Source organism: Streptopelia decaocto, assembly GCF_964273445.1.
Source record: "Streptopelia decaocto genome assembly, chromosome: 1".
Taxonomy (NCBI): domain Eukaryota; kingdom Metazoa; phylum Chordata; class Aves; order Columbiformes; family Columbidae; genus Streptopelia; species Streptopelia decaocto.
In genome coordinates this window covers 102,791,637-102,920,316 of record NC_138663.1, presented here as the reverse complement: position 1 = coordinate 102,920,316, position 128,680 = coordinate 102,791,637, and the positions used below count along the sequence as shown (strand labels likewise).

At 42.4% G+C, this 128,680-nt stretch overlaps 1 protein-coding gene across 3 annotated transcripts; it reads left to right on the top strand.

The window, feature by feature from the left end:
* Positions 1-16,016: 16,016 nt before the first annotated feature.
* GPM6B (glycoprotein M6B) lies at positions 16,017-127,756 on the top strand. 3 transcript variants are annotated; one of them, XM_082060912.1, is made up of 8 exons: positions 16,017-16,178; positions 102,560-102,679; positions 113,242-113,428; positions 117,405-117,561; positions 121,005-121,176; positions 123,097-123,170; positions 123,478-123,543; positions 125,882-127,756. In XM_082060912.1, exons 1-8 carry the CDS (start codon positions 16,175-16,177, stop codon positions 126,029-126,031), a joined length of 930 nt encoding a protein of 309 aa, XP_081917038.1. In that variant the 5' UTR covers positions 16,017-16,174; the 3' UTR covers positions 126,032-127,756. The 3 variants fall into 3 exon arrangements, with proteins under 3 accessions (XP_081917038.1, XP_081917036.1, XP_081917037.1); XM_082060910.1 differs by lacking the exon at positions 102,560-102,679; XM_082060911.1 differs by lacking the exon at positions 102,560-102,679 and having other exon boundaries at positions 124,243-126,023.
* Positions 127,757-128,680: the final 924 nt, after the last annotated feature.

Here is a 128,680-nt window from a genome sequence, read left to right as displayed (position 1 = left end):
CTGACAATCTCTATACTGCTCCCGAAGTTCAGGTGATGGGCTGTTGCTGGTAGTCCAGTGGAACCTGGGGGTTTTGTGTTGCAGTTCTTTTATTCCGTCTCCTGTGTCATCTTACGTTTCTAAGAAATATCTTGCATAAAAACATGTGCTCACGGAAGCAATGCAACTGCAACTAAAAAATGCCTGTTCAGTCAGAATGTCTGTAGCATTCACCTTTCTTGCACATACATACTATGCTGCAATCCTCAATTATGGGACCGTGTGTGCTATTTTTCCCCCAAATACAATGTTATGCCAGCCTCTTGACTAGAACACAACTGTCGTGCTGCAGACTTGATTCTTCCTCGTCCTGGATGTTGCACCCCTGCTTTCAGTTCCACCACCTGCTTGTACAGTCCTGCCCAAAGGGACTCCTTCACTTGCTGGTGGTGCCATTTCTCATGAGCTTTTCCCAGCTCCAGTAGAAGGAATTATGCCCTGAAGTCACAAGTACAAGTTGTCAAACCAACAGTTAGTCTTAATTTCAGAAACAGGTTTCCTCATCTGCTACATGCAAATATGCAAATCAGCCTCATCTTCAGAAGAAGAGTTTGCAATTGGTCGAAGACATTTTGAAGATTGGAGAGAAATAGTAATAGGACTTTTCTACAGAAAACATTCTTAAAATAAATGTAAAAAAACCTTTCAGAACTGGCACACTGTAAATTTAACATATAAATGAAGCAATGACCTCTGTGTTTCCTACCAAAAGAGAAATTGCTTACTCTTACGCACTGGTGACATTGTGAAGAAGACTCCTCCTTTTAGAACTATTTCCCCATAAAGCAGCTGACAGTTTAGTGTGCCTGTATATGCAGGCAAACTGAGAGAGATTAAGCAATTTTGATGAGCATTACTTTTCTTTTAATCAGCTTTATTGGTAAGTAGTCATCCTTTTTGATGGTAGCCTTGCATAATGACTAGCCACAGACATCTTGTACCTAGAAGCAGCTTTAAAAAAAGCAACCTAAGTTTCCATAACAGCCTTTGTGAAGAATAAACACATATATAATCTATATGGATTTGTTCACTCACATCTTCTTCTCTTTGCAAAAGCTTCTCATTAATTGTATGAAATTTATTTTAAATATTGGCACCTGCGTCTCTGGTTGCATTAATAGGAGTCCAGCTCTTTTAATAGAAATTGAGAAGACTCTTTGATTCAGCTGCTGGAATTTGGATTTTTAAGTATGATTTTTGGCATGCTGGTCAGAATATTTTGGCTGAAAGTATTACAGAGGGGCCAAGATTATTGCCCAAAATGTGAAATAAAGGCTGTCGAAAGGAAATGTCCAGAACCCTATTTTCCTTCTGGTTTGTTAAAAGTTACTGGGGAATATACTATCTGCTAAATAATACATTATTACTGTGACAAAATTTTGTCTTCTTGTTCGTGTGCTAATTCATCAGCCATCTACCCTGTCTAACCTGCTGTGTTGTCCCTTGTGATCCCATCTGGATAGTCCAAAGGAAAAAGATTCTTAGGGGCTTTCTCCCAGGTAGAACAGCAGCCTGTGAGGGAGCCTCGGTGACTCCTGAAGGTGGTTATAGCCAGAGTGTGACGTTCAAGGCCTCACATCCCTTCATATATTGTTGCGTCCCTGGAATTGCTGTGCCAGTATGCAGATGTGTGTGCCATGGAGCTCTGGGCAGGTGTTAGACCATGATGTTGCTATTCAGGCGTTCTCTTGGAAACCTGGCTGTCATAGCAGAAGAATTGCTTGGACTCGGTCCATTCTTTGAAGAAGATGAGCACACATGCATCAACCTCAACTATTAATTTTGGAAGGGCAGGAGCAGCGCGGAGGTCTTGCTTGACCAAAAGTGGAGAAAGACTTGCTCATCTTGAGCTTTGAGTGTATAATCAAGATTCTCTGTGCCTGGATTCTATGAATTACACAGTCACAGAAGCATTTTTTCCCCTTTAATCATGAATCATTTTCTTCTAAGAAAGTCAGCAAACAGAATAAGTGAGAACATACGTAGTTTTTGAAAATAAAATACTTTTCGGCCTAATGCAATACCACTGCTGGTTTCCTAAACTACACTGAGATCTTTTGCCTACAAAGCCTTTTGAAAAGCCAGAATATACAAAACTGCTGTCCCTCAACTGTTGCTTACAGCCATCCCAAAGAAATACCTTTGTGGGGAGGGATGAGAAAAGTGAAATGGCTCGGTAGGGATTTTTTCCAAATACAGTTCAGGGTGATCATCGTTAATTTTTAGACTTTTAGATAAAAGCAGTGGTTTACCAAAATGTGAGTTTTTTAAAGATGTGAATCAGAAGTCTGTCAGGGGCTTTTAAAAATTGAGCTACACCACTGTCTTGGGCTGTCCCTAAGCTGCACCATACTGGAAGCTGGGAAGGGGTAACAAAATATTGCTTTATTCGTGGAATTTCCTTACATTGTCCTCTAGACAGCTGCCATTGGGTGATGGCATAGGAAGTTGACTCTACCTTTGATCTATTTAGAGCAATTTTTAGAACATTTCCAAGTGAAGATCAAGATTGAAATATTAGTGCTGAGGTTCAGCTTTCAGCTATCCCATGCATACTTTTTTCTAGGTACAGAAATCACTCCTGTTGCTCAAGTCCACCAAAGTTTATTGCCATCAAGGTCTGCCAGCAGCTCTGAATGGCATGATCACTCCCTTGCTGTAAGTCAAAACCAGTCAAGTTGGTAGAGCCCCACTGCTAAGCTGTTTAATGTAACCCCATTTATTTATTGCAAAAAGGACTAAGGGAACCACTACACAATTGGATGAGCAGATCTATCTATGCAATGTGGCAAACTCCACAGGCGTGAGCATTCATGAGGCAGTGTGGCCAGAAGAGAATATTTGAGCACATTTTAGTAGCATTTGGAGCCTTCAAGGAATTTTCCTACTTTGGTATAAAAACAATCCCTTTGCATTTCTTTCATCAGCCATGCTTGCCAGCTTTCTTTTATCACAAGACACCTAGAAAAATGTGTTTATTTTCATTGCTGAACACAGAAGGTAATGCTCACCACGTTCCAGTATTTAAAGGGTGGCTACAAAGAAGATGGACATTCCCTTCTAACAAGGGGTCACATGGAAAAGGCAGGGGTGATAGGTACAAGTTACTCCTGGGGAGATTCCGATTGGACACAGAAGGGAAATTTTTCATGATGAGAACAATCAGCCATTGGAATGATCTCCCCAGGGAAGGGGTGGATTCCCCAGCATTGGACACTTTTAAGATTCAGATGGACAGGGTGCTGGGCCAGCTTGTCTAGACCGTGCTTTTACTAAGAAAGGTTGGACCAGACGATCCTTGTGGCTCCTTCCAACCTGGTATTGTATGATTCTATGATTTTGGACAAACCTATGGAAGGATTTATCTCAAGATTTCTAATTGGTTTCTTCATTACTACTTTCTATATAAACGTGTCTTGAGCTTGCAGGTTTGCAGACACTCTGCCAAGGAGCATACTTACATGATTCAGGTTCATACCCTTTGCTGCAGTGTGGACTCCAGCAGGAACTGGAGACCTAAGATTCAGTCAGCCCTTTTGGTCTAGACATGTACAGGCATCCAGCAAGAAACAGTCTGTGCCTTGTATTACATTAATTTTGTTTCTCAAATAGCTAAGTCTTATTCCCATCCTTTGCCCTGGACAGAAAAAGATCTCCTGGGTCATCATGTCTAGTTTTTGCTACCTCCGGCAACCACATCATCTAATCCCTTTCAGAAACTAATTAGGCTCCATTTTAAAACAAATTCCATTTCCTGGCACCCCCCACTTCTGCTAGTTAAGACTGCATGGCCCACTTCTCCCTTGCAAGGCATAATAAAATACCAAGACTGCCACAAGTTTAAGTTGTCCTTTGTCAGAGAGCTCCAAAAATCTAAATGCAGGTACAGATTATGTATCTTGAGGGTTGTTTTTGTATTAATTATGGTACTGTAATATCCTCCCCCTGGGCAGAGAAAAGGAGTTACCGTTGTGACAGAAGTAAATGTTTGGAGTATGTTTTTACTTAAGAAATAATTCATCAAAGGTCACACTTCTGGTCTGTAGCGTATTCCATGAAGTGGTTGAGTAATAACCAAAGGCTCCCCTCCCACTCTCCTCCTCTCATGCAAAGTGGTGAGGTTGACCTAAAAATTCAGCCAGTTAGGCACTCAAAACACAGAAGTTGGATGAGTTGCTCCAAACAGAATAATCCTTACGTGGCTGTAGAATATAAATCTGAAATGGACTGTAAACCAAAAGCGATCAAAAAATAATAAGCAATACATAATTATCATATCTGGGAAGACAGGAATAATCATGACTTTTTAACAATTTTCTATGTATGTGTTGATGAATTTAGGATTTCCAGTGATGCCAGATCACCCTGCGCTAGAGACAAGAAAGTATTTGTTATACTTAGTCTTCCTGAGCGTAATGTGATGTTTTCATTAGTATTGCTCTGCCACAGCGCTGTGTCCCAGCAGTGCCACGGCTGCCTTGTGGTCCTGTTTTGGTGTCACCACCCTGGGCGTTGCAGGGCCACACATGAAGTCCTTACTTGGCACCTCCTTTGAGAAGCCCTGCAGCTGAGCAGCACTCATGGGGGCTCTTTTTATCATTATATGCTGGTCCTGTGGTCTGTATTACATTATTTTATTTTTTTTGCTGGCCGTTGAACCCAGAACATGCAAACCCTACTGCCCATTTCAAGACTTGCTCTTGCTCTGAAAGCCATGATGCTGAGTGCGTGATGTATGTGACACAACTGGGTAACAGGCCGTGATGTCATAAATGCCAGATGATTAATTGATTTCAGGAACACACCAGAAAGAACAGCTGTGCTGTGCTAGAGAAAGTCCTTAATCCAGAAAAGTCCCTACTCCAGAACTGCTCTACCAGCAAAGAAAATAGAGAAAATAACTGATAAAATAAATGCTCAGTGCGCTCTCCACAAATCCCGCTTCAGGTCACGTACAGCTGCCGTGTGAGAGCATAAACATGTATCTCCGCATTGCAAAAGTGCTTCTATAGATTACTTCTACAGAGATTAGTTATTTGCCCTTCACAAGTGTGTTTTACTACGCAGCTGTGCTCTAGGAAGATGTCCTATACATGCCCTGTCAACAGCAGTTAAATCTTGTTTGGAAGGGGAAAAAGAGCTGCGTTACTTGTAGTCTCTTCCCTTTGGTATCTCTTTTAGTCCACCAGTGTTACTTGCATTATTCAAGTCTAGCAAAATGAAATGCGTTTCTACAGCATGGCTATGGCTAAAGCTTTTTTGTGGTAAATACATTGATGATAATTAACTGCACTAGTGTCTTGCATTACATTGTGGAAACTCATTCCAGGCATAACCTGCAGTGCCATAGTCCCTGTCAGCATAACAGAATTGTTCACTTCAGCCCAAGAAGATACCACATCCTGCTGGAATAAAACATACCCACAGTTTATATTGTCAAAACTTTAAAATACCATATTAAAAACCAGTAATTGAACAATTTTGTTTAACTTTGTGCCATGCTTTTGAAGCATGAAACCACTATAATGCTAGAAATCATGCAACAGAATCTCAAGTATAATGCAGATTTTTTTTTCCCAATAGGGTGCCCACAATTATAATTGGGAAGAGAAAGTGTTGAAAAAAAGCAACCTTTAAGATGTTGAAAGGCTTAGCAGTTGCACTTTGCAGGGCTTGAAATAACATCTGACTGTAGGAAAAAGCGCCTACACTGCCTCTCCCACCACTGCCATCCCCACAAAGCTACCTGCAATTAAGTGGATGTGTACTGTGATGCATTTTTATGGCAACATCCATCATACTTGAGATCTCCAAAGACCCAGCTGAGCAGTTTCCAGGGTTTCTCCTACTTCAGTCATTTGCAGTCGACCGATGCTCTCTTCTTGCTCCCTCATCTTCTTTTTCACCAAGGCTCCTACCCAGCTGTATCCCTTCACCCCAGCGTAAGCTCTTCTGCAGCCTGATTCTGCTTTCTCATCTCAGCTCCTACACTTCTGTCCCCCTCCCACATGTAGGGCACAAAATGTTGCCCAGACACTCAGCAGCCACTAAAGCAAATGAGAAGAACTAATCTAGATGACCAGAAAAACATCAGTGCCTCTTGGCACCGTCAGTGCTGAAAACAGAAAGTACTGAAACCCCACAGCATTGTCCCTGAGCTGTCAGTGGCTGAGGGAAGCTCACTCTCTTTTTCCTAATGAAACCACAAAACCCCCCTCACTGCTGTGCAAGTGGTGGGATGGGTGTCACTGCCAGTTTATCACTCTGGGTAGACTCCAGTCAATCACCCACAGTAAATATCCCCACTCATCTTACTAGTGAACAAAGCCCTTCTGAACTCACAGTGCAATGACACTGCCACAGTCCTGTTGAGCACCAGGGGAAGCTTTTATAAGACTTACCCCTAGTGGGAGGAACAATTACTGGATACAGAGCCTGGACCTCACAATCCCTCTGCTTAATTTTATAGTGTGTCTCAACAGTACATCTCTGTCAACTCCATCTCTCCAACAACAAGGCATAACTGTAATTTAGGAGCTCAGTCCTTTGAGAGACCAACCAGGCAACCATGATCTATTCCCAGCCAGTGGATGAGGACGTTGCTAAGGCAGTGTCTCAATTTACGAATGATTTTATCTCTTTTTTTCTCTCTCTTTTCAGCCCTCTTTTCCAGCTGGCATCCCATTTTCTACTTTTCCAGTGGGCATCGCTTCAGCTCAGCGTGATCCTTCCGAGGGGGAGCAGTAGCCTATTTAGAGCTTAAACCACATAGAGATTTACTGGCTGGAACCCCAGAGAACAACCTAGCAAGAGGCTGATGAGGGCACTTAGCCAGATCATCTCCAAAACACTGCTGTTAAAAGAACCTGATATGCATGTTAAGTAAACATCAAATATGCAAAACCCAGCACATGTAACATGCAGATAATAGCATAAAGGTAATGGGCCCTATCTCCAAATAAATAACAGAACTCTCATAACCACAGGCAGTTCCAGTATTTTCTGTTCACTTTCACTGTCTTCTGAATGGGTGCTTTCTATAATATAATAAAACTCCCACAGGCTCCAGCAGGACTAGGATTTAGTGTTAAACCCTGGCTAAAACAAGGGGAAGAAATTTCTCTTACACACCAACAGGCAAAAACTGTAGAATAAATGTGATCCAGGAAGTTATTATATAAAGGCGTTGATAATTTCATTTGCATATAAAATAATAACAAAATCGGAAGCTAAATTATCTCATATATACAGAAACCCTGGGTGTTCAGGATTGGCTACTCATTATTCTCTTGTCATATAAAACAATTCAGTCTGCAGCTGCATTTCTCTCTCACAAATCCAATTCAATCAAGAGAACCGAAACCTCATTAGCAAACCCACTGATTTATCCACCAGTAAAGTGCTGATACAGGCTTCTATTCCTGCTGCTAATAAATTCTCTTCATAGCAGTGTTTGCTCTCTCTAGGGATCTCCCATTAGTCTAATGGCTACAGGTTTCTAACTTTACTGCTGGAATCTTTCAGCCTGAAAATCAATAATAGTAGGGTCCAAAACCTGTGGGAGTCACAGCAAAGAAAGGACACAAGCCCAAAACATGCATCCAGTTGCTACAGAGATGTGCTTACACGTAACTGCAGGTGAAGCAGCACCTGGTGCCTTAAAAAATGCTGTAATAAGACTTTTTTCTTTTGAAATATAACTATTGTCTCCTGTTTTGGTCATGACTTCCTCTCCCTGTTTCCCTCAGCAGTCTTGCCTCCCTCTCTGTACTTTTCCTTGGCTCCTACTTGGTTTATCACCGTAATTGGCAGCTGGCCGGGCTCGTTCACCTCTGCTACGGCCTTTCTTCTCCTGCAGAAATGCAGCAGCTCTGAAAACCCCTGCTAAGCGTTGTTTCCTGTTCCTCCTGCACATCATCCACCACCAGGGTTCTGGGCCGTCACCTCCGAGCTCATCACAGCATCATCCCGTTGGGGCTTCCATATGTGTTGGCCCCTCCACACTATTTCAAGGCCTGGGCACGCACTTTTGCATCGTTTTCAAGGCAGGCTCCAAACAGGGAAGGCCCAAGGCGTGTCAGAAGTGCCATTGTCTTTTGGCAATAATTTCCCAAGATGCAGTTTCTGTAACTTCTTTAACAGTTCTGGGTCATTTTGTCTGCCAGATTCATGTGATGTTTGGTTTGCCTGTGGCCCGTTCATCTTTTAAACACAAGAAGTTATTTCCTTGGAATACTGGAGGCCAGAATAAATGTTCTAGGCTATCTGGCAGCTAAGAAACACTTAAGTTTGGCCTGAACTTTCCAATCCACCTATGACAGTAGCCCATGTTTAATATAGCTTTAATAAAAAGTTTTATTACATTCCTCTCTTGGATTGGTATTATTATTCTACTTGCTGAACATGATAGCCAAGATAACAAGAATCAGATAACAAGAGTCTTAAAAAGAGAGATCTTCATTTATAAAATACAGGCTTTCCAATCTATCTTACGCATGCTATAAATAAAACATAAAATGATTACTAATGTCCTTACACTTTCATTTATTTACTTTTTCATCTCTCCTAATTGCAGAATGGATATAAATGGGTGACTAGGGTGTTGTGATTTTTTTTATTTTTAATCATATGCTCAGGCAGTTGCAAAAATTCAGTGTCTGGACTGAAAATAGGAGGAATATGCTTATGTTTAGAATAGCTGTTTGGATTTTTTCAAGAAAAAGCACACCATGTTTGTTAGCCTAGATGTTAAACTAATCTTGCAAAACCAAGATTCATTATCAAACATGATCTCATTGTTATTTTTCAAGCTCCTCAGTTGCATTCATCCTGGTGGGTCTTTCCTGGCGGGTTCTCACTTATCTGACCTGTGTGGCTTGTGCCATTTTTATTCCTGAATGTCACATTTCTGGCGGGTCTAATGCATTTGGCTTGCTGTGAAATCAGAAGGAGGTGAAGCGTTTCCATGGTGCCAGCAGAACTTTCTTCCAAAACCAGACCTCACTGAGCTGATGGAGAACCTTGTGTCTTGGTCCCATTTCCATTATCCACCAGTGAAGAACCTGCAGGGCTGCACCAGCCACTGTAGCTCCTGCAGCCCAGGACACCCAGCCTCTGTCTGCAGCCACTGGATGTGCCGAGCGAGTCACACAGTCACACTGCTCCTGAGCTACTGAGTCGTCCCCATCTTTTCTCCAACACATTGGTTTTTTGTGTTTGGTTTTTTTTTTTTTTGCCACAAACCACAACTCCTGAGTATATCCATTAGCTAGAACTGGACTGCGCGAAGCATGAAGAGCAGTATGGAAGCAATAAAAAAACATAGTGTGTCCGGGGGGGTGGTGGTGAAACCCCAACATAAAAACCAAGCCAGCATTTTTAAATGTATAATGGTAGATAACTAATCTGGCTAGCCTGTTGTGAGAGAATTTAACTCAGCTTTATGATACAGCCAAAGTCTTAGGCACTATTCATGTTTACAGAGCAGAATGAAAACCTTCTGCAATCAGTTATGGGCTTGTGCCTATTGACAGAAGTGAAAAAATGAGAACTGAAATGAAATCAGCTGGCTGTTACTCAGCCTCCACTGCCCAACTGGATCAGGAAAAGTGTTAAAAAAAGAGTCCTGCAGTTTTCTTTCCCAGCTCTTTTGAGTTTGAGTTTCAGTTTGCAAAAAAAGGCACCTGAGAATCTTCTTAAACACCCTCTGTGCCTGCCATCAAAGGAGTTTTCTACTTTGGAAAAAGAGAGCAAGCCTTGTCTCAAAATGTACTTTTGCCAGGAATTCTGTCCTGATTAGGCTGCCTTGGAGCACTTTCTTGGGTGGGTGCCATACTGAAATTATTGGATGGCAGCCATGTGTTCAACACTTAAAGTCTATTCCCTTAATTTGCAACTCAGCATCGAACTTAGGTTAAGTCTATTGATACCACTGGAGGGTGGGGCTAACATACATATGTATGCAATTATTTTCAGGATATTGCAATGAGTACATATGCGCTCCCACGGAAGTTGCTCTGAGGTTGAACACTAATGTTTCTTGGGTATACATTTTGCCCCGTCTGGTTTCTTCATTTGCAAATTATTCCACATTCAAATCTCCCCACTGGTACTAATGAAAACATTGGATAATCTATACATTTGAGTCAGCTCCTCCCAAAGACACGAGGCTGGCCTCTCCAGCCCACACAGTCCTACCCCACAACAGGAACTTAGCAAAGCACTTCAGTAAACGTTTGTATCCGAGTCTGCTGGACTGAACTCTGACCAAACTCAAGTGCATTTTTGCGCCTAAATATTTTCAGAATGAGGCATGTGGAAGAATGTCTTCACCAGGATCATTTTGTCGTGACTCACATACCAGGAGGTAAGACTTTTTTCTCCCTCACTTGGAGAAAATGCTGTCAGCATTTCTCATCCACATTTCACAGATCCATCATGAAATGAGGTGGGCTGCACATGGAAGGACAGGTTGTACTGACTTGGATTATTTTTCTGTATAACAGGCATCCCTTTTCAGAGATGTTAGTTTACTCTTCCACTCCAGAGCTTTCCGCTCTGTATAATGCTTCACTGAGACCATCCATGCTCTTTCAGTCCTCGTATAATCTCCTGCGTGGTTCCCTAGGTGTGAGTTACCTATGTGGCATGCAGAGAAAAGCACAGAAGCAAGTGTGTATATCCAGAATAAAAACAGCTCATACCATTCTCTTCCTTCAGGTCTCCCTCTAGATCCAGGTCTCTCATGGACACTCACAGAATATTCACACACGTAAGTGCAAAAAACTGCACTTAGGTAAGGTCCCTCATGTAGAGCTAAGGGGAAGACAGTTCTTTACTTGCCAGAGGTCCTAATCTTAACATTATTCCTTCATTTTCAATCATGTCTTCTAATTTTTTTTTTGTACCTTTAAAATCACAAAGTGACATTGATTATTCCACAAGTGACTTAGGGTATAGAAACCAGAGATAAGCCTGTCTTTTGACACTGAAGATGTATTTAGTACTCTGTAATTAACACCAAAATGGTAATCACTAATTTTCAGATAAAATTAACTATGGTTCATTGGGAAAAATTATGCATTCCATTGAATATATAATTATATCTATTCTAAAGCAATCACTGCTCATATTTACAGATTGAGAAACAGTTGCTGGAAATATAACCTACTTGGTAATAAGAAACAGTTTTGATTTTGAAGAATATTTTTCCTTACACTATCGTACCTGAATGTTAAATTCCAGGAGGAGTATCTACACACTGACTAAACTATATCCAATTACTTCTCATTTTTTATCTTTTCCCTTCTCTCATTTAGACTACACAGTACCAATGATCTGAGCAGTTTTGTTCAGCATTTTGCTGGATGAACTTTGCAAACAGCTCTGCAGTGAGCACTAAGAAAGGGTTTTGGTAGCAGCAGTTGGAGTCTAAAGCGGATCAGCTTCACGTAAAAGGTACAAACGACATAGGAGAGCATGAGTCATTCCCATTAATCTATGCCAAGATGCTGAGTTCAAAACATGAAAAGGTCACCCCTTCTTTGCACGCAGATGACAGTATAAAGCGATCCAATTGTCATCTTATTTCTCTTTAACATCCATGGCCTCTAACACCCCTTTGAACAGAAGATCACATGGGAGAGAAAAACCCCAGCGTGCCTCAACTGTACCTGGAATCACAGAAGCTCAAGAAAGAGGGGATGGATGAATCCTGTTGAGAAAGGCCACAGAGAACACTCACTAACAACTAAAAGCAGATTTTACCACTTCTGACTCCTTTAAATCTAAAGTATACTCAAGCTAACATTCAAAAGGAGGCTGGTTTGCCAGTCCCTGATTTTATAAGGGTTGGGAGATTTGCAGGATTTTTGCAAAATCAAGCATAGCAGTGACACTATACACTCCCTCTCATCCTCTGGAAACTGGCAACGACTGCAGCCCACTGGCACTGCCTGTGTAGTAGTCAGAAGAAGTAAGATTTACAACTAACCATTAGATTCAGTATTAGCAGAGGGAGCCATGGGAAGGCAGCTCACATGCAGCCAGTGTTAGGACACAGCATGAGCTCAGAACCTACTAAAGCAGCATTCCACTAGAACATCTTTTTATTACACCACTGTCTTTAATGCTACTAAATGTTTAGTCACAGCTAGAACATTAACTGGAATCCTACTGCCTTTGATTCTGTTTTTAATTGGGGAGGTTTCCGTATCTAGGGCAATCTGTCTAGCTAGACAGCCTGAGGAAAGATAGTTAAGAGTGGAAAACAGAGACAAGCAAACAGGTAGAGGCAGGTACCACATCTTTCCGTTCACAAAGAAAATGGAGATTCATTTCAGAGCTAGGATGTTCCCCACTGAAGAGGTGAAGAAACCAATGGAGCCTGGTAAATTAAAACAAAATAAAATGAAGAATTATATGCAACAGCCTTCATTTGCTCTTGAAATCCGTTTCACCACTGATTGCTGGAAATGGTCAAATACAGTAAAATACAGCATTTCAGACTGATAGCATGCCCTCAGTTACAAATGATGAGACACTCCTTTTCCATCTTACCTCTCCTTGACTGACATTGAGATTGAAGTTGAATTTCCCTCTGCAAATTAGATGGTCGCTTTAAAACATCTCCAGAGAAGAGCACACTGCTCCCAACTAGGTAAGGAGATACACCAAGCACATTGCTACAGGGAGTGAAGGTGTTCCTTGAAATACCAGGTATCATCACGCTAGTATTGGGGTAACACTGCAAATAGAGAAATGTTTGCAGGTTGTTACCCAAGCTACGGAAAAGGTTTCAAGCACCCAGTGTAGAAAATGAATGACATTCATCAATGCAGAATTCGAACCTTCACCTTCTCTTTCATGGATCAAATCTGCAATGGTACCAGGTTGGTTTATAATCCCTTGATGCCAAGATTGTCTGGATCAAGCCAGCTTCCAGCATAATTTGCAGCAGGCCTTTAGCCCTACCTTACGGCTACCAGCTCTAGCACTCGAGGAGCCGTTCAGCTACTGAGACTCACTGAAATGCTGCAGGCTCCAGCCTTTCTCCTTTCTGTTGTGTAGTAGGCAAAAGAGTAAGAGCATGGATCAGAATCCTGTCATAAGCCTTTCGCAACTAAGGAAGTACGTGTTTCTACAGACATCTTAGTTCTGAAATTAAATCCCTTAATTTCTATTCCCAGTAGAAATTCCACCTACGTATCCCTGCCTTCTTGACCTCATTTGAGTATTGTAATGTAGTTTTGCTTAAGCAACCAAAACGTCTGACATCAGCCTTGTTAACTTCTTTCTTCACTCGTCAGAGACTTGGTATCTCTGCAAGTGGAAATCCCCATTGACTGCTGAGCCATAACCAATATTTGGACAGCTGTTCTCTGCTTTACTCTTTGGAGAGAAAAATGACCAACATTTCTGAGGATGACAGAAAGCTAACAAAGGATAGCATGTCCCTCCTCTCACTGCATGTGTGTTAATATGGGCAGCTCCTTTTTCATTACCATAGGAATGTCTGCCCATACTTTGATGTAAGTATATAAACCCAATGCAGACAGCACTGACCGTGTTGACCAATGTCCCTTGAGCAACTAGTCCCATTGATTTCAAAAATGCAAAGTTACCTGTAAATGCAAGTGCAGTCAGAATTATGGATGTATTTTTCAGCTGATCCTAATATTAATCAAGCAGCACGCTGCAAGAGCTTCACAGAATATAAATTTAACTAAAGAATTTATTTTAAAAAATAAAATGAATTTATACCCTCACCGGCAAGTAGTGCTGCACACAGCGGGGTGCTCTTACCATTTGGCTTCAGTTCCTGCCATATTTCAGTGCTATTGAGTGCCACTCTAGTTAAGGGTCATGTGCTATTTCCATAATTAATCTCATTTTCCAAAGGTGCATAGCTCATCTACTTTAATTCCCAGTGGGGACTGGAAGCAGCTTCCTAGTGATCAGTTTTGGTATGATTTTTTTTTTCCTATCTTTACAAAAGGACTTACTCAACCAGTCCAATTATTACCTTTTAGAGAAGACGCATTTACTCCCTGATCCCACAGTGCTTGAATGGTGTTGGACCTGTAGTCCTTACCGGAAAATCGTATATGTTCCTTAATCAATGTAAAAGCTTCGGATAATTTTGGCCTGCGAGAATGGGATTTTTCTTTTAGTGGAAAACAAACCACAGCTTTAACATCACAGCTTTAACATTGCAGCTTTATATGTGAGCACAGACACACGCTGCTTCTGGAGCAGGGGCCTGAAAAGTGCAAAGTATGAACTAATTTCCCTGAAAATGAGTGTTCACACTTTTTTTTTTCACTTTCCTTCATGTTTTATTAATATGTTCTTAAGCAATTGATCTCACTGAGAGGGGACATAATTTAATAGATCTGTTTATTAATCATAGGAGAAGATTAAATGTATCCATATACTTGAGGTAAATAACAGAAAATTAGACACTATTATTGTGACAAAGGCAAAGGAAATGCATGCCAAGTACCCAATTAATGTAAATCAGCACAATCTGACTGATATTAGTCACTGTAAATGCATTTATTCTGACTAAAGAGCTTGCCTTTTCATCTGAAGCGATCGAATCACTCTGATGGTAAAAATCCAGCTTAGAAAAGCAACTAACCTGAAAACTCCGACTTTGCCACTCTCTTCCATACCCATCTTCTGTGCCTGTGAAAGCTCACTCCTGTGCGACACAATTATTTTTGCCTCCAACACGTCTAGGTATGGAGGGGTTTTACTGGTAAACTCTGACTGGGGAGGCCACCAATACACCCCCAAACCACCCAGTCTGTTACTTAGGGGTCCTCTTCACTGGTTTCCTCCAAAGCCAATATACATTTCTCACAGTGTTGAAAGAAATGAAGAAGTCACTGCAAGCACAGCCATGCAAGGTTTTGTGGCTGGAACATCATTCAAGTGGCAGCTACTGCAGTGCTGTGTAACGCTGTGGAGGGCCATTCGTAGCATCAGAATCACAGAATCACAGAATCAAAGAATCACAGAATGTTAGGGATTGGAAGGGCTCTCAAGAGATCATCTAGTCCAATCCCCCTGAAGGAGCAGGAACACCTAGATGAGGTTACACAGGAATGTGTCCAGCGGGTTTTGAATGTCTCCAGAGAAGGAGACTCCACAACCCCCCTGGGCAGCCTGTTCCAGTGCTCTGTCACCCTCACTAAGAAGTTTATTCTCAAATTTAAATGGAACCTCCTGTGTTCCATTTTATACCCATTGCCCCTTGTCACTGGGAAGAGCCTGGCTCCATCCTTGTGACACTCACCCTTTACATATTTATAAACATTAATGAGGTCGCCCCTCAGTCTCCTCCAAGCTAAAGAGACCCAGCTCCCTCAGCCTTTCTTCATAAGGGAGGTGCTCCACTCCCTTAATCATCTTTGTTGTCCTGCGCTGGACTCTCTCCAGCAGTTCCCTGCCCCTCTTGAACTGAGGGGCCCAGAACTGGACACAATATTCCAGATGCTAGACGCTGTACAGATAAAAATCACCTTGTTGAACACGCATATAGATACTAATGAAATAGCGCTATGTTTGGGCGCACAGTGCCCATGCCGTTGCCACAGAGAAACATTCAGAAGCTGATACCTCTGAAGGTCAAGGGTGCCCTTAGCCCCGCTACCCAGGTCGGCAGTGGGGAGGGGAAGGGGTCCTCCTGGCCGCGGGGCGCGCGTTCCTGGGAGCCTCCTGAGGACGAGTGATAACACATTGGAGGAGAACAGGACCCGACACAAGGAAGCAATCCCGAGTTCCAGGGAACACCGCGGCGAGGGCGACGCGGCTGCCACCGCCGGGGCTGTCCCCGCCAGGCCGCGGGGGGGCGCTCCGCCAGCCGTGCCCCGGGGCGGGCCGAGCTGCGCCGGGCCGGTCCAGGCGGGAGCCCCTCGGGCGGCGCAGGCAGGCGGGGCCGTCCCCGCCCCTCTCGCCGCGCCGCAGCCGCCGGAGGCGAAGCGGAGCCCGCCAGTGTGCGAGCTGCCGCCGCTGCCCGCTGCCGCGCCTCCCGCCCCAGCCCGGCGCAGCACAGTCCAACCCGGCGAGGCACGGCAGAGCGAGCCCCTGCCCTTCTCCCCCCTCACTGCCCGGGCGACGAGAGCCAGCCATGGGTAAGTAAGCCGGGCTGCGGGGCAGCCCCCGCTCCGGGGCCGCGGGGGGAGCCGCGGCTGCGGGGAGGGTGGGAGCGGGAGGCAGGTGCGGGGCAGCCCCGGGGTTCGCGGCGGCCCCGGCCCGGGCTCTTTCGGCGCGGCGGGGCGGGGGGCAGCAGCCTGTTGAGCGCCCCGGCGGAGCGGGCTGGGGGCGGCCGCCTCTCCACCCCTCTCGCCCCGCTGCTGCAGAAACTCGGTGGGTGCGCGGGGCTCCTGGCCGGCGGGGCAACGAGACCCCGCCAGCTCCAGAGCGCTCCCTTCCTTTAAAAAGAAATCGCAATTAATAATAATAGTACCGAGTCCTGGAGCTGTAGTTTCCAGGAGGCGGCTGTACGCAGCCGGCCCGGAGCGTGTCCTTTCGCGCGGTGCCGCCGAAGCCGACCCGCCGGGGGGCTATGCCGGAGACAGCGGCGGCCCTTGGGCCCTCCGGCGCTGGAAAGTGACTCGGTCTCGCACCGGCTTCCACTCGGGATGAGCCGGGGGTCCCGCTCAGCCCCTCTGCGCCAGACGCGCGTCCGCTGGGGTGCCGTTCGGTTTTTGCCCGGGGGGCAGAGGGGACGTGTGTTCTCGAGGTGGGAAGCGTTGATTGCGCCCGTGTGCCAGGCACAGTGCGGTTCAGTAGTAGGGCATCCCGGGGATCATCGGGATAACGCGGTGCGCTTGTCCCTCTTGTAGCTTGGAGGTCTGCACAGCGGAGGGAATTGGGCGTCGATGGGAAGTGTCGGCTTCTGTTCCCAAACTTAGGAAGGGTAGCGCTTGCGGGACTGTGTTAACGTGAGCAGAAGTGGGGCCCAGCCAGGGAAGGGTTCGTCGTGCACATGGGTCACTCGGCACTCGACGTACACGTTCGGCGTTCGCATCCTTTTAGCGTGGGCCTTTGAGCATGGGCTGCTTCCCGCGAGCTTTCCTTAAACCAACGATAGACCCAAATGAATTAAACAGTAATGAAAGTTATGAGGTTTGGGAAGAAAAAAAAAAAAAAAAAAGAAAAATACAGCTGTATCTTGGGTCCAGTTTGCCAGTGGGGTATTATTGCTCAGAAGTTGCAGCTGCTAAAGCAGAGCTATCAGTGCGTGCCAGTGTGTTAATATGCACATACTGATGCTGGCACTGTCTCTGGTTTTAATTAAGAAGAAAAAGGAAAAAAAAAAAAAAAAAAGGAATTAATTAGTCAGCCAAAGGAAGCTGACAGAATTCCTATGCTTGCTACTTTGTTAAATTAATTCGCATCACCTAATTCCTTAATTTGTAAATGCTTATTAACCAGTTTGTTCCCTAGCTTTGTGAAGATCAGAATCCTCTAGTATTATGGTCTTTTTACTAAGCTTTTTTGAAGTTTCCAACACCCTTTTCAATGCGTGTTAAAGTACTGATTCATTCTGCCTCTGAAGGCTGAAACAAACAAGCCAGCTGTATAATCGGCACCAAAAAGCTTATTTTTTGTGTGCTTGCTTTTTGGAGTATTCTTTCCCTATGTGAACTCTTGATATTAAATTAAACACTAAAGCTGATGGCCTCTTCCGTGTCTATATCTTAGTATCCTTCTCCTAACATGCACTTTTACTTTACTGCCATGGATTGATATCAAAACTTGGAATGGGGATGAAAGAGGCAAAGAGAGAAATAAATGTTTTCAAGTATCTTATCAAGAGAAGTATATTCATAGGATTGGAACACCATATTTTGGAGGAGAGCATAAAATTTATTAGATAGCGCATGTAAAATGGTTCTCAACTGTCTTTGCTTCTAAGTCTATGAAATTGATTTTTCTTCGGTAAATCAAGTTTCTAGGGGTTCGGAATAAAAAAGTTGTTTTAAGTCTTTGTGGGTGATTCATCTTGAGAAGAAGTAAATCTTAGTCCTAAAATCTTAGAAGAACACAGAAGTTACTCTCGCAAGTTGTCGGTCTGCCGTAGTGTGTGAAACGTATGTTCTGTGTCCATATAGAATGTCTTGTCCTTAATGTAAGAGCTGGGAAAAGAGGAGTGGAGAGAACAAAAAAAAAATTTGTGAACATTTTTCTCATAGTAATGATAATGGTATGAAACTCCCACATCTGCTGACTTCTTCACTTAGAAACATTGTTGGATGATGAAACTGCCTGACTGGGTAACAGTGGTGTGGTCAGTCAGGAGAGGGGACTTCTAGCACAAATTTCATACGAAAAACTTCAAAAACAAGCCACAAAAAAGAGGTCTTTGTCAGCTGAGCATCCAGTCCCTCATGAATACGATGTTTTGTTGTGCTGTTGTGTAACTTGTGCCTTGGCCTTAGGTAGGCTGAGGCTGATGTGACTGTCTGACCAGGACATGTTTGGCGCTATATTGAGGCTTCCTGATCCAATGGCAAGGATGTATTGAACCGATTCTCACTTGGACCGTTTGAATTGTCCTTTCTCGCCCAAAACTTTGTGTTGGACTGGCCTGCTGAGGCTGATTTTTTGTTTTTCTTTTTTCGGACGTGCTGAGAGCTCACCGTGGCTGTCGATGTTCACTGGGCTTTTGGCTCCCTCAGCGCTTCTGAAATTTGGGCACATGGTGTTCAACACCAATGAGGGTTTGTGTTGGCTGGAAGGTCGCCAGTAATACCCAGTGCAGTGCTTTGTGCATCTTGTGTGAGAAGACCGACCCACTGGCATCTTACATTGTGTATATACTCTCCTAAATGTAATATCTTGTCTAGGAGGTGGGGAGGGGACTGTTGTTTTACAAAATGAACAAAAATTGCAGAAGGTTTTTGTTCCTAAAAGTTTGAAAAGCATGATAGGGTGTCATTTATTGAGAAATGTGTGTTTTTATAATTTTACACCTTTTCTTCTTTGTACTCCCCCAAACTGTTCCTTTCAAATAAGAAAAGTAGTTGGAGCAGAGAGGGTACATGTATTATGTTTTGCTTGTTTTGTGTGGGTTTTTTTTGGTGTGTTTTGTTTTGTTTGTTGTTGTTGTTGTTTAAAAAAAAAAGAGGTATGGAAGAGAACACTGTGTGAACAGGGGATGACACAATGCCCATCTTCTTGTGGGTTTGCATCCCGTCTCTCTGCAGTCCCTGTGCTGGAACTGCTGCCTTGTGGAGCCTGCAAACCCAGGTTCTGTACCAGGGGTGGCCCCTTGTCTTTCACACCTTCTGCAGCACGTCCAGCTCCCCCAGCAGTACTTGATCCTGCATCCCCAGAGCTCTTAGCTGCATCCCAGAAGGAATCATCCCTTTCCCATAAGCAGGAACTTCAGCAGTGCCACCTGAGGGGCTTCTACCACCTGTAGAAAACAGCCCTCACTTTTATGTGAAACATGTCCAAAGTAGGCTCGAATGTTTCCTAAACCGGGCTTTCTTCTTATAAACAGCTGGGGGCAAATTCTGAAAGATAATCAGTTCTCTTTCTTTCTGTTCAGCTATACACTTTGTCCAGGTGGGAGCTGAAATATTTTTGTGCGTCACAGTAAAATCTGATTAGTAACAGGGTGGCTGGATTTCAATTGCCTAGTGTTGTAGTCCATATTCTGTTAAATCTTGCACGTCTTAAATATATTTAAATTTGTTCCTATAAAAAAAGAAACTACTGTTATATTTATCTTCTCTTAAAACTTGTGAAATATAAAAGTTTATACTGCTGCCCTTCCTCTATCTCCACAACACCTGCTTAGGCTATTAAAAAGTACTTAATTTTTGCCTTCTCGCTGTAATCCTTCCTGTCTGAGAAGGAGGCGGAGGAGAAAATGTTGTGCATTTCAGATGTTTCCCAGTATCCTAAATAATTTGTGTTGTCATCATATTTACAGATTCTCCCTCTTGCTCTCTTTCTAAATGTTTGGTTCAGTCATAAAGGAAATCTGCTGTCCCGTGTGTGAATTATCATATAGCTAATAGATCTTGAAATGTTACATCTCAGGAAAACATACTGGATTATAGATTACATCCCTGGGAGGGCTGAATTGTGGCAGCGCCTGATTATCTGTCTTTTTCACAGTGTTTCTAGAATTTCTTAAAACAGTTGAAATCTACAGGTCACTTTCAGTGTTTAAAGGACTTTAAGTATTCAATTGTTTTTCTCCAGCAGGTATGTATTTTTCAAGTTTGCTTCTACATGGTATTATTCCAGCAGTTTTCATGTTGCAAATGTTGGGTTTTTTAATACAGCATTTTTTCTGTGGCACTGGTTTTTCAAGAATGATGCTATCTAAACATAGAATAACAGAATGTTTTATGTTGGAAGCAACGTTTAAAGATCATCTAGTCCAGCCCCCCCTGCCATGGGCAGGGACATCTTTTCACTTGCTCAAAGCCCCATTCAGCCTGACCTTGAACACTTCCAGGGATGGGGCATCCATGACTTCTCTGAGCAATATTTAGTAATATCTAAAGTCAGTACTCTAAAAGTTAGGTCCAAAACCCATTTCAGGATAAGGTTAAAATAAATTGAAAATAAACCCAGTGAAGCTCACTCCTTGGTATCTTTTTTTTTTTTATTCCTCATGCTGCGGCATCGTGTCATCCCTGCATGGGCGCATGTTCTCATAACGAGGATTTTGTTTTCCCTGAGATGTACAGCTGGTACAGCCAGACTCACTGCACATATTGTATTTCCACTGATGGTATTTGGATGTAAATGTCGCCTTATCTTTCTAGACGTGCAAGAGCGTTGTATCCAGTGAAATTCATGGGGGCCGAAGCTTTTGCCGAGGGAGCTGCTGTGGGTCTTTGTTACCACACTCCCCACCATGGATGTTCTTCCCACAGAAACTCCTGAGTTTCTCTTCTTTTTGTCCTCCCAGCTGTGTGTGCCCTTCACCCCTCCCCAGACATGCCCACACCTGGTCCCTGTGGATGTGTCCCCAGGACCTGCCCGGGCTGCACGTTGTCGGTCTCTGTGCATCTCCTCAGGCTGTCCCCACTCGGGGACTCCGTGCTCACTGGGAGCTGCAGGAGATGCCCTCCTGTGAGCTGCAAGAAAATTGAACCCTTCATGGCACCAGAGTGTTAACACTGCAAAGGATGTGTGCATTTGCTTATAATGTACTTGTAACATAGGTGCTGTTTACCCTGGAGTGTGGGGTTGAGGCTCACTCCTGATGGTGCTAGGATGTCAGTCTGGCATGTCTGGAGGGTTCGTTCTCCAGGATTTGCCTCGGTGTGCTTGTGTTAAGGTTGGTTTGAGGCAGAGAGGGAAACCAAACTCCTTTCGTGGCTGGTTCACAGTATCACAGTATGTTTGGGATTGGAAGGGACCTCAAAAGATCATCTAGTCCAATCCCCCTGCTGGAGCAGGAATGCCTAGGTGAGGTCGCACAGGAACATGTCCAGGCGGGTTTTGAATGTCTCCAGAGAAGGAGACTCCACAACCTCCCTGGGCAGCCTGTTCCAGTGCTCTGTCACCCTCACTGAGAAGAAGTTTTTTCTCAAATTTAAGTGGAACCTCTTGTGTTCCAGCTTGATCCCATTACCCTTTGTCCTAAATCCATTTGGTTACAGGGTGCTGAGAACTGAAAGGGATGCTTCTAGGTTTGAGATGTGGTGAGCAAGTGTAGGGAAGTCACAGAATCACAGAATGGCTGGGGTTGGAAGGGACCTTTAGAGATTGTCTAGTCCAACCCCACTGCTAAAGCAGGCTCATCAGAGCAGATTGCACAGGAATGTGTCCAGGTGAGTTTGAATGTCTTCAGAGAAGGAGACTTCACAACCTCTCTGGGCAGCCTGTTCCAGGGCTCTGATACCCTCAAAGTAAAGAAGTTTCTTCTCATATTCTGATGGAACCTCCTGTGCTTCAGTCTGTGCCTGTTGCCCCTCATCCTATTGTTGGGCACTACTGAAAGGAGTCTGGTCCCATCCTCTTGACACCCATCCTTGAGATATTTGTAAACATTGATGAGATCCCCTCTCAGCCTTCTCTTCTCCAGGCTGAACAGACCCAGCTCTCTTAGTCTCTCTTCATAATCGTCTTTGTAGCCTGCCGCTGGACTCCCTTCAGTAGTTCCTTATCCTTCTTAAACCGGGGAGCCCAGAACTGGACACGGGACCCCAGATGGGGCCTCACCAGGGCAGAGTAGAGGTGGAGGATAAACTTCCTTGACCTACTGGTCCCACTCTTCTTAATGCACCCCAGGATACCGTTGGCCTTCTTGGCCACAAGGACGTGTTGTTGTCTCATGGTCAACCTGTTGTCAACCAGAACTCCCAAGTCCTTCTCTGCAGTGCTGCTTTCCAGCAGGTCCACCACTAACCTGTACTGGTGCTTGGGGTTATTCCTTCTCAGGTGAAGGACCCTACACTTGCCCATGCGGGACATCAGAGATGGTTGTGTTAAAGTAATGGGTCTTGGCTGAGCCTGTGAGGTTCTGTACACATGCAGAAGCCTGTGCTGGTAGGGTTACTGAGTCAATACCCATGATGGGAAAAGGGCAAACCAGAGCCATGGTGGCTCTCACCCATTGTAAGGTGGCTTCTTCCAGGTTGTGTGCAACATAGTCTGTGGTCTGGAGGAAGCGGACTCAGTGTGACAGTACTGGGGGAGGAATCCACGTCCCCTCATCCATTTTGCAATGTTTCTTCTGCAAGCAGGCATGAACCTGTGGCAGTTGGGGTGCTGGGGTGGCTGTGCCTGTGAAAATTCCTGCTCACCTCTCCCCTGTGAACAGCGAACAGCAGTGGAGAAGATTCTACTGTTCAGTGTAACAGATAGTATCCCATGTACGACTGAGTCCTCAGCTGTTTGTTACTTTCTGTTGCTGCTCTGTCTTGGTGCTTGGGCAGTCTCCCTCTCCATAATTATTTGACTCTTGGGTTTTAGACTCAAAAACTTGCATGTGGAGTTGTGGCTTGGGAAACATTTACAAGAAACCCAAAGAATTATGAGAATTCAAGATCTTTTGTTCTCCTTTTTTTTTTTGGAGCTGTTCAACTAGCAGCAATTTCAGAATGTGAATGGAGCTCATGTTTCATTAATAGGAAGATGTGCCTGATGCAGAGCTGTCTTGTGGTACAAACCTCGGTGATGTGCTGTGCATCAGTTTTGTGCGTGTTTGTTTTATGCTTTGATAGTTGAGTTGTATGTACAGAAAATGACTTTCAGGAGTGTGTTTGTACATAGTGTTTGGGTTTTATTCTTTTTTTATTATTTTTATTTGCCTGAGAGGAAGAATGTTGAAAAGGACTGTGGTTCAAAGGTAGCTGGGACCCAGATCATGGAGAAGACTGGACTTCCTGAAGTTAGGAAATGATTTGGAGTATCCAACATAAGATAGAACCTTCATAGTTTTGTGTGGGTTTTTTTGTTTTGTGTTTTTTAATGTTTTATTAAAAGCATAAAGCAATCATTACATATTGCAGCCTAAAACTGTCTTTCTGTGCATTCCTTCAGTGCCAATGAAAATATAAGATTTGCCCTGGTGTAAAGCATACATAAATTGGAGAGGGGGAAGGCAAACAGGGCAAAACTTGCTCTGTGAGTGGCTCAGGAGTAAGGAAGCAGCTGGTTTGCCTTCCAGGTGTGGGTTTGTGGACTGGCAGGCAGAAAGAATACCTTGTGTTAACAGTGCAGCTGGTCTGGAGATCCAAAAACCAGAGTCACTGATGGAAGTCCAGCCAGGGGAGGATTACGTTTCGAGTAGCGCGCCGGTTTTCTTAATATTGGAAACATACACTTAGGCTTATTGGCGGTTTTTGCTGGGCTGGAGCCGTGGAGCCTGCCGCTGATGGCTAACTGAGGAGGAATCAGGCTTCCTCCTGCTGCCAGCAAGGCACACAGCTAACTGGGACTCTCCAATGTCTGGTTTTCACTTCACCTTTGAGTCTAAGTTTTTGTCAGCTTGCATGCTAGAAAATTCATTGAGGCTTTTCAGTCCTAATGCTGAATACCCATCAATGAAGCTGGAGGGTGAAGGTGAGTGTTGGCTGCCGGCAGGTTCCTGCCTGCACCCCTTATGAGCCTCTTCAGCCTTAGTAGCTCTTCCAAGAGAGATTTCCCACCATTTATTTTTTTTAAACTCAATGGGTTTATGTGTGTTTTACTTTCTGATGGGACACAAATGTTTTATGACGTAAAAGAGTGCTTTTGTCAACTTCAGACGTCTTTTTAAAGCTGCTTAAATTCTAGATCCTGGGAACCTCTGTCATGATTTGCTGGAATGAAGTCCTGGGCATACACCGCGCCGACAAACGCCGTGCAAGTCTGAATTGGTGCAGAGCTCTGGCTGGATCTTCAGTACTTTTTCCTAACTTCTCTATTAAAGTATTTTTCATTTTCTGTTGGGTTTATTTATTTATTTTTCTTTTAGGAGTAACTTTTGAAAGGTTTTAAATGATTGCTGTTTGTGTGTAAACTTACATGCTTTTGTTAGCAGAGCGATGTTGACATAAATGTCATGCACTTTCCCAAACAAAAGTGTAACATGAGTTGTTGTATTCATTAGGCACGCAGCTGAAAATAAGCTTGCCACATGGAGCTTCTCTTGTGGGAAATTAAATGCTCTTCTTGAGCTGCTTAGGCATGTATATAAAAAAAAAAGTCAGTGTGAAAGATGACTAGTGGGAATATTTGTTGCTGAGAACTTTTGATACAAGCACAGGGATCTGCTCCAGCACATCTGTCAAGAGCCCACAGCTTGCAAGGTATAATGAACAATAACACTTCATGCAACATCTGCTTAGGCTCTTTGATGGGTGCTGGTACAAAAGCCTTGAAATCTCTGAGATATTTGTCACACAGTGTCAGTGGAATGTAATCTAGTGCATCATCTATTATTGCCTGTTCCTCAGCCAGTTAAGTTATTAGGTACTAAAGCTGGTCACTCTTTCATTGAGCCAAAGTTTCATGTAAACAAATACAAGGAATGCAATGCAGAGGGGGCTTTGCTGTGCGTGACTGATGTAGCCTGTGTTAGTAGTTATTTCCCTCATGCAGCCTATACCTTCACACCATAGACATTTCTTCCATTCTGTGCTGAAATTAAAGTGTCAATTTCTCATGCTTGGTTAATTGTCTGATGAAAATCCCCCATTTCAGATAATGTCTGGGAACTCAGAGAAATAATGACATGGAATGAAAACTAGCCAGTTAAGTAATTTTTCTTTTTATAGCCTGTAATTTTTAGTCCCTCACTTCAAATTATTTTTAAACAGTTTGCAAATAACCATTTTTCTCCTCAAACTTAAGCTATGTGAAACATATAATAGATACTTACTCTTTAACCTCCTCACGAAATTCTTTGAGGTTTTTTGTCATATCTGCCACTAATATGCTTGCAATACTATGTTAGAGAAATTGTTGTAATCTACCACACACTGAATTCCTCTTATTTCTCAGTGGAAACCTCAGGGAGGCAGAAAAGAACCAGGAAGAAGTAAAAAAAAAAAAAACTCTTGAAAACTCTAATTTAAAGTAGCCATGGTGGACTGAAGGTAAGTATTTGGGGAGTGGGTAGAACTGAAATCACAAGTGAGGTAGCAGAGTGAGTGAAGACTGAATGATTTTAGCCTTCAGCAATCTGCATATTTCATTACAGTGATTTTATTTTCCTGTAAAACTTTATTTCTGGATTTTCTTAGGTTTCCCGTGGCTGTCGTCGTAAAAGTTCCTGAATGTTTTCCCCATTATGGTAAACCCCCCAGCACAGTTTAGGCTCTTTCCATCATCCTCTAAGCTGTTTTCTGCCAGGTTTTTTGGGCAGAGGTACGTGAGTGGATAGGTGGTTCCTTGCCTTATTTCTGTGGGCACTTGATCCCCCACTGAGGGCTTCCTTCCTGAGTTGGTGGCCAGGAGCACGTGTGATAAGCTGGGCTGTGACACCATCTGATGGTGCACTGGGCAGGTGCAGGTGTGTTCTCAGTGGGCCATGTCTCTCTGTGAGAGCTGTTGGCTTGTGTCTGTTTCAAACTAAGTAATGTTCTTCTGCTGGAGGTAGGGAACAGTGGGAACATTGGGAGAAACAGCTTTAAAAAACCCAGAAAATCAGGAGACGCACTCTTAAAGCAAAACTAAGTACTTTACTGGAGGAAAGTCGGAGGCTTGGCTTTCTGCTTCTACGGTGACAGGAGGGCATGGCACACAGGGAATAGCTACTTCTTTCCCTTACAAAATGTGTTTATTTGATGAAACGATTATGTTTCATGCTTGGTTAGGTGATCCTAGCATTGCTATTTTTTGTATGTAGAGGTACTTGCCAAATTGGTCAATATGCTGGCTCTAGGATGGCAATCTACTTTCTGAAGTTCATCTACCCTCTTAGAAAGAATTCTGTTCAAATGAGTTAGAGAATGAGGAATATTTCTTGTTTGCAGCACAGTCGTTAGGGTTCAACTGAGGGATGAGAATGGAAACAATACATGGGTTGCTGAAAAATGAAACACCCCAAAAAACCCCCAAACCATACACACACAAAAAACCCCAGACACAAAGAAACACTACCAGCTGTTTGGAGAGGTGGTATCTCTGTTCATTAGTTCTTCCTCTGGCGTGCTAAATGGGTCCCTGTGCAGGACTCCTGAGGAGGGTTTTATGTGGACTTCATAAGAAGATGCAGAAGGGGAGAAGCAGTTATCCAGCCAAAATGTGAGTTTCCAAAGCATTCCTTCTGCTTTCCTTTGGTATATGGCGGGTTTATGGGTTAAAAAAATGCCATCATGCCTGCTTCAGTTCTCATCTACTGCAATACTTCTTAAAATACTTGATCCTTAACCCTTTGTTTTTTAGAGAAGAGGATGGTAAAATTAGTAGGAGGGAAGCATGCCTTTTTCCTTCCATACTCATTTGTGAGCGTGACTGCTGTGCCCACTTCCCACATGGTCAGGAGTCTGTCTTCTTCTGTATGTGTGAAACGTCCATCATGTTAGGTCCTGTACCTTGTAAATAAAGTAAGTGTTTTCTATTGCCTTACTCAGAAAATATGTCAAGCTTTTCATGGCATATGCTTCATTGCTCCAACATTTGTGCTTTGCATTTACTTATTAGATCTCTGCAGAGAGAGATTTCTTCTCCCTACTGACGTTTAAACACAGGAGATAAATAGTATAATCATGGAATGGTTCAGGTTGGAAGGGACCTTAAAGATCATGTAGTTCCATCCCCCCTGCCATGGGCAGGGACACCTTCTACTAGACCAGCTTGCTTAAAGCCCCATCCAGCCTGGCCCTGCACACTTCCAGGGATGGGGCATCCACAGCTTCTCTGCACAGCCTGTTCCAGCAGCTCACCACCCTCATGGGGAAGAATTTTGTCCTTCTATGTGCTCTAAATCTACTCACTTTAAGTTTAAAGCCATTACCTCTTGTCCTGTCACTACATGCCTTTGTAAAGATTCCCTCTCCAGCTGTCTTGTGGGTCCCCTTTAGGTACTGGAAGGCTGCTATAAGGTCTCCGGTCTCCCTGGAGCTTTCTTCAGGCTGAACCTCAAATCTTTCAGCCTGTCTTCATAGGAGATGTTCTCCAGCCCTCTGATCATCTTGGTGGCTTCCTCTGAACTTGCTCCAACAGGTCCATGTTCTTATGTTGGATTTTTGGGCTGCAAGCACACATTGCCAGCTCATGTTGAGCTTCTCATCAACTGACACCTCCAAGTCCTTCTCCACAGGGCTGCTCTCAATCCACTCGTTGCCTGGCCTGTATCAATGCTTGGGATTGCCCTGACCCAGGTGCAGGACCTTATACTTGGCCTTGTGGAATTTGCATTTATTTGCCATTTTAATAGTATTTTCTTCTGTCAGGCAAAATCGCAGTATCCCAAAACTGAATTGATCCTGAGCTGCTACGTGTGGTCCCAGAGACATTCAAGATTTTGCAGCTGGGTACTCAGATGACTTCCATAGTGACGAGTGGACTTGCCGCAGGAACCTTCGCTCTTTGGTGGCAGACATGGCTGTAGCTACTGCATGCCCTGCTTTGTCCTGAAAGGGGCAGCTGGGAAGACCACGCCGGTGACAGCCTGCATCCCAGGCCTCCCACAGCACTCAGGACGTACCATGCTGGTGCTTCCTGCTAGGAGATAGTGGCAATTAATTTAAAATCCTTCCCCTAGGTCATCATGGCTTTTAAGAAGCTTTTGCACTTATTATTTCAGAAATCGCCTTTCTTCCTTGAGCGTGACCTGCCAAGACAGCTGTGTTTCTCTTAAGCACTGAAATTAATGATACAAAACATGAAGCTTGAGAAGAGAAGAGCAGCTGTAATCCTGCTCTCAGCGCTGTGCCCGCTTTCAGTGTCCCTTGTGTGGGAGACCAGCATGATCCAGGACTTTTGTGGCTGCAGGACAAAGTGTGGGGCATGGCTTGGGCATCTGTGATCCTTTCCACAGTGGGTTTTGGAGATGGTGCTTTTGTGGCCTTTCTGGGCTTAGTGTGAAACAAGGCAAGCTTTCTTTTTTTACCTGGTGTCTGTTTTTCCTTTGTTTTGTTGTTTGTGAAATGCAAGGGAAAAGACTTTTTTTCAGATGTAACAGTGACATTGGATAGGAGGGTCCTCCATGTGTTTGTGTATACTGCTGACATACACTTACTTGTGATAAGCCCTGTGCACTAGGTGGCTTTATATCTGACGGTGATCACAACGCCCTTGCATGCACTAGGGCAAAAGCTGCTCAGTGTGGATGTCTGGTGGTGTTCTGGCTGGGCTGTACAGCTTCTTTCCTATCGGATTTCATATAGTAACCTGTTCACGTGACCTTAAACTGGCTATTAACTTGATCTCTCGCACACTAGCATGCAGACTTTCTCATTTCCAGGTTTACATGAGAGCTCTGTCTCCTGCTGTTTTTTCATGAAGCTGTGTGTGGGTGTCACAGAGCCACCCCAAAAGTCAATTTAGGCAGACAATGAGCTCCAAACAGATTTTATTATAGCCAGAACAGTTTAGCCAAGAAACCAATTAGAAACAGGGTTTATCCAAATCATTTAGCACTCTGACAACATAAAACACAGGTTTGGATACCAGTTGAGGAAATTATTGTTGTACAACCACATAAGAATAGTTATGATCCACTCACAAAAAAAAAAAACAAAACAAAACAGAACTAGAGGCCTCTTTCATTCAGGGGTGCCCAGCAGAAAATAATCAGTTGCCTGGGATGAGCGAGGGCTTGCTCAAGAATATATCCATAAGAAAAATCATGCATCAAAGAGGAGGTGAGGGTGCTCAGTCCTGTGAAGTCTCCTTAGATGTCATCCCAGTGTAAGGAGAGGGCTCCAGTTCACAGACCTGCTGCTCCAAGAAGACCATGCAAAGGGGGGTCTTCATCAGGGGCTCCATTTTGTAGCCTGGTCAGATCTGGCTGTGGGCATTATAACGTGGTCCAGAAACCTCTCAGTTTCTCTGGAAACCTCCTTTGTTGAGGACCGTGTCTACCGATCAAAGGTCCACCCGTCCTCCCTCACAGCCAGGCAGAGGTGAAGTCACTGTGGCCTGGGGTGGGGGAAGATGTGACTGTCAGTACCTTGGCATCACCCTAGGTGTGTAGGTGGGGACAGGCACAGTGGGGTACAAAAGGTGCTAAAGAGCCATCAACTGCCCTATTGAAGGCTCCTGATCTCATCAGCGTGTGTGCAACCACCACAGTGGGCTTGCCTGTACTGTGCACAGTGGGAGTTTGCACAAGGAAATACCTTCCCAAATGTTAGCCCTGGCAGCTGTGCCCCTGTGGAGGCACATGGAAGAGGCAGGGCAGTGACTCCAGCAAGCTTCACCACCATCTTTTGTTTCCCTCATAACTATGGTGACCCTGGATGTGAGTCCAGGAATGGACGCGCTGGAGGTGATTTAAGGAAATGTGCAGCACTACATAGTAATTAATGCAGGTCATGATACTCACGGGACAAGCGCAGCAGCTTCCTGCCTCCCAGGTGGTTGCCGCAGTTCTGATGTGATCCCATGTTGCTTATGCCAAGAGAAAAAACCTGCGTAGTAATTAAAATGAACCTGAGCTGCTTTTAGAAGAAGCCTGGTTTGAATTAGGGCCCGATTATTAGCTCTAGCAGTATTTGGCTTTGCTAAATTGTTCCACTGCCACTCCATGAGCTCAGTAACATCTGCTTAGGGTGGCATCTGTTTAGATGAGACTGCTCGTGTCTCTAGAGAAAACAAGGGCTTGGCAAACACGTACCACAAGCCTTGGTGGGACTCGGTCAGGGATGCGGTGCCCATAGGAGAACTTGCTGGTGGCTGCCAGGGTCTGGTGTCAGCCCGACTACGAAAGCCAGGACCGTGGGAGTAAGAGGGTGACTTTACTGCATGCATAACTGTAGTGATTGCTGTTCTCATCGTCATCAGAAATATTTATTTAACAGAATCAGACTGCTTTGAGTTATTTCATTAATGTTGAAGTCCTTTGGGATTTAAAGGCATTGCGTTTTGTATGTGTGTGGGAACTTCGGGGAAAAAAGAGTACGGGAGCGTTTTCATCTCAAACCATGGAATCTATGTCAATTTGAGTGCCGAGTCCCTGGATTATGGTTCTCTTTCACATGATCTAGAAGACATAACCATTTTTTTTTTTTGGTTATGCAGATAGCACTATTTTTTTAAAAGTACCTTCAAGCCTTCTTTTTTGGGGATGTTAAACTGTGAACGTGGGTAAGCACCAAAAAAATTGCAGGAAAGCTTTTCAAATAAAGCATTTTGCATCAGGTTGTCTTACCATTGGGTCACAACTGTGTAGCCCTAGTTTCAGTGTCTCTCATGTCATAGCTGTGCTACTTGTTTTCCAAGGCATTTTTCAGACAGGATCCACTGGGGGCTGCTGAAATGATTTCCCAAATTCTTCTCCAATATAGTGCTTGGGTGCCTGATGCTCTGCCTTGTTCTGCTCTGCGGTACAGTGATGTGGTAAGGTCTTCCATGTCTGTGACCTCTGGTGATGGAGCGAACATGCTTTCTTTTTTTCACCATTATTTGTTTTCACAGAGTTTAAGAAGTTGATGTTGGCAAAAGAACAAAAAAGAGTAGGATTTTTTTTTTTTTTTATTTTTTTTTCATCCAGACAAGCAAGATGCTTACACTAGAAAGGCCTTTCTCTCATAAGAAATGGAGATGTCTTTTGTGGAAAAAAAAAAAAGTTTGAAATGTACATTGTGATATACTGTTTTTTTCTTTTTTCCTCTGAATTTTCTCTGCTGTGAAATGAAACCAGTTCTTAGTCTGAAGGCTCATATTGGACATCCCCTCAGCTTGGGAGCAATTGGAAGGGAAAGCAAATGTGTGACTTGTACAGAGAGGCTGTGTTTTGAGCTGTGCTGTTCCTCCCTGTTTCTTCCTCTGAAGTTCTAATTTATTTTTGGAAAGCCCGAGAAATCTTCGCTCTCAGGTCCTGCTCTTGTCCAGCCATTGTCTGTTCTTGTCCATTAATGCTGAAAATTCGTGAGACCAGCTATTACTTTGGAGGCTTTTGTTTACTGTTTGGTTTCTGAGCAATTAGTGGCTGGTACTTATTTCAAATTTTCCCTCCTCCATGGTGATGAATGGAAATCTACCTTTTTTTTTTTGTTGTTTTCATAATAGAAGATACGTTTTTTTCATGCATGTTTTAGTACTGGGACTTAAGTTTGATACCAGACTTTGACAAATTTGGTGATGGTGTTGCAAGAGGCAGTTCCAGTGCAGCTAGCGTGCCTCTTTTCATGCATGACACCAGTACCTTTGCTCTTGGTTTGAGAAAAATAAGCCTAGATCAGTTCCATGTTACAGGTCCATAGGAAAGCATAAACCCCAAGCCCATAACACATGTGAAAGACCTGTGTTTTAAGGAAGCGTATTCGAAACTGTGGAAACAAAATGGGTATAGTTTTCTTGGTAGGTGATACCTATTTAGATAGAGTGCTTGGAGGAAAAGCGTTGTCCCGTAACATAGGGATGGTACATTTTAAAATCTCAAAATACTCTGTGTTTCTTCCTCCTGCTTTTCCCTGTAGTGAAACAAGATCTTATTATACATTTATTGTCTGTGTTTGAGCGATGTAGTATGTCTGTCTGGTGCTTCCTTGTATTCCCTATTTGGTCACTGAAGAGGCTCCATTAGTTGTTACGTCTTTGTTACAAATGTTTAATTTAAAAACAATAAATTTGAGGGTGGGGGAACTGGGATTTTCACAGTAATGTCATTAAGGAAATGTTGCAAAACTGCCTTTTTTTTTTTTTTTTTCTTTCTTTTCTTTGCAAGCTCCGCATTTTTCAGGCAAACTTTGTCATAACAGAGCAGTTGGGAAGCAGTGGTTAGTGGGTCAGACAGGCCCAGGGGGCTAAATTGGGTTTTGTTCAGCCAAATGTTAGTGCTTTTTAATCAACGCTGAATTCTGCGTGCAGTGCTCTCTTCCTTCCCCAAAGCCATAACAAAATAAAAGTGGGTGTTCAATTGGGTCATGCACAACATCTGCCCTTTACTTAAAACAGTTTGGGAATTACCACAGCGAGGGAAGAGCAGCTGCCTATAGCTACTGTTAGAGCATCATTTCACCACCATGGTTTTGGCGGTCTGGTACAACCAGCTGTCAGTGAAGATCTAGGCACAGTCCTCAAAACTTCCTTTAGAAGGAAGAAGAGAATTTCCTTTCACGCTTTGTGCAGCATTTTTACAACAATGTGCACAATTCCAATAAAGCTGTCTCAAAAATTGGAAGCACAATTAATTTATGACACTATGAATAAGCACTGTACAGCTTCTATAGGTGTTAGGCTATTTCACATTAAGGAATTGTGGTTTTTTTCAAATCTTGCTGCTGCCACCTGTTTGGTCTCTAATAAGTATAATTAATGTGATGGCAGGTATGCTGGAGGCTTTGCACTTTCTTGTCAAAGTGGATTATGTATTGTCTGCTGTAGACCATGTTTTAGGCCATCCTGCCCTAGAGCCAGGTGATGTTGCTTTAATGTTGCAAAGAACAGGAGATTGAACTTAGTTTTGCCTTGTTTTGGTTGAAGAGATTAAAAAATAAAAACATTAATTATTTTTGGAGGTTTGTTTTCAACAAAATATTACATTAATGGATGACTTTCTCCTGAAACTTCCAAATACAAATAGTTTTAAAAGTAATGAAGATCACTCTGAAAAGATCACTCTGAAGTGGATAATTTATCATATATGGCAACCTGCAGAGAGGCAGTGGATATAAATGGAAGTATGAAGTGCCTAGTTGAAAAAAAAAAGGCCAAATTGTGGAACCAAATGCACGTTTATTTAAATTATGGATTCTCAAAGGGGAACTGTGTCTCACGGTGCAATCTGTTTGTGGCACACACTTGTTAATACGAGATTTTGTCCCAGTTCAGAAATGTACTGATATATATGCTGGTCCCTAGACGCATTGACGCAGTCTTATGAGCTCAAGAGGCAATACCAAGTGTGCTTGGCTGTAGAACTTGTAATTAGCCTGCTACACCATGGTCAGTATGTGCATGTTTGTGTTAAAAAGACATGTCGGAAAATACCCACACATAGCATTTGAAATTTGGCTTATTTGAGACTCTGCAGCAGTGTTTTAGAATCATAGAATTGGTTAGGCTAGAAAAGACCTTTAAGATTGAGTCCAGCTGTTAACCTAACACTGCCAAGTCTACCTCTAAACCACGTCCGTAAGAATCTCTTTTAAATCTCTCCAGGGATGGTGACTCAACCACTTCCCTGGGCAGCCCTTTCCAGTGCTTGATAACCCTTTCTGTGAAGAAATTTTTCCTAAACCCTCCCCTGGTGCAACTTGAGGCCGTCTCCTCATGTCCTGTCACTTGCTACTTGGGAGAAGAGACCAACCCCCTCCATGCTACAACCTCCTTTCAGGTAGTTGTAGAGAGCGATCAGGTCTCCCCTCAGCCTCCTTTTCTCCAGGCTGAACAGCCCCAGTTCCCTCAGCTGCTCCTCATCAGACTTGTGCTCCAAGCCCCTCACCAGCTTCGTTGCCCTTCTCTGAACTCTCTCCAGCACCTCAATGTCTTTCCTGTAGTGAGGGGCCCAAAACTGAACACAGGATTCAAGGTGGGGCCCCGCCAGTGCCAAGTACAGGGGGACGATTGCTTCCCTAGTCCTGATGGTCACACTATTCCTGATACTAAAAATTTACACAATTTTACTGCCACTGCAAATGCTTGCTTGCTTTAGCAGACAGGAAAAGTAATATTTTATATTAGAAGTAGGAAAAAAATGGTTTGGGGTTTTTCATAAAGCATGACTTGGAATAATTTTGGTTTGGCGGGCATGTTGCATCTGAAGACCAAATGAAATATTTCTTTAGCTTCATCTTTCAGGTAAGTAATTACAGAAATATGCATTGCTATTTGATAATCCAGGAAGCAACTTTTGATTATAATAAGATCTACAAAACACGTGTCATGATATGAGCGTGATCTTGGAAATTGAGATTGAAGATCACTACTGTTGTAGAAGATGTAGAAGATAGCTCTTACGGAAATGAAGTACGCTGCAACTTGGACACAAGTGATTAAGTTTATGTAGAGAAATAACATTTAAAAGCATGATTACTGGCTTCTGACAGATGTTTCATGCTAGCAATGGGGTAACATGCATAGAAGCTTTGACTTGGAACTTTTCTTTCCAGAACCACAGAATGCTTTCTTTGTGCAACTCTCTTGTTACCACTGTTTTCCGTCTAGCAATCGAATGCATTGTAATAAGTAAGAATTTGGTCTGTGGTGTAACTTTTAAGTATAATTGCAAAGTTTATGCTGTTTCATAGTTGCAAAATATGTTAAACGTGCTTATATCTAATTGAAAACAGGGCTTCTGACAGAGTCACAAATGTGTTGCGAAGTGCTGAACTGATTGCCAGAACTGCAGGGAACATGCTGGTCGTGCTTTTCTGAGTTGTGTTTTTCAGTCTTCTGTAAAAATGCAAAGACAACCCCAAACGCCAGTTAATTTTTTAGTAATGAAGTGCTAAGATTTATTTTAACTGCATCCTTCCTGCCTGATTCCTTTCACATAGGTAGCCCCCCTTGTACGTGCATTTAATGGTATAAACTAATGCAGTAGTACATGTACTATTTCAAAACTGCGTTAAATTGTGAATAAACTTTAATCTCTGAAATGCTGCAACTCCTGTAGATAGAGACGTACATACACCTACATGTAGCAGCTAGGTGGCAGAAACTGTGCCTTTTTAAAAATAAAGTGATACTATAAACACAGCAGTGTTGCTTTGTAGAGACTGTTCAGTTTCTTTTAAAGAAAGAATTTTATGATACCTTTGTATTGTCAGAAATATGTCCTTTGAGAAGACAGAAGTAAGCAACTTCATTCTGTTTTATTGATGGCATCTTTTCTCTAAGTGTCCAGATGGTCAGAAATAGATTCTTCTGTTGCATATCTACCCTCTAAGTGTTCTTTAAATAAAAATAGCTGATACGTATCACTTCATGCTTATACTTTGGCTTTCTTACTGTCTGCTGTCAAGTCATTTACCTGTCATACCCTGTACAACTATATACATCAATTAAACTGTTCTGGTGAAAGAAGGTTTGGTTATGTGAGTGTGCCTGTGTGAATAGAAGCTTACGGTTTAAATATTTGGAAACAGGAACTGATTCATGGGTTTGTGTATCACTCACTAGAGCTGAAGCTCATCCTAATTATATGGTCCTTTTATAATGCAGCAATTATAGGGAACACTATGGGGAAAAAAGTTTTCTCTATTTTAAGATATGCTACTGTTTCAAAAAGAATGCCTTATCTCTTAAATCAACCTAAAATGGAAATGCAACTAGTAACAGACACTGTGCCCTGCTAAGAAATTCTCTAAACCCTGTTGTTTCCTGCAATTCCACATACGGCTTGTTCAGTCCTTTGCTGGGCACTACTTACCTGCAGAGGTGGTAAGTTGTTTTGGTGTGCTGCCTATTTAAATTCTTTGACCTCCCAACTCTTTCTTTGTAGTATCTGGCTGATGGCCACTGCAGTTCAGATAGGAAGCCAGAGAAGACTTAAGCTCAGTTCTGCATTTATGTCTGAACTTTGAGACAGGATCCATCGCTAGAGCTGGCAGCTATTAGACTAAAGCATTGAAGTGAAAAACCCTTGCTTTCCTGCTTGAGTAAGAAACTTCTTTAGGGTTCTTCAATTATACAGTTATAACGAGGATAAAAAGAACAGTCCCGTGCCAAAGCAAAAGAAAACCTGAACAAACAAAACTAAAAATGAACAAACAGCAATTTATAAGCAATAGCGGCCGAGTCCTGCTGGGTTTTTTCTCTGTGTAAAACATTGAATCAGCAAGGTGTGAAAGGGCCGTATCTGTCTATCTTCAGACTAAGTTCATTGCAGCAGATTTGCTAATCTGCAAGGTACCCGCACTGTGTCAACATCATAAAAACTACTTTTGAGTGCACCATCTTATCAAAGTAACAAGTTAGTTTGTTTTAAGCAGACTGCAATAGACTTACAGAAGAAGAACCAGGCTATTTTGTGTGACAGGTTGGGAAATGCCTTGTTACAAAACAGGGTTTTTAAGAAAATGCTTGAGGATGCAGAATTTATGTCCTCTCTAAATGAACACTTTGTGAACAACAGCTCTCTTAACTCTTCAGTTTCCAAAAAGCTTGATTCCTTAAGAGGTATGTGGGAATTTGGAACATAAGAGCTTCAAGGTGGTTCATTTGTTGTGATGTTTAAACTTCATTAAATGTGACACTAAATAGGATAATGTAATTTTACTAGACTCAGAAAACAATGTGCAAGTTTTCCTAACAGGTAAAATTGTCAAGAGCATGGTGTCCTAAACAGTAACGAGAAGGGTCAGTGGATCTTACATGCATTGAATATTGAGGAGCACAAGTCTTAGGTAGCAGTTGAATAATTCGTACGGTTACCGTAAAGCCCTTTCAGTCACTCTTGCTTTTTAATGTCAATTTTGCACATTAACATTATTGAGAGAACATTATGTTTTTTACCACAGAAAGTGTCGTCTGAAAATGTTCTTGAGGATCTTCCTAAGTGCATTTTTTACAGAAACAAGCATATTGACTTAGCAAAATGTGAAGCTCTTCATTAAGGCAATATGCTGTAGTGGGAAATGTCATGTGATTTATGTGAATTTTAAGTCATATCTGTACCTGTTTCTTGGTTTTATGGCTTTGAGCAAATGTGTTGAATTCTTTTAGCTCACTTCTCTTTCATTGGATGCTTAATGGGTAATTATTATCTTCAAAATGCTTTGATGCCTAAATAGAGGGTGATGCTGAAGAGGTTTCTCTGTGGAAAAAACACGACTTAGAATTACAGGTTTGATTCATACTTGTTCTTAGCATTTTCAACCAGTGTGTATGTCTGCACCTTCCAAAAGTGATGTCTGAAAAGGCTCATAAATCCTGTCTCTGTTTTCTCTTGTTACAACCATAAAGCAGAATATTAGAAGAAGAAACCGGCTGAAGAAAGAGGCATTGCTTTGACTTTCGGAAACCAGTGTCAATTTTTTCCTGCAGTTTAGTTTCCTTCCAACACTCTTCCAGCATGTTCTCTTTCCTCCCTGCCTTTCCATGTATGTTTGTCAAAATATGAAAGACTTACAGTTTTTTATCTTTTAAAAGGGAAACAAACAAACAAAAACTAAAGAAGAAAAAACCCTGGAAAAGCCTTTTGCCAGTTCAGGTTTTTGATTTGGAGCTCTCCGTGGCTCTGACACCTCCGAAGCATCAGAGATACGAAGCATGCCCCAGCTGCAAACCAACCCCTTACTGTTTTCTGTGCTTGCATGGGAAGGCTGAGTTGCATGGTCATCCAGGTGACGGAGGGGCTTCTGCCTCTGCTACGTGACTGAGATTCATTCAAATGAAGGCAGAAACTGCACAGCTGGAGCAGGGAAGAGGAACATCTGCTGTGAGCGCTTGTGAGGTGCTAATCCCTGTGCAACTGGTGACAGAGTGACCTGGGTTGATGAGGAGAGGAGGTGGGCGATGAGCAGGGGGATTGTGGCAGAGTTGGGAAAGTCTGTATGTGTCAGAAGAGTGGAAGGTCATGGGAAAAGATGTAATTCTTGCAGATGAGAATAAGAAAGAAAAAATGGTCTAAATGTGAGGAGAGTTCAAATTTGTGCTAGGGATCCCATCAGTCAAATACTGATTTATCTCTGCCTGCCACTTGTGTATATAGTTTAATTTGTTATTACTTCTATGAATGTCAGTATATGCATTTTATTTTGGGTACATAATGCTAGTAGTGGCATAAATCAAATGGAATTTAAACTCATATTGTGCCTGTTTCACAATTTAGTATTCCTTTCCACTGTTAACATTATTGGGAGTTATGGTTTAATATCTGTTGGGACAAATTGGGCTATGTGGCAAACTGCGGGAGATAAAGTGTGTGTGTGACTATTACTCATTAAGATTTAAGCGTAAGTAATCTCTCTTTGTCTTTCTCCCTCCCCCCTTTCATAAACTAATCTCAGTCTTAGCTTCAGAGCCACCGATTTACACGTATGAGCAGTTTGTCACCTGAGCAGCCGCTCCTCTAGCCTCAGGTAACAATTGCTTACAAAATAAATACAGGATTCACAGTGTGTTTTAAAAGAATTTGGGAAGCTTTGTTGACACTCTACTTTTCTCAAGGACACAGTATTTTCTGATGTTCCTTCTTAATTAACAGTTTTCAGGGCAACAGGGTCCAAATCCGAATGTTGAATGTAACAGGTCTGATAAAAGCAGCAGAATTTGACCACTTTTTGGCTCTTACTGTGTCCACTGTGAACTTCAATAATGTTTTTTCATTACATTTGTGAAATGATCCCCTTTTTTTTTTTTTCTGCTTGATTTATTTCTTACAACTCTGAAGGCAAATGAATATGGTATTTTCTGGAATGAAGTGTGTGTTCGGAGGCTGAGGGGAGTGTCAAGCTGCTTTTTGTCCTTTTGTTTTTAACCCCTCTTCCATAGAAGACACAGTGTCCTACAGACAGATAGAACAATGCTATATTCCGTTTTAGCATTGAATCACAAGCGGGGTCTTTGGAATTAAATTTGGCGAATTGCCTGGATATGTTCAGTTTTTAACAAGCACTGCTTTGTGCATTAGCACCCTACGCTTCCTCCCTCCCTCCTTCCCCCCAATGCTGCCACTGAAGAGAGGAGGAGAAATAAAAAAACCCCAAAACAGAATAAAAGCATCTGTTAGAGTGAAAATGGGGAAGAAAGGAAGGATGAAAAGAGGAGAAAAGATGTATTCCAGAACAGCTGTCAAATTTGTCAGGAGAGCTGGATATAATTTTTAAGTTAGTCACATTCCTGAGTATCTGATTACATATCTATAAATATTTTTTTAATTTTTTTTTTAACAGTGGGTGCAATGTAGCTGCAACACAATTTTTTGTACAGAATGCAGCTCAATTTTCAGGAGAAAGTTTGACTGCTCATTTACAAGGACTTTCAACCCAGGCATGAGCGTGTGAATATTTGACACTAACATGTTCTTCTTTTTTTATGTATGTGCAAACTGGAGATAAGCAGCAGTGAGGAGTATAGATTATTGAACATAGTAGCTAGGCAAAACTTTGACAGACTTTAAGGTACATGTTAAGACTGTATTCTATTAAACATTAATGTTTGTGCTGCTTTTCTTCTTTTTAATTTGCTGAAGGATAAATGGAAGTGTTGAGCTCAAAGGATTATTTTCCTTGAAAGAGATTTGTGAAAATGTATCTGATAACCTGAAAGTAAGTAACCTGTGAAGCACTGTTGTGCTGTTGGTAAGATGTTACGAACTTATTGACAGAACCGTAGGTGAAGACCTCCTGCCCACCCCCTGGTATGCTGTTTTAGTTAGGTCAAACAGTGTTATTGATTGCGAATCGCCATTAAGGTACCGGTTTTTCTCAGCTGAAAAGTTTTTATCTGCTACATTTAATGCAATACGTTGTTTCAGTCTACCCACAGAGAAAAATTTCTGATTAAAGTGAGGATATGTTCTTAAAACGAACTGTCCTGCAGCGGCTGCACCCAGTTCTGCATTCTGAAGGGGAAGGGATTGTGAAGAAGCGTGCAAATAAGCTAACCCTTTAATGAGATAGGGAAGGAGAGAGAGAGGGGGGCACAGAGGAAGAGGCCATCTCTTTTCCCCAGCTGTGCTGGACTTGCAGGAGCTGGGGTCTCCAGGCAAAGCTGCAAACTGAGAGCTGTGAAGCTGAAGGGATTTCTTGTAATTATTCTGAACTGCAGGCAAAATTATTTCACCGTGAAAATTGTACCAGAGCAATGTATAGGCTCAAATATTTCAAATTTAGAGAGTGAAGGAAAATCCTTAGTCAAATGGCCGTAACAGATGGTGAGTGTTTCTGCATTTGTGTTTTATTTTTGACCCAGGGATGAGGCTCTGAAGCAAATCTCATTTATCCTCATGCGCTGCGCTTTGGCTCAAATTTTACAGCAGTTCTGGAGCGCAAGAAGTGCGTTCCTTTCGGATGAAACCAGACTGAAATGTGCCCTCCAGGAGGGCATTTGGAAAGTTTCCACCACTGAGGGTCGGTCAGTTCATGGGATCAGGCTGGAGCTGGCTTGAAGTCACCTCCTGTCCTCTCCTCTGGAGGTGCCTGTTCTGTGGGTACTGAGGCCTCAGCAGGAACTGTTTGCCCTGCCAGGCAGCTGCTATCGCTTTGCAAATTTATTTCTCAGTTGGTTCTCCAGTGACCACTTAAAACATGTTGACTGAGCTATAGATAGCCTTGTGCTAAATTTGTACGTGATTTTGTTATGCATACAATACACAGGTCTATTTTAAGAAGATACATAATCCGAGTTTCTTTATTTATTAGAAGATAGAGGATGACTATTTTGAAACAATAAATCAGTTTGAATTCAGGCTTTATTTGAATGAAGAGCACATCCTTTTAATGCACTCTAGCACCTTCAGTATTTATTAGTTGACTAAAACAAGTTTAAATAAAACTGTATCAAACCCACCTTAAAAAGGGGCGTGTATGTGTAGCCAGTAAGTAGAAATAGTTCATTAGAATCAGATTTTTAGATTTCTGTGTTATGATCATTTTAGGTTGGAAGGGACCACAAGAATCACCTGGTCCAACCTTTCTTGGCAAAAGCACAGTCTAGACAAGCTGGCCCAGCACCCTATCCAGCTGAATGCTGAAAGTGTATAGAGTTGGGGAATCCATCACTTCCCTGGGGAGTTGCATCTGATCCCTCTTGACTACGTGTATGCTGTGTTTTAAACCTGCCTGTGATCCACAGATCCAGAAGATGCAGGTCTGAGAGAAGATGAAGAGGTGTTGAGCCCTTCTGGGGAGGTGGAGGGGCAGGAGAGCTGATGCTTGTCCACCCTCCACAGGGTCTCTGCCTCTCTTCTTTCAGCAGTGCAGGGAAGTTGTAGGTGCCAGGGCAGGGGCAGACATGGCCTGGCCTCCCCTCCTGTCACCTCATGGCTGCCTCTGGCAGCATCCTGAGGCCTTCTGCCTGCAGCAGGGTCTGTGAGGTTAGATGGTATGTACTCGGGCTGTCCAGTGCAGGCTGGCGGTGTGCTGCTTTTGGCAGGGTGGTTCACAAAAATCCTGTGGTCACGGGAGAGGTGTGCAGGGCCAGCTCTGGGGAGCACCCACTGGCCCTGTGGGTGAAGGGAATGGCCGAGGTTGGGTTTTCTCCAAGTCTGAATCACTTTTTCAATTCTAGGTGACTGGGCTAGCAAATAAATCAAATGAGCAGGAAAATAAGAGTTTAAAGAAAAAAAGCCATTTCAATAGACTCTAATTCTGGGTGCTTAGCTAGTCACTGCTGCTAATCTGATTTGTCTTTCTACGAAACCTGACAGAAAGCATAAGCTGCTTGAATATACACTATACACTGTAATCATGTACGTGATAAATCAATGTAAATCTCAGCATAGGTTTTCAAAGCTCAGAAGTAGTTTTACTTTTGGAGAAAACTAAAGGAATTTCTTTATTTAGTTTCTGATTTGCTTTTGTGGTACATCCCAATGCACTCACCACACAGCTCCCCAGCCGTGCTTGGCCAGCTGATCAGGGTTCAGAGCAGTGTCTGTGCCAAGGAAATGGTGCACTGGAAGTATGAGAAGTCAGAGGTAAAAGGTCTGCCACAAGGGACTGAAGTTACTGTGACTTATTTCGCCTTGGCTTTTAGGTATTTGATACTTTTTTATTATTATTTGTAGTAGTCTCTGTCATTCTGTCTTTAAATTGTGTTTAGGTTTGACAGAGCAGACTTCTGGAAGCAGTAAAACAATGAAGCGATGCTAAAATGGTGGTGTTGAATACATATATATATTTATATATATTTATATATTTATAAAAGATATGTAGCACAACTTCTGAGATTCTAGAGAGCTTATTCAGGGAGAGTATTGAAGGAACTGCTGCAATATTTTTAGTTGAACTGGATATGTACCACAGCTTGCTGCAGCCAGGTAGGTGAAACCAGCACCTCTTGCCGAGCCTGACGAGAGCTGTGGTCTCCTGCATCAAGTCCAGATCTGCACGGGAGGGGAAGCTGTGCACAAGCGATAGATGCAACCTGAGAGGGTCCTGTCCTACATGAGCAAATACTGCAGTTCATTAGGGTTGGATCTGTAGGGCAAAACCGCTGTTGGTAAGGTCCCAATGTCCTTGCTTGAACATGTTACTGGAGGGTGGAAAGTAATGTCAAATTAAGTCTCATCCGAGCCTGAAAAGTGAGCACCTTTATACAGTTGGGGCGCATTAAAGTGTGCTCCTGGAGCACAAACATTTTGGTTTAATTTAATTAAAAAGAAAGCCAGTTTGTGTGCTCTGAGACTACACTGTGATGTGGGACAAGGTATGGTAAGGGAGGACGACAGAGAGGTTTTTGTTGTTGTTTCACCCGAACAGTAGTTTTTAGGACTTTGTAGTGTAGATGCTCAGTAGCTGTTCAATCCCTGTGTATTTTTGTAAGAGGACAGTGCTGATTTTGCCTGTTCAATTTAGCATTATTGTTCCCTGGCTACTGAATGTGTTCCCACAATGTCCCTAGGTTTTTTTTAGTTTGTTTTTTTTGGCAGGAGCATATCGCTTGGTTATAATTCAGATGATATTGTCCATCAGTACTGAACTGCAGTGTTGCCATTGTCAAAACTTGGCTCCAGCTGTTTACCAGAGTGGTGTGAATGGTGTTTGAGTGTGCACATCTGGTCATTTTGGAAACAGTTTAGTACATTCCTTTCGGTGCTAGAGTTTAATTTGCAGCTGGAAAGCAGACCAACGCAACACTAAATTACTCAGTTTCAGTTAAATGCTTTCTTTGTGACTGCTTTGTGAAAATGATTTATGAGATACTCTGTATCCTGATCTGTTTCTTCCGCCACCTGCCCGGAGTCTGACATCCTGCAACTCGTGTGTTAGTCTGCATCTGCTTGCTAAGTATACAATCATTATGTAAGCTGAAGATATGGACTATATAATTAGAGCAATATACTGAAAAAGAAATTTAAATTGCATACCTTTTGGCAGTTGTAGGAATTGAGAAGAATGAAAAATTGAACTTTCACACATGAGTACCAGCAGCTTGTCTGTTCTGTATTTGAGGAATGTTTTTGTAATCTGTTTCACTACTCTCGAAATAGAACTACTCCGAAGTAGGAAAATGGACTTTCACTGTCTGGCAGAGCCAGAAATTAATTATAGGCAAGTAAAATTAGATTGTTTCCTATAGAACTGCACTGGAATGTGTTTTGATTAGTAAGGACATTTTCCAGGGAGGGTGTGTGTGTGAAGATACTGACTGATCTGATGTAGATCTCAGTGGTGCTTGCATTCAGTAAAGCTCCGTTTTCAAGGCTTACAATAATAAACTGAAAGTGCTTCTTTTCCCTTGCAGGCGCAGATCTTGATATTTCTTTCTAAGCAGCAAGCGGAGAAGGAGAAATGGAGGGTGCTTTTTTGCCACGGTTGCATCTTTGTCTCTGCTCAGCTGTTGACCTTGTCATTGCTAGTGTATTTGCATCTCATATCTTCTATGAGTAAAGATCGTAAGGCTGTACTTGTTTTACTGTTTGTGGTTTCTAAATGTAGAGGATCAGGCTGCTTTCTGTTTTATAATGATCAACCCTTATTAATTTGGTTTTAAATCATTTTAAGAGGGAAGTATAATTTATTAATGAAATTTTAGCTAAGAACTTGACCATTGATAGTTACCGCTTTTATGGAAGTGTAAACTTCTTTTTAAGGTGCAAAAGGCTGAAAGACTAGAGTGAGTTGTTGGACTTTTTTTTTTTCCTTCAGTTCTCAGTTGACAGGTTGGGAATGCTTTTTCCTCCATCTCCCCCCAGTCATTTCCTACGGGCTTCATTGCTAGAACCAGGTGGTGAAAGCTGTTTCCTTGTAATTATCAGTTTGCTGCTTTAGCAATTCTTGGGACGGTATGCTCAAAGTGATGTTTCCAGGACCAGCCAAATTTGATGCTGAAGTATTAGAAACCCTGGGAAGTGTGGGTGATGACCACTTGCTAATTGCCGCCTGACCTGAATTGTTGCACAACAATATTACTGCTTTCTGCCTGGGATGCAGAAGGAGAACTTGCTGCCATTTATCTATAGTCTTATCTATAGATAAAACCCTCTCCATTTTATTCTGCTTTCTAAAATTACTTTGAAAGATACCTCATCCAGTTCCAGCAAACAAGAAGCCACCTAGTCATTTACTGTTTTTACCATTGGAAAGATGGATAGTTGAAGTGGAAACAGATTTTCTTGCTTTGTAGCCCGATGAGCAAAACTGATCAGGCGGTTTATGGAAGAAGCTGCATATTTGAATTCCTCCCTGAACATGTATCACCGTGCACAGAAATCTCTTGACAAACTTTCTACTAGCGCAAAAGTTATTTCTGTTGTACAGGCATTTTCCCTCTACCTCAAAACAACATGAATACATTCACTATGATATCTTTACTGTAATAAGCCTTACTTATTTTCTGTCTTGGCTAAATTAATTTAGCTAACTTAAGTTACCAAACTGCTAACTGAAAATTATTAAAATACACTTTCTAAATAAATGATTCAAAAGTACTTTTACTCTTTTAAAACCCCCATAAATGACTACCTATATACTTTCCATTTGATGGAGATGAGTTTGAAGCCTCATGCTTTTTTTTCAGGCTCCTGATGAGGAGCTAGTTCATGGGAAGAAAAGCACTTACCGAGAAATTTCTTTTTCTTTTTTGAGCCGAAAGGATACTATATCAGTGTGGAAAGTCATGGTTTGTTTATTGGGATGGAGGCAAAATGCTTTTTTTCAGATTGCTTTATGGAGTTGAGTCAGTGCTTGGACTGTTAAATTGTATTCGTTTGCAGGAGGCTATTACTTCTATAAAATCAGTCAAAACAGATTTATTTGGATTTTCCTTCTTGTAAGCCAGTGAAAGTACTTAATGCACATATGGGGGCACACACACACATATATATATATATATACGTACACACATATAAATATAAAAAACCTTTTCTACATGGTCAGAGTGTTATCTAGTATTGTAATCCCTCTCTTCTGTCTTAACATGAAATGCGTATGTTATATTTGCTGGAATGTTTCATACAAATTCCCATTGAACTTGCCAGTGTCTGTAACAGAGCTGTAACAGCACATAATTAAAAAAAGTAAACTCTTACTGTCCAGCAAGTTTGTTTTTTATCCAAATACTGTCTTGATGTATCTTGATTGTTTTTACAGTGCAACTAGATTTTTTTTTTCTTTGTTACGGTAGAAGATTTTGGACAAGGGTGGTGACTCTTAGCAAGATGGCAGTGGGACTGAAGCTGTTGACCAACCTAACTGGTGTGGGAAAAGCATGTCTGTTGAGTGCTTTTATATGGTCACGGTGTGTTCAGAAAAGGACTTATTGGTGCTTCTCTCTATGTCCTGTCAGTGTAAGAACCACTAAAATGGTCACAGCAGATTAATAATGACTCGTTGCTCCTTGAGCTGCCACTTCTTTGCAACTGCTTTATCTTGGATTGAGAGGGAAGTCCATTGGAAATCCAGCGAATTGTTCAGGGGACTGGAGCATATAACAAAAGAGGCTGAGGGGAGGAAGAAGGCTGGGCTTGCGGACCAGGTCTCATCACCAGATCATAATGAGATGTGCACAGCAAAAAGACAGGAGGCAGTTGTCACTTGTTGCAATAAGAGAGGGTGTTTTTTTTATTTGACATAAGAAAAAACTGCAGTGAGAGTGGTTAAGTGCTGGAAGTCGCTCAGAGAGGTTGTGGAAACTCTGACCTTGGAGATTTTCAGAACTCAGCTGGGCAAGGTCCTGAGCAACCTGGTCTAACTTTGAAACTGCTCCTTTTATAAGCAGGAGATTTGACTCGTTCACCTCCAGGGGTCCTTTCCAAATGACTCTGACTTTATTTGCAGAGTTCATAACACACATTTTTGGGGTGTGTATGGTCCTGTTTCTTCCGCCATTTCTCCTGCACCCCTTCCAGGGAAATATGGCTACGTGGCTGTGGGAGAGAAGTCCCTGGCATGAAAAAGACTTTGTACGCTTGTTATGTGAGTTACTTGAGAATGTCCTGTCAGACAACTGGTCTTTCAAACTACTTGCCAAACTTTACAGGGAAACTTAATTCATCTGTGCTTTGTCACGACTTTCTTGGTTAAAAATGTCCAAGTCAAGTTTTAAATAGCTGTTAAATATCAGTGGGAATGTGTTCGTATATATATCTCTTAGCAGCTCTATGTGACCAGGTAGAGTCATACATCACTTTTTGCTGTGTCCTGCTGCAGGGTGAAGACTCTGCAAGGAGGTCAAATTTCAGCTCTCATTTAACGCATTTGCCCTCTCCTCTACCCTTATCATGTGGTCTTGTAGCTTGTTGCTACTTTTTGTTGATGGCAAACGCCTTCTTAATAACTCATTAATGGAAGATTTAGTATGAATGCCTGTTGCTTAAGCATTATTTAATGAGTCAGGCTATTTTATGAGAATTTATGTTTGACTATGGGATCACTGCATAATACATAGGCTGGGTAGCCTTAGATGGAAGATGGAAATGGCATCAGTCAACACAAGACGATTTTCCATTTTCACCTTGAAATAGCAAACATTTATTTTAAAAGGTTGATGAAATTTTAATCATTTCCCTATACATTAGCTAGTAAAATTAATTGGCTCACCTGTTACTATCTTTGCTCAAGGATCAGATCACCATTTTAAGAAGCTAGAATAAATAGTACAGCCAGTTCTATGCATTTTCCCCAGCTTGAAAAAAATGTTGTGTTTAAGTTTGAATAATCAGTGACCTTTGTGTCTCAGTGAAAAGCAAAAAGGAAAAAGATCAAACAAACAAACCCTCAAATAAACAAACTAAAAGAAAAAAAAGAAAACAAACAAACAGGATGCCTATCACAGTGCTGTTCAGGAGATAATAAATGTGGTTGGGAGCTGAGAACTCGTTAGCCCTGCTCAATCGCGTACTTATTTGTGTATTCTCAGTGTATCAAGGATGTATCAAGTGTAACAGGACCCTACTCCCTTTTATCACAGTTGTCAGTGCCGCAGTTCTCCCCTTAGGCACATGAGGTGGCTGGTAAGGGGAGGAGAAACCAGGGAGCTGTGGGTGCACCTTAGTTCTCTGCCCTCTGTGGGTCTTCTGTGTGTCACCAAAGAATTGCCCAACTCTACAGCTGCTTCCATGTATGAGCGCAAGTGCGCAGCGTAACCTATTTTACAGATGCACATAAGGTGTCTGAAAATATTATTCCATGTTATTGGATTAAAAGCAGTACAGTTTTCCAGGTGTTTCCTTAGATACTCATGTAAGGGTTTTCTGACAATGAAGAAAGCTACTGGATGTTTTGAATCATTGATACTGGCTTTTAACCTTGTAAAAGGAGCGGGTTTTAGGCAAACTGTTGTTGAAACTGGTAGTTTTTATGTGGTTAAGGTTATTGTATTATAGGTTCATAACTAGACTTCTCCTGAATGGAAAAGTTGCTTTTAAAAAAGTTGATGGCCAAATAGAGCAAATACATATGTCGAATAGTTACATTTGTGGAGTGCAGCCAGTACCTATGTGTGGAAAGAACTGCATAAGTCTTACGAGATACTGGAAAGATCTGGTCACTAATGAACTATAAAAGATTTTCAGAAATTCCTGGTATTATTTTTAAATTTTCTATTGCTTTCTGTGACAAATTTAAGGACACAGATGCCAAAAATCTGTGGCTAAAAGCTGTTATGCATTATCCAGAGCATTATGGTACCATTTATTTAACTGCATAGTTAAACAAAGAAAAGCAACTCCTACAAAATTTCATTTTAAAGGATTAATCTATATGAGCATGAAGAGGGAAGCAAAGAGCTTAGCTGTACTGTCTGTGAGTCAATAAAAAACCCAGCATGATCAACCTTTTACTGACCTGGAGAAATAATTGTTATGATTTCAAAATATTGATCTTTATGACTAGACAACAAACTACCAAAGGAATTGCTCTTTTCTGTCACATACCATCTAATAAAAGAAAACTGAGTAGCTGAAATTGGTGGAATAAAATTTATTCCCTCTCACCCCTCAGATCAAAAAGGAAATTGCAACATCCCTGTTGCTAAAAACCTGTTAGATCCCCTCCGGTGGGTCTTTGCATTGCTCTGAAATGCAGGAGGCGTTGCCAAGGGGGTAGCTCAAAGTCATGAGATGGGGCAGTGGCGAGTTGTTGAAGGTAAGAGCTGCTTCTCCTCTCTTCAGACCTTTAAAAAAGTCTTAGATTGCCACTCACCTTTGGTGAACGCATTTCCTCTGAGCGGCAGTCTCCTGTCAGCTGTCTGATATATACGTGGCTGTTGGTGAAAGCACTTGTAAGACAAGAAGAAAGTGAATGAAATCTGGTAATCATGGCACTGTAAGAAAGCACACTGATACCCGTCCTCCCGTGGGTTCTCCCCCAGCTCCTTGCAGTCTCCCTGCAATTCCCAACACACATTTACCTCACCTGTTCTGAAAAGCCTCCAGGGACTGAGGCTGTGGGCACCTGTTCTGATCCTTATACCTAAGGCAGGGGTTTGCCTTTGGTTTTTTCTTTCTTTTTCCTGTTGTTTCTCTTCCCTCAGCTACCACTTGCCCAGAGTTTCCTAACAACCAGTCTAAATTTCTTTTTATTGTCATTTTAATCCAACCGTACTGTCTGTCCCTGGTGAATAGGGAGGATGATACGCTCTCATCCTCTTTGCGGAAACCTTTCAGATGTTAAAAATCTTTTGTCACGCTTCCTTCTTTTCTTTATAGACTAATGATCTGATGACAGATGGAGGTCTGTCTGAGTCTAAAAAATAAAGGTATCTATGAACCCATGGGTGTGTTACAAGCAACTGGGAGAAAGCACATGTATACTCTTTTCCTGTTTATCACTCTAACCTTGATTTATGTGACTTTAATGAGTAATGCTCAATAACACATAACTGGGCAGTGAGGAATGACTTAGAAATAGATGGCAGCAGTTGTTATTATTGCTACAGTTACTGCTTTATTCTTGCCTGTTGGGTCCAAGCACTACCTGTGGGTGAATGGGAGAGGTGGGTTTGCTTTGCAATAGCCGGGGTTTGTGACTCTCTCATATGCACCCAGCCTGGAGCTGAGCACCTCTAGATGCCTGGGTCAACCTCCACAGAACTGGCAATGAAACACCCCTCTGCTTGAGCCAGAGGGGGGATTTTAATCTGGCCTCACTTGAAAGCTGCTGTTCTCATTTTTATCAAGAGTAAAGGGCAAAGAGAGGCCTTTCTGCTGTTTTGGGTCAGCAGGGTCTGCTGGTTCCAGTAAATGTCCCCATCCAAGATCCAGAAGCAGTGCTGGAGAGCCAGAGTTGAAGGTTTGTGGTTGCATGTTTTCTTTTAAAAGTATATTAATGAGGTAAATTGTGCACTCTGCTTACAGAAGTTCTAGATAGCATTGCCTGAAAGCCTTCCTGGTCAGGAAATAAAAAAATGTCTTTTTAATGAAAGCTTTTGGGTTAAGCAAGAGCTTAAGATATTCTTAGGGTTCCTTCAAGCCTGATGAGTTTATATACATGCATCCACTGAAGAATGTTTTCCATGCAGTCTTTGCAGAATCTGCCACAGATTGTGTAAAGCTGCACATTTGGTATTATAATAAAACAGTTTTGTTTGTTTACAGCTCCACAGTAGCAAGCGACTTAAAGGTTTTGTGTATGACCACTCTCAGGGCTGTGCTAGTGCAGGAATTGCCAGGTGCTAAAACTTGTGGCTGTAGGAGGAAGTGAGCTGCACCCAATGTCATTTAGTTACTGTGCATTGATGGATGCTGAGGAAAGCTCTATCTTACCATAACAAATGAGTTTCCTTGGATGCAGTCTCTGAACTGTTACTGGGTCTTCTCCTCACCTTAACACCTACAGCTGAGACATGTCTTGTAAATAATGATCATATGTGCAATAACCAACGCCTAGCTTTATCTTGTTTGGGATCTATAATAAATAGTATAATAGAAATAAAAACTACTACTAGGAAGGGAGCTTTTTAGTGTGAGAGATGTTATGGAGAAGCATTAAGGAAAAAAGACTAGTAGTCAGATGTTTGGGTAAACCAAATGGTCCCTGTAACTTACAGGCATGCTGCTCATCTGCTGATCCTCCCTCCAACCACAACATGGAAGTACATGTAAGTAGAAAAGAGAGAGTTGAAAGATTGCTGCAGTATTTGAAATTACAGTTTTCCTTCAGTATTTTACTAATAACAAGGACCAGATCACCTTGTCTGTAGCTAGTTAGCAATGTAGGCCTTCTTAAAAAAATATTTTAAAGAGTCACCCTGCCTTTAACTCCAGGTGTCTTCCTTCAAGAGTATCAGCCAAAAATACATCTATTCAGTATGTCTACCTTCCACAACTCCTTGCCTATAGAAAATGTGTACTCGGTGACCAAGCGATATTAGCTTGCATTTTGGACTGATGGTAAGCTCTGAAACAAGTCTTGGCTTGATCTGGCCTGGTCACACTGAATTTTTTTTTTTATTCCAGTGGCAATTTATAACTGTTAAATTGAAGCAACCTTGTTTGGGGGTACAGATGTGGTCCCTTGCAGGTTTCTGTGTACCTATTTGGCCAGCAGCTGTTCCTAAGAAAGGAGTGGGTATAAGGCTAGAGCCTTCACATATGCAGGAGTTTGGGGTGATAGCTGGCCTGTATTAGTTTCTCCTAGCAGAAACGGAATTTTAAATTGGTAAATGAGGCTTATTGTGAACCACAAGAGGATATAAGAATGACAACTTTAACACCAGCCTCTTGGTGAAGATTCACTGGGGTTTCTCCTTGCCGAATGCCTAGCACTCTGCATTGACATCCAGGAAATACAGTTGTTGTATTTACCATTTTTTCCCTTGTGCGTTTCTGAGTGTAATAATGAGGTTCAAACTGAAGAAGAAAGGAATAAAATCAAAACTGAAAAACGACCAGTAGCAGCTCTTATATTTTTCAGTTTTGATTTTATTCCTTTCTTCTTCAGTTTGAACCTCATTATTACACTCAGAAACGCACAAGGGAAAATAAGAGCTGCTACTGGTCGCAGTGATGAGGCTTGCTTTGATGCCTTGTTCAAACACTGGTCAAGAGCTATTTGAAGCCCTGAGCCCATCTCCAGTCCCTTTTCCCATCAGTGTGGGTGAACCCCTGCACCTGCCAGTGCAACTGGAAACCTGCTCACTTGGGTTTGTGGTGGCCTCTGCTGGTGCTCCTCTGCAAAGGAAAGAAATCACGAGCTCTGCCCTTCAAGTTTGCTCCTTTGGAAACCTAATAGTCCAGAAAATCTCTCCTTTGTAAGTGAAGTTTGGGGAGAGGGGATGTGGAATGGAAAAAAAGCCCTTGCAGGACATCTGCTGTTGTAGGGAGCCCTTTGAATGAAGACCTACCATCAAGAGTACAGCTCTCAGCTGCATGCGTTCCTCTGCAGAGTGTTATGGTTTTGTTGTCACCATGAGTAGATGTGGCCTGGGAGAAACACATCCTGAGCCTCGAAGCACAGCGCAGGTCACACCAGCCTTATCCCTGGGTTGCAACTTGGGGTCGGGCAGCTGGGGGGACTTGGGTTGCTGTGCCCGGTGTGCTCTTTGGCCAGGCTTGCTTGTATCTGTTGTCTGGCCTAAGGTCTTCCTGCCCTCCCAAAATAAATCAAGCCCATAGGTAGTTAAAGCAGCTTGGAAGCCTTCCAGCTGTCATGGATGAAATAAAATGGCTAACATCAAGAGATGCCTTCAGTTGTTAGTAAGAAACCTCATGTTTATTGCTGAGAGGATGCTTTGAATTGCTGTGGATACAGCGCTTTTCCCTGCTCCTGCTGGGCCAGGAAAAAAATGTCAGCTGGTTTGCGTGCCAGGGAGGGCATGGAGAGTCTTTGTGTGGTGGGGAGAAACTGCAGCTGGAGTGAGAAACATCATGTGGAGGAGCTGATGTCTAGGTTGTGCCTTCATCCTTTTCAGCTGAAGAGCAAGGCATTGCTTTGAACAGCAAAAGGCCTTTTGCTTCAGGTTTGAATGACTCTTCATGTGCTTGTGAACACCAAACCATGGTCTCTTTGTAAAGCTCCTTTGCCAGTAGCCCCATTGTCAGTAGGGAAGAGGGGATCTGTGAGTGGTTTGTCTGTCAAGCACGTTCAGTCTTTGCTAGGAACTAGAAATGTTACTGAGCTCTGGGGTATGCTGGTCCCTTCCAGCAGTTCTAGTATGAGGAAAGTGTGGGCTTCTGTCTTAGAGGGTTTTTTTATCTCTTGGATGTCCAAAAGTTGAGCTCTGGAGCTGGCAGAGGAGAGGGTCAAACCTTCTCATCTCTGTCTGTGAACTCAACTGCTGGGTTTCCAGCTACACTTACCTAGCTCATGAGGACAGCTGTCTGATGCAGAAGGTTGAGCTGTCAGAAAGTTATGACCCAAAAGCTCATGCTTTGTTTTTGAATTGTGTGGTTTGGGTTCCTCAATTTTGCCTGTCTGTGGATTGTTAAAGATTATGTTCTCAGGCTTTTTCTCAGAAAAAAATGGAGGCTAGAAAATTTGATTATTTTTTTTTTTAATTTACAGCTGAGGTTTAACAGTTGAGAAGATGAAGCCCTGATAAAAGCACTGAATATCATGAGACTTGAAATAAAATCATGAGATGGCAGTGTTGCTTCTAGCAGCTGATCATTTTGGCAGTGCTTCATTTTCTAGGTCCCTGTGCAAATGCTTTTTACTTGCTAAAAGCCCTATATTGACAAATTACAGCCAAGAGTAAATGCATGATTATTTCCACTATCTAACCTGTTTATCACTTATGTGTTGCTTCTGGATTTGTCAGTTGAAGTTCTCACAGGCACAAATTAGCGCACTTGTTTTCCTGACAGTGCATGGATTTTGAATATGGTTAAATATGCTTAAATTAATCTGACATCTGGAGATGTGGGTAGTGCGAATGCGTTTCTATGTTACCAGCTAACTTTAGCATCGTCGCTGAGGAGGCTTTCTCTAGGTAACCATGTGGAGTGGCAGGAGGGGGCTTGTAGATGAGCCCTTTGGAGATGGCAGCTGGTGTCAGGTGCACTCTGGCAATGCTGCCTGTCAAAAGAGCCTGAAGGGGTTGGCCTCTTGACTGATGTGCTTTGATTTAATTTAACCCGTTTCAACCACAAGGGCATCATTGGCCTAACAAACAGCAACCAGGGAGCTTTCCCTGAGAAGTTCAAGTTGATCTTCCACTCCTTCTGTCTGCTTCTGTGCTTAGCTTTTAGCCTAGGTCTCTTCAGGCATGCAGTGAGGGAGGACATCGGCACCGGTTGCGAGGGCACCGTCGATCTGGAGCAATTATGCTACGTCAGGCTAACACAGGCACTGCTTTATAAGCTTGTGTTTTAAGTATTTGAGATTTAAATGTTTGAGACTCTGCCTCCCTGGGCTTGCCAGGTACATCAAAAGTCAGCTAGCACTTGCCACCAGAAGAGGTTTCTGTGGAATCAGTGTCACATGTTGCTTGCATATCGTAGTCTGGTGGCACTGCAATAACACTGCAATGGTCTGTATTGAATTAAAAAATGGTAGCAGCATACTTAGGCAGGCCTTTAACTAGGATCCAGTCCCAAGGAAGATCTTTCTCTGTGGATAGAAGGGTAACTATACCCTTTACATCCTTGTTTTTATCCTGGGCTTTTCTTCTCACCCCAAAGCTTTCCTGCAGTTAGTATACCCAAAAGGTAACATTTTGTTGCTTTCAGCCAGAATAATGGCTGCTTCTGCTAAACTTCAGCAACGCTGGTGTCCTTTGAGCAAGGGGAGACAGAAGCATTTCCTGGCTAGACAGTGAACCCAACATGTGCAGGGATAAGCTTTTAAACAGCTTGCTTGCTGTGTGGGCAACCTTCTCCATGGACTGCAAGGGTGGGAATTTAACTGCAATATGCAGCGCTTTTTTTGCATAGAAAACAACAGTCTTTATGCGAATGCATTCAAGAGAATAAGGCCTGTTTTTTTTTTTTTTTAATGGGCTCATGGCTGAGGCTGAGCACAGTGGTAGCAGCTGCCTCAGAGCTGTGGTAAACTCAGGTGACTGAGCTTGACTTTGTGTGATACAGTGGTAGCAGTGTTTCTGTCCCTTGTAGTGCTGTAATAACATGGTCTAAAAGTTTGAATAACAAAAATGGTGGGTTAAAATAGGCCAATGAAATGTAAAAATATTATTTCCTGGAAAGAGCCTTCCTGCCATTTAGAAAGGAAATGAAAATGGCACCTACATTCTTCTGCCAGGATCCCCAGTGCACATTGGCTTGGCTTCAGTATTTTTTAATAGAATTCAACTTTAAGTGCTCCAAAATGAACAAATAGGCATTGAACTAGAACTAACTTAAAGGAAGACTTTTCTCTCTTTGTAATACACAGATGATAAAGGGAAAAATCTTACTAAGGAGTTTGCAGGTACCTGTCTGTGTCTTGTTTTGAGGCTGGTTTGTGTCATTGAAATCTTTGCACTGGTGTTGATCAAACTCTGCAGCTTCTACCACAGCAAGAGTTAATTTTGGAAAACTGTAATTTACAGGTATGTAAAGATTCAGGAATTCAGGGAAAATTTCAGTGGTAAATTCCAAGTACCCACTAACTTCTTTAATGTAGCAATTTCAAATCCTCAGGGAGTATAAGGGGAAAGATCTGTGAAAAATGGCAAGACTCACACGATCTTTCTAAATAGCATCTGCTTTTGTCATTCTCTGAGTCAGAATACTGGGTTAGATGGTTATTGCTCTGACACAGCTGGGCATCATTACTTATATTTTTAAGCAACATGAAATTCCTCTTCCCATGTTCCCACAAACATCATGCTATAGATACTTTTTTCCTCTGTGTATACATATGGACATGTTTATTTCCTGGGGGATAGACGCACCCTCATGGTGCTTATCTTCCCATGCTATTATTTCAAGACTACTTGATGGCTGCAAACGATAATTCCCCAAACAGGAAGATGTCAGGTCTAGATTCTTTCAAAGCTTGTCTCTGGCATATTTCTCATTAGCTGAGGGAAGGTTTCTTGTGTAATGGGTGGCTGAGGAACCTGATGGGGACTGCAGAATATTTTGTTGCTCCACATAGGAGGAAATAATTTGCTCCTTCCGATTTTTTCAGTTAGGTATTTGTATCAAGCTATATATAATCTATACTGGAGACTGGACATAATCTCCATGAAAACTTTGAGTTGTTTTATACAGAGTACTTTTAATGATAGCTTTGTTAAAAGTTTGTCACCTTGTTCTCAGATGGCAAGAGAGGAATTTAATCTTGATTTTCTTAAGTGGATTAGCCTTGTGATGCTACTCAGTCTTCAAGGTGCCTTCAAGGTTGCAGTGTCATAACGACATGAACAATATTTCTCCCAAAATGCACTTGCTAGCAATCTTCAGTATTAAGTGAATCCATATAGAAAACCTTTACAGGGAGTTTAATCTTCTATCACAGTTTAGAAACTTAGAGCTGATGTGCAACTCTTTGTACGTTAAAAGTTATGGAATTTGCCTTTTTTTTAGCAAATGTCCTGTTTTAGAAACTGTTGCAGCTGATTGACGATCAGTGTTTCTAGTTCAGTTAGTTTTGGAACCAAAATTCTAGTTCAAGGTTGTAAAGACCCAAGACACAACACTATTAAGGTGGAATCCACTAATAATTTAGTGCATTTATGGACAAACGGTTGGAGTGAGTGAAATCCTGTGCTCAGGACAGATTATTGGGAGCCTGACTTGGATTCTTCTCATGGGTTCATCCTGCCTTGAGCTTCTGTGTAAGTCCCCTCAAAACTGAGGATGAATAACACTCATTTCACTGATGAATAGGAGTTTAGAGTGGGTGTTGTTTTAGATATGCAACTTCCACAAACAGAGTAGTACAGTGTCTGTCAGACTGTTTCAGGTAACAGTTGACAGTGTGTTGCAGAGCGTATATTAAACAAAGTTTACACCTCACTTTGAAAACTTAAAATTCCTGCTGTTCTCATGCAGGTGTCAGCTGTTGCAAGCCCACTTTTGGATTACAGCATTATGATTGAGAGATGCCATCGTATCTCCTCCAGTGCTGTTTATCTGTCTGCACTGATGGTTTTCTCCTGACTCTCTGCAGGGATGAAAGGGAAAGACAGAAGTCTTGATCTGATGACTGGCTCTATCATTCTCATACTTCAAAGGCTATCGCTTGCTCTCGTCACCTCCTGCACTATTTATGTTGTATCAGCTGATCCACATTGTGCTCCTAATAATTCTCAAGCTGTTTGCCAGAGCTGCTCATCATTGTCCTTGCTGCCATGGAAACAAATGATTCCTAGTTTCATAGGAAGGATATTTTCTTTTTTCTGACAGCTTTGGTTATGATGCATCAGAAATTGAGAGGCCAAGCACCACTCTCTATAACCAGGTGCTCTCGGAAGAGTTTTTGAGGGATTAAATAATGGGCGATGCTACTTAATGGTTGCTGTTTGTTCTGTTTGGAAAATCAAGTGAAAGAAGTAAGGGGACAGGCATTTGATCGTATTTGTTGCTTTCTGTTAAGGAAAACACTGTCCAAAAGTCTTGCTGCAACATGTCATTTTAAAGAATGAATGACTGCCATTGTCTTTCCCTTGCTCCTTGCATCTTCATGACAGTGTGTTCCCATTGACTTTTTCTCTGACAACATTGAGCAGTCGCTACTTATTTAAGCCACATTTGACCTTTGCATCCTTGTGAACAAGAAGTGATGAGGGGAGAAAAACAACCCCTTTCCTAACTGCAGTATCTTATTCGTACCTAGTGGGATCTGGTAATGATATATGATGGGACAATGCTGACTTTTGCCTGCTCTGAGATAACCTGCTGCTGGATTGTTACTAAGTGTGTTCCCAGAAGCACAAAAATCGATTAAAACATTTTGCCTTTTTTTATGCATGTGAACACACAAAATATTCTGATGTCTCCTTGGCCTGGATATGAATTCTTCCTCAAACAACTCTATTGACTTTAATCGTGCTTTTTTTTTGCACACAGTTTCTGGTTCTTTGTAGTGCTGCTGTGTGCATGTGGAAAGAACTCCCTGTCCAGAAAAGCAATGCTTATGTAAACGTACCTTTCCAGAGTGCGCCTGCCTTGGTAGTATCAATCTGGCCATGATCTTGAGCATCTGATTGAAGTCTCAGATTTTGATAATCTGCCCTGATTTCACTATTGCTTTATCCTTTTAGTCGAAGGATATTCCGTGCCATCTGTTTCTTTTGTTCAGCTCCTGCAACTTGTCTATGCAGCAAGGAATTCAGTCTAGGATTACAGCTGCTTTCTTCCTTCCTGACGTGCCTGGAGCAGCAGGAGCCTTCTCCCTACTTGAGCCTTGAAGGTGCTAATGCAGTAATACTTTTTGCTGATGGTGACAGCTGACAGCATATGGTCGCTCCTCAGCAGAACAAGAATACTCTCATACAACGGAGCTGCAGGGTGGGCAAGGTCCCCTTGGCAGGTTGGTTGCATTTCTGCTTTTCCCCAGGTGGAGAAAAACTTGCGTCAAAATGGCTATGGATTCCCTGCCGTGCTACCTTTAGCTGATTTTTATTCCACCCTTATCAAGTATCCGTGTTGTAGGTTTTACCTGTCTTCAAAGTTGTAGCGGTGTTTGATTTCAGATTCAGAAGGATGCGCTGTTGGTGCATTGAGGAAAAGGGAGAGGGAACAGAGGAGATAGAGGAACATTTTGATTTACTGGGCTCACAAACCAGGTCATTGAGTAACAACTGAAACAGGCAGAGGAGGATGAGCTCTCTCACTTCCACTCTGTCTCCCACTTTCAGTAGTTTGGAGTTTGAAGGTACATTGTTTTAAGCATATTGAAATTAATTGCTCAGTTTTTCATCCTGCCTTAGATTTGACAGAAGACACTCCAGAAAGAAGCTTTTTTTTTTTTGCATTGAGGGTTTTAATGTAAAGAAGATACTTTTAATGAGGCCAGAAAATTTGCAAGCAAATAATAAAATTATGTACTAGATAGTGATCTCTGCCCATCTCATACTCCAACAGTCATGAAAGTAAACCTTGATACTGGATGTGGAAATGAAAATGAACTCTTTTTATGGTCTTCCTATGATTTACAGCCAATGAAACTTGACAGTAGAACAAAAGACAAGAAAGCTATCAAAAATACCCTTTCGTCTAATAGCATAAGCAAGCAAGAGGTGGTCGCTGCCTTGCCAGGAAGATTTTGGTCGTGTGCTGCAGTTCTCAACCCACCCGTTTTGAAGTGGATCAGGTGCAGGCACTCAGCAGACGCCTCAGAGTGCTGAGTAGCTGGGGGCGAGTGGGTAAAACACTGACTGACTTGTGTTGGCAGATGGGAATTCAGGCATTCATTAGTCATGCTGTAGTCTCTTGTTTTGCAGTGTTTGATGAAAAGAAAGAGAAGAGTTGCCTTTCAGTCGGTGAAGAAGGCTTTTAGATACTGCAGGCTGAAGGCTGCTGTGCTTGAACAATGTTTTCTTCCACAGCAGTTGATCACCGAGGTAGTCATGTTGCAGATCAGGGAGGTGTATGTGATGGGATTAGGATTACCAGGCTCTGTTAATGATGGAGGGTGGACTGTTGGACATTATTTTGGAATAAGCAGAGAATGGTACAAAGAGACATCCTAAATGAATTTTCAGCTACAGCATAATCATAGAATAATAGTTCTTGTCTTACCAAATTTGAGTCCATTCTGATAAAAATCAGTCAACTGAAAGATAAATACATTTTTTTTCAAAGCATCTTACTTAATGGTACCTTTATGATACTCAAATTTGGGTTCTACATCTATATCATGTTTCTTTCTCCCAAGAGGCTGTGGTGTGCCTACTTAAGAGAAGCTTTGCCTTGCCATTCTGGAGTGATTCACTTTTCGGGTGGAAATTGGGTCTAGACCTGTGCTATCTGTCAAAGAAGTAGAGGATGTGTGAGGCACGCTGTCCTGGTCACATAATTTTAATTTTAGATAGCAGGAAGGAGGAGGCAGACAAACAAGTCTTGCCAGCCACCTACATCTTCAGTATTGAAGTCACAAATGTCTAAAAGGGTGTTAGTAGAAATGATTAGCAGTGAAATCATCCATTTAAGTTAATAGATGGGTAAATATACGATGAAGTGAAAGATGCCATAAAATTAATACTTGGAGAGTCATGAATATTTGTAACCTCACTAATGTCTGTAGCAAAATGAAGTACTCTTGAATAAATTAAAATAACAATGAGAAGAATAAGCTTACGAAAAGTTGGAAGTATGTTCTGTCAGAACTGGGCAACGTTTCTTAGTCAGGTGTATCTCAGAGGTACGCTCTTGCCTTAGGAGACACAGACAGACTTTGTGAAACAGTCAAGCCAAGAGAAAGACAAATTAACGGGAGCCATGCCATTTTGCACTGGATGCCTGGTAAAGAGATAAGTGTGAAAGCCCTTCATACGATGAGACCAGTTTGTGGGGACTGACTGCTGGCAGCCCCGGGGTTAGAGCCCTCCAAGCTCAGCTTCATGCCTTCTCCTCCTGAAGTGTAGGTGAATAGAAAGATTTAAAATAAATGTTCCTCGGTGTAGGAAGTGCAGTTTTCAATGAAGTCATCCCATGTCTTGGCTGCCTCCAAGACACTGAGTGTTGTGCTTTTCTCATGCTCTCTTCTGTCCCTGTTGTGCTGCAAGCATTTGAAGATCTTAATGTTCGCAGTCAGCCAGTTACCCTTTGGGTGGTAGTGCTGGTCAGAAGTACCTTTCTGGCTCTTGAAAGAAGGGACATAAACTACCATTTTTTTGGACAGTTCAGGTAAGCACGATATTCAAAGGTGATACAAGCCCAAGTTGTTCTTGAATTAAGGAGACATTTTGTGTTTGTTATCTGTGAGTGTTGGACAGGAGCAGCTGCCTGCTGGGCCCTGCTGTGTACCATTCCTTTGGGATGCCAAAGTGCCAATCAAGAGGCCAGGTTTGTGCATCTCTTAAGGAGCTGCTTCTGTGCAAATACTGACCAGTGCCCTTGCAAATGCTATGGAGAACCAGCCTGATAAAAACCAAAGCCTCATCTTTGAATAGCTTCTGGATGGATGTACAGTGCGGGAGCAGCTTTTGTACATGTGTGGGGGGGAAAGAACTGAAGCATTCGGTATTTCCAAAATGTTCTAACCATACTGTCAGTGTTGCTTAGCAGCAGAGGGTTTAAAATAGCGGTATTACTCAACAGTGTGAGCCACATTTGCACATGGTAATGTTCTGTGTCCTGTATTGACTTGCTGCATTATAAAAGCGCTAAGTTAATGTAAGGAAAGTGAAGATAGCTCACCTCCTCATCTCTTAACTTGATGAACAAATGGCTGAACAGTGGCATGTCTTCCTATGGTTTCAATGAGCAGGTGTCCAGCACAGACATAACATGGTGTTTTGGTCCCTGTAGATGTGCGCATGCAAACCTCACTTGGATATAAAGGCCTTTCACACCCCCGTTTCATTGTGGGCAAGTTTAACTGTCAACCCAGCATCCCACACTGGTGCCAACTGGGGCCGTGCTATTAATGCAGCACTAGTTGGTTTGGGTGGCCCTAACAATGAACAGCGGGGATGAGAACAAGTGCAAATAACACTCATCTCTCAGCAGCCCGACTTCTTGGTCCTTGTCAGTGCACGTTCCCACTCCTCATCTGCTTCCTGGGTGGTCTGGTCTTCTGAAGTGATGCTTAGAGCATCTGAGGTGGGGGTGTCTCTCACCCACCATTTCTGGGAGTCCCAAACTTCCCTGGAGTAAGTCAGAGGGCTTGAAGAACTGCAGCTGTACTTGCTGTCTGCTCCAGAACAATGGATTACACTGATGAGGGCAATAGGTTGTGGTGGCCCAAGTGAAGAGTTTGGTGCAGGTATCAAGGAGTTAAAGAGTTTTGTCCTCTACAGGATTAAACTAAGGATGAATGGTGGTTAAGTTGTATGGTAGCCTACTTTATTTGCTGATGTAAAAATGAAGAGCCCAGTATATTACATGTTTTACGTGCTTTGAATAACTTCAATGTTTGCTTTAGAGCTATAGCATTGCTAATGTCTTCCTAACAAACATGACTATGTATTATTGTATCAAAATGCGGCTGTATTTTAAAGCCATGTAGTGAATTAAAATAGCAACTGGATCTGTCATTAGTGTTTTGTATGCTGTGCCATGGAAATAAAATGTTTATCAGATGCAGATGTTTAAAAGATGACCTTAAAATAAGGAAAATATGTTTTTTAAGGAGATCTCTCTGGGTTTTTTTCAGTATTTAAAACCATGGCCTATTTCTTCAGTGAAGGCTCATAAAAAACCCATCTCCAATTGTGCAGTTAGAATATCATTTAAATTTATGGCTATTTTATTCACCCTTTACCTGAAATGTGGACCATTTTATGATAGGCATTGCCTCAGCACACAGTATATGAACAGTGAAGGAGTATGGCCATTAAGTTTTAATCTAAGACTGGGCTCTGTGCAAGTAAGTACTTCATTCAGCCACTTGAAGTTTGCCAGGTAGTGTTTCAGAAAGAAACCTTGGTAGTGCTTGTGACAAATAGCATGGTACAAATGGTGGGAACTAGTATTAATTTAAAATGCTTTTTGAGGAGGAGGACCAAGCTTAGTGCACATATAAATGAAGTCAATCGGTTTGGGTTGGAGATAGCAATGGGTTTAATACTTCTATAGACTTACCTGTCACTGCTTTACCTCTGTGGAAACTTAAGATACAAGTGTCAAGGACACCAGAAAAAAATATTATGCCACCCATTGCTTGGAAAGATGATGATTTTCAGCTGTTAAAAGAAAACAAAACAGACATCACATTTTAGTCAGAAAAAGGACACCTGATGTGCCAAGGGCTGACGCTTTTTTTTTTCCTAAAAATGATTATGAAAGACATAAAGGTCATATGACAGACCTCATATTTCCCTGCACACATGTTTTGTGCTTCAGAGAGTAGCGAGTCTCAAGAAATATCAGTTTCTGAGAAAAATATGCTTCTGTTTCCAATTAGACAAGCGAGGTCTTGTGAAACTGTCTCTGCAGCCTCCTGTAGCTTTGTTTCAAAGTTCCTGTTGGAGATGCATTCATAGGAGCCCAACTTGCAAATTCCTCAGGTGCACAGGAGATGGTGCGAGTAATTTCTGTGCTACTGGCTTTACATGTTTGGGCCATATGGTACCCAGCTGATGTACAGAATGCCATGTGCAGACTGAGGATGTTGCTGTCCTGTGCTGTCTGGTATGCTTCTGAGCTGGCAAAGCATTTTAGTGAGTGTGGTTCAAGGGCGGCACTTAAGGACGCACTGCAAAGAGGAGAGAGCTTTTTCAACTGGTATCCCTGACAGTGAATTGCTCTGAACAGATTCCTGACTGGAGGAGAGGAAAAGAAGGGGATTGGAAAGCACTCGGTCCAGCTGAGTGCCATGTTGATATTATTTACCACTTCTGATAAGTCCCTAAACAAATAATTTCTCTGTGTGTGCACATGTGCTATAACAAGGCCTCAAAATGTTTATCCTGCATTTCAGAAGTATCTTGTTCTTGTGATTTCTAGCAACAGTGCTTATCTGTGACCTGTTTCCTGGATAGTTTACAATGAACACAAAATTTATTTAGTTAGAAGAAAGCAGCTGAATGAAAATTAGCTGGACACATACACAATATTGTCCTTTGTGTGACTGCCTGCCTTTACTGATAAACTTTGCAGAGAGATGAGCAGGATTTCTTCTTATTTGTTGCTGATCAAAATCTTGCTAGAGCTTGGAAGTATTTTACAGGTGTGCATAATTAGCTGATAGGAGCCTTACAGGACTCACCTGGGCTTCAGCAGGGTTGGATTGGGTCCTTCAGAAGTGTTATTGCCATCCACGTGCTTGAAGTGTGTGTTGTCTCAAGACTTCAGTGTTGCCTTAGATTACTGTTTTCTTGAAGATTGGTAGCTCCATGCAGGAGGAGAGATGAGATGCTGATTCTTTCCACCAGCCTCCGTAACCATCTTAAAGGTTGGTTTCCTTATGCCTTTTTTTGTGTCTGTGCGTGCTTACGGTTGTGAATGTAAACCTCTTGAGCCAGTTGCTGTGGAAAGAAGGAAAAAGTTCCACGTTCAAACTGCTCCTGGCATGAGCCCAGCTTTGCCATGGGTGTCTCGCATTAGGCTCTGAGGCCAGGCCAAGCTAAGAGATACATTTCCAGGTTCTCTTTGGCTTTGGAAACTAGTTTTACATCTGGAGAAAATGCTTCCATGAAATGTTTACTCCCTTTGGGCAGAGGCAGATGCGGACCCTGCACATAAGCCACGTACCAGCACCCGGATGTTTGTTGCTCTCAGTTCAGCTGCTGGTCCGAGAGCTCCTGACTCCCTGAGGGAGCAGCATTCCTGGTTAGATGTAGGATGATGAGCACCTCAGGGCAGGCACATGGACAGCTGCTTCTTTTTAGTGGGACCTGGGAAGGGACATTTGTCTGCATCCTGTCCTACTTCTAAGTGTGCCTAAGATTAGTTTTTCTGGCGCACCAGATAAGTGATGCATAGTGAACATGGTGGTATTTTGATTTGTGACCAAGCATTGCATAAACTACTGCATACATTACATTGCTGATGAGGCCTGTGCAAAGCATCTAAGGACTGTTCTTGTGCTTTCACACCTTGCCAATTCAGGACCTAAATAAGTAGAAACAGATCTCAGGTGCATAATTTTGGCTCTACTTCCCTGAAGGTTGGTGCTTTCCCATGTCAGGCTGGTGTCACTCTCTTTGCCAGCCCCGCAGATAGCCGTCAGCTGTGGGGAGCTCTTACATGTGCTGTCTCCTGTTCGGGGTTGACCTTTTGCTGTTTCTGAATTTGTGTTCTTGTTCTGAAGGGAGTTTTTCTTCTTAAAATTTTCCCTACAATGAACAATGTGGTTCTTGTTCTTGTTTAATCTGGGGGCTTCTGATCATGGACCGTCTTTACTCTGTTTTGCTATGCTGAAGCAGCAGTTGCTGCTACCTGAAAAAGCTTTGAGCCCTGGGTGTTTCTTTAGTGTGGGCTGCCTAAACGTAATTTAGGGGCAGGTTAAAGCATGATGAGCTGTGGCTCGTTTGTATTGTCACTTGGCTGGCTGCCTAGTTCAAAGTATCCCTCGTGGCCTTCTTTGTTAGGGGAGAGCTTGCCATGTTGCTCTGGTGCAACTTCTCCCGCTCAGGGCGCTCTGTGCCAGTGTGCTTCTGACACACTTGTGTGCAAACTGGTGTGGTTTAGTAGGAAAAGCTGAACCTGGGATCCATGCTTAACTGCTGCCTGAGGTGCGCTGTTTCCTAAGCCCAATTTTTGCTTTTGGTGGGTAGAAGTGTCTAGAAATAGATCCAGGAGCTGGTATTTGCAGAAGTCAAATCCAGTGCTAAGTCCACTTCATATTTGGTGGATTTTTTTTTTTTTTTTTTTTTGATCTGTATGCATATTTCCTGGTGGTCTTGCCCCTGCCATTTAGATGTCTTGGAGCTGCCAAGATTTGGTGGTGTGTACGAGCTGTGGGATGGGGGGTGTGACCAATGCGTTCCTAGATATCTCCTTGCTGCTTCCTGCCTCCTCCAGCCATCTCGTGTTGCTGTGGCAACTCTGAGCATCTACAGGCATGGAGCAGTTGTTGCCTATCCTTGCTTCATTATCCTCATATTTCTGTGCCTCTCAGTTTATTGCATGTTATGGGGCTTGGGGCTTCTTTTGGTCAAGGCTAGAAACAGCTAACTTTTTAGGATAGCGTTTGTCTAAGACAAGATGTCTTGGATTACTTTTGGCCATGCTGGATGTTGTGTTGCGTTTGTGTTTGATTAAAATTCCTCAGGCTTCTTTTCCGAGTGAAGCAAAGCACGCGGTCATGCGGTGTCCCAGTCACACGGTAACAAAGGACTCCATTACAACATTTCATTAGAAGTCTGTGTATATCACAGTTACTTCCATTTCCAACAAGAAACCCACAAGTGACCCAAGGGAAAGTAAAAAATACGTACGCTGTTGTCCAGCTATCTGCAGCTGGATGGAAAATGTTTTTGCAGTCTCCATCCTGTGTTTTGTTAAATGTTTTCTCGTGGTCTTTTAAATTAAAAGACTTATGTTTTTGCATTTTATCAACTATTACAAAAATTCAGAATTATACAGAATGTATTTTGCTGTCATTTTCTTCAATTAAATATTTTATCTTTCTCTAATTAAGCTCTTTATCTTGAGCGATTACTGCAGTCTTGTAGAAACAATTGCCAAAAGGTTATCTTCCTCTAATAAGAGAACAGGAAATTGTGCTAGGGATTACAGGCCCTGTGGAGGTTTGCCAGTACATCTTCTGCATAAAATGTTTGTAGTCATTGTAATTGCATACTGTACTTTGTGCTAGTGCAGAATCATATTCTTCCCTTGAGTTCATACTGCCTGAGTCTTAGGGCTGTTATGGTGCTTACGTGTTTAACAAGCACTTGCTGCTGCAGCCCAAAAGCAGATTTAAATTATGGGGGAAAGAAAATGGCTTATGTTTTGCTTGCAAATCTCTGTCACAATGCTACAAAGAGGAGTAAGCAAGGCGCAGAGACAGACCAGTGGAGGGAAGGACAACATGCCTGAAGGGCCATGGCAATCCCTGTTGCTAGATATGGGTATAGAGGAAAACCAGGCAAGTCTGAGGGGTGTCAAGTCAGGCTCGTCAAAGTAGATTCAGTTTCATGGGGGCTGAAGTGAAATTGTGGTGTTTCACCCTTCATTTCAGCTGAAATGCCCATGTACTTGAATTTGTACAGGTTGTTCTTGCGTGTTTCTCCTTGTGACTTGGTTTGTGGTTAGTAACTACGCTAGCTAGAGAGAATCTAATTTGGACATGCCTGCATGTGTTACCATTGCCCCTCTGATGATAATGTGTGCTGGAGAAATACATACGAAAACTGCGCGGGTCACTGTGAATTCTTCCAGTTGGCCCCCGTCGCATTCCTGTTTTGTTCTTTGCGTGGTGATATTGCTCTAGCCATGAGTCCTGCAAAAATAAACGTTGAATATTAGAACAGAGAACTTTTTTGGTTTTCATGTTTGTTTGTGGGTTTTTTTTTTGGTTTGGTTTGTTTTTTTAACTAGTGGAATACCCTCTTGGTAATTAAGATTAAATGGGTTTATCCTTTTAGAAGGGTCTCCTCTTTCAGGATTGCTGGTTTGATGATGACCCCAAAGGGACAGAGGTTTGGTTCAGAGAGATCTTTCACTAGCAAACTGCTTTCCCTACTTTGCCAATTGTGCATCCGTCTATAGAAAAAGAGCTTCTGGTTATTGGACTCCTAACATTTAATTGTATTTGCAGACACACATCTGTGCCCCGTGTGTTCTATTTTGATTTAATGCAACAATAATGTGTCTGATATATTGAATCTGAAAAAAAAAAAAATGAATGGTGCTGTAGCAGCAGGGGCAGTGTTATTGTAAGGTACTGTAACTTCAAACCAAACCCCACAATACAAGAGGTGTCAGCTACCTAAGGCTTAATTTGCAAATGTGAAAACCCCATCCCAATTAAATTCAGAAAAGTTGTGGGACCCCATCTTTGTGCAGGGGAGCCAATTGAGTTTCCTTCTCCTTAAATGTGGAGCTTTGACCAAGCTCAGTCCCTCTTTCTAGTCCTGAGCTGTTTTGTACCAAAAGTAGGGAGGGATGCACAAGAGAGTTTACATGTCTCCTATAAATGTGGGTTTCTGAGACTGGGTACCTGATACCATGCACTGATGGCCGCTGTGTTCTTCAGAAACGTTGGTGAGGAGGTGGGCATGGAGCTGAGGCTCCAGGCCTGGACTGTGCTCTTGTATGTATGTGTGTTCTTGCTCTGTATGTAAGTGACACCCACTGCTGTCACCCTGGCTGTTGCCACGTTTCTGTGAGGTGGGCAGGCTTCGAAAGAGAGGCTCTCGAGAAGGTTTCCTCAGCCAGAATTTTCCATGATTGGGTCTGAAGTGTGCAGAAGTCCTCACCTGAGATTTGGAAAAGCTTACAGCCGAGGTTCAATTCTTGTCATGCGGGGTGAGCATGCTTCTGGGTTACAGCCTGGCTGCTGATCTGTAGGCAACATTCATCTTCTGCACAGCCGCGCTGCCTAGCTCAGAGTGCTGAAGTCCAGCCAAGTACCTAAAAGGTGCCCTGCTGCTTTGTCTAGGCCAGGACGGACCAACTGTCCAAGTCCTGTGAGGAGCAGCTGAGGGAACTGGGGCTGTTCAGCCTGGAGAAAAGGAGGCTGAGGGGAGACCTGATCGCTCTCTACAACTACCTGAAAGGAGGTTGTAGCATGGAGGGGGTTGGTCTCTTCTCCTGAGCAGCAAGTGACAGGACAAGAGGAAATGACCTCAAGTTGCTCCAGGGGAGGTTTAGATTGGATATTAGGAAAAAATTCTTCACAGAAAGTGTTGTCAGACCTTGGAACAGGCTGCCCAGGGAAGTGGTTGAGTCACCATCCCTGGAGGTGTTTAAAAGGTGCATAGATGAGGTTCTTAGGGACATGATTTACTGCTATAGTTAGGTTATGGTTGGTCTTGATGACCCTGAGGGTCTCTTCCAACCTAAATGCTTCTAGGATTCTATAACTGCAGCTGTTAGCCATGTCCAGCAGCTGTACATCTCTCATTGTTCAATTTACTGTGTTACCAGCAGCGAGACAGTGCTGGGAGGTGTGCAGTGGTGGGGTGCGGAGGGGACCCTGCTGTGCCCCATGCACATCAGGTCTGTTCTTCATGACCCTCTGGTCCTGTTGTCCATCACCTTAGATTTTCCTCAGCTTTCCTTCATAGGTAACGTTTTGCTCCAGTGTGGGTAGGATGTCTTTTGGCTCTTACATGGATTAAGAATTTACTAGGCAAACTGCATTCAGTAGTGTGCTCTGTCCCTTGATCCAACACATGTTCTTCACTACCTAAGGAGCTTCTCGTGCAACACTTACTTAAAATTAAAATACAGCATTTAAGATTGCCTGCAGTAATCCAGTGGCAGTGCTTATCTGAGGATGCAAAATTAAGATAAAAGCTAAATTGGAGGTTTATAGTATATTACTTAAATACAAAAATAACATTTTCTAGCCCCAGTTGCCAACTTCTAAGCTTGGTTCTTCAGTGTCTCTGCAGGCCCCCAAATCTGCTATGCTACATGCAAAATGAAGCTACCAGCTACTCTGAAGCCAAAACTGGTCATTACAAAACCTCTGTAAGCCGGCTGCCAGCCTCAGAGTTCATTATGAGGGAGGTCATTCTTCCTTACAGGGAATGAATGTAGCTTTTGAGTACATTTTAAAAGTTTCATTTAATCACAATGCGGATGAATTGTTTTAGCTGTGATCGCCTGATGGGAAACTAACTTTTTTCTTCCTGGAAGAAAAAATACCGTGTTGATTCTCGCAGCAGCTTTTAGAACTACAGGATGTGAATTGTTTTTTTTTTTGAAGGAGTTGAAGATTTTTGGCACTAACAAAGGAAATTTTTTTCTTCCTCTTCTTTGCTTTTTCTTTAATACTGAGTAGTCAGTTTTCTTTTGAAATCCGTGAATGCACAGAATAAGGTCTTCAATGGGGCTCTTTCAGAAGCATCTCCTCAAAGTGCATGTTTTTACAAATATTTTGAGCTCTTCCATAAAAATTGTGTGGTTGCAAAACGCTTTGAAGACTATATCGGTTTTGTATTTGCTTAAAATGTTTTAGATGGGGAAAGGAAACAACTATCTTTTTTTTTTTTTCATGGTGGATAGTCTTTCATGCCCTAATGGGAAGGTTTGAAGAAGAAGCCATGCTCTCCTTGAAGGTGTGCAGTGTTAGGATGGGAAACCAGATTCCCAGGCTGGAACACAGGAATTTCTGATGAGATCCAAGGAAATATTTTTTTCTCTGTGATGGTGGTTGAGCCCTGGAAGAGGTTGCACAGGGAGGCTGTGGACACACCATCCTTGGAGATACTGAAAAGGCAACTGGACAAAGCCATGAGCAACCTGCTGTAACTGCCCCTGCTTTGGCCAAGGTGTTGGACTAGAAACCACCAGGGATCCCTCCCAACCTTTGTGATTCTGTGAAATTACCTTTCATTGTATATGCAATGTGTATGGTATTGCATGAGTATACCATTCTGCTATATGATTGTATTTTGTGTGTGATTGCTGACATGGAGAGGGGATGGTCTTGGCAGAGGTCAGAGGTCTCATGCAGCAGCTAGAGGTGAGGAGTCCAGTGCAGTGAGCTGCTAATTGTTCAGGAGATCCTCCTGCAAACATGAAATGTAGAGCGGTGTGTGTACATTACTCCTTGGCAGCTGTCTGAGGGTTGATTGTCATGTTGCAAATATCTGTGAAGAGGTATGCCCAGGCTTGAGTGTCATTATGTGTGTAAAAATGGGTTGGTGAACAAAAATAGTAAGTTTGAAGTACTGTAGAGCTTTACTTTCCCTAGTGTAGACCGTTTGCCAGGATCAGTTTAGAAGAATCCAGTCTTGTAGCACTAGTCCTTGAATGCTGAGAAAAACAAATAGCAGCAATTTCAAACACCTGTCTCCTCCCAGCCAAACTCCAGGACTTTTTCCAAGTAAGTACTTGTTTCAAAACATGTTCAAATATTAAATTTTCACATGGCTTAAACTAAACACATAAAGTAGCGGGGATATCCAGTTCTAATCCTCTGTAAGCCTTTTGATGTACTTTATGGTTGTTGGAGAGGATATTGATTGTCTTTTGCCAGAGGGATTCAAGATGAGTAAAAAGACATAGTATTGTAGATGCTTCCCAACCCAACAGGTTAGAAAGGGAAAATTGCTTTGCGTTAACTAACTTGAAATGTTTCAGCAGAAAATAAATATGGCTTCCAGCAAATGTTGTGCTCTCAATTCTAGGTGTTTCTTGATAGTCTGACGTAATTAATTAATACAGATATTTTATTTTTTAACAGAGAGGTGTCAGTGCTATCCTGTTGTGGATCCATAGAAATTCTGGGCCATCAGTGTCAAAGAAATTCTAAATCAATTAGGTGTGTGGTCCAGGCTGCGAGGAGGTAGTTAAGAAAATTTGTTTTCCTGTCACAATCTGTGTATTGGTGTCCTTAATGCTTATTTTTTAAAGTGGGAGGAGACTTGAGGAAGAGTACTAGGTGATGTTCACTGAAAGAGGTCGTCTCTTGTTTTCAGATTCATCTGAAGAATCTTTTTTTACTGGGAAGAACTCGGCCAGCTAGTGTTGAGATGTATCTTCTATACCATGCAAAGTTGCAGAAGCCGTTTAAAACTGTTATGCTGCTGAGTTGAGATGAAAATCTTTGTAGCTGTGACTCAAAGAGCAATACCTGGATTTTTTTCCTCCCTCCCATCACCCCCAGAAGTGGAAAAGGAATTCACTTAATGTTAGCTGTCCCTGGCATACCTGAGCCGCAAAGTCCAAGTCTAATTAAGGGTGAATGTTACGTTCTTATTAATGAATAAAGAAAAAAAAGCATAAGAAAGTCTTGGTAGAGCCATTTAAACTGTAAATAAATGCTATTGTGAGTAAATGATACATGACATAAAATGCTTCCTAAAAATCCAGTGGACTTTGAGCAGATTTGGGGGGGAGGACGGGGGGAAGGGAGGTGGATGAGGGAGAATATCTTTTTCAATTAATTCAACCATCCATAGGTGATGTAGATAAAATATTGATGAAAATAGGGTATTGAAACACTTGAAAAAGAGGTTGTATCCAGAAACCAAATGTAGGTCACAATCCAAGAAAGGGAAGAACTGGGGTTTGAGAAGCACATATGGTTTATGATGGATAACGGAACATGAGCACTCGGTGTAGTGCACTCGGTAAAGGAACACAGCTGATCCCTGGTTACAGGAGTGAATGAAGATTCAGTGCTGTGTGAAAGAGTTTGATTCACGAGAGTTGCAAGGAGAACAGTAAGTCAAGAAAGCTGTGAGGGAGCGAGCTTTTGCTTTGGTCCAAGAGAAAGCTAAGATATTGCCAGGTCAATCTCCATATGGGAGAATATTTCTACCAGCGGACAGGGGTTTGATTCATAAGGCAGTGGCATAACAAGATTTGATGCCTGAAAGTTGGAACGTAAAATGCATGCTACTAATAAAGAATACTCTTTATTATGCTGATGATTCATTTATGAAAGAACTAAGGCATAAATTTGGTAGGTTCCCCATCTGGCCAAGTCTTTAAAGATATGAGATTAGCTGTCTCTCTCCAGAATAAATGGCATAGCTTTGTAGAAAAGGTAGAAGACAGTGAGATGATGCAGGACTCACTGGGTGAAGTCTGGTGGGCTATAAGAATCTGGAAGCTTTATGATCTGGAATAAGTCTGTCAGGAACTGGAGTGATGCCATCAGGTTTTTTTCCAGATAGGCTGCTGAACAGCTGTCAGACAGTAGCTGCCAGTTAACATAAAGAATGTGTCCTATGTTGCCAAAATGTCTAAGTGGTTTTGGCAGTGGAAGGAAATGTGGGCTTGCATTGTAGTCTTTTCATCGCAGGAATGGATCATGCGCGGTATAATCTGTTCTAGCTGAGCATTTGTTTGTGCATCAGAGGACATGAAAGAAAACACAGAACAAAAATCCAGATCAGTGCCCTGTAGAGAAGAAAGGGCAAGACTAGATCATGGAGGCTTTTATGTACAGTAAGTTCCACTCCTCAGGAAACTTTTAGAAGCAGCTTCCTAAGTCATGGAATATTTTATGTTGAGAGTTCAGACCTGCTTGAAGCTGTAGGCGTCACTGCCTGAGAGTAGCTTCAGCTGAACTCACCAAGGTTAGAGATGGGAAATGTGTCTGGTTTTACATTCCTGTTGTCCAGCGAGCCTTTCTTCTCTTTGCTCAGACTGTGCCAATTTGGGGCTGGTGCCCTTTCACAGGTGTCAGATCTGAGTGTCATCATCCTTTACGCCCAAATGGGTGCTGACTTGGGTATCTCCTTGTTCCAGACCTGACCTCATAGGGGCTCTGCTCCTCTCCCAGCAGGTGCACATGGTTTGAGATGCAAAATGTGGATCATGTAAATGTTGAGAGGAAAACTGAAATCTCTCATACTCTGAATATTTTCATTTTCTTTATGACTCTGCAGTACTATTTAAGCATATGTCCTGTAGGTTTTGGGAGTTCCACGCTCTGCCTAGCTTGGCAATTCTCTGTGTGGTACGTATTACCTCCAATTAAATCCCAATAAGAAAGTTATCTTCACTCTTGTTCTCTTACCTGTCTCATGACACCCTGACCTACTACAGCACTTTATCACCAGGTGTTGGGCCAGTTCAGTGATTTGTCTCCGGTCTGTTACAACAGACTGAGATCTCCAGGGGCCAAATCTTTCTCTCGAGCCTTCCATGTGAATATCAACCATGGTCAGTGATTCTTCATTACCATCTCATTGTCATCACTCTTTGCAACTTTCTTTTGAGAAGGGGATAGAGATGGCAAAGATGTCAAACAAACCTTGAACTACCCAGTTTCTAGAGATCTTGGTACAGTCAATGGACATAAAGATTGTATGTAGACCACTGAGTGCTGCCTTGTTCCTGCTGGAAGGTACCTCATCTGGAGTGAGGCATGAGGAAAATACCTATGCTTGGCACCAGCAATCAGCTGGCAGCCATTCCCAACTTCAGAAGTTGATAGTGAAGAATTACATTAAAATAATGACTACTAAGTAAATACTAATCAATTGGAAATTGAGAAAGGATGAATATACTGCATAAGCGCAGTGTTATTCCTTTACCGTAGATATTTAGAATATAGCTTTTCTACTAACACTGAGAATCTGCTGGAATTCAGTCTTTAAAAACAATCCATTGCAATGAAACACGATGAAGAAGTGAGGATTAGTTTCCTCTCATAATAATCAGTAGCTATATGTAAATTGTGACTACTCAACTCTGAGAGACTTGTACCTCCAGCAAAACAATTCAATGAAGCTGGCAGGGTTCACATGAAAAAGGGGTTCAATGCACTTTCAAGTAAGTTCATTTGCTCAGCTAAGAATAAGCATATGCAAACATTACAGGATTCAAGGGGAAACCAGTGAACCAGCTAGCTTCTAAAGGAAAGATCTTATTGCCCATCTGTTTCCACAAAAAAGCACCTCTACCCATCACTGTACTTTGAATGGCCACTCTTGTAGGGGATCTTTTTGTTCTGTAACTGGTGTCTAATCAAGAGCTACTAAGAGAAGATTAAAAGTTCTTTTATAGGAATTCAGGAATAGTTCAGTACCATCAAAGAAGAGCAATTGAATTGGCTGCTATCAATCAAATGCTTTTTGTTGTTGTTGCTATTAAATCCTCATTCCTTTCTGTAAAATATTTGCTTTGCTTTGCTGAAAATTCTTCACATTTCACATGGAAGATCTTTTCCCCAGCTAACCCGAGGCTGTGCCTGTAGGTCAGGTCTTTCTCCTTATAAACTGGAAGTTCGCACCTCATCTGATCTTGTGAAATTTCTTCCAACCTCCATGAATTTGCTATGCTTTACTGAAAACGAAGCTATATTGCAAATTTCCACATGATGCTATGAGGGGTGAAGGAAGAGAGTGAGACTTTAAGTCCTCCTTCGCATATGGGTTGGTGAGAGAACCCCAGTGAGGTTCTCATGTGCTCTGGTTACTTCCAAGTAACAACCCAGTCTGGGGCTATGTATATGCTTTACGTTGCTCAGAGGTGCTCTGTGAGAAAATGAAGCAGCGAGGCAAAATCTGTGCAAAATTTTACCTTCTTTTACCAAATGTGGTTTGCATACTGACTTTTCTGAGTCTTCAGCCTGAATTAATCCTCTTTCTGATTATTCATTTAAAAATAAGCTGGCTCGAACAATCCACCAAGTCCACTTTGGTACATAGAGGCATGAGGTTACATCTACATGTGAGGTGATTACTTCCATGAGCTCTCTTTGCATTTGGTGAGTAGCTCTCTGAGCCTGGCTGCATATCCGGGTTGCTGGCATCATAACGCCTTGCTGGGCTGTGATGGTGCTTTTGGATAATATCTTGGGTATTGCATGCTGGAGAAAGAGAGGGTAGCGCCCATCTTTTGCTTGTAGTGAGACAACTTGCTCACCAGAGAAAGTGAGAAGAAGCCCACTGGGAAGTTGGGATGTGTTGATGCTGCTACACCTGCCTTTGCAATAAACAGAAGTTTATCTGGTCACAGGCAAAAGAATTAACTCTTCCCCATCAGATGAGGCAATTGACAAAGAGAGAAAGTTCCTACAGCACAAGAGCATTCCTGCCAGAGGACAGATTTTTGTATTGGATGCAATGAACAGGCTGAAGTTTTATCTAATTAATGACTGTATAAGCTGGCCTGGTGCTAGAAGGCCATATGTTCCCTTGTGTAGACACAGTGAAAACAGGCAAACAGCATCTGCAGCAATTACAGATCTGCCTCAGAGCTGCTTACTCACTGCAAAGCACTTGATGAGGAAGGCAGCCGTGGTGCCAACCTCCTGAAGTAGCATTGATGCTCGCTGATGATACATGAGCAGATACAGCAGTACACGAATATTCATGGCCCGTTGCTGCCGGCAGCATTTTGTCACTATGGGAGGGGGTCCTCAGCCTGTTGACTGGCTGGAGGCACCTCATCCGTAGAAGGGCTGAACTGCTGTATAAATGCTTGGCTACTCAGAGCAGCCTATCTGCCAGAAAGAAGGGAAACAGGTGTGTGTGGGTAGGACTCACCTATGTGAAGTTACAGCTGGGAGCTTTTCTCCAGCCTTTGGTAGCAAAGTGTATTTCATCACCAGGTCCACAAATCCTGAAATGTATGCCAGAGCTAACAGGAATGTATACATGCATGTACCTCTTTTAAGTATAATTCTCTCCAAGGAGGTAAGGGAAGGTGTATTTTAAAGGTGGGAAAATAGTAGTTCAGTATAAAATCCATTCTGGAAATCTGTCTCAGCCTTTGAGAACGTTCTGTGCTTTTGGTTGGTCTTCTTTTCTGCCTGAGAACTTTGATATTCAAGGAGTGAATAGGAGACTTTGAGAAGGATCAGAGCACATACAATAGTTTTGCTGTGATCCATTTTGGTAAGATGAATGGTGACCATTTACCTGACTCCAGAGTTGCATTGTTTCAGTGGGCAGATGATGCCTTGGGTTGTATAGGCAAAATCTGGAAAACTTTTATTGAACTAGAGGAAAAAAGGTGGTGTTTCTTTGTCCTTGTGGTGTTTTGTATTTGTCCTCTGGGATAAAGGATAGGTTAAATGAGATAATTTTGGAAAACTAAGAAGTCCTGGCAATTTTTTTTCCCTTGATATTTTTGCCAATTCAGGCAGTTCTGTCTTTCAAATACCATTTTTGCTCTGACTTTCACTCTGACAGAGGCCAGCTCCTGGGTGGATGGCTTCCAGTGCTCCTTGGCACGTGAGGGAGAAATGTTAGCCAGAGAAGGGGTATTGTTCAGCTCCGTGGCCACATATAGCCTCACCATCTCCAAACACAGGCACTTAAGTCTTCCAAAAGTGAGCATTTGCATTAAAAGATGGGAAGGTTTGTAGTTACCTGCAGCGAACTGGAACCACTTTTATATCCACCTCTATACCACCAATGGGCAAGTGGGCATTTCTGATCAGTTGCAGAAGAAATTGGAGAGATTTTAGTTGTCTCAGTATCTCTGTGAAATTAATTGTTAATTATCCTTTTGTGCCATTCAGCTGAAGCGTGTTTGTTAGTTGCTCCAGAGTACTTCAGCTTCTTTCAATATATTGAATTCCACTTGGATGCTTTTAAAAGTGTTTGTGCAGCATATGCCTTTCTTAGGAGTATGGGAAATATTTGCAGTCTGAAACAAAAGTACAGTATTCTGAACTCAGCATCCATGTTGTTATCCCGTAAATTAGTACGTTCTGTGCTGTTACATAAGTTTATCTTGTGTCAGAATAATAAAAGCTGAGTGTGCTAAAAGGCTGATAAGCCTGCCATGAAGGATTACATTGTTCAAATTCTTCTGCCTTAAAATAACACCTATTGGTTTACTGGCTGGTGCTGGTAGAATAGTCTGGCTTGAGAACTAGTATGAAGTGTAAAAAAAAAAAATAAAAATTTAAAAAAACAACTTTTTTTTTCAGGCAGTTTAGATATGAGCCTTAGCAGCCTTGAATTTAGTATTGTCTCTAAGCCACTCTTACACAAAAAGACTACAAGAAAGCACAGCTGTTCTGTATTTCCAGATATTAAAAATGGACAAAGTAACTTTTCAGTACTACTACTGTAGCCTTGAGGACTGAATGCAAAAAACAAGTGCTCCTTCTGTTGGCAGGTGAGAAGTTCAATCCCTTAAAATGCAAAATAAAAAATAATAAAGTAGATGGTTGTGCAGATTCTGAGGGTAGCCTGCAATGAGGGTGAAGGGACAAGCACCCCACAGCTGCCAGCAAAAATCACTGCTGGCTGTGTGCACGCATAAACCCACAGCGTGCTCCCAGCAGCCCTGACATAAATGGCAGGGGGGAGAGGGGAAGTTCATCCCTGCTGCCACGGTTCTGCACAATGATCCCCTTTCTGGATGCCGGGGTCACAGCTGCTGTCTGGAGATTACGTACAGAAGCACTCTTCTTCTCGGGAGAATGAGGTTTCCTGGAGGATTAAGCACCAGCTGAAAGCAGGAGGAATTATTCAGGAGGGAGACAAAGAAAGCGAGCCCACGGCCATGACAGGCGATGGGTATCAGGGGAGGAAGACCCTGAGCGAGAAGACAGCTACTGGTAGTTGCTGCTCGAATGAGAGATGTTCTAGTTTGGGTTCCTGAAGTAGTCCAGTTGTGGGGTGAGGTCCATGGGTTTGGCATGACCCTGCCTGCCTGGCGTGTGTGGTGGATGGAGCCTGACAGAGCCCAGCCACCCCATGCGTCCAAACTGACTCAAGTCGCCTTTAACCATTCAGAAATAGTCATCAGTGTGGTGATCTGAATCCCCATGTAAAGGTGCATTTGCACTCCCCATCTGCTCAGAAAGCTATGCTTTTTGCATTTTTCTCTGTCACAAACATGGTGTCACCATGCCTTCTGACCCTGCTGCTTTGGTGCTTCCTTCTTCCCTCTTCCTTCTGAGCTTGGTTTTTCTCTCCTTTTTTTTTTTTCTTTCTTTTTTTTTTCTCTCCTCTCTTTTATCCTGCTATTTTACTTCTTGGGTGCACACATTCCCGGGATAGTACCCAGAAAAATCATCATCCTACCCACGTATCATGTGCCAGCACCTCTGTTTTGTGTAGGAAAGTCTTCTATATTTGAAACCAGGGCCATCTGCCTTGCTCCTAAAAAAAACCAAAAAAACAAAAAACAACAACAACAACAAAAAAAAAAAAAAAAACCAAAAAAAACAGGTTTCTTGCATTTTTCTGCAAGGGCAGTGGCCACAGTTCTTCTGTATAACTTCAAAAGGAAAGTCCAACCCATCCTATATTAATACTATTTTGAACTTCTATTTGTCAACTACTTCTGCAGTTGAGACTCATTTCACTTACTGGATCAAATTTCCCACAGATCCTATATGCCAGCCACCTCTCTTTAGTGGCTTCAGAATCCTCTAGTGCTTTTTATAATCTGAAACAAGCGGGTGCTGCACATAGTGTAGGAAAGGAGAGGTGGAGGCAGAGGAGGCTGACAATGGATGCATTCAAACTATGTGAAAATGCAAGTAGGAAAAATATGACTGTGTTGGTAGAGCTCGTCGGATGGGTATTAAGGCATGTCATGTATTAGCAAATCATAGATATTTGAAGACAAAAGAAGGAAATTTCTTAGAAGGAACAGAATTCCAGAAGGAGGCTAACCAGTAAGTTTTGGGTACCAGCATTTAAATGCAGTGTCATAGTTGCTAGTTATTGTCCCTGCTGCATGGATATTTCTGAAGTACAGTATGAGTCTTAACAATCTCACTTTTAAAATGCATTTTCGTTTGCCTCTGGCTTTGTAAAATCCTCTCTGAAAAGGAACATTGTCAAATAACCTGGTAAGATATAAAATACTGCTGCTGCAGCTGAAAATAGTTCATGCTTTGATGTTGAATTTGAGCACAAACATAAATAAATGGTAAACGATACAAAAGGTATTGAGAAAAGTAACTTGATATAAGGTAGAAATGTGACCTGTGCTGCTCACTTCTATCCCTGGTTGGTACTTTTGTTGGAACAGGGTGCTGACAAGTGCTCCCTTGCCAAGAAGGAACTTAAGACACTTTGGTATTTTATTGAATCACAAGTCATTAACACGAAGAGTACTGATGACTGCCCACATCTGGTGAATTGGATTAAAATCTAATTAGCATGAAGAATTTAGGAAACTTTAATAAAGTTTCAAAAGTAATATGTGAAGGAAATAAATATCTTAGCAACAAATTCAGAGAAGTATTGCTAAAATGTTTCTTGGGGAAAACTTGAAAGTAGTTTTCCTGCTTCTGAAAGATTTAGCAGACATGAATGGTAACCTATTTTATTTGTTAACATTTTCTCTTCTGATAATTTGGTATGTTTAAAGATATCTGTTGTCTCTAATTGACCCCTGTTGTTTAGAGTCCATCTAGAAATCTAGGCACATACTGTGAAAGATCAATAAAGTGATTTTAGTGTTTGTGAAAGCAATTTTTCTGGCCCCGTCGATGCATTAAAAAGGGTAATACACCTGTCCTATGTTTGTGAAGTATCTCAGCAAACACAAAAAGGCAGTCCATTCAGTTTATGTACTTTATTTGCCAAGACCGTATTGTTATGGCATGTTTCCAAGTAAAAACATACTTTCCCCTGTAATCTCATTCACTTACATGCACATTAACTATTTTGGATAGTGAAGAAAGGTTAAATTCAGGCTGAAATGTGGTGCGAAGGAGAGATGGAGGCAGAAAATCTATAATACATACTGTAGAGGAGTAGAAATTCCTTTTCCATGTCTCTAAATTTAGGGTTTACATCTGCAATGAGAAGCAAAGGCTTTTGCAGTTAGAATAAATTGTGTAGTAGAAATTAGAAATATTTTAAGATGAAAATAGCTGCTTTAATGTCTTCCCTCTCTGTTGCAGTTCTGACTATCTACTCAGCTTTAGGTGTGCAATCTCTTTTTGTCTGTGGGATTGCATATGGGTTATTTGGAGAGGAAGCTGTATGACGAGCGGTTAAAGTCACTTGGTTTGTTCAGCCTGGAGAAAAGGAGACTGAGGGGAGACCTCATTGTGGCTATAGCTTCCTCACAAGGGAGGAGGAAGGGGTAGTCACCAAAATCTACTCTTTGGTGACCAGTGACAGAACCTGAGGGAATGTCAGGAAGATGTGCCAGGGGAGGTTTAGGTTGGACATTAGGAAAAGGTTCTTCCCCTAGAGGTTGGTGGAGCACTGGAACAGGCTCCCCAGGGAGGTGTCACAGCCCCAAGCCCAACAGTGTTCAAGAAGAGACTGGACAACGCCCTCAGACACATGGTGTGAACTGTGGGGTTGTCATATGCAGGGACAGGAGTCAGACTCGATTATCCTTGTGGGTCCCTTCCAACTCAGGACATTCTGTGATGATGAGCAGTGCTTCAGCTTGTAAGGGTGGGAAGTGGAACCCTGTATGCATTGTTAGTAGGTATTTGTGTCCTGAGGAAAAATCTCAAACAATAGTTGTTAGGATGGACCAGCACATCTAACACTATGTCAGATGATTCAAACTGTGGGAAAATTACATTTGACTTCTGTAGGGCATCTCACGTATCTGGTTGCTACATCTTAGATTCTTTTTTTTTTTTTTTTTTTGTGGTATGACACTCTAAACCCTTTATCTTAGAAATAGTTATCGAAGACCATGATATTTTGTCAGCATCCCTGATTTTGTCAGCATCCCTGATGATGTTATATTGCAGGTGTAGTAGAGGTAAAAAGGAAAGTGGAGTATGGCTTTTGGGGAGAGAAGGGGTTTAATGTTTTTAAGCATGCAGGTATTTCAGCGCTTCTGGAGCTGTTACACTTCAGAAGTACATCTCTGTGAGGAAGCCCCTCTGTAGGAGGACACAGGATATTCCTCCCCAGTTTGGGATCAGCTTGTGCTGCGCACCAGGGACCACAAAGGATCTCTGTGGGAAACTTCACTGCCAGCACCATCCAGGTACCACACTCCAAGTAGGATGGAGTAGGATGGAATGTGGGAAAGCTTTTCCTTCTCTTCTCACCCTGCTCTGTGCATAGTTTCATCGCTCTCCTGATCTTGATCCTGATGTGGCCAAAAACCCAGCTCCACTATTTGGTGTTCCCAGCTCTCCAGCCTTGACTTGAAATCACAGAATCATGGAATAGTTTTGGTTGGAAAAGACCTTCAAAGCTCATCTAGTTCAACTCCCCTGCAATGAGCTGGGACATCTTCAACTAGATCAAGTCGCTGAAGGGAGTCTTTTATTCTACGGGGCCCTGTTCCTCTGTCCCAGGGCAGTCTTGAGAGCCCAGAATGCTTTTTTTCTTTAACATCTTTATGTGTATCTGAATAAGTGCTGGGTCTCTCACACTCAGAGCAAAAGTTTTAGACTAGCAAATCTCTACCATATCCTGAGAAGACTGAAAATCACCTCTGCCTTGATACCTTCAGCCAGATTCCCCAAGTCAGGTCAGTGTTTAGAAAGTAGTAAAAATAGTCATGATCTGGGAAGTCAGGTTTGTTAGACTGAGTTAAAAGCACACGAAAGAAGACATGAGGGACTTGTCCCACTTCACAGCAAATGAATCTCAGTTTGAGTGCCAGTAGTTTTGGGGTTTGTTTTTTCATGAGATTAATATAGAAGGCCAGAAATTATTTCTGCCTGTGGGACAAGGCATAGTATGTCCTGAACATCTTCTGTGGCTTTCTCTTCTCAGTGAAAGCTGAAGCGTGAAGCATATTCTGAGGTAATTCCATGTTGTTCACTTGCACAGAAGAAAATAGCAGTAGGTGGGTTATTGGAAAAGTTCATAGCACTTACTCAATTTGTTTCAGCAAGATAGTGACTCACGATGCCAAAATGAATGTAATGAGGATGGGTTATTTTAGCTTAGATATCATATGTACCTGTTGAGTTCTATGAAAAAGCAAGTGAACCTGTGGTAGGAATTCTGTCAGGGTTCAGTACCCTGTAGTGATCTGAGCTGTAAAAGCCCATCTCCTCACGTGAGAACACAGAGCGCTCTTTCTGGGCTGTTTGAAGGAAGAGTGGTGCTGTTGTTCGTCAGGTGCTGCCCGGTGACAGAATGCCAGAGCGGATGGCAGCCTGTGCTGTGTGTTCATTGTTGGTCTGAATCCAGTGAATCTGAAGAAAAACTGGGATTGGAGAATATTTTCCTTGACCGATAAAGTTCTATGATCAGGTCCCTTTGGGGCATTGGCAGTGTGAAAGGGACTGCTTTACCCTGCTCTGACTTCTTTTGCGTCCTTTCTTCTTCACACTCCAGCCATCCTGAAGAGAAATTATACAGGTGAGACTTAATATCTCCTAATTAGTGGAAGGCTTTTTTTCTCAGCCTTCTTTTGGTCTAAGTTCGAAGTTACAAGACTTTTTTTACCTAAAGTTTCTGTTGGTACATTGCATCCCCAAGAAGCCTAAAATCTCATTGCTGAGTTTACTGCACCTTTTTAGTGGGCATTTCTCTTATTACCTTTTTGTGACCTATCAGAACTGTGGTGGTGTGAGTACATCTGTTTGTAAATGGAACTGAAATCTGTTTTACGTCATTCTCTGTGCCAAGCTGTTGTGGAAGTTGGTTGAACAACACTTCCAAAAGACTCATCTCAGAAGTAGCGCTTACAAAGTGAAGTTCTGTGCATCTTAGTATGAGAAAACCAATTTCCATTTTGGCATTTCGTTCCCTGTCTCCTGCCTACACTGCTTTATTACTCTCATCCATCTCTTAATGACTGAATGAAGGCCTCTGAAAGACATCATAAATCCTTCCTCCATTTTCTTTGACATGAGACCTTAGTGTGGTGATGTGTGAAGGTCTTGTCCACTATTTTGGTACAAAGTTGTGAAGTGCCTCAGAGCAGGGCAAAATGCTTTAAAGGCAATGTACAGGTAGTGGTAGAGAAATACTCCCAAATAATGTCAGATTTCTTTAACACGTTTGGTCAGAAGGTCTCCATCCAGTCACACGTGGCCCCAACGGCAGCAAACGCACCATTAAAGCAAACTTGTGGCTGTTGGAGATGAGGAAAGAGCCTTCCTGGGGGAAAAATTGTCTCATTACTGTCTGAGTTAGTGCATCAGAGGAGAGCGCAAGTCATGGGCGGAGAGACCCTTGGGTTGTAGGCGCTTGACGCTGCAGAGGAGGTTTTGGTGAGAAGGGCGTGAGAACATCTGCCGGAGGGAGGGCTGTGTCTACAGTTAGGCCTCAGTCACTGCTGTGCAGTTGTGGTATGGATGCCATACCGTATCAGTGCCAGGAACTCTTTGGCTCTGGTGGAAATAAGTAGGTGGAATGCCTCTCCTGGCAGGTAATGAAAACCTCTGGGGTGGCACTCTGAGGGAGCATGGTGCTGCGTGGGCCACTTGGCACATGGCGGGGTAAAAGTGGATGGTTGGGAGTGAAGTGCTCATGCACAGCAGAGACTGATGAGTATTTTCAGCATTGCTGCTAAAGAAGTCAAGGAGTGGAGATGGATCCTGATCCTCAGGAAATTTCCTGGAACAGAAGAGGCTGAACAAAACAGACATTTCTCCTACAAGACTCCTTCTGCAGGCTGTATCCCAGGCTTTTTTTTCACAACAGTTTTTGTATCCACCTCACTTGCAAGCTGCCTGCCTGGGATCTCATTGGCATTCTGCTTTTCTGCTGTAATCTCATGTTGTTAAGGAGCGTGATTTTTGTTCTTAGCTGTACCATATATAGATGATTACATAAATACTTTGGAAATCTTGGGAGAAGGAAGAAGACACTCCAAAACACCAAACTCTTCCTCTGCGAAACATTTTGATTGTGTAATCTTAGATCTTCCTCTGAGAGAAAATTCTGTTTAACATAGGAGGAAGGCAGACGTGCCTCTTTACCAAAAAAGCCACAAACTGGCTTCCTGATGGTCCAGCTGTGCTAATGAGCAATTACAGACCCACACACTGAGCTGAGGTACATTTGTTCTCCTAGCAACTGTTGCCCAAAGATGTTTTGATAGGGGAGTGCTCTGAGCTCCTCCTGTCCATGTGTAAACTTGTGTCACTTCCTTCTCTTTCCTTCTGCCCTCCTTTCCCTGAGAAATAGCTGTTCACTTTCTAATTTGAAGCTGTTTCATAAAGGTTGTACTTCACGGTTTCAGCTTTCACATTCATAACCTTCCGATTAAACCAAGGGATAATCCCAGGGGTGGGGGGCCGGTTTGTTTTGCCTTGCAGAACAGTGGTTTAGTTTCCCATTGAAAACTGGCATTTTTACCGGTGTGCCCCTAGTTCAGGGGGGAAATTGAGCTGTAGGTATAGGACCCTTTATATTGGTTTACTGTGAATGTATGTAATTTCTGAAATCCTCGATGTCAGGGTCTGGGGAAGTGCTGGGGGCAGCCAGACAAGCTCATCAGGGTGTGGACCACAAGCCTGTGGTTCAGTGGCACACTGCACAGACACCATGTTACTCTTTTCCACATCGAAAGAGTGGCTTTTAATTTTCTTTTAAAGTCTGAAATGTAGCAAATAATATAATTTACTAAAAAGATTGTGTCGGTCCTGCTTCCTTCTTTTCAGAGAGAGTGAAAATTTGTTAAATATGCTTGCAACTCGGGAGAGACAGAGGGAGAATAAAACTTCAAACAACGCTGCTAAAAACAGCCTGGGCTGCTTTTGTTTGGACTTTCAAAACGCAGCAGCTTAATGCCTCCATTGTATGCAGGGGGAAATATGCTAATTCGAAGCACATTTCCCATCAGAAGCCCTTTCAGTCCTGTCATCGCCGAGATATGAAGGATGATAAAAGCAGGGAGAAGGGGGAGGCCCCTATCATGGGAGTGCGGCTGCTGGTTATTGTGCTGGGGGAGCGAGGCTGAATAGGGCTGACGAGCCCGGTCACCCGTGAAGGCCCATGGCCCCGGGGCCGCGCGGGTTCCCATGGGCGCCGGCTGCCCCCAGCTCCCTGGGACCCCCCGCCACTGCCACCACAGGGGCAGGCATCCTTGGGGGCACTCCTCATGTCAGCCTCCCTGCTACCAGCCAAGACAACAGCGGAGGGGCTGCCATCAAGATTTGCAAGCGCCAGCCACAGTCAGCCCTCCTGCAGCCCTGTAACCCAGTATTTCTTTCTGGGTAACACAGGCAGCTACGTTCTGTACGCCTTAGGTGCAGTTTAAGCTGAAATAATTGATTTTTCCTGACGAAGCCTCCATCATTTCCTTTCCAAGTAGCTGCTGCTTGCAGGGCGGTGGTGCTGGCTGGCTGCATGGTGTTGAGCTCCCTCAGCAAAGAGGCGTCTTCAACTCGGGAAATAGTGGCTGCTGCAGTTGGGGTGTTTTTTTTCTTCACAGTTACAAAACAGAAGAGATGAAGATGTGAACAGAAGAGTGAAATGCTACTTAGTCTGTTACCACTGATTTATATGACTGTATTATAGGTTGAAATAAATACATTCATTAGTGTTAAGCATCTATAAAAATCACAGAATGGTTGCGGTTGGAAGGGACCTCTGGAGATCATCTAGCCCAGGGGTGTCAAACTCAGGTTCACCGGGGGCCACATCAGCCTCGCGGTTGCCTTCAGAGGGCTGAATGTAATTTTAGGACTGTATAAATGTAACTACTCCTATTACATTCAGCCCGTTGAAGGCAACCGTGAGGCTCATGTGGCCCCCGGTGAACCTGAGTTTGACACAGCTGATTTAGTCCAACCCACCTGCTAAAGCAGATCCACCCAGAGCACTAGGTGCTGTAAGAAGTACTCTTTGAGCACTACTCTTGCTGTAAGCACTATTCTTTAAATACTGCATGATATCTATAAAAACTTAGGATCTCCATCTCCTCTCCATCTCCTCCTTGAAGTTATGAAAAGCTCTTTAAATGGAGGGGTTTGTCTCAGCAGTCTGGCCCTGTTGGTCTGGAGCTGGGGAGATGCTTGGTTTACCCAGGTGGACTGCATTTTCTGCTTTCTTTTTAAGAGGTGCTAGTGTTGTTTTATTTTAGAGAATTTAGGATTAAATGAACTCAAGGCTCTGATAATGTTGCTATGATATTTGCTTGGAAACTGTTTGAAATGAGAATTTAGTTGTAGTTGTTTGTTTGGCTCTATAAACCTGCAGTGTACTAATGGCAAATTAAACTAAGAAAATGGGCTTTTGATTGCATTTGCAATCTGGTGATGTTCTCTGCTATAGAAGTATGTGCTACACTTGAATACACAGTTTAAATATTTCTGAAGCCCATAGCTGGAATGAAGTGCCTAGAAATACTTTTAAAGTAGTTGTTTGTCTTCGGTTTCTTCCCTGTGCTTATAAACTTGAGAACAGGCAAATCATGCTGGTTGACATTGGCTGGGTGTGAGAAGCTGCAATATTTTTCTGCAACCTGTGGGCAAGTTTCTGATCTGTAATGAGAAAAGAGCTCTATCCCATGTTGAGCAGCAGGCCTTTGGTCACCTCCAGGGTGGTGAGCACACACCTGATGTAGTACAGTTTTTTAATCTGGAGACACAGTTCCTCCTACGGACCAAAGAAGGAACCTTAGCCAGAGGCTAAGGCCTTGTGCTTTTCTCCAGCATTTTACTTTTTTTTTTTTTTTTTTTTTTTTTTTCCCAATATATCCATCCTTCCTCCCTTTCCCTGGCTTCCTAGCTCCTTTATTTTCTTCTCCAAAAGGTGTAGAAAGGTGGAGCAGATGATGGTACTTCAGGAATCAGTAGCGGTGATAGATACGTAAGAAATGTCTATAGTACTACTGAAAGCAAAAATGCCCAGTACCATTTTGAATAACGAATGCCGGGGTCTCCAAACCAGACTCATAATGACAATGCTTACTGTTTACACTTGGGAAGCTCTGAGTGCAAGTGAGATGGTTACAAATGTGCTGAAACCCATAGAGCAGAAATAAAACAAGATGGGAATGATACAAGGAACAGATGAAGAAAAGTAGATGCTAAATGAATTTTATTCTGACTCATGGTGAGGGACAGAAATGATGCCTTTCAGCTGTTTAAAACAAGTGAATGTCACGTTTGGAAAGAAGCAGAGAAATGAGGTTGTAACTAGGCAGTGTCGGGGTGGGATTGCTCAGAAAAGAGAGCCCGTGTCATTTCCAGGCAGTGAGATAGGACACCAGTTTGAAGGCTGGGATCCTATTCTGCCTCCTCTTGGAGAAGTCACTCCTGCATTGCCCACAGTGGGGGCCTGACTGATGTACAAATCCTCCTTTGCACCAAGCTTTGAAACCCGCCAGGATAGAGAATGGCTCTTCCTTTCCCCAAAACAACCAAAAGGCTCCAAGCTCAAGACACTTAAAAAATTAGGCAAGACAAAGTGATGGAAATGTATACTCTAGGGAATAATCCTGCCCTGGGAAGGGATTTTACTGGACAGGCTATCTGAGAATCCAGGCTGAAAGCTGCTACTTTGTCCTTAACTCACCCTATAGTGCTTTTGTCTCACAGCTCGCTTTGTATTCAGGATCACACACTGCTGAGGTTCAGTAAAAATCGAGACATGACATGATCCAGATGGAGCTCCAACCGTGCCCGTTGTTGGCAGGTTAAGTCATTCAAGTCATTCCCTATTTGTAAGGTAGAGGGTGGGGTTTTTTATTGTGCGTGGTTTGGTTTCAGTGTGGGTGGTTTTTGTTTGTTTGGTTTTGGTTTTTTGTTTGTTTGTTGTTGTTGTTTGGTTTGGTTTTGTTTGGTTGGTTTTGGTTTTTTTGTTGTTTTTTTTTCCAGATAGCGCTGAACTCCCAGAGTGCCCACTTAACTTTTTGTGGGCGCAAGTGAAAGAAAGACCTGTGAAACACTTCAGCGGCCGTTGTTTGTTGTCCACTGGCGGTGTTCTCAAAGGCATTGTAAAGTGCAGAAAGAACAGCTACTTTGTACATGACTGGGATCCCAATTGATGCAGTTAGAAAGAGGGGACTGGAAAAGCTAGGCTGGTTGACGCTCCCTGGCACATATTTAGTCGATGAGTTAATTGGATACCCTCAAAGTAGAACTTGTTAATGTCCTGCCGCTTTCCTAATGAGGATATCTGCTCTTGCAAAGAATACAATGATTAATTGGGGACCCTTCCGTTAGTGCCTTAACTGAGGATTTCATGACTAGTGTTCTGTGTGTGAACAGAAGCTATATTTGAAATTCAACAGGTGGTCCAGGGCTGCATGACAGAACCGGTCCAGGATCTTTCCCAAAGTATAGCTTCCCTGACACTGATTCCTATTCCAGTGTAATTAAACAGCTACAGTAACAGTGACTTACAAGGTGCTGAAACTTTAAACAATGAATTTCAATACCTTGTACCAATCATTGTTTTGGTGCTTTCTATTATATCAACATTTTCACTGCAGAATAATGTGGGCTTTTCAAAATGTTAACACGCAATTGTCCAGTGATCCATGAGTGCGTCTCAGAGTGACATAGAGCTGAGCCTGCTGTTGGTGGGGCCAGCCTTTCAACCTGGGGTGCTGAGGTGAGCAGATAATGGTGCCTGAGAAATGGTGCTCTCACCACATTAAGCTCTGCTGCAAACTCCAGTGTGATGCTGAGGAACTTCATTTTCAGCCCTGAAGTCTTGAGCTGGAGGGGGCTGTAGCACTGAGAATGGTGCTTAGTTATGCATTCACTATCAAACTTAATACCTGTTGCATGACTCTGTAAGTTATTTTGCATTCCTCATTGTGGTTCTGATAATGCTGATAAGGTTTTCTGCTCAATAAAAAAATGCATATAATCATAGGAATGTGTTTTCTTAACACACGTTTTCTGCATATGTATACACAAACACACATCTATATCTATACATAGAATCCCTCATGAAACCCCCATGCCCCTCCAGTGTAGCATACTTTTTTTTATAGCAAGTGCCCGTGGTTTCTTTTTGGGGAGCTGTAGAGTTTTGTACTTCTTTATATTTCCCTGCTTTTTTCCATGTGAAAAGACTGGACTGAGGCCAAGACTGAAGAACAAAACGAGCACTGAATAGATGAGAGATTGTAGGTGGGATGCTGAAGTCTACGCGAAGAGTGGGAGGGCAATTTTGAAAATCAGAACTGGATGTAAAGTTAACACAGGACTGTCTGATTAAATCTGACTTCGTGGGGCTGCCGAATAAGTTGGTGTCAAGGCTGAACTCAGTGAAGTTTAGGTTTATTTATAGATAGAGAAAAAAAATCAACAGGTAGCCTCCCTGTCGCAAACTTTCATGTGTTTTGAGACTAAGCAGCTGCATTAGCAGGAATGTATTATAATGATACCTTTGCTGCCTTCTAACACTCTGGCAGAAATAGCTCCTCTAGAAGAACAAGAGGCACTTCTACTTAAGCGCTAACAAGTGCAACATAAATATCTAGGATGCTCGTTCAGTATGTCCAGGTATTTAGGATCACAGAATGGTTGATGTTGGAAGGGACCTCTGGAGATCAACTAGTCCAACCCACCTGCTAAAGCAGGGTCACCCAGAGCAGGTTGCACAAGAACACGTCCAAGAAGGATTCTCTTGTTAGTCTTCTGTGATGGCAGTAGGCTTTGGCAACAATATTGGAGAAGAGGGTCCATAGCAGAAGCCAAGTAGGTTGACTTGTCTTAAAGGTGCAGAATTAAGGGAATGAAGAAAAAAGACCTGAGCATATCATTTTCCTGCTGCACTGCAGCATTCCTGCTGCTGCCGAACATGTGACTCAAAGCAGAGGGATGGAGACACAAGCGTGACAGCTGAGAATCTCTTTGCGGTTGTGAAGGTGACAGAGAGAGAAAAAAAAAAAAAGGTGATTATGTGTGCCAAAATCAAGAACCTAGCCCTTAAAATGATGGAGGAGTGTTTGAAGCACTGTTGAAAGGCTTCATTTATTAGTCATGTATGTGAGGATGTTGCCACTGCTGAGCGGAAAATGTATGTAAGGTTGGGTAACTCAAAGCCTTGTTTTGCTGCCTAATTTTAAATTTAAAGCATTTGAAACTTGCCATGCATTATACTTGTAGGAAGCTATACATATTGCCATAAAATTGTTGAGCTGGAGTAGAAGCTGAAGACGACTATCAGGGCTGAACATTGCTAGCTGAGTGAAAGCTGCTTCTAGGGGAGATGCTAGGATGTATTTGCTTTTTGTTTCCTCTGTTTCTGTGCTCTTTCAGCTGTTTTCTTTCTGGCTTACCAAAAACATGGTGCTACTCCAGGCAGCTGAGCAGGAGGTCATGTTGCTTCCAGCTCAGTTTCTAATGTAGCCTATTTAATTTTAATTTTTATTGCTTTTTCTCAAAAGTTTTTGGCATGGTTGAGGGTTCTGACTTTTTGTTTTTAATTCTTTTTTTGAATACAAGTTTCTTACATCCAGAAAAAACCTTGCTAAAGCCATTAGTTAGGATAAAGAAATAATAAAGAAATAATCTAGCTTTGTTTTCTTTTTTTAGTTACTTCTGTGCTGTTGACTGCCCTTCATAAGCAGAAACGGACCTCCCAGATGCTTAAGAACATAACCAACTTTTGCTTTCATTTTTTCTTTGATTATAGCTCTTCAGGCTTTTTGGTGGCTTTCGCATCTCTGCTGTTTGAGTCATCTTTGAGACTAGGACTTGATGAGACTTAGCTACTGGAAAAGCCATACACAACCATCTATTCATGCTTTAAGGGACTTTCACCCCCTCTCTTTGTGTTCCAAATAAAGGTTAGCCATCCGTGTATGTTCTGTTTATTGCCTTTGATTCTCGCCAGCGGCTGTGACTGCAGTGGGCTGGAGCAGTGGTCCAGCTGGAAGCCAGCAGGCTGGCCAGGGTAGTGTGTGAAACCCAAAAACTGAAGGGCATCCACTTGGCCTGCCATGCTCGCTGCCAGGCACTGGGCTTGCTTGGCAGCAGCTATTGCCACCTTCATGTGGCTTTATTAAGGGGGTCACAGGACTGCCGCCTTCACACTGTTAAGGTCTGCTCACCCTCCTGGATTTACCTGTATCATTTATTTCAGTGATTTTCTTTGACTGCAAAGATAACCACCACTATCCGCGCCTAAGCCTTTAGTTTTGCCCTTCCTACTGGAATCCACGATGGAGATCCCTAAGTGCAGTGCAGGCTCATGTTTTTTAGTAGTCTATATTTTACACGGTGCAGGTTTTTTTCCACTGTTACTTGTTCATGAATTTGGATTTCATTTTCCTAGTAATTTAGTATGTCTGAAAGAACGGGCCTCAATGTTTTTTTGAAGTACTTGCCAGTTATATGACTGCTGCACAACTGAAAGCCTGTTGTTATGCTTTGATTTTATGCACATGGAAAATCTGCCTGCTTTTGCATAAGCATTCAGAGTGGGTTTTATACTCAGGTCTTAGGTAAGTGGTCTAAAGCTGGTCCAAACAGAAGCAGTTACGTTGGGAGACACAAAGTGTCTCTATTTGTTCTTTCTCTTGAATATTTTAGCATACTTCATATATATATGTATTCTACAAGTTGTGTTTAAAATGAGTTGTTTGGAGTACATATCAGTTTTGTTTGAGGGACAATCTCTGAATTTTAACTTGCATCTTGGATCTCACAGATTAATCTCAAATTACACTTGAACTATGTGAGAACACTTATTATTACAGCTGTGTGAAGCCTTTGTAGAAATGGCAAGTTAGATTCATCTCCTGAAAGCCTGTGAAGAATTTGCTGTAGCTTATGATAGAACTCCTCAGCCTTCAGGAATGTAAACTAGATTCAGTGACATTAAAGATAGATGTTCAAAAGGAATTGGCACATGAACAGAATTGGCTTTTTAATACATTTTTTTACTTGTGTAATTGTACTATTTTACTGGACTGAGCAAAATGATAAAAAATGTTTTTTGTGTGTGTTTGGTTTTTGTTTTTGTTTTTTTTAAGCTAGATAAAATAGATTAAAGCCTCTCTTTAAAAAATCTAGTTTGCAGTGAATGTCACTTGGTCTGCAGTGCCTTCACATACTTTGCTCCGCTGCTGTTATTCCTGACAAGCCTTAGGCTTGGAGCTGTGCTTTAGCAGCAGACACCCTTACTGCTCAGCCCCTCTCATTTCATTTTTATTTTTGTCTGCAAATAAAATGCTGGGCTGTACTCCTGAAACGTAACTAGCCACTTTCCCTGGTTCCGGGTTATCTCAATCAACCTTGTCTGTACAGCAGGTTTTTGCTGAATATCAGTCTTTAAAGAATCTTTTTGTAATTTCTACCTTTGTAGCTTTGTCTTTTGTCATGTTGTCATAGGTATAGACTTGACGTCTCCTAGTCTCATCACATATTATGAAAGGGATGTATCTGATGAAGAGAGAGGGCGTTGGATGAGACAACTTGCTGGCTGAGATCAGTGCTCGAAGTGGAAGATCAGTACCCATGGTAGCACTGGAGGAAATATCACATGGTTTCCTGTGTTTATCACTGATGAGGCAGAGGTTTGAACATTAAGAAATGACTTAGGATGATAAGTGCTTAAAATCCATTATATACTGCAGCAATCTGGAAAGCAGTAAGAAGGGAGGGAGGAAACTTTACACTCATGCATCACTTGAAGGTTTCAGGGAAAGATTTAGTAGGTAGAATTAATGCTTTCGAATACTTGAGATTGACAGCTTCTGAAGTCTTCAGTTCAAGCTCTTGTGAAGTTAATTCTGATATTGAGCACTTCTTCATTGCTTATTTGTGGAAGGGGTTATCCTGGTAGAAAGTAGGAGAAGCAGTCCCCCAGCCTATTAGTTTTGTGCTTGTAAAACATCTCTGAAGTCCTGAGCCTGCCTGGAAAACCTGCTTGCCAGCAGGAGAGCATGCAGCTGTTTGAAGGAGTAGGTCTCACTCATACAGAGTGGAAGGCTTCGTTAATGGGTTTCTTCCAGACACAGTCTGTACCCAGAGGTTCTGTATAATGTGTTTTCTGTTTAAAGAAGGGAAATGCCAGATGACGTTTGTATTTTCTGTGTATTTATACCGATAAGTACATTAATATTATACTACTCAAGTTAGTTTTTGTACAGGTCTTTTGTAACTTGGGATAGTCAGAAGAGAGATTTCAACCTTTTAAACTTTTAGACCTTCTGAAGTTAGAAAAGATCATTAAGGAACAGCGCTCTAGACTATGACAGCAGTGAGCAGAAGTACCGACTGAACAATGGGAAGTTCCAAGAAAGGAATTCTAGTGTGAGGGGCAATCAACTGTTTTGACCACTGACTAAAATTCGTGTGACTTTCATCAAGTAGGGTGTGTTTGCTATGAATTTGCAATCTTATTCATGTTATGTGGGGAAGACAACCACTCATTGTAGAACATTTTCTTTGTATAATTGTTATCCCAAATGTTAAAGAAGCTGTCTTTCTTTTCTTGACTGTGGGATTTGAACAGCCTCATGGTTAAAAGACTATGGCAAATACATCACTTTACAGTTTCACCTATCAGCTGCTTCCTTGAGGGAGTACATTTTCAGTACACAGTCTTACTGGGCAGGGATTTCAATATGTGTAAGGGCTGCTATGTGGGCATTGGAGAAGGACATTGGAGATACATGCCTTGCACGTGGGTTGACGTCTCAGCCTGGGCTGCTGATTTCATTACCTTTAGGAACCCAACCCATTGCCTCATGTTGATTCCTGAGGATACTTAATCTCCTCTAGAAATTAACTTCATCCTGCATATAAAAAGTCTGCTGAGGTGGGAGCTTCAACTGCAGACTTTTCCTGGACTTCAAGAAAGCTTTTTAGGCAAGTGCTTGACATCAAATTTTGATGCTGTGACGTGAAACCTGAGGAGAAGTCCAAGACCTCTTGGCAGCTGGGCTGAAGCGTATGTCTGAACAGTAATGCCCAAAGCAAAGTAACAACTATGGTGACCATGTTGAGAGAAGAGGATTTGTGCACTGATTTCTTAAAAGAGAAGGGAAGCTTATCTATAGTTTGGGTCTGAGGTTTTTTGTGCTTTTCACTAGGCATCCTTAGAAATAAAAATGCACAGCAAAATTGTGGGTGTAGTAACTTTAACCAGAAGAGGCTGAACTGCAGCTACAAATCCTTGGAGCGCTTCCCTCTTCCCACTCTCCTGGTTGAATCTGTTACATGGAACATGCAGCGTGTAGGTTTTAACATCCCCAGCATTTGCTGAATCTGCTAGGCATTTTTGCAGCCTGCAGAATCAGCTGCGGCAGCTGGCCCAGCAAAGCCTGCCAGACCGCAAAGGCCATTACTCCATGGTTGCTCCATCATCCTCTGCACATCAAGGGCTGCCTTTGGGCATGTCTGCCCTGTGCAGTGTGGCACGCTGCAAAACAAACAAGGTGACAGGCAAGGTTAATTACCCTTCAGTATGTCAGTTATCTTGGGGTTTGGAAGGTGAGTAAAACCCCAGCGTGGTGTTCCCTGATCTGTGGCTCCCCGGCACGGGGCTGCTCAGCGCAGGCTGGGGACACTTAAAGCCACCTCATGCAGTGCAATGTAGATGTGTCCTGGTTTTGTTGCTTCCAGAGCCAGGTTAGGACAGCTTATTAGATTGTGCTACAGTCTGTCTCAGTTTAGGGGCAACCAAATGTGAGTTTAGCAGCCACTCTGCACTTGTGTTTAAATATGGATTTAGCTCTCTAATGGCCGACATCCTTTCAAAACCCAAGCTGTGTTTTCTTAAACATTTTATCCTTTAAAGTATTGCACATACATTTTAGGTCACTTGAGCTTGCTTCCTTTCTGCTTGCTTGGATTGTTTTTTTGCTTATTTTTTTTTTCCTATCCTGCTTGCTAGTCAGAAAAAGAATTTAAATTTCCCATGTACATGTATATATGCCCACTTTTGCTTTTATGCTTCTCTCGCAGTTTTTTGTCATGGGCGAGCGGAACTTACTTGGCAAAGAAAGCAAACAGAGAGAGCAGACCCATCGCCCCCCACCCCTTGGAAGAGCAGAGGGCATGTGGAATAAATCAAAACACGAAGCATAATAACGAGGTCTCATGGGAAAGGGAGCCTTGCGATTGTGTGCTGGCGTGCACTCCCCTTAGAGACAGTGGCTGGGGGGCTCCTTTCTTTCTCGCCCGCATCTCCCCTCCCGATGTCACCGATCCATTCACTGCCCAGGGAATTGATTAACGTTAGTTGGGAGCCTTGGGAGACGGGGAAAGGGGGAAAGTGAAGGGCGAGAGGAAGGGGTTGCGAGGCGGTGATGCCGATCCCCGCGACACGGCGAGCTGGGGCACAGTGGGGCGCGGGATGGGTATTTTATAGCTGGGGACCGCGGTGACGTATGGCTGAGCACTGGCTGGCACGGCTCCTCGTGGACCAGTCAGCGGAGCGAAATTGAAGCTGACAAGACTTTTTCTGGCGTTTTGGAAAGGACTGTAATCTACTGTAGGGGAGAACAGAGCCGCTCAATCACCGCCGCCGTAAATAGGAGACGGAAGGGAGTGAGAAAGGAGGCGAAGAGAAAAAGTGCTTACTGGGGGGGGAGGGGGGGGCAGCATTTTTGGTGGATGGTATGAAGCCAGCCATGGAAACTGCAGCGGAGGAAAATGCAGAACAAAGCCAAGAGAAAAAAGGTACCCAGGGGTCTAACAATAGCCTGTTTAAATCTTTTCATTCAAGGGGCTTAAAGAGGTTTAGGCCAGTTTTGTCACTTTTTCGAATAGTTCTTAAACAATCATTACTGCATCTTCGGGCTTTCAGTCATCCTTTCCTGCGTGGCTTGACAACAAATTAATAGAGCAGCGATCTTTCTGTCTGTGTCTGTATTTGCTCTGAATCTGTCCTAACCTTACCTGAAATGATGTTTGCAAAAGAAGTCTTACTGCTGTGTCTTTGATGGATTTTGGTAAATTTGGTTTATGGAGGTAGCATATGCATGTGTGTTTGCATGTCTTTTCAGAGCCATTATTTGATGTTTTCTTCAAGTCTAGCCATGTAGCAAGGCTTTGCAATGCAGTGGGGGAGACCTAGGTTATAATAATATATTATAATATCACACAACCTTCATGTAGTTAGCTTGATGCCAAATGCTACTCTTATTTTAAAATTCCTTTTCTGCGCTGTCGTCTGGCAAATTTTGCTATTGTAAAGATCTCTCTGCAGCATGATAATGGGAAATAATGCAATGAGTTTCACAACATTAGGTTTCAGGGTGTGTTAATCACTGAGAATTGCTGCTTAATGGAGAGAACAATTCCATAGTATTGGTTCTGCAGTGGGGAGACGGCAGCACAACAGAGGTGCTTCATCCAACCCAGCGTTACAGGTGATATATTAATATTTGGTCTGGAGTGCTGAACTTCAAAGGCTAAATTCAACTAGCAAAGGACTGTTTTGTTTCAGCATCATATAATTTATGCCAAATGAATGTCCCGCTTCAGAGTAGCAGACTACTGTACAAATCGTAGCAACCCTTTTTTTTCTGACTGATCCAGCATTAATAAAATTATTCAAATTTCCACTGCCTTTTTACATGAGTCGTAGTATACTTTTGAACCTCTTATGTGTCATTTATAAGCAATCTGAGTGTCTTATAGGAACGTGCAGCCAATACGCAACTAATACATCTCCCCTAGTAGAATTGTTTCATTTATTGTCAAACAGTTGAAACATGAATGTGATCACAAATCGCAGTACTGTCCAGTACCAGATTTTGCTTTCCTGCTTCGAATCTGATTCCTCCTACATGCTTTGTATAATTCAGACCTAGCTTCAGTTTCAAGTAAATGAAATTTGTCAAGTGATTAGACACAGTACAACATAATCCCTTAGGGATTTCACAAAAGGAGGTCCACTGATGAGAGATTAAACTCTGAAAGCCATTAGTGTATGTGGACAATAACCCACCTCACTGCAGATTTTGAGTAATTAATGTACAAAATGTCCTAAATACCTTGGATATAAAACCATCTTGATCGCACAGATCATGCTTCAAAATTTACAGCAATTTTTTCTTCTGATTGATGAGTTTCTTTTAAACTGATAGAACTCATGTACAATAAACACCAAAGAACGTTATCCTTATGCGTTAGCAGCTGTGCAAAAGAAAATGTGTTGCTGAGTGTGTTTATGATGAGTTTATGTTTTCCCTTTTATTTTGGCAAGGATGGAAGCATAACATGTAGAACAGTGAATCTGTTACCAAGTCAAGGTGGTTGGTCTGTTGCTTTCATAGGATGCAAGCAGGGTAACTTCCTATCTGAATTTTACCACCATTTTTTTTTTTTTTTTTTGTGATAAATTTATACTCAGGATCTGTTACATAGGTCTGTGTATGTAACACTTCAAGGCTTTGTTCTTGCCAGTTCCCTAATTTCTGAATGTAACACATGGTCTCTCACATTATGCTCTTTATTTCCTATTCACTTGAATTCCCAATATGTTTCACGGCAAATTAAAATACAGAAAGCTGAAACAGTCCTACTCCTAGTTTCAACAGAAAAATAAATAGCTCAGATCCACTTGCAAGGTTACTGCCATGAAGCAGTGATGTAGGAGGCATACTTGGTTTTGGGGGGCATATTTTCCAAAGTGCTAAGACCATTGAGTGCAGTCGGGTTTTCAGATGGGCTCAGCAGACATCAGGTACCTCTGAAATCACAGGATTTTTCAAAAGAGCTCTTTCACCAGCAGCTCTCATGGACGAAAATTACCTTTATTTTTTTCTCTCTGTGTGAAGAAACTTACAGGAAAATGCTGCTGCTTCATTTTGGGGTGTAAACTAGCAGCTGACCCTTTCAAAAATGTGTCCATTTACTGTCTGGATTGCATCTCCTGCCCGCAGTGCCTTGCATGCTTGCCAGGCTCACAATACTTGCTTCTTTCCTCCAAGATCCCACCTGGACTTGGTGTAATGGCTGTTTGTTCACCATGAGGTGCCCCAGATCCAGTGATGGGAGGCAACCACCACAGCTTCACGAGGTCATTTAAGTCTTACAGAAATGAATTCCAGCGTCCAAGGAGATAGACCAATGTCAGAAGGGGCTCAGGGGATGTTATTGCTAAAACTGAGCAAGAGAAGATCCTGAGCAATTTCACTTTGGGTACTTGGGTTCACACACAGTTTGCTTTGCACTGTGAAGTTTTGGGGAAAGTGTTTGCACTTAACTATTAGCCAATTGTACTTTTAATCTAAGTGGCTTTCTTCCCTTTACCTGAATTTTAAACTACAGGTTTACGAGTTGTGTTTTTTAATGCAAGGGCCTTCTCAATGATGTACTGTAATTATACAGAACAAATACTTGGAGGAAGTTGGGCTATAGGACTAAATGCTGTCTCTATCCAGGGCTCCCTGTAATCGGGAGAATGCTGGAGACCAATATCGTTCAAGCACTTGGGATGAGCAGTGACATCTGTTTTTAGTTCGAACGCCTAATGCAGTTGGATCTGAATGGTGCTGTTGCACAGGTACTGGTTTGTGTTCCCATCCCTGTGGCAGTTGTGGATGGCCAGCTATTTTGGGTTGTAGTGTAGCTGAGACAATTTACACAAGCTAATATGCTTTGTGAGTAATTACTGATTGATAAATGAAAACAATTGCTCTTATTTGGATTTTTAAAGCTTGCTAAATTGTACATAAATTCCAGTTTTTGTATTTTAGTAATTATTTTCATTAATCCCGTGCCTGATTCAGGCAGTGATATTACCCAGCTGATGGATTCAGCATTTATCAGACATTTGTTTCTCTGCACCCAGATGAGTGGCTGCTGCCCCAGTTTTTTTTAATTGGAAATGGAACAACACCCTTGTTGATGGAGATAAGAAATAAGTCAGCTTTATTCTGCATATCAGCAGCCCTTATCAGAGGAGAACACCATGAGCAATCTGAAGCAAAATGTTTAACAGATACTTTACAAGGCTGCAGGACAGATTGGATGCATTTTAAAGATGAAGGTTTACAAATTATTACAAATGACAGGGTTTATCTTGCAGGCATTAAATTAAATCAAAACGTGAGGACTGGGCAGGCAGATTTACTGAGGTGGAATAAATAAGAAAAACAAAATGCCGTTTTGCATCAACAGTGAAGGACATCGATCCTGATACACATTAACAGAGACAAGAAGGTTCCCTTTTCATTTAACTCTGAGAAATACTACCAAGTTGCACAATTCAAGGAAAAAAAAACAAAAAACAAAACCAAACCAAAAACCAACCAAACAAACAAGAAAGCAGAACCCAAAACAACTGTGGATGACCATGGTGAATTTACCAGTTACGTATGGGAGGATGGAAGAAAGCCCTTATGCCAGGGTATAGTGTCCTTGTATGAATGCACATGATGTTCAAATTACATGTGTTGTGCCGAGGAATAATGAAAACCAGCCTGAGCAGCTGTACCCAAGGTCCCTTTTAATTGGCTCTTCCCTCCTAATGTGCTCTCGATGAAAGAAGACCTCGTGCTCAGGAATGGCTGAGCTTTATTATTTTCATCATATATGAAATGATCTTTCTGATTTTAAACTCTAAATAGACAAGTATGTGCTAGTTAAAAATAGAAAACAAATACTTCTGTTAAATACAACTGTGTGTGACCGTGTAAATGAAGCTGCTAAAGTGCGACGTGAGAAAGGAGTGAATTAATGGGCAGTTTATTTCACTTTTAGTGAAGTTTTTTTTACGCAATGAGCTTATGACATTTTGATGCATCACAGACAGATGTCTTTTTGGCTACAGCAAATTGAAAATATTGTATTTTTTATATTTGTGTTATGGTTATTAGCCAAAACTTTAAAACATACTCCCTTAATGTTAGGCTCACACATTGATATCAGAGCTGTCAAGCTGTTGAAAGATTTTCATTATGCCGCATATTTTTTCCTATTTCAAGCAGCTTACTGGTGTTTCAGATCCCCTGAAAACAACAACTGCTTTACGTCCCTGAAGAATATGACTTTAGGAAGAGAAGTCCAGCCCTGGGAGAATCTGGGACACGCGATATTCTAGGGATAATAATTTGGCAGGCTTAGTGATTTAGGTTTTAATGAATAGGATTTGGTTTCTAAATAGGAGGGGGGCTGAAAAACACTGGAAGAACATACTCATACTGGTCTGAATGACCTCGTGAAAGCAGAAGACTTAGACGTATGTGCCACAGGGTATGGTAACGGGAGAAAACCCCAGATGGCACCGTACGTGCACAATGGACTCTGCGGAGGGAGCAAAGGGGCTAAAGAAGGGAGCAAAAAGGGATGGGGAGAGCCCCTTTCTATTATTCTAACCTTCCCCCATTTTCTGGCTAGCCTTGCTCCTAGTGCCAGACTGCCAAAACACAAATGACCAGACCAAAACCTTCTCTTTGCTCTGGTGGACCTGCTCCATCAACCGCAACAGGTGAATGCCCAAACTGTTTGTTTCTTCTAGACCCGTATGCTGAAGGCAGCAAGCGTGGGGATGTTGGGCACTGGGAATTTTATTGCGGGTATGCAAGACAATTCATCCAAAGTGAATATCGAACACCACAGTCGCCATCAGCATGCCTGCGTGGGGTGACATGGAAACGTTGTCTGTCTTGTAGCTGCTTCATGCAGGATTGAGGACATGACCTGGTTCAGACTGACAGGAAGGATCGAGCTGCAGGAGCTGGGCTGTGTGTGGAGAGTGACATACCCTAGAGCTGGGAATGTCACTTGTATAGCTAGTTCCTCAAAAAACTAAAGATAAATAAGTCATCTAAACCTATTTCCTTTCCTAACTATTTGGGGTACGGAGTTAAACTCTGAATTCATAGGTACTGTGTGTGGTAGTTGTTACACCGCTGAAGCCTGGGGGGCTTTTGACCTGGTGATTTTACATGAGTGGGCCTGGGTGGGGCCCAGCAAAGCCACCAAATGATATTCTTCAACTTCAGAGGTTGTGCCAGCCGTGCAGTGAGGGCTACCCAACAGCCCTTTGTAGAGCAGTGGAAAAACCGAGATTCCTTAGAGAGTTTGAACCAGTTTATAATGAAAGAAGCCTATTTAAAAAACCCCAAGTTCATAGAATATTTTCACTTACAGAAATTATGCTAGAAAGTTTACATTCTCCCTCCACATTTCAGGGATTGATGTTTGTCCTGCAGCAGACAGCGGTGACTTCACCAGGGTTCCCCCAGACTAAGGGAGAAGGGCAGCTGCTGCCTGCTCTGCTGCTCTGAGCAAGTGGCTTTTGTAGCCACTGCCGGAGAAATCTCAAATTGTGAGTCAGGCTTGGTAGGATAAAACCCTTTTGGTGCCAAGGGTTTGATCTAGATGCCGCTGCAGTGCAAATGGATTTTTTTTTTTTCTTTTGGGAAGTCTTGGCAGCTGGTTATTTTTAATTCATTTATTTTTTAATCTGATTCTGTTACCAGTGTCCAGTAAGTAGCTTCAACAAAGCAGGGAGCAGATAGTTGGGAGGGGGAGAGGACACAGTGTGCAGCACTTGCAAGAAATTATGTTATTTTTCCATTTTGTTTCCAGTTCAATTATCATGGTGTTCCTTGGGATCTCAAAAATGGGATTGTTCCTGTGTAAGCAGAAGGAGGTGATATCATCGTGAGCGTGCGCGGTCATTTTGGAACAATACTTTCAACATGTTTTGAATTTGGTTATGCTCATAAGATGTGGGTTTTTCCTTTCCTAAAAGGAAGGGTCAGCTGTACCAAATGGAATAATGTGTTTTAGGAAAAATATACTACCTTATACCAGCTTACTGGTTTGTGTGTTGAGCCTGGGAGAAATACCAGGCCACAAAGTACCCTTTAGAGAGCCATTCATACTAAGTTTGCATCCGAAACCCAAAAGACTGTTTTAATGTTGGAGTTCATTTGCTGATAACAAATTCTTGTTTCAAATCTCTAAATGCAACATTTGGATTTGATGCCAAGATTTTTTCTCTTCTTGACATATCCAAATGTAGCTGTGTCAAACTCCTCATTGTACTAGCAGAAAAACCATATGAGAGAGGGACCAGGTCCAGGACCTTCCTAGCCCCTCACATCCCAGAAATTTATGGTATTTCTACTCCCCCCACCCCCTGAAATCTGTCTCTGATCTAGTTTACAGTAGATGGGTTTTCACCATCATAATCTTCACTTTCTCTACATGCCCCAGTGCTGCTGAATTGGATTTATTTTGGCCAGAGGTGATGATTACCTCCTCATTTAGCCACCATAGAGCGGGACTCTGGTGCATTTTAAATAGAGATCCGTCTGTCTTGCCCTGACAGCCGTGACAAAGCCATAGTGGTGCCGAGGGGGGACATGTAGCTTCAAAATCGGTTTGATGTTGTTTGAAGACCCGGCGCCGATGAGTGTGCGAGCAGCTCAGGTGTGTTACCACGCGTGGGATCTCGTTGCTGAGCTGCTTCTGTCCTTTGAAAAGAGGAGAAGGATAGCTGCTCTCCATTGTAAACCTGGAACGAGTCTGTTTTAACATGCTTGGTCCAGATTTTTGGATGTGACCAGAGCCTTTGTGAAATAAAACCCTCGACTTTTTTTTTTTTTAAATGTAAGAAAGTAATGGAGCAAACTCCTGTGTTTGCCCTGCCTCTACATGTGACAATAATCATTTTCTTTGACAGATTTAAGGTCTTTTAAAAGAGCAGGTAACGTGTTTTTCCATGACTTTGTCTTCCTTTACTTCTGGAGTAGAGCTCTTTGCCATGGACAAAAGGAGGGAGATGTGAGAGTGGGTGGAGGGAAGGAATAGAGTACCCTTCAATACATGTTTAATTCATATCCTAGGCGGAGTTTTAGCTATGCAACCTTTCTTAACACCTGTGTGAGCGTTTCCCTGTCAGTCATCCCTCCCACCCTCTCCCTTGGTTTGTAAGGTTATGTTGTTTCAGTTCTGAAACTACAGCGTGTTTTTCTGAGCTCTTATTTTTAAATAAGTTAAATGACTGAAAGTACTGAACTAAAACTTGCTGGTGACACTGACTTTTTACCACCTAAAATTGGCAGTGATCACCAGACCAGAAATGGAAATTGGCAGGTACCACTGGATGTACAGGAGTTCAAGGCCACACCGGTACCATCATGTGCCAGCATTGAGAGGCAATGTTAGTCCTTTGGGGATTCAAGGTAAATAAAGGGCTGGGTGAAATGGAGAGTTCAGAAATGGTAGTTGCATAAACCTAATGCTTTGCACTAGTCCTAACAATTTACGATAAATTATGTTCTTCTGTTTTCTTTTCTTTTGTTTGTTAAGGCTGTAAGAAGCCTAGTTCTTTCATACAAATAGTTGACATAAATTTAAATGTGGTTATTAATGCTTTAAAGACTATAATGTGTGGTGAGGGACACCTCCCTGTTAACTATCCTGCCTGATTGTTTCAGAACTGTTTACACATGAGATGACGTATTATGGGTTTTTTATGCAGGTGAATCTATCCTCAAACTGATCAGCCACAAATGCAGAAATTGACACTAAAGCAGTGACAGCACATCGGATTCACTGGTCTCTTGCAGTATGCTTCCTAGACAATATTCCGTGGTTTTGTTTGCATTTTTCCCTTGCTAGAAGCAATAAGTGCATATGTCAGAGTTTAAAGGAGCATATCAGCTGAGGCTTTAAAAACTGTTTGGTGATTCCACATGCCTGTCCTTTTGATATCTGGCTTGAGACCTCAGAAAAATCCTATTTTGTTGAAGAGTTTGGGGGGAACTTAGTTTTGAAGTATCTCAGAGAGACACCTGAAATCAAACACGTGATTGATTGCATTGGAAAATTCCAGTCTGACTGCTGGTTAGCACAGCGAAGGATATAAATGCTCAGAGATAGCATTTGCAGCTAGCTCTATCCAGCAATCCTCTTCTCTTTATGGAGCTGATTGACTGAAGCCTGCTTGACAGGTTGTTTGCTGGAGATGCCTGCCTCCGCAATTGCAGGGAAATATTCACCAGAGCTTACTGCCTAATCCTTCCTCTTTCCCTTATATTTTCACACGTTTGTTCTTCTGGATTCAAATGTTTATGTATTTCAAAATGGCTTTTTTGTTTGTTTGTTTTGGCAAATACTTAGGTTGCAAACCATGATCTTCCTCTTCAATATTCGTTTTAAGGATAAATGACCTGGCTGACAGACTTGGCGCTGCCAAAAGACATTTCCAAACTTCACATCAGTGCACATGGGATATTTTATACACAGGAGAAATGCTTCAGGAAGGAGCAATAGATTATAAACGCTGTCTTTCCTGGGAAGGAGGACATGGGGGGAGCAGGCCAGGTGCCTTGTTATCAGGGTCTCGTGCCCCATCAGTTGTCCCCAGTGATGAGACACGTCCATATGTGCTGGCACGGATGAGCCAGGACGCAGAGGAGACGCACAGCCTTCTGTCGCAGCAGCTGGGAGTCTGGCACCTAAAACGGTGCTAGAAACCCTTGTTTAGGCAACTGAACCCTATGCAGGCTGCCTTGGGAAGCTTCCTGAAATAACACGCAGGTAAATGTGGTGCCTGTCATGGAAGAGTTGAAAACAAAAGGGTTCATGCTGATGGAGGGAAAAAGACCCCACCAGCGAAGACCAAAAATGCCAGTTCAAGGCAAGATGCTTCAAATGGCTACACTTAGAGAGATGAAAAGGTTTCTAGGCAGCAGTGAAACTGCTCTGAACAGGTCTTGAGTAAGACCGATCTGCCAGTGATGGATTAGCCACAGTGAAAACACTGGTCTCTGCTCCTTTCCCTTAGATTGGAGGGAAAATGTCACTTCAGTCACAACACAAGGCACGGCTGTGACATGCCTCCCTGCAGTACTGGCATACAGCTCCACACTGCTGGGTGGCATCAGCTGCTGTCTGAGATCAGCTCTCTGTTTCTTTGACAAGCCATGTTATTTCTTGGGTGCCTTTGCAGTGCAGATATTTTGACTTTGCCTACTCTGCTGATGTCTGAGTGGACATCACTGGGAGAGCACCTCGGTGGCAGCTATGGCATCCACCTCTTCTCCTGGGCTCTCCATGTACAACAGGATCTCTCTTCCCAATTTTAAGCTTTAATCTGCTCTTTGAGCAATATGGGAAGAGTCAACATGGGATATTCACTGCAGTGCTGGAGCCAAGGTATCCCCAGAACACCTGCAAACTTAATGAACCTTCCCCACCCCCCCCGCCCAAGAAGCCAAGTACCATCTTTTTCTTTAGTAAGAAAGGTTGTTTAACATGAGCTTAGCTGTAGGCATTCTTCCAAGGCTGGGTGGGTGTTGTTTGCTTTATGGGAATCTTTTTTTTTCCCCCCAGATGCTGGGAGGTGTTTCAGCTGTTTTCTGAGTGCATAAGGGCATGCAAATGAAACTGTTCGCTTTCTGAAGGAAGCGTAAATTTTGAAAATGGTATGGTGGGGATGCAACTGGGGAAATACATGCATGGAGACTGTTGCAGGGCAAAGGACTTCTGCAGTTGTTGTTCAGGTTTCTCACTGCTTCTCTAGTTCCATAGCTGGGTAGAGGTCTGGGAAGATGCTGTCAGCTTCAGTTGCCTCTGAAATGTAGGAATTCCCCCCCCACACAAAGTTTTTCACCTTCAGCGCTAGGGACAGAGAGGTTGTGTTTCTGTTTGCTTCTTTGTAGCTAGGGAGGAGTCAACTGGGGAAGCGGTGAGTAGCCGTGGCTGAAATGCAGTGCGGCAAAAGTCTCGCTCTCCCGCAGAGGGCTGAAGGCTGATGGAGAGTGAGGTGAGTTACAGCTGCCAGAAAGGTGGAGCTAAGAGTCTCGACTCCAGTCTTCCAGGTAAGATACCTTTGATTAAAGTAAAAATCAGCTTTAAGAATTATGTCAGCCAAATACAGGTGGGTCTAGAGGATGGTTGACTCAAGGAAACCCAAACATCTTTACAGAAGGTTTCACAGAACTGCTGAGGTCTCCCATGGGACTGAAATGCTTCGGTGCTTTTGTACTGCCCCCAGAGATGTTGTCTGGACCTTCAGGCATTGGAATATCTTTGGCAGTCTGCCCATCGCTTCATCTGTTTTACATCTTTGACTTGAGTTTGTCCAAAATTATCAGCTGGGCTGGCATCTACTGAAGCAGCAATTCTTGCATGTTGACCCTACTGAGTGTTTCTCCAAGGGGACAACAAAAGGTGAAGTGAGGGGAGTGAGGTCAGGGTGAGGGCAGGAAGGAGGAATGTCTTCTGGTGTGTTGAGCAAGGAGTTGCTGATGTGTCAGCTGAGAGTTACGGCCGCAGTTTGGACCAGAGGCTGCCCTTGCTGGTGCAATGTGGTTGCACTTGGAGCTCTGCGTGTCAGTGAGCCCTTCCACATGCTCAGGCTGTGCAAAAGGTTATTTCGGAGAGAAAAACACCAGAACGAGTCTCCAGGAGGAATAACGTCAAAGCTTATATCAACAGTGCTTGAGCTATTCCTTATGTGAGGAGTCTCTTTAAATCATCTACTTAATTTTTTTTCTGCAGAAGTAGCTTATAGCTAAAGAATATTCATCCTCAAGTATTGCATATAAACCTGTTTGAAGTAAGGACTTTTCCAAATCATTTATTAAGTATTTTTCTTCTGCTGTGGTTTGCACTGTTTCATGGGCCGACAGTAAAACAGAGAAGACATGCATTAAAATAAACAGATGTTTGCCTGTCCTTTGCCCGAGACCAATAAAGCTGGACAAGAGCAGTTCTCTTGTCTTGCTGTCTCATGGGGCAGCGTTGTTCTTCCCGTGCAGATCTGGCTCCTTGCTCTCACACAGCGATGGGCACTAGCAATAGCGCAGATGGAGTGATTTGTATTTCAGAGATTGCACTGTCTGAAAAAGATGCCTTCACAACACCTGTGAGCTTAATGAGCCTTGCAGCGGCTGGGAATGATATAGATTGGGAGTGTGTGTATTTCGATAAATTTGAAGATGATAAATTAGATAAGGCCTGTAAAAGACCATTTGGATCATCGGGCCTTGCATGAAACAGGTTTGATTCCTGCAGTTGGAATGCTAATATATTTTTTTTTCCTATAAGAACTGTTGGTTTGGGCCTGAGATTTGAAGAAAAAAAGGGGGTTGTGTTTACTGTTGTCTGTTCTTAGAGTCTTCTCTGTGCCATTTAATAGCATTAAGAAGAGACAAATCTTGCCTTGGTAAAACAGCCTTTTCTCCAATTTGCATGCCATGTTTTCTTTAGTGACAGGAAAAAAAATTAGATTTTGCTGTTGATGAATATTGATAACCTCCGCAGGGATGTTTTTTGTTGTTGTTGTTAATCACGTTAGAAAAAAATGTCCTTGATTTTAGATCTATGCCTGCTGCATTTTTGTTGGAATATTCAGGAGCAGCTTATTATCATTACTTGTGCAGTAGCACAGAGATACTTGGTGCTTTGTGGATTTAAATGTGGTCTGCTAATGGTGCTTCCAGGCTGGGAGATGTTTGTTCTGAATGTGCACCAATTCTCCTGGTTTCTCTGTGCCGGTTCCAGCAGAGGAGGCATGAGTAAGGATTCTTAGTTCTCTGCTACACAAGAATATGGAACCATCTAATGAATTTTGAAGATGTCAGGCTTAAAACTGGTAACAGAGAATAAATATCTTCTCAGAGTGGGGAACTAGCTGTATGACTGCTGAAACCAAATATCTCACATATGTATCAAGGATATCTGGAGAAGTTGCAAATAACACTGATAACCTTCAGAAAGGACCTGCTTGTTCTTCAAGTAGCTCTTAAATAGTAGAGACTGGATGAGAATTACTGGATGGACCAGAGTAACCCAGGTCTCGCCACGTTTCACCTGAGTGAAGCATCTCATGCCAGCCACTGTGAATGATGAGAGTGATGGTCTTGCTGGATTTCAGGTCTGATCTTTTGTGGCAGCCCTGACGGCTGTGGTCACCCAAAGTCCCATCAGTCTCCCTCACAGATACTGTGCTGGCTATGAAGGAATATTTATTGATTAACAGCTCTGGAAGAGGAGGATGCAAATGCAGAGGGGAAGTTGTCGATCTGGCTAGACTAAAATACCCTTGTGTTAAGTTTTCAGACTCTCATGAAGAGTTCATTTTCAGTATAAGTTAATTTTACAGCTTCTGATTTGGGGAGGACAAAAAGGCAAAGTTATAAAAGGCTGAACTTGAAAGGAAGTTTTCTGTGTAAGAGCTTCAAGAGGTTTCTGGGAGAAAAGTAGAGGATTTTTTCTGTTTAAGCTCCCAATTTATTCTGTTTAATGTGCTTAATCCAAAAGTGTGGTGAGTGAGCATTTATTGTAATCAATAGCAGAGGTTTTAGCTTTGTGCTGTGTTTTGTAAACCAGCAAATTTTAAGATGAACAGGAATAGGTAAGGATAGAGCTTCAACAAAGACTTCCAAGCAATTTAACACACAGCCTTTTTATTTTAGTGCCTCTCTTAAAGTGTGGAGAGAAATTTGTCACATGCTTTAAACTCATCCTTGTAAGACTAAATGTTTTATCTTATTTTACTGTTGCCGCTGACCCTCGGCTTCTGGTGGCTGATAGATGTGAGAAGTAAAGTTATCTTACTGCCAGGGACTGGCTTATTCTCACACAGGAAAGAAGGAGGTAAATTCCATTTTTGTTTCTGAGGTAATAGTGTATCCCTGCATCCCTCACTGATTTTCCCGTAGCTGTCAATCATGCTGTAAGGTATGAAAATGTACATCCTAGCATGTATAAGCTATTCAGAATGGAGATTTTAAAAAATACAGTTGGTGGCAGAAAGTAAAATTGGCATTTGCTTCCATTGACATAAAGTTCATTTTCTGACAAAGACGCATGGTGGTTTAGGACTCCAGTTATATTATGCAGGCTTGGTATTGGGTAATCTTCAGCCCTGGGGAAACAGGAGGTGAATACAAAGTATTGAGTTCTCCTCTTATATTTATTTGTGAACTGGGAGTAGTACTCTCAACACGAGGCTCCCTAGATGTGTAATAATGAGCCTGATTTACATGCAATGGCTGCATTTAAGATGTTATCTGTTGCTTTAATTTGAGATCTTATCTGGCACTTTTTCTTTCCTTGGGTCTCTCAGAAGCTTTTTTTTTTGTTAAAACAGCTCCTCCACACCTGCTCTCTGAGCTGTGTTGCTGAAGAAATCAGAGATGGTGGCTCTGTGGTGGAACAAGCTGGGTTATTTCTACCATGGAGTAACTGGACAAGTGTCCAACATGCCAGGACTTCTAAAAATGCGTTGCATAATTACAGGAAGTGATGAGACAAAATGGTGCCCATTGCTTAATCTTTCAGAACAATAAGACAGATTTATGGGAGGGGAAGAAATGAAACTTCTAAGGAAAAGAGAGTGGGAGTTAAATCAGAAAACAGCCAGGGGATCCTGAAGATTTTCAAGCTTCCTTTCAAGTTTTCTTTGTTCCTTGTGTTTTTGTTCCATGGTGACGTTGACTCTGGGATCAATGGTTTGTACCTGAGATGCACTGAGGCACAACCTCAACCTAGGAGGAGTTTGGGACATTAGAGAACAGGCTGGTTTTCTGTCCAGGAGGTGTGGACACTCTTCCCTCCCATCACGTTTTCCATGCTTTGCTTTGAGGGGCGGCTTTGTGAACATGTGTTCTGCCTCAACTTTTCGACTCTGGGCATCAAGAGCTGATGTGTGAACTTCCTAGAGCAACCCCTGGGGATACTTAAGGCAACTACCTGATCCCTTTGCATTGTCTTTTGGCATTTCCAAAGCACAGATTTTGTCATTCCACTCCATCTTGACCTTTGTGGGATAAGTTGGAGTCTGAGAATTGCCTTTTTTTTTTTTTTTTAAGTCTGCTTTCCATTAATTCTGTATTACCTTGCTTTTCTGAGTTTAAATCTTGAAGCGGTACTTAATGTACCAAAGAAGGTTTAGCCACACAATTGCCTTTTGACATGGGAAATTGAATGGCTAAGCCCCTGCATATATGCAGTAGCCTGTACACTGCTGGGTAGATTGTATAATTGTTCTTCATACATTAAGCACCCAAGTGCCGATTTGTGTACATATGTAGGTTCATCCTTTACCAATTTCCTGTGACAGATAGTTTCCAGGAGATTAAAAAAAATAGCTGGTTCCTGTTTTTTCTCTTCTCTTTATTTTTGTCCTTTAGCAAGAATATTTGTGTGTGTGTGTGTCTGTTTAATAGCATTCATTCCCTAGAGAATAATCTCAGTCCTTGTTTTAGCTGCCCTCCTTCTGAGAGTGTGTTAAATCTGTAGCCAAGATCACAGGCAGCTCTGGGCAAATCACTGGGCTGTTATTAACCTGCCTCCATGGCAACTGCTGCTCGCCAGCCTGAGGACAAAAAATGTTTTTATTCTGCTGAGTTGCACAAAAGGTTCTAGTGATGCCTTGCACAAAATGGCTATTGAAAAGGGAGATGCAGTGATGTGTATTTGTGCTGTACAGTTTCATATTTAAATCGTTTTAAGCTGCTGTGTTGGAAGTGGATGTATAGCTGAAAAGTTCAGTGTGTTTTGGCCATATGGAAAATAAAAACTAGCAGAATGCTGGAGCTAAACTTATTTTAATACTACTAATTTTTGTCGGCTTGAGTTCACAGGCCTCCAACCTGCAGTTGTCATCCGTGTGTTTGCCAGTTACTATGTGAGTGTGAACTAGGCAAATACTCTCATGGGTTTTCAGTTGTACTGTATGAAGATACTTGCTGTCTTGGGAGAGAGACCATAAAACAGGTTGCCTGAAAAGCTTTCATTTTTTTGAAGAAATCCTCTGATTTGCTTCAGTGCTAGTTTGAGAAGCTTGGTAAGCATATCTCAGTGCTTGATGGGCTTCAGATTTTAGCTGGTTTTGAAAACTGCCCCTGGCAGTACTGTTTTAGACTTGCTCTAAACCAAAATTATAAAACTAGTTATATTGCTCAGGCTAGGCATGGATTTAAGCTCCTGATAAAAAGGGTTCACAATGGGATCTGTGAGGGGTCTGGCAACCCCAGCGGCCTGATGAGGCTGTGCCCCACAGTTAGTTACCCTCTGGCAGGAGGCTGCATGCAGCTCTGCTGTCAGTTTGGGTGCAGAATGACTGTGTTTGGATGGATGCTGTCTCTTGGAAACGTGCTGGTTTGGGGTGCTTCTTGCGCTTGCAAGCTGGCCACATGCTGTTTTCCTGGGAAATGAGGTCCCTCTGCTTCCTGCTTTAGTCTTGGTGCGAGGGCGAGTAGTTGCTGCACTTCCACATTTGGGCAGTTTTCTCTGCCTCGCTCAAAATAGTGTGGCTGCTTTAGACACCTCTTGGGGTGTGCCTTGGCCGTGGTCTGCACTGATAAAACCATGGCCACCCAGATATTGTGATGCCATTTACTTGGGCTGGAGGGGAAGACATAAAGAGTATGGCCACAAAGATGCCACGTGCAGCTGCCAGTCACTGGGAGGTGAGAGGGGCTTTGCCACTCTCAGCTTCTGTTTGAGGGTCTGTGATTAGTGGCAGATGTTGCCACGTGTTTGGGTAAGGGATCTGACAAACTCTCCAGGCAGATGTTCTGCTGGTGGCCTAGAAAGCCAGCTGTGGAGTGTGGAGTACCGGGAGGACAGCTATCTAGTTGTGGGGAGTTAATGGTCAGTGTGGATCTGTACTGATTTTGAGAGCTTTTTCAAGCAGGCTGCCCTGGCAGCTTTTCTTTCAGATCCCATCAGTCCCTTGGCTTTGTTTCCAGCTGTTTTTATTTCATGTCTCTGACAGGATCCTTTTGCAAAGCAGTCGGTGGATCAGCATGATTTGGTGATCAACCCCCTCCACACCAGCAATGATATAGTGTTTAGTCGCCTTCTCCTATGGGAGTGCAGCCTGAAAGGCCGTTCACTTTGTGTGTGTGTCCACGTGTGTGTTGAGCGTTGCCGGCTCGATCAAAGCATGGTTACTCTTGGATAATCCTTCAGTGCTAAACCTGTGCCAGGTGCAAGCGTTTCTTGGATTATCTGCTGGAGGTTTGGGCCTGACCTGGGAGCAGATGCTGCGGAGGCGAGCCAGCTTTACGTGTGTGATTACCATTGCGTCTGGCTTTTGAGCCGCACTTAGGCAGATTCCTCAAAGCAGAGCATCACTCTGCAAGGTCCAGTGTCTGAACTTGCCTCTGGACCTCTGTGGTAAGATGAAAATCGGAGACAATTTGCTCTGATAGCATGCATTTGGATTTTGTTTGCCCCATCACCAGTAAGCTGCAGTGTTTTTCATTTGGCAGTATTTTTGTTGTGAAGATAGTTCCTACTCCAGCTGTGGGCTTGACTATAAAAGCTTCCCAGGCTTGTTTCCGTAGAATTAAATCTTGTCTGCAGTTAGTGAAGTGGCATTTTGTAAGTCATTTCAGTGGTGATAGCCACTTGAGCCTGACTAGGACACTTGCTAGTGACTCTCTAAAAGAAGAGTTTCCCACTTATAAAATGGGAAGACTTTCAGTTATCAAATGCATATTATTCCACAGTGGTTCAGAGAAGTGCCTGCTCTGCAGCTCATTCATTACTGGGAAAGGGAGGGCAATAAAAATAAACTTGCCTTGTGTGGCCGATGAAGACTTGCTGAGCTTTACAAGGAATTTTGGGGGTGGGAAGATGTGATGTACGTACTTGCCAACTGTATCCCTGCCTTCAAATGCTTTGTCCATTTAATGCCTTCCCGTAGAAGCAGTGGGCTGTTCCTGTGACGTGCAACGCTGGCCACTCCATTAAATGTTGTCTTAATGGCTTGTGTTTTGCACAGTTGTATGAAATGCCCATTAATGGAGACAGCTTAATGCCATCACCCTGAAGTAATGAATTGGTATGGATTGCCATTACCATTATAGCGCAGTTAAAAGCTGTGTTTGTTTCCGATTTACATTTCCCAGCTCTGCAAGCAGATGGGTTTTCAGGCCACGCAGTTGGGAGGAACCTGGCGATTCAGCTGCAACCTCCTTATTACAGTGTTTGTAGAACAGCAGTTCTGGGGGGGTGTTTTGTTAACTCAAATTGCTTAAATGATGCATTTCATTAAAATCGTTGTGCTACTGCAGAGTGTATTCAGGGATCACTGTTAATCCAGTGTATTCTGTAAAGCTGGAAATGTCTGTGTAATACATCTTCATCTCACTGCTCTTGATAAAAATTGCTACCCCTTGGCTCTCATTCAATTTTTCTGTTGTTAAAATACTTGTACCCCTATAACTTCATATGGATTTATACAAAAAGATACTCAGGAGCCATGGGAGAGTGTAGAGTAGTTAAATTTTGCAGTCCTAAATGTGTTCCTCTTCCAATGAAAGTGCAAAGTATCGCTTACTTTTCCAAAAGGCTTCGTTGTCTTGAGTATTTGCTTGTCTGGCTTCCTGAATGGTGCCAGTGTAGCTGGTCCCCTTGCCATTAGTAATGCTGAAACATGGTGAGCTCTGTAGGAGCAGCTGAATCACAGTGGATCGCTTTAGACAAGTAATTTTTTTTCTTTTTCCATTTCATAGGCTGTCTCATCGATCTCCTCTTGATCCTGTAAAGTCAGGAGCACTCAGCCCACTTTCTGGGCTTTGAGTCCATACCAACAGATCTGTAGGTCACTGCTTTAGAGGGTGGTGCTGTCTTGCACCACCTATAGATTTTTGCTTAGCATGTCAATGCCTGGGCTTTTTAGTCCTTGTGGCTCTTGCCAAGTGGAGGACGGATATTTTTTTCCCCATAATTTGCTTTTTGCCCATAACATTTCTTTTGCTTTCTCTCTTCTGCTTAGGTTGCTTTGAATGTTGCATTAAGTGCCTAGGAGGAGTGCCATATGCTTCGCTCGTGGCAACCATTCTCTGCTTTTCGGGAGTAGCGTTGTTTTGTGGCTGTGGCCACGTGGCGCTCACGGGAACCGTGTCTATCCTCGAGCAGCACTTCTCCACGACTGCCAGCGACCATGCTTTGCTGAGTGAAGTGTAAGTATGCCTTCCATTTCCATTATTCCTTGTAACACCCTCATGCTAAATGAGTAGAGATAGATTCAAACCTCAGTCTCCATTCCTGAGTATTAGGTTGCTTGTTTGTCCAACAGTGCTCAGTGGGATTTTGATGTTCACACACAATCAGAGCATGTATCCTGCTTAACCTGTTTATATTTGGACCAATACTATTTAATATCTTCATCAGTGCCATAGACAGTGCGACTGAGTGCATCCTCAGCAGGTTTGCAGATGACACCAAGCTGAGTTAGTTCACTTGAGGGAAGGGATGGCATCCAGAGGGACTTTGACAGCCTTGAGAAGTGGGCCCTGTGTGAATCTCGTGAGGTTCAACAAGTCCAAGTGCAAGGTCCTGCATCTGGGTCAGGGCAATGCCCAGAATCAATGCAGCCTGGGACATGAATTGATTGAGAGCAGCCCTGCGGAGAACTGGGGGGTACTGGTAGGTGAAAGGTTGGACATGACCCAGCAACGTGCATCTGCAGTCCAGAAGGCAAACCAAATCTTGGGCTGCATCAAAAGGAACGTGGCCAGCGGGCTGATGGAGGTGATTCTGCACCTCTACTCAGCTCTGATGAGACCCCACCTGGAGTCCTGCATCCAGCTCTGGAGCCCTCTGCACAGGAAATACATGGACCTGTTGGAGAGGGTCCAGAAGAGGCCACAAAAATGATCAGAGGGGTGTAACACCTCTGCTGTGAGGACAGGCTGAGAGAGTTGGGGTTGTTCAGTGTGGAGAAGGCTCCTGGGAAACCTTGTTGCAGCCTTTCGATATATAACATGGGCTTATAAGAAAGATCTAAAAATGCTTTTCACCAGGGCTTGTAGTGACCGAACAAGGGGTAATGATTTTAATCTGAAAGAGAGTAGATTCAGTGTTTGTTGGTGACACCAAGTTTGAAGGGATGACAGGAATAACAGGGAAATCTTGTTTTGTCCATTCGTCCTCAGAAGAAGGCAGACTGGTATGGTATAGATGGGGAAAAAAAAAAGAGAGATAAAAGACTGGAAATAGCTTAAATGTCTCTGCAATCGTAGCCTTTGGAAATAACCACTGGTTAAATATTTGGGGCTTTTGTGTTCCAAAGGTTTCTGTATGGCACCAGAGGAGGGCCTGGAGGCCAGCACCAGGGCTCTTGCCCAGCCCCACCAGCACCAGCCCCTCGTTCCCCTAGTCGCTGAGGGATGCGTGGGTCCCAGGTGATCTGAACACACTGGTCCTTGGCAGTCCCTCCAGCTGGACCACCAGGCTGTGGAAAGGCTTTTATTTGGCAGCACTGAGGAATTTTGCTTGAGTCTCGATTCAGGATGATCATGTGCTGGTGCCAGGATGCTGACTGGCTCTGGGTTCGGCCTCCTGCCTCCTGCTTACCACAGGGCAGCACTGGCTGCAGGCTGGAGACCTCCCCTGTGCATCATAGAATTACAGAATGTCCTGAGTTGGAAGGGACCCACAAGGATCATCGAATCCAGCTCCTGTCCCTGCATATGACAATCCCACAGTTCACACCATGTGTCTGAGGGCGTTGTCCAGTCTCCTCTTGAACACTGCCAGGCTTGGGGCCGTGACACCTCCCTGGGGAGCCTGTTCCAGTGCTCCACCACCCTCTGGGGAAGAACCTTTTCCTGATGTCCAACCTAAACCTCCCCTGGCACATCTTCCTGACATTCCCTCAGGTTCTGTCATTGGTCACTAAAGAGAAGAGATTAGCGCCTGCGCCTCCTCCTCCCCTTGTGAGGAAGCTGTAGACTGTGCCGAGGTCTCCTGTTAGTGTCCCCGCTCTGTACAGGGGGGTGGCACGAGTAAGGGCAGCCAAAACCTGCTAGAAGCCACCCGAGAGCTGTGGGCAGGGGTCCCTGTGTGGGCCACGTGTCCATGAAGAGGGGGCCCACGTGGCACATTGCCAGTGGGCCAGGTTCCATGCGCTCAGCCTGAGATTTCCACAATTGGCCCCTTCCCATCCCCTGAGAGCTCTGTCACTGGTCCCACAGCACCATTTTAGGGCTGCTTCTCCTTTACAGGACCCCCTGTGCCCAGATCTGCCACATGGCTCTGGGGCTGCACCCTGCTGGGGTCCTGTCCCGCCTCCCAGCAGCTCCCAGCCCCATGGTTTGGCTGGGCACCATGTCCCCAGCTCCAGGCCATGAGCCATGGGGACCCTGTATTTAGACACAAGATTTAGCAAATAACTAAGCTTCTGTTCCATCCGACTAACTAACAAAATGGCCTTGTGCTTGTATCATTCTTATTTTGAGCAAAATAAAAGAAATTGCAAAAGTAACTATGGTAGGCAGCAAGTTTTAATTTCTGGAGAATTGTTGACAATGTTTCTTATCAAGTCAGTCTAGCAGCTGGGGAAATGTGTCATTCCTACCAAAGCAGCTGAGGTCCTGGGCTTTATGGAGATATAACAAGGCAAGCGAGAAAAGATGCTAGAAAGGAGCAAATAATTTAAGGCCAAGGAGACATAAATGAAAAATATACTAGTAGGGCACCCTTTGTGAAATGGATTTTTAACCAGGTTTCATATTTCGGGTAACATGCATCAAGTTCCTCCTAGACTATTAATGATGGTGGTATGAATTCTTCTCTCTCAAACGTTGGCTTAATTTTTTCATGCTTTACAGCACAGGTGCAACAGATTTATCCTGTTATTTTTAATCAGTTTGTAAAATAAACATAACACTTCCCACGTGTAATTTTAAATAAGCGATATCCTATTTTGATACAAGAGGTGTGGTATCTGTCTGGATAACATTTAACTATATAAATGGTAGTAACCACTTCTCTAAAGGAATTAATCTATAATATTCAGATGCTCCTTGGAGATGTACATGTATACTCACAGCTACTTAGCGGCGAGTGGTAAGAATTGAAAAAGCATTTGAGGAAAAAATTATTTATCCTTAGAAAACTGGCAGTATAAAATTAACCTCTACTGTTCTGTGAATAGCTTCATCTGTAATAACCATCCCAACAATGAAATGACGTTTAAGAAGCTGTAAGTTCTTGTGCTAATAACAAAGTAGGAGTTTGGAGACCACAGAAATGTCGTATGAAAGATATATCATTCTCATCCTCCAAAACGATCAGATTCAGATATTGAATCTGATTGATAATATTTAGAAAGAATTCGTTCCATTTACCTATTCTAGCCAGAGTAAAAATTCCATAAGTGTCATTGCAGATGGTAGATTTTTAAGGAATTTAGAACCTTCTCAAATCATATCCGAGGGAAATGCTTATGCCATGTGATCTACAGTCGTCTTCCTCTGGATGGTTCCAGAGTTCCTGAAATAGAAGCATTTCCTAAATATTTTTTCAGTTTTTGAAAATTTAATTACATTTTGGGGAGCTCAACACTTCTGTGACTTAAGGCACTGAAACTGCTTGCTCACTTGAAAGTACCCTCCTAGACTGTGGAGCGAACTGTTCCTCCTCAGGAGAATTTACTGCATTTGCTGAGTTTTGTATCAGAGAAGTATCACTGAATTTTTGCAAACATACATTAGCTGGATTTTATGGGTAAAACCAGTGAATATCAGGGACTGCTTCCTTTCCCGAAGCCAAAGGAATCACCATAGAGCCTGGCAGTTCAGCCAGTAGTTCAGCTTCCCTGAGTTAGTTTTCGGCATCAATAACAGGAAAAAAAGTCTCCATAGTGGAGGCATGAAATTGGGGCTTCGAGCTGGTGACTAATACCAGTCAGTGTAAGAACTGCCACACAGGGGACGCTCAAGCATATTCAAGACTAATGCATGTCGGTATTGCTTACCTGTAGAAGTGGGATAGTAATTCCAGGGCTCTCCTGCAGCCCGCATCCTAAAAATGCATTAAGGAGCCTTGAACTGTATTTCTACGAGGGGAGTTATACTGTTTATGATTTGGGAGGACTGACTTTGTTTTCACAGGACTGAAATCTAATTATATTTTTTTTCTTTTCCATTTTAGAATACAGCTAATGCAGTATGTAATTTATGGCATTGCATCATTTTTCTTCTTATATGGGATAATCCTTTTGGCAGAAGGTTTTTATACAACAAGTGCTGTGAAGGAGCTGCATGGAGAGTTCAAAACAACAGCCTGTGGCCGCTGCATCAGTGGAATGGTGAGTAGCATTAGAAATGGGAACACTCATCTTTGCTTGCTGAAATACGTTGGGCTCGGTTTGACTCCTGTGGTTTCAAGCCACAATCTATTGCTGCCTTATTTGTTTAACTCCCTATAGGTGGTCAGAGTCAATCCCTGTTGCTAGTCATCCTTTGAACTTTGAGGATGCTTGGTCGAATCCAAATTCTGCAGATGGACTGTCAGGGTGTTACTGTGGCCTCTAAAGCTGAACCCACTGGTCTAAACTAAGTTGTTGGAGACTGCTAGTTTTTAAACACTCAATGTGAGACAAAATGAAAGATGTGCTTTTAAGCGTGCAGCACACTAGTGATGCTTAAAGGCAGACTGTAAAATGGCTGCATTTTGTAGAGCTGTTTAAATAACAAACTGTAACGCCTCTGACTTCCATAGTCAGTTCTGCTTAGGATGTCTGGATTCTTCAGACAAACAGTAATGAATGAAGCTTCGCAACATCTTTGCACTTGAATCAAGCATTGCTGTCTTGCTTTTGCAGATGGCAGAAAGCATCCAGATACAATAGTGAGTCTTATTTGCAAAGCTGAAACACTTCAAGCCTTAAAGTTACAAGCCATCTTCCCTTCCCTATACTTCTGTATGAGAACAAATTTTTTAAAAAAGTTTAACTAAAAATAAAACTTCAGATTCTCACCCACGTTGTCCCTTGGGGCGCACTCTGCAAGAACAGAAACATAACTGTGTTTATGAGAAAGGATTTCAAAGCTATTTCTGAAAATCTGAATTCAAAGCTTGTAGTTATGGAGGAAGCTAAAGCAGTGTAACAGATCGCCCACAGGAAAGTGTGGGTGAAAAGAGAAGAGGCTTTTGATGTGATTGTTGCATTTTAATATACAATCTATATCCTGTACTTTAAAAGTATGTACTTTCAGCTGGTTAAATACAAAGGAGATGCATGTTTGTTTTCAAAAGCTTTAACGATTTTCCACTGTACTGTTGGATACTTAGTGAATTTTTCAAGAGCTAATACAAATAAAACATCTTATCATTTCCCAGTTAAGCAGCTATTCACTCACTATTTTTCCAGGAAGTGTGATCTTCACTGAGGAGAAAGATCTAAAGCAGTGTTTTCCAACGATCCAAAAGACACTAGAAACATACACATATGTGCATCTCATTAGTGCAGACAATTGCCTGTGCAGTTGAGTAGTTGCAGGCACATGATTGTCAGCTGCTTAGATAAATACCAGTGTGACACATGGAAATGTGACAGAAAAATGTGTTTTTATGTTTGTCCACACAATGAAGGAGAGAATTTAGCAGCTGAGTAATGGCTTGGAGCTCTGGTAAGACACATGAGTGGTGAGTGGTGACAGTCATGGTGTAAAAATTCCTGTATGCCGCTGTGTAGTGGTAGAGCTCTGTAAAACACCAGGATTAGAACAAAGTTTGCAAGGAGATCTATCATTTTAACAGGCTAGTGCCTGCAGCTGGGTATGGACAACAAGCTGTTAGACATACGGTCATTTTTTTGCCTCTTTGGTCAAGGGTTGTCCTATGCAGGGACAGGAGTTGGACTTGATGATCCTTGTGGGTCCCTTCCAACTCAGGACATTCTATGATTGTACAGTAAGAGTTCCTCTGCTTCTTCCTCTGTTACATTACCAAGGTCCTGAAAGGCAGTCCCTTCTATCTTGTATAAGGTTATTGCACAACATAGACTTGCAACTTTCCTAAATTACTTTTGTTGGCTGTGGTAATGCAGAATAGCCATTTCCCACAGTTATCACAGTAAAGGTGAGTGTGTTATTTCCTGGGTATTTTAGGAGTTAAAGGCTTTGTGTGCTTCTTCTCATGCACACTTCCACGTGCAAGTATACAAACCCATATTTTACATATAGCGTATCTATAGAAATACTTTAAACTAGTCCACTCAGTCCTTACCAAAATCCAGAGAGAGAATTATTGCATAAAACATGCAAGTCTTTTATGCAATTCTTGCATAAAACATGCAAGTCTGGTATATGGCACTATCTAATACAAAATAGGGTATTTCAATTCATCTGTGTATAAATTAAAGGCTTAGCTGGGTTCTCCATGTGCCTTAGTTTTGCAAGCGCTTCCCCCTCCCTACAGGCACCACCTTCCTTGGCTGTACAATGTAACCAATTGCTCAGCCTTTGCTGTAACATTTGCAGCCTCGTTCAGTGCACCTGGACAAAAAACCTTTGAGGATGCAAAGTTCCAGCACTGCAGCACTTCAGTCCATCAGTTCTCGGTCAGGCTGTGACAACCTCCCCGCTCAGAGCCCTTCCCATCCTCGCTGTTCTTCTCTGGCACACAGGTGGCGAGTGAGATAGTTCAGCATCAGTGCTCTGCTGGAAATGAAGCCTTTCCAGTCCACCTGCAGTTAAATAACAGTGAAAAGGCAGCACATAAGATAGAAGAGCGTTTCCCCGCTCTCCAAGTAGGGTCCAAATCCTAGTCTCACCATGAGGAGGGACCTAGGAAGTGATGCTAGTGCTACCATTTCACCATAAAACTTAGAAGTAGAGGGAAAAGGCAAGAGGTCCAGTGGGAGGGGGAAGCTGGAGATTTCCAAAGCAATGAGTGCCATACCTGGTAATTTTACCAAAGAAAATAGCATGTAATCCTTTTTTTGTTTTTGGTTTTGTTTTTTTTTTAAGAGTAAACCCAAACGAGCAAATTTCAATGGAAAATCCATGATTCTCTAAAGCAAGGGTGTCAAACCTGTTTTCACCGTGGGCCGCATCAGCCTTGCGGTTGCCTTCAAAGGGCCCACTGTAAATGTAGGAGTAGTTACGTTTATACAGTCCTAAAATTACATCGGGCCCTTTGAAGGCAACCGCAAGGCTGATGCGGCCCCCAGTGAAAATGAGTTGGACACCCCGATCTAAAGTGAAGTAACTAATTTTCTTCTAGGCAATGTGTACTAGATCAATTGAATCTTTCTGATCTGCTGCAACAGTCGTGCTATGTTTGCAAATATATTCTCCAATGTTACATTCAAAATTGATTTCAATAAGTCTGGCAGTATGGGAGAGCTCTGTGAACATCAATTCACTCTATTGTTTTGATTAGCAAGCTGTAAAGAAGTGCTAGTATGTTACAGTTAATTAAAAAAACTCCTTAAATTGATTTTTGTCGGAGTTTTATTGGCTTTAGCCTGCAACCAGCAGCCTTGCTTAGCTGAGAATCTGAAGAAATTAATGGACTGCTCTTTCCTGAAAAAGGAAATGTCTGAATTACTTTGTCAGTAGCATTTAAACTACCACAGTATTTCTAAGCAATGAGAACACTGATTTTATTTGCACTTCGAAATAAAATGCTGTAATTCTTGATTTCTGAAAGTATGCTTAAAGGTTATTTTGGAGCCTTTTTAAGGAAAATTCAAGTACTCTTTTCAAAGAATAAACGTGAAGTGCTTGTGTTTTCTCTGCCCAGTTTGTTTTCCTCACCTATGTGCTTGGAGTGGCCTGGCTTGGGGTCTTTGGCTTCTCTGCTGTGCCTGTCTTTATGTTCTATAACATATGGTCAACTTGCGAAGTCATCAAATCTCTTCAGACAAATGTGACGGTTCCAGGGGACCAGATCTGCGTGGATATCAGGCAATACGGTACTCATTTTAATCCTGATTAAATGCCTTATCCTTTCTCCTTGGACTGTCTTCAGTAGTTTTGTCTCAGCCTTAGCAAATGAACCGAATGCAAAAGCAACCCGTATCTCTGAATATGCTATTACTTTTCTAATTAATTCAGATAACACTGATCTCTTTCCAGATGCAATCAATTTAACTGAACTTGCAAGTCATTTATCTAAAATGATTTTGTAGCAGTTTCCAATACTATAATATTAGGTTTAAAAATAGATCAGCCTCAAAATAAACTCCTTAGAAATAGTACGGAGAACTAGATAACCAGATTCTGGGGTTTGAACCCATATGCATGAATTTTTTTTTCCTTTCAAAAAGCTGTTTTTACATTTATATATGAAGTTAACACCTGAACTTTGCTCTAACAATTATTTTCAGTTAAAAGACCCAAAACCTGCAATCGAGAGTCTGTCTGAACTATTAGTGAATTCATACTGCTTTCTGATGACACACAGAAAGCCGAGGGGGGTGCAGGTAGCAGAGGAGTGGGACGATACCTTCAACTAGGGTCAGGCTTTTCAAGTAGTTCATTCCTTAAGGTGAGTTTTCCCTGAAGTTAATCTTTTCAGCTTCCCTTATGCAGAAGAGCTTTTGTCACCATTACTTTTGGCTTCATTTCAGCTAGCATTTTCTATAAATGTTTCTCTCTTTGGACTGTATCATTCAAAGCTGAGAAAATAGATTCAGAGTTGAAAAAACTTGGTTGTGCTTTCATATCAGGCTGTAAGTCCAGCAGGAGAAGATAAGCTATATTCATTTTTAAAAGCAAGAAGTCCCAAATCAGTTAAACATTTGCATTCTATTTTAGCGGCTGACAGCAAGAGGCTGGTAAGACGTTTCCTTCAGCAGCAAAGCCTGAGAGTACAGGGAGCAAATGCTCCTCCACCTTTCTGCTTCTCCTGATTGTTTTGCAGCTGTATGGGCACCGTGTAAGGCTGCGTTGTTTCCTGAGCAGTAAAAGCATTTGGGTTTCAATGTCTGATGGGACAGAGCAGCTCCTTAACAGGCGACTTGTGTCCCTGAACTGTCCTCATGATTTTGGGTGGAAGCAGTAGCTAAAAGGCTTCAAGTGAATATTGCAGTTGCAGAGAAGCAGCTGGCTTTAAAGTAAATCCTGTGAAATCTTTTTGAAAGCCACGCCATCCTGAGATAATTTCAATGGTTTGCCCTTACAGAGCTGCTAATTCCAACCATCTGACATGCAAGTTATATGGGGGAAACAAACTGGTTTTCTCCTGTTTCAGATGGCTTTTGCTTAAGCTTTACATCTGTCATGGACCCAAAATTTAGGTTATTTTAAACCTTCTAGATCCTGTCAACTTTTCAGATTTTCAGTCGTGTAACAAAAGTAAATGGGAGTATGTGAGGTATGGCAGACTGAGTTTTCTTGTAGCAGTGCTCTCCTAGTGCTTTTTTACCTACTGGGACCAAACCAGGAAAAAAAACAGAAAGTAATTCTTCCCTCTAGCTCCATATTCACACTTTACTACAGTAATGACTTGTTCAGGTAGAATTTAATCCAGTAAGTACTATCCTGAAAGGTGCCAAGTACCTCCGAGATGGAGATTATCCCTTCCAGTGCTGAGTGGGAGAGTAGGCAGCGTGTGACTGGACCTGAAGTGCAAAAACCCAACCAACCATTTGGCTGCCATATGGGAAAACCACATCTGAGAACACGTCTTGGCAGGAAGCCTCGGAATAGGGAGAAAGCACAATTTGAGCGAGTTGTTTTAATTCCTCCCGCCGACTCAAAACCCGGCCTGGTCAACGTGCCGGTGCCCAGAACGGGAACACAACTGGCCAGTGGGTGGAAAAGATGAGTGAGGAACAGAAAGTGTGTGTTCATCGCTAAAATTAGTGGTTTCTTTTGCTGTGGTATTTCAGGTATTATCCCTTGGAATGCTGTACCTGGCAAAGCCTGTGGCCCGATTCTAGAGAACATCTGCAACACGAATGAGGTACAGAAACATAACCTGTGCGCAGCTTTTGCCTCCAAGACACTTGGGCATGGTGTAATAAATGATGAAAGTTTTTGGAGAAAACCAATACTAGTAGTATAAAGAGACTGATTTTAATACAACACTGAAATTATTCTGTGTTAGGTCATCCAGAAAATGAAAATTATTTCAGAACATTTTTATTTTCTAAAGTTCTGCATACCTTGCTATGAAGATGGTTTCATTATCCTTATTTTCTAGAACAGTTGAAATGCATTTTATACTGTCCTCAACTACCTCAATGTTTTTAACATGTCTTTTTCTCTAGTTCTACATGTCTTATCACCTGTTCATTGTGGCTTGTGCTGGAGCTGGTGCCACTGTCATAGCCCTGGTGGGTAGCATTTTTTATTGTTTTATTGTGTAACATGTTCCTTTCAGACCTAAGATGCTTTATTATTAAATTTTGTGTGTACCTTAAAAATAGTGATACTAGATATTAAGGAGGGTGAGCTGTAATTGCCGTTATTTTCTGCTATGATTTGGTTATTACAGGTCAGCAGGTCCTGAACTTTTAAGAAGTCATCTTAACCCACTCCTCCATCCTTAGATTAAAATTCTTTGCATGTCCTTTGAAAATCGTGTTTCTACCCACTGTTCCTGTTTTTACGTTCGCTCTTTCTCTTCATTTTTGTAGTTTATTTGATCAGTCGCTTGTAACCCCTTGGGTTTTTTGTCTGGACCTGGGCAGTTTGATTAGTCCAACTCTGCAATACCAGTTACAGGTAGCAGTTGGAAAAGGGATGTTAACAGGATGACTCGCTTCGTCTGTCTTAACACTTCCTCTAGCTGCCAGCTTCTAACCTCTTGTCAGCCAAATCTGGGTATAAATTCACTATTTGTTGATGAAATAGCCTCAGGTCTGGGTGTAGGTTATCCTCTCCGGATAAATCACAAGTTACTTGTCTTGCATCTTCACCCTGGAAGAAACTGAGAATAACGTCTATTGTAGAAGTATCGACAGTTGCCCACGTGGGCTTGAGCCATCACCTCGTTGTATCTTACTCTGCTGTATTTTGTTCTCTTCCACCAGCTGATCTACATGATGGCTACTACATATAACTATGCTGTTTTGAAGTTTAAGAGTCGGGAAGATTGCTGCACTAAATTCTAAATTGTATAAGCCCAGTAAAGAGCTGCATTGCGTAGCTTGAAATACCACTGACACTCTAGGCTAAAAGTCTAGCTTTCTGAATTGTGTTACAGTAATTGTAAATAGCTCCAGTAAGCATCGGCTAGCTTATCAGATTAATAAAATGACTTCTTGTATATGAAACTATGATGTGGATGAGATCTGGCTATGTTTTCCTGTCGAGAGGATTCAGTTACTGTAGGGGTGTTTATAAAGCATCCTTTTGGAGACGGGACATTTCCATTTCAAGTCTCCTTGTTTTTCTAACAGTCATCTCTAAAACAAATACTGGAACGGTTCAGGGTCAGAACTATTAATTTATTCTTCATCCTGAACACCAAGTATAACTTCCCCGAGCATACAAAATATATATGGTACAAAACAAAAAGAACAGTAAAGTATTGCCAGTCTCTTTTGGCAGAAATCAGAAGCCCAGGTATTTTGAATTAGTTGGCTTGTCTTTCCAGTGCATGGATGATAAAGTTGATTATTTTCTTTTACTTCAAGTAATTGCCAAACCATGCTCTCTCTGGAAGGAAATACATCCTTGTATTAGCTCTGCGTAAAACAATCACATTCTTTCATTTGGACCCTGAACTAGTAAGAAACAGCATATAGCTTCTGTTCTTGTATGGCTTGCACTTTAGTAACTGATTTCTCAGTAGCCAGATCTCAGAACTGTAAGTATGACTGCACAGGAAGCAAAACCATGCATAGATCATAGAGACCTATTTACACTGTTGGGATTTAAAAAAAAAAAGTGAATCAGTGTTTTCAGATGTAGATTTTTGCATGAAGTATGGTCAGAAGAAGTTGGGAAGAGATGAATGCACAAACTAGAAAAAATCCACACAATAATAATAATAATAGTAATAATAAAGAACCAGTTGCTATATATTATATAAACCTCTTCATCTGGGTTTGGGCAATGGAAGTTTAAAATGTAGTTATCTTAATATACAATTAAGACTTCTTAACCCAGAGATTGCATGCTTTTGCTTAGTTTTGGACTCATGTTTTGTTGTTTAATTTTTCAATATGTTAATGTAGCCTTTTTCGCGTAAATAAAACTGTTTACAGTTTCAGGCTTTTTCCAGGGGGAGGGTGGAATTCTCATCTGCTTGTTGGGGGAAAAGACTGACCAGGATCTGGGCTTGGATGTGCATAAACACCACCACCTTAGAAAGCAGTTCTTCTGAGCACCTCATAGTTTGCAGATTACATACATCGCCACGTACAAAACTTTTTTGCTGCTACTCTCCATCTGCATTTTAATTGATCCGTACAACTCTGTAGCGCATTTTATTACTGTTACACTAACATTCTCTAAATTGTGAATAACCAACTGAAATATTAGCATGCCCAATTCTTAGAGATCTTTGAAAATAGCCTCCGTGCTTGTTTTAATAACAGAATGCTTATTAACGTAGAATAACTATTTTTTTGGTCGTTATTTTAAAGAGCGTCTATTAATCTAACTAGCAGCTTGCTTTGCCTCTTGACATGCTCACTAGCCATCATGCTCACCCTTCTCTTCCAGATCCACTTCCTCATGATACTGTCTTCTAACTGGGCCTACTTAAAGGATGCAAGCAAAATGCAGGCCTACCAAGATATCAAAGCAAAAGAAGAGCAGGAGCTGCAGGATATCCAGTCTCGGTCAAAAGAGCAACTCAATTCTTACACATAAATGTTTGCCACAGTAATTCAGCAGAAGAATTCTGTAGCTCTGACAAATCAACAGATAGCTGCTCTGCAGTACAGATGTGTGTCTACCAAACAAAATTAGAGAGAAGTTGCAAAAGCTTCACATTCCAGCTCCTGGAACACATTCGTAGGGAAACCTTCCCATGGGTAATCTTCCATCCTTTCATATAGAGAATGGAGGTTTTATTCCAGGCATTTTAAAAGGCAACACTTCACAATACGAGTGACCAAATTCTTCTTCTTCGAGACTTTTTGGTATCTAGGATTTGACGTATTCTACAGCATGATGTCCTGCACAACACAGTGGCAGGTGCTGCAAACCAGCAGGCAGCAAATCTCTGTACAGCCCTTAGGCACATTAGCATCTCAGTTTATAGACACCCAATGCAACTGCGGCCGGCCGAGGTTTCTGGCAGCTCGTGATCACATCGCAGTGCAGTTACAGAATCATAGTTGCGGTTTTCTAAGTGGCCACAGGGTTGTCTCTGCCCACCCGTTGCAGCAGCGCTCTGCTGTCGTGCCACACTTTTGTATGACGCTCCTGTGCTTATGTGAGCGTTGAGCAGGTGTCCCAAGTTTTAATCTTTTTTCTTAACTCTATAATGGAATGTAGATCCCTGGATCTGGATAATGATCCCCTTCTTTGAAAATAAATGTCAGCTTTGCCTTAATATTTATTTTCTATAAATGTCTTAGCATTTATATAGTGGCAGGAGACCATTATCCGACATTTTAAGCAAGTGAAAAGTGTTACCTTATTAAAATGATGCTGATCTGACTATTCCAAATGAGCGGATGAGAAAAGTTTGCAGAGTTTTACACAAACAATAAAAATTACAGCCATAAAACAGAATACAGGATGTCCACCTTTCTCTATCTTGGTGCTTAGCAAATTTATAGTCAGTGCTTATGTGTTTTCCTTTTTACAAATTAATTAGCACATTACGAAAACGTGGTGTTCAGAAAACAAAACAAAACAAACTGGTGCCATTTTAAAGTCATTTCCCATAGAAGTCTGCCTTCTAATCAATGTTTTTTTTCAGAAGCATTCAGTGATATCTTGAGTATTAGTGATGGTATCTTTGGTGTTTGTTCTATATGATATATATATATATAAATGTTGGGGGAAAAAAGTAAAATACATCAGTCATTTGAAAAAAATTAAATATTCAAGTCATACCTATGTTAAGCTGACGTGTGGTTTGATAGTTTTGACTGTTTGCTGAATATAAAAAAGGAAGCACAAATTTCTTCAAGTCAGTATTAAGAGAAAAGGCGTTTTGGGGGGTATAACTGCAAATGTAATTTTTTTTTGTTAAATATTGAAGTCTCATTTGACAGTTTCAAAAAAAGGGGCAAAGTTGATCAATGTAGAGCAAATATGACAAAATAGCCTAGTGTATGTTCTTACCTGTTGCATGAAGGAGACATTTCTACAGCAATGCAGGTGATGTTCTAGCCCAGTGTTTGCATAAGGGTAATATGGAGGCAGTGTCTTAAAGCAGAATTCTTTTCTAATTCAGTGTAGCTGTTACTGGGAGTTTTTGAAGTTTTGTTTAAGTAGTCTAATATTTTTATGTAAAGAGCATTAAATTTTGCTATGTATAAATTTTTGTAACCTAACAGTGAATCAATATTTTCTATCAGTGCCAAGGGCTTCCTGTAGTTACATCCAAGTGTTAAAATAAATATTTGTAGATAATAGACATCACTTGTGTATGCTTATTTGAAAACAAGACCTACAGCTACTCTCTACTAGCGCATCTCTAGGCTTTACGTTTCTCTTTCTGAAGTTAAAAACATGCTTTGTTCAATAGTATCCATGCGCTCCTGTGCTGGGAAAGGCTGCCCATGGGTGTGGGTGTCAGCGAGTGTCTCTCAGGTGAAGTACTGGTGGTTGTTCCAGGCCAGCATAATGCAACAAGCGCTGTTCTTCCCCTTCCTCACATCAAACAGAAGGAACTTGCTCAGAAATTTAAAAAAAAAAAAAAAAAAAAAGCCAGCATTGCTGCTGCAACACCAAATTTAGCAGCATGTCAAATTAGCCTAGCCACTAAGTCACTTCTAAATCTTAAATTTCTAAAAGTAAGGGTTATTTGTCACGTTTTTGGTACGCTGTGTTTCAACATCCAGTGAATTCAAGACAGAGCTTTGGGGTTTTTATGCCCCTAAATTCTGTCAAATTCGGCTTCATTGTCCTGTAGTTAGGTTGAGAGGAGCAGTCACAATAGCAGTGCAAGTTGTAACACATGCTGCTGCCCAAAATTACTTCATTGGTTAAAAAATACTGTATTTTATACTGTAAATAAAGTTTAATGATCTTGCCTATAATCCACCTACAAAATACAAACCTGAAATAAAGACGAGTTAAATAGCTTTTTTAACTTGAATCTCTCCATTCTGGGCTGGTTAATACCAACAAGGTGGTAGACAGGACCAGGCTGTTTGGAAAGGTCTTTGCTTCCCCTGCCAGAGCAATGAAAAGGACACGTCAGCTTGGGGCTGTGACAGGCTGCCCTCCAAACGGTGCCAGCCAAGGGTCTCCACAGGACACCTCCAGAAACCTGGTGGTGACTGAACTCTTTTTGCTACCTGCACGCTGTTACTCTGACCTCCAGTTTGTAACAGTTGG

What these genes read in the sequence shown, in the direction of transcription:
- GPM6B (XM_082060912.1), top strand. An exon ending in TAGTCCTTTGGGGATTCAAG is followed by an intron (nt 102,680 to 113,241) that starts GTAAATAAAGGG and finishes TCTTCTGCTTAG; the next exon opens with GTTGCTTTGAATGTTGCATT. An exon ending in GCCGCTGCATCAGTGGAATG is followed by an intron (nt 117,562 to 121,004) that starts GTGAGTAGCATT and finishes TTCTCTGCCCAG; the next exon opens with TTTGTTTTCCTCACCTATGT.